Below are 144,179 nucleotides of genomic sequence, written 5' to 3' on the forward strand. Positions count from 1 at the left end.
AGCCATGAGACCTAACATTTACAGAAAAAGTAAACAACTGAAATGGGGAAGGCTTCAGCTGAGGTACTTTGGACCACAGGGTACATATTTTGGAAGATGAGACACATGCGTGTGAAGGGAGCTTTGGAGAGGAAGCAGCTGAGGCCAACCGTATAAAGACATGGGTTGTTATTGTTCATGGAAAGTGAAAGAGAAAACCCAGAAAGGTCATTCGCCATGGACAAACTAAAATCCAAACTAGTCTGTTGCTACCTTTAAGAGATGCAGCCTGAAAGGAAAAATCCCAACCCTTCTGCTCGATAGAATTTGTGATAGCAATAATAGCAATGTTAACATCAAGGTTTTATGGGTTTTCATAATTTACAAAGTCACATTATCTCATCTGATCCTAATCTTCATCCCGAGCAATAACCAGTAGAGTTTTTATAATCCCCTTTGGAAAGTAATAATGAGCAAAGATGAAGAAACTCAAGACACCTTTCCAAGATCACACTGAAGAGTCAGCGGCAGAGTAGCTTCTGGCACTAGAACTTCAGATTCTCTCCAGAGCTCTTCATCCATCAGCTACTGGATTCAGTGTCACTCATTTCTCGGTTCATGTGTCCTAGGGGGGTGCATTTTGTCAGCTACTTACCTACCAGGTCAGTGAGACTTAGAAAGTAAAATAATGATATTAATGTACCTAACCAAGTGTCTATTACTATACTAATTGGAACAGTGGTGTGTGTGTGTGTGTGTGTTGGCATAGTCAGTACAATCTTCCTAGCCATTTTTTAACTGGATCTGAATTGCAAATGGACTCATAAAGACCTTTACGTCAACACATTTTTACTAAGTTTTTGATGAATAAACGAATGAGTGAATGAATGTCAGTTAGAAGGAATACTTGCTATGTTCTAGCCTGGATGTCCACACCCCGGGGAGCTGACCAGAATCACCTGTAGTGGGTTGAGTTCCCCTTCTCCCTCACCCCCACCACCCAAATACACGTGCCAGGGACTCAGCCCCAGAGACTATCATTCTGTGGGAGAGGACAAGGGCCTGGGGATCTACATGCTTCAGGTCAGGTTCAGAGGTATGCTTCTGATTAAGAGCCACTACCTAGGCCAACGCCATCATTTTACAAATGAGGAAATAGAGGTTACATGACCTGTCAACATCACGCAGCTCATGGGGGTGCAACACCATAGCCCACCCCTCCAGTTTATGCTGGAACCACCATTAGAAGCACTTACGAGAAAGCATCACATGGTACCAAGGCCTCTACGAGTCCCAGATGAAGACCTCCACTCTCTTGCCAAAAACAACTGCATCTGGCCACTTGAACAATCAGAATGCAGCACACCCCTTTTTCTCCTCCAGTTTGGATGAACTACGGAAAGTTCTAGTTAAGAAGATATCTTGGGTAATAATTCCCAGACTTAGCAGAGGAAACAGACTTAGGTGATTCAGAACAAAATATCTAGCCAAACGCAATTTAGCCTTTGACTAAACAGAATGTCCCACAGGACAGTGCAGCACCTCCTGCTCGCGCCTGTGAACACACAGTGGACTTGGTCTCCTGGAGTCCTGTCACCTGTGAGGAGGTCTTAGCAGACACTGCATTAACTGAGACACCCACGGGTGGAGACCAGCTCCTCAGCCCTCAAGATGCAGGAAATGTACTAGTCAAGCTGATTCTTTCCAGAAGAGGTGATGTGCCCTTGAGGATCAACTCTAGGAGTTTTTGGGAAAGGAACCAGGAGTTTCCTGAAAGGAAACAATTGAGTGTAGTGTGTGGACGTGCTTCATGGGAAGATATGCAGATATTGGGATGATGTGGTGGGAAATGTTGAAAAGATTGAAACTGTCAGATGAGAGCAGCTCTGACATCAGGGCTGCCCTTTATAGAAGACAGTTAACAAACACATCACATTTTTCAGGAAAACAATTTTTGTGGGGTATTTTTTGCCCTCCTGAATTTGTGCAGCCCGTCCTCTGAACGGTGATTTGCTGCCCCCTAGTGTTCATTTTCTTTTATTAAAAGTTTCACAAATCATTCGTCTTTTTTCCTTTCCCTCCCAGTCTCTCCGAAGAAAATCATCCCTTGACTGTCAGTGCAATAGCCAAATTAAATGATGACAAAGTTAACTTAAAGACAAGAGCCTTCTTATCACACACATGACAGTTGCTCAGCACAGAAACACGTTCTGTCTGCCTCTCCTCCTGTCGCCACTCACCAACCTGAGCCATCACAGATGGGAAGGAATCCAAGGACCCACACGACACAGCCAGAGCTACAAAGTCACCAGCATGTCACTCTGACTGGGTCTCTTTAAGGAGAGTGTAATTCTCTCCCTGAGGGAAGGTATCAGCCACCCCAATGGTTCCCAAACCAAGCTGGGCATCTCAGGAACAGTGTTTAAAATACCGAGTCCTGCAAGGAATTAATCTCCAAAATATACAAACAGCTCATGCAGCTCTATGTCAAAAAAAATCAACCCAATCTAACAGTGGACAGATCTAAATAGACATTTCTCCAAAGAAGACATACAGATGGCCAAAAAGCACATGAAAAGATGCTCAACACCACTAATTATCAGAGAAATGCAAATCAAAACTGCAATGAGGTGTCACCTCACACGGGTCAGAATGGCCATCATCAAAAAGTCAATAAACAATGAATGTTAAAGAGAGTGTGGAGAAAAGGGAACTCTCCTACACTGTTGGTGAAAATGTAAATTGGTATAGCCACTACGGAGAACAGTATGGAGGTTCCTTAAAAAACTAAAAATAGAGTTACCATATGATCCAGCAATACCACTCCTGGGCATATGTCCAGAGAAAAACACAATTCGAAAAGATACATGCACCCCAATGTTCACTGAAGCACTACTGACAATAGCCAAGACATGGAAGAAGTCTAAATGTCCATCGACAGATGAATGGATAAAGAAGATGTGGTACACACATACAATGGAATATTGCTCAGCCATAAAAAAGGATGAAATAATGCCATTTGCAGCATCATGGATGGACCTAGAGATTATCATACTAAGCGAAGTAGGTCAGACAGAGAAAGACAAGTTATCATATGATATCACTCATATGTGGAATCTAATTTTTTAAAATGATAAAAATGAACTTATTTACAAAACAGAAACAGACTTTACAGATAACGAAAACAAACTTATGGTTACCAAAGGGGAAATGTTGGGGGAGAAGGATAAATCAGGAGCTTGGGATTAACATACACACACTACTGTATATAAGATAGAAAACCAACAAGAACCTACTGTATAGCACAGGGAACTCTACTCAATATTCTGTAATAACCTATATGAGAAAAGACTCCGAAAAAGAATGAATATATGTATACGTATAACTGAATCACTTTGCCGTATACTTTAAACTAACACAACATTGTATATGAATATACTGCAATAAAATTTTTAAAAAGGAAAATAAAATAAAATACTGAGTCCTGGGGCTTGGCCACAGATCTTCTGAGTAAGTAGGGCTGGGACAGCTGTATTTTTTTAAACTTCCCAACTATCAATAACTCCACTACACTTTCTGGTTTGAGAAACACTGAACCACTACATGAGCAAGAACTGATGTGTACAGAACAGGCCTAAGAGAGAGGATATAAAAATCTAAGTCAAGTTTTGATGGCAGAGAAGGGTAAGGAAGGCTACTGCAGTTTGGGACTTTGTCTGGGGCCAAGAAGGGGCCACACAGGGTAACACTTGGATTTGGGAGATGGCACCCAGGTGAAAGGAATGCCCTTATGGGAGGGGTGGAGGGCTCTGAAGAAAGATGACTCATGCTGCTTGTCTGCCCCAAGTTGGTCCAGGCCCCAAGGCGCACACCCCTCACAGTTTGCTGTTCTGTCTTCTCCACAGCTTGGCATCACCCAGTCCTGTTAGTTCTTCCTCATCGATCTCTCTGAAATGTGACTCTTCTGTGTCTACAGTTGCCACTTTAATTCTGGTATCAAGGCAGGAGCTAAGGTCAAAAGAGGAGCTTATTGGGCTTCCCTGGTGGCGCAGTGGTTGAGAGTCCGCCTGCCGATGCAGGGGACACAGGTTCGTGCCCCGGTCCGGGAAGATCCCACATGCCGCGGAGCGGCTGGGCCCGTGAGCCATGGCCGCTGAGCCTGCGCGTCCAGAGCCTGCGCTCCGCAACGGGAGAGGCCACAGCAGTGAGAGGCCCGCGTACCGCAAAAAAAAAAAAAAAAAAAAAAAGAGGAGCTTATTCTAAAGCTTTTTCCTTACAAAGCCATTTACTTAAAGATATTCTGCTGGTTCTGAGTATTTCAAAAGATACTTTCCATAGACTTACACTGGACTCCTCTTTCAATAAACCTTCACAAAGTGATGACATAAAGACACCTGGTTTACTATGGCCAACCGAGCACCCATATTACCTCCTCAACACTTCTGCAACTTTGCTAAAGTAATAGGAAAGGCATATGAGGGTATAAACCATCAGGGACAGAGTTACAGGGGAGAACATGACAGCAGATGTCCTCCTGGAGGGAAGAAACTAAAGAAACACAAGAAAATTTCCAAGAACTGAAAAGATCACCTCACTGACCAGCAGAATTAAGTGAAAGAGATCCACACAAAGTAATATCTCAGAAAATTCCACGGGCCTAAAGATAAATAAAGCTTCTGGAAAGAATTAAAGCAGGTCGCATACTGAGGATCATAAATCAGAATGCCATCAAACTGCTCAGTTACAACGAGAGAGACTGGAAGGCAACGGAGAAATTCTGCAGGAAAAAGATTACCAACCTGGAAATACATATCCCACCAAAGTATATATCAAGAATTAAAACATGTTCAGACTTGTAAGGAACTCAAAATAGTAACCACGCACGCTCTCTTGAGAAGTTCCTGGAAGATGTGCTAAAGCAAATGAGGGAATAAACCAAGAAAAGGAAAACGTGTGGTAGAAGAGAAACTGAGGCCTATTAATAATTTTAAGTGTTGATTTGAGCAAAAACCTATTCACATTGGGCAGCGCCAAACCAGAAGTGGTTAGGAGCACACTGCCAACAGGAGCCAGGAGAAGACTTACACAGAGAAGGTGCAGAAGCAAAGCAAGATTATTGATTGGCTATAGCTGAAAGCCTGGTCAGCTGTTTGTGATGAGCTGTCCTTAGGTTTCAATTTCTTAACCTTGAGGCATTTACAGGCTTAGGTTTTGGTTTGTTCACGTAGGCTCCAAGGCATTAGAGCCCCTCCGTCTGGTGGACTCCTTGATACTTAAGTTAACACATGGGACCCAGACACGAGGAGATTCCCCCGAGTAGAGGGAGAAGGCAAGTTGGAGGGTCAGAGCTCTGTACAGGCTCAGAGCACAGGCAGTTCCGCTTAGAGCCAAGAAGACAGAGAGTGGAAAAAGACATGCAGTACATTTGGTACATTGGCATTTGACAAATCTGATGATATGCATGGAAAACTCAGTGACAAGGGCATTAAAAAAAAGCTAAGCCAATGAAAAAGTGAAGCAATGAACTCCAGGAAAACCAAGTATTTTATAAAAAAGGAAAAAAATTACTCCAGTATTTAGCTCAGCAGTAAGAATACTGTCTATCAAAACAATGTGATTATTATGTTTATATCAGGAGGTGGGGGAAGGCAGTAGGATGGGGAGTACAAGAGCAAACTTCATCTGCCATGTTATCAAGCCAGTAGCTAAATTATCAGGCTGATAAGTGGAGACATAGGACTTAGTATGTGGACTCTGAGAGACACAGATAGGAAGGACACTTTTTTTGAATTCCTATTGGAAGCTTTTGAATTTTGAACTATGTGAATGTATTGCCTTTCTGGAATTGTTATATTTGTTAAAAGACTCATCACATGGAATCTCTCTGGCAGGATATTCAATGAACTAATTACAGTGGTTGCCACTAGTGAAGGGATTTGTAATTTTTTTTTTTTTTTTTGGAGGGGATCTGTACTTTTTAAATCTGTACTTTGTTACTGTATTATTAAAAAGATACATATTTTTCCCCAAGGCAAAAGAAGTAAGAGTTGAAAATGATGGCCTCTGGGGAGTAGGATTGGAGAGAATGAAGGGGTGGAAAGGGTAGGGATATTTTATATCATTTTGTGTTTTTATATACAAAAAGGTTTTTATGTTAATTTTTGGTATTATATTTTAAACAGTGTACATCTTGTTCTACATGTAAATTAATTTTTTAAAATGAAAACTATGGCATTGTTTCTTGAACACCAAGTTTAAACACTGTATATTCTGCACCTTTAGGCAGGCAAAGGTGATTCTGAGCCTCTCTTCCTGTAGCCAGGGTGTTTCTAAATCATGGAAAGCTCTTTGGGCCCCTCTGCTGGTAAGAGATACACTTGTAAAAGAGTATTAAAGTCTTAGCTAAGAACCTCAGGTAAGCTAACAAATTCATTAACTGAGTAGTTTAATTTCCATTAAAAATCCCATTAAGCTTTCTGAGTATGTTCCACATTCACTGGTGATGTCATAAAAGGAAAAGTTTCATACTTTTCTGTGAATTCCAAAAATCTTATTTCCCCTCAGCCAATATTTTCACATACTCGAATAAAATCTTGTTTTCTGATACTCAGAGATGCTTTCCTCTTGTGCTAGAACAGTAAAGAGAACAGCAAATTGTAAACTTATGAATTTTTTAATCTTGTCAGGTAAGTTCCAGATGCCAAGTGGACAGAAACAAGCTGTCTGAAGACATGTTACTCTTTGCTTTTTGAGGCAACTTTCTCCATCTCCTGCCTCAGGTGGTATGGCTCCCTGGAGAGAGCTCAGACAGGTGAAAATCTACCTAGTCTCACCCACATATCTGTAGGACATAGAGAGTTAAAGAATACCTTTACAGAATACCTTTACCTCTTCATTTCTGAGTACCTAAGTAATACATGCTTGCTTTAAAAGTTAGACAATATTTTTTTCAATTGGCAAGATTCTTTTAAAGGAAATTCCAGATCTATTTCAAAACTTTTTTAGTTTTATACCCTATGGATCCATCAATTTCACTATTTGGTGACTCTCCTATAGAAACAGGAACACATGTACAAGGCCACAAGAGTGGCCACTGTGACACTGTAATAGCTAAAAAATGGGAACAATCTAACTGCCCATCAACAGGGAAATAGCTAAACAGATAGTTGATTACTTACGTTATGGTGTCTTATTCAGCAATTTAGAAGAATAAGATAGTTTACATGAACTAACATGGATATATATTTTTTAAACACTGTGGAATTAAAAAGTGTATTGTAGAAAGATCCACACAGCATGGTATCATGTATATTTTTTTTTTTTTTTTTTTTTTTTTTGCGGTACGCAGGCCTCTCACCACTGTGGCCTCTCCCGCCGCGGAGCACAGGCTCCGGACGCGCAGGCCCAGCGGCCATGGCTCACGGGCCCAGCCACTCCGCGGCATGTGGGATCTTCCCGGACCGGGGCACAAACACGCGTCCCCTGCATTGGCAGGCGGACCCTCAACCACTGCGCCACCAGGGAAGCCCGGTATCATGTATTTTTGATACTATAAATTCTCTCTATGTACATATGTAAATACACAGAAAATATCAGGAAGGCCACATACGAAACACATAACAAGGGAATGGGAAGGGAGGAGGGCCAGGATTCAAAAGGGGCAACTTACAAAATATTGATTCATTAATTACTTGAGTAATTAAAAAGTAATGTAAAGAGAATCATCTCTCCATCCTCATCCAATCCCACCTCCGCAGAAGTAATCAACCTTAAGAGTCCTTCCATAACTTTCTCTATTTTCATGCAAAGATATACAAATATACATGCACATACAATGTTTTCTTTTTTTAATTATCTAAAATAGGATCGGACTATACATAGTATTCTACAATTGTCCTTTTTCACTTAGTAATATTTCAAAGACAACTTTTCAGGTAATATATAGATATATTTCATTCTTTCGTAATAGTTTCACTATAATCCATAGTATGAATGCATCATAATTTATTCAAAATTCCCTTATTTATGAACATTTCAATTTTTTCTAGTGATTTCTTGCTACCGTATCGCCTGAGTATATGACATACACACATGTATCATTTAAATATAATATGGCAGGGCTTCCGGGAAGATGGCGGAAGAGTGCGACGCAGAGATCACCTTCCTCCCCACAGATACACCAGAAATACATCTACACGTGGAACAACTCCTACAGAACACCTACTGAAGGCTGGCAGAAGCCCTCAGACCTCCCAAAAGGCAAGAAACTCCCCACATACCTGGGTAGGGCAAAAGGAAAAAGAATAAACAGAGACAAAAGGATAGGGACGGGACCTGCACCAGTGGGAGGGAGCCGTGAAGGAGGAAAGGTTTTCACACACTAGGAAGCCCCTTCGCGGGCGGAGACTGCGGGTGGCGGAGGGGGGAAGCTTCGGAGCCGCGGAGGAGAGCACAGCAACAGGGGTGCGGAGGGCAAAGCGGAGAAATTCCCGCACAGAGGATCGGCGCCAACCGGCACTCACCAGTCCGAGAGGCTTGTCTGCTCACCCGCCGGGGCGGGCGGGGCTGCGAGCTGAGGCTTGGGCTTCCGTCGGAGCGCGGGGAGAGGACTGGGGTAGGCGGCGTGAACACAGCCTGCAGCGGGTTAGTGCGCCACGGCTGGCCGGGAGGGAGTCCGGGGAAAAGTCTGGACCTGCCGAAGAGGCAAGAGACATTTTCTTCCCTCTTTGTTTCCTGGTGCGCGAGGGGAGCGGATTAAGAGCGCTGCTTAAAGGAGCTCCAGAGACGGGCGCGAGCCGCGGCTAACAGCGCGGACCCCGGAGACGGGCATGAGACGCTAAGGCTGCTGCTGCCGCCACCAAGAAGCCTGTGTGCGAGCACAGGTCACTCTCCACACCCCCCTTCCGGGGAGCCTATCCAGCCCGCCACTGCCAGGATCCCAGGATCCAGGAACAACTTCCCAGGGAGAACTCACAGCGCGCCTCAGGCTGCTGCATCACGCTGACCTCTGCCGCCGCAGGCCCGCCCCGCACTCCGTGCCCCGCCCTCCCCCACCCCACCCCGGCCTGAGTGAGCCGGAGCCCCCAAATCAGCGGCTCCTTTAACCCCGTCCTGTCTGAGGGAAGAACAGACGCCCTCCGGCGACCTACACACAGAGGCGGGGCCAAATCCAAAGCTGAGCCCCTGGGAGCTGTGAGAACAAAGAAGAGAAAGGCAAATCTCTCCCAGCAGCCTCAGGAGCAGTGGATTAAAGCTCCACAATCAACTTGATGTACCCTGCATCTGTGGAATACATGAATAGACAACGAATCATCCCAAATTGAGGAGGTGGACTTTGAGAGCAAGATTTATGATTTTTTCCCCTTTTCCTCTTCTTGTGAGTGTGTATGTGTATGCTTCTGTGTGAGATTTTGTCTGTATAGCTTTGCTTCCACCATTTGTCCGAGGGTTCTATCTGTCCGTTTTTTGTTTTTTTTTTTAATTTTTTTCTTAATAATTACTTTTTATTTGAATGATTTTATTTTACTTTATCTTCGTTCTTTCTTTCCTTCCTTCCCTCCTTTAGACAACAAATCATCCCAAATTGAGCTGGACTTTGAGAGCAAGATTTATGATTTTTTCCCCTTTTCCTCTTTTTGTGAGTGTGTATGATTCTGTGTGAGATTCTGTCTGTATAGCTTTGCTTCCACCATTTGTCCTAGGGTTCTATCCATCTGTTTTCTTTTTTTTGTCCTCTTAATAATTATTTTTTTATTTAAATAACTTTATTATATTTTACCTTACTTTATTATATTTTACTTTATCTTCTTTCTTTCTTTTTCTCCTCCCTTCCCTCCTTCCTTCCTTCCTTCCTCCCTCCCTCCCTCTCTCCCTCCTTTCTTCGTTTCTTTCTTTCTTTCTTTCTTTCTACCTCTACTAATTCTTTCTTTCTACTTTGTCTCCCTTTTATTCTGAGCCGTGTGGATGAAAGGCTCTTGGTGCTGCAGCCAGTAGTCAGTGCTGTACCTCTGAGGTAGGAGAGCCAACTTCAGGACACTGGTCCACAAGAGACCTCCCAGCTCCACATAATATCAAACGGCAAAAATCTCCCAGAGATCTCCATCTCAACACCAGCACCCAGCTTCACTCAACGACCAGCAAGCTACAGTGCTGGACATCCTATGCCAAACAACTAGCAAGAGAGGAACACAACCCCACCCACTAGCAGAGAGGCTACCTAAAATCATAATAGGTCTACAGACACCCCAAAACACACCACCAGACGTGGACCTGCCCACCAGAAAGACAAGATCCAGCCTCATCCACCAGAACACAGGCACTAGTCCCCTCCACCAGGAAGCCTACACAACCCACTGAACCAACCTAAGCCACTGGGGACAGACACCAAAAACAACAGGAACTACGAACCTGCAGCCTGCAAAAAGGAGACCCCAAACACAGTAAGATAAGCAAAATGAGAAGACAGAAAAAACAGCAGATGAAGCAGCAAGATAAAAACCCACCAGACCTAAAAAATGAAGAGTAAATAGACAGTCTACCTGAAGAAGTATTCAGAATAATGATAAAAAAGATGATCCAAAATCTTGGAAATAGAATAGACACAATGCAAGAAACACTTAACAAGGACCTAGAAGAACTAAAGATGAAACAAACAACGATGAACAACACAATAAATGAAATTAAAAATACTCTAGATGGGATCAATAGCAGAATAACTGAGGCAGAAGAACAGGTAAGTGACCTGGAAGATAAAATAGTGGAAATAACTACTGAAGAGCAGAATAAACAAAAAAGAATGAAAAGAACTGAGGACAATCTCAGAGACGTCTGGGACAACATTAAACACACCAACATTCGAATTATAGGGGTTCCAGAAGAAGAAGAGAAAAAGAAAGGACTGAGAAAATATTTGAAGAGATTATAGTTGGAAACTTCCCTAATATGGGAAAGGAAATAGTTAATAAAGTCCAGGAAGCACAGAGAGACCCATACAAGATAAATCCAAGGAGAAATACGCCAAGAAACATATTAATCAAACTGTCAAAAATATATTAAAACCAGCAAGGGAAAAACAACAAATAACACACAAGGGAATCCCCATAAGGTTAACACCTGATCTTTCAGCAGAAACTCTGCAAGCCAGAAGAGACTGGCAAGACATATTTAAAGTGATGAAAGAGAAAAACCTGCAACCAACATTACTCTACCCAGCAAGGATCTCATTCAGATTTGATGGAGAAATTAAAACCTTTACAGACAAGCAAAAGCTGAGAGAGTTCAGCACCACCAAACCAGCTTTACAACAAATGCTAAAGGAACTTCTCTACGCAAGAAACACAGGAGAAGGAAAAGACCTACAATAACGAACCCAAAACAATTAAGATAATGGGAATAGGAACACACATATCGATAATTACCTTAAATGTAAATGGACTAAATGCTCCCACCAAAAGACACAGATTGGCTGAATGGATACAAAAACAAAACATATATATATTCGCTGTCTACAAGAGACCCACTTCAGACCTAGAGACACATACAGACTGAAAGTAAGGGGATGGAAAAAGATATTTCATGCAAATGGAAACCAAAACAAAGCTGGAGTAGCAATTCTCATATCAGACAAAATAGACTTTAAAATAAAGACTAATAGCAGAGACAAAGAAGGACACTACATAATGATCAAGGGATCGATCCAAGAAGAAGATATAACAATTGTAAATATTTATGCACCCAACATAGGATCACCTCAATACATAAGGCAAATACTAACAGCCATAAAAGGGGAAATCGACAGTAACACATTCATAGTAGGGGACTTTAACACCCCACTTTCACAAATGGACAGATCATCCAAAATGAAAATAAATAAGGAAACACAAGCTTTAAACGATACATTAAACAAGATGGACTTAATTGATATTTATAGGACATTCCATCCAAAAACAACAGAATACACATTTTTCTTAAGTGCTCATGGAACATTCTCCAGGATAGATCATATCTTGGGTCACAAATCAAGCCTTGGGAAATTTAAGAAAATTGAAATTGTATCACGTATCTTTTCTGACCACCACACTATGAGACTAGATATCAATTACAGGAAAAGATCTTTAAGAAATACAAACACATGGAGGCTAAACAATACACTACTTAATAACGAAGTGATCACTGAAGAAATCAAAGAGGAAATAAAAAAATACCTAGAAACAAATGACAATGGAGACATGACGAACCCAAAATCTATGGGATACAGCAAAAGCAGTTCGAAGAGGGAAGTTTATAGCAATAAAACCCTACCTTAAGAAACAGGAAACATCTCAAATAAACAACCTAACCTTGCACCTAAAGCAATTACAGAAAGAAGAACAAAAAAAACCCAAAGTTAGCAGAAGGAAAGAATTCATAAAAATCAGATCAGAAATAAATGAAAAAGAAATGAAGGAAACAATAGCAAAGATCAATAAAACTAAAAGCTGGTTCTTTGAGAAGATAAACAAAATTGATAAACCATTAGCCAGACTCATCAAGATAAAGAGGAAGAAGACTCAAATCAATAGAATTAGAAATGAAAAAGGAGAAGTAACAACTGACACTGCAGAAATACAAAAGATCATGAGAGATAACTACAAGCAACTCTATTCCAATAAAATGGACAAACTGGAAGAAATGGACAAATTCTTAGAAATGCACAACCTGCCAAGACTGAATCAGGAAGAAATAAAAAATATGAACAGACCAATCACAAGCACTGAAATTGAAACTGTGATTAAAAATCTTCCAACAAACAAAAGCCCAGGACCAGATGGCTTCACAGGCGAATTCTATCAAACATTTAGAGAAGAGCCAACACCTGTCCTTCTCAAACTCTTCCAAAATATAGCAAAGGGAGGAACACTCCCAAACTCATTCTACGAGGCCACCATCACCCTGATACCAAAACCAGACAAGGATGTCACAAAGAAAGAAAACTACAGGCCAATATCACTGATGAACATAGATGCAAAAATCCTCAACAAAATACTAGCAAACAGAATCCAACAGCACATTAAACGGATCATACACCATGATCAAGTGGGGTTTATTCCAGGAATGCAAGGATTCTTCAATATACACAAATCAATCACCGTGATACACCATATTAACAAATTGAAGGAGAAAACCCATATGATCATCTCAATAGATGCAGAAAAAGCTTTTGACAAAATTCAACACCATTTATGATAAAAACCCTGCAGAAAGTAGGCATAGAGGGAACTTTCCTCAACATAATAAAGGCCATATATGACAAACCCACAGCCAACATTGTCCTCAATGGTGAAAAACTGAAAGCATTTCCACTAAGATCAGGAACAAGACAAGGTTGCCCACTCTCACCACACTTATTCAACATAGTTTTCAAAGTCTTAGCCACAGCAATCAGAGAAGAAAAGGAAATAAAAGGAATCCAAATCGGAAAAGAAGAAGTAAAGCTGTCACTGTTTGCAGATGACATGATACTATACATAGAGAATCCTAATGATGCTACCAGAAAACTACTAGAGCTAATCAATGAATCTGGTAAAGTAGCAGGATACAAAATTAATGCACAGAAATCTCTGGCATTCCTATACACTAATGATGAAAAATCTGAAAGTGAAATCAAGAAAACACTCCCATTTACCATTGCAACAAAAAGACTAAAATATCTAGGAATCAACCTACCTAAGGAGACAAAAGACCTGTATGCAGAAAATTATAAGACACTGATGAAAGAAATTAAAGATGATACAAATAGATGGAGAGATATACCATGTTCTTGGATTGGAAGAATCAACATTGTGAAAATGACTCTACTACCCAAAGCAATCTACAGATTCAATGCAATCCCTATCAAACGACCACTGGCATTTTTCACAGAACTAGAACAAAAAATTTCACAATTTGTATGGAAACACAAAAGACCCCGAATACCCAAAGCTATCTTGAGAACGAAAAACGGAGCTGGAGGAATCAGGCTTCCTGACTTCAGACTATACTACAAAGCTACAGTAATCAAGACAGTATGGTACTGGCACAAAAACAGAAAGATAGATCAGTGGAACAGGATAGAAACCCCAGAGATAAACCCACGCACATATGGTCACCTTATCTTTGATAAAGGAAGCAGAATGTACAGTGGAGAAAGGACAGCCTCTTCAATAAGTGGTGCTGCAAAAACTGGACAGGTACATATAAAAGTATGAGATTAGATCACTTCCTAACACCATACACAAAAATAAGCTCAAAATGGATTAAAGACCTAAATGTAAGGCCAGAAACTATCTAACTCTTAGAGGAAAAGAACAGAGGCAGAACACTCTATGACGTAAATCACAGCAAGATCCTTTTTGACCCATCTCCTAGAGAAATGGAAATAAAAACAAAAATAAACAAATGGGACCTAATGAAACTTCAAAGCTTTTGCACAGCAAAGGAAACCATAAGCAAGACGAAAAGACAACCCTCAGAATGGGAGAAAATATTTGCAAATGAAGCAACTGACAAAGGATTAATCTCCATAATTTATAAGCAGCTCATGCAGCTTAATAACAGAAAAACAACCTAATCCAAAAATGGGCAGAAGACCTAAATAGACATTTGTCCAAAGAAGAGATACAGACTGCCAACAAACACATGAAAGAATGCTCAACATCACTAATCATTAGAGAAATGCAAATCAAAACTACAATGAGATACCATCTCACACCAGTCAGAATGGCCATCATCAAAAAATCTAGAAACAATAAATGCTGGAGAGGATGTGCAGAAAAGGGAACAGTCTTGCACTGCTGGTGGGAATGTAAATTGATACAGCCACTGTGGAGAACAGTATGGAGGTTTCTGAAAAAACTACAAATAGAACTACCATATGACCCAGCAATCCCACTACTGGGCATATACCCTGAGAAAACCATAATTCAAAAAGAGTCATGTTCCAAAATGTTCATTGCAGCTCTATTTACAATAGCTCCGAGATGGAAACAACCTAAGTGTCCATCATCGGATGAATGGATAAAGAAGATGTGTCACATATATACAATGGAATATTACTCAGCCATAAAAAGAAACGAAATTGAGCTATTTGTAATGAGGTGGATAGACCTAGAGTCTGTCATACAGAGTGAAGTAAGTCAGAAAGATAGAGACAAATACTGTATGCTAACACATATATATGGAATTTAAGAAAAAAAAATGTCATGAAGAACCTAGGGGTAAGACAGGAATAAAGACACAGACCTACTAGAGAATGGACTTGAGGATATGGGGAGGGGGAAGGGTAAGCTGTGACAAAGCGAGAGAGAGGCATGGACATATATACACTACCAAATGTAAGGTAGATAGCTAGTGGGAAGCAGCCGCATAGCACAGGGAGATCAGCTGGGTGCTTTGTGACCGCCTAGAGGGGTGGGATAGGGAGGGTGGGAGGGAGGGAGACGCAAGAGGGAAGAGATATGGGAACATATGTATATATATATAACTGATTCATTTTGTTTTAAAGCAGAAACTAACACACCATTGTAAAGCAATTATACTCCAATAAAGATGTTAAAAAATAAGAAGAAGAAATAAATATAATATGGCAGCAAAAATACAGATGTATATATAGAAATATAAACTCATATGAAATAGAAAAAGAAAGAACGAGAACTATTTATCTCTGCACCCTGGCACTCACACACCCACCAGCAATACACGAGGGTTCCCATTTCCCCCACATTTGCTCACCAGTTTAGATGTTATCAATCTACTACCAAATACAAGATTTGGAAGAGCATCTAAGCAAGATCATCTACTACAACCTCGTTGCTTTACAAGTGCAGAAGCTACAATCTAAAGCCATTAAATTATTTACCCAAATCACACAGCACCTAAGTAAATGAACTGGAAACTAGATCCCAAGTCACTTGCCTGGCATCCACTCCCCCTTCACCTAGTAACAGCTCCCTGATCTGGCAGAGGGTGGTGGGCAGAATATTACCCACCCCGCCGCCACCAAAGGTATTCATGTTCTAATACGCAAAACCATGAATGTGTTACCTCACATGGCAAAGGGACTTTTCTGGTGTGATTAAGTTAAGGATTTTGAGATGGGGAGATGACCCTGGATTTATCTGGGCTGGAGTGATATGAATGCTGCCTTTAAAGATAGAAAAGGGCCATGAGCCAAGGAATGCATGTGGCCTCGAGAAGCTGGAAAAGGCAAGAAATGGATTCTCCCCTAGAACCTCTGGAAGGAATGCAGCCCTGCTGATACCCTGATTTTAGCTCAGTGAAACCCATTTCATAATTCTGACCTCCAGAACTGTAAGATAATAAATTGGTGTTGTTTTAAGCCACTTCATTTACGCTCATTTGTTACAGCAGCAAAAGAAACTAGTATGGGGAAAGCACCGGTTTCCTACTCTGTAGTTTGGATGGAGAATACAAAAAAATCAGCCAAGGGCATACGACCCAGGCTTGGGTAGTCAGCATATGCCATGCCCCAGGCCTATGTGACCCATGGATCGGCAGGTCAACAATATTGGCCTATGAAAGTCAGACCCAAAATTTGTATTGGAACTGTTTGCTAAACAGAATTTCTATTTTTCACTGGACTTTACCTGAAAGCATAGAAGTTTGGCATTTCCCAGGGCTACCATGAGGGGAAAGCTAGCCTGAGAACAGAGTAACACAGAGATGGACAGAGCTAAGAGATGGATATAAACAGCTCCCTCCTCAATGCTGTTTACACACTTGATCAATCTGAGTCTGAAGGCAATTTCAGTCTGTTTTTCATCATTCGTAGCCTAAAACAAATTCTGCCTAATTCACCAAATTCCCAGTCATATGCTTTTGTCATTATGGTTCTTTCTGAAGATAATTTTAAGTTATTTTTTAACGCAACTGATATACTAGAAAACTATACAAAACCATAGAGCTAACTAAAAGCACCAGATTAATAATTACCTGATAAAGCATTAGCCAAGATCCCAGGTTAGTGGGTTCCTTTCCTTAAGTACAATAAGGAGCAACACGTTTCAGTTAAAAGCAGAATGAATTTAAGTTTCACATGGAAATAAAAGACCTTATGGCCTTCATAGGTTGTAAGATATAAACATATTCTAAGGGACTTCCCTGGTGGTGCAGTGGTTGAGAGTCCCACCTGCCAATGCAGGGGACACAGGTTTGACCCCTGGTCCGGGAAGATCCCACATGCCACAGAGCAACTAAGCCCATGCGCCACAACTACTGAGCCTGTGCTCTACAGCCCGCGAGCCACAACTACTGAGCCTGTGCTCTACAGCCCGCAAGCCACAACTACTGAAGCCCACACGCCTAGAGCCCATGCTCCACAACAAGAGAAGCCACTGCAATGAGAAGCCCGTGCACCACAATGAAGAGCAGCCCCCACTCGCCGCAACTAGAGAAAGCCCGTGCACAGCAACGAAGACCTAATGCAGCCAAAAATAAAAAATAAATAAAATAAATAAATTTTTTTAAAAAGAGTATATTACTAATATTAAAATATATATATTCTAAAATTACAGTGTTTTCCAGAAATCTTTGGGAATATGCAAGCCACTTGGGGACAAATACCAGGAGGAATAGTAAGTACCTCTAGCCCTTTGCTCTGACCCTTGGAAAGAAAGTGCATGTTCTGTTGGTTGCAGATATAAGTCTAGTTGTCTAGAGCAGGGGAAGCCACTTGGTTTTGTAAATAAAGTTTTACTGGAAAATATCCACACTCACTTGTTTACATATTGTCTATGGCTGCTTTCCCACTACAAAAGTAGAGTTGAGTAGCTGCCCACAAAGCCAAAAACATTTACATTTCTCTGGACCTGCAGAGAAAACATTTGCCAACCTATGAACCAGAGAGTTGCCTTATTCTGGGTCAGGCTGGGGAATAATGGCTCCACGAGAAGCATGGTTAAAGGTATGAAAGCAACCTAAGTGTCCATCAAAAGATGAATGAATAAAGAAGCTGTGGTATGTATATACAATGGAATACTACTCAGACAGAAAAAAGAATGGAATTTTGCTCTTTGCAACAGCACGGATGGACATGGAGGGTATTATGCTAAGTAAAATAAGTCAGAGAAAGACAAATACTGTATGTTATCACTTATATATGGAACCTAAATTATAAAACAAATTAATGAATATAACAAAATAAAAAAAGAAGAAGGATTAAACCAGTCTACCAGGAGGGTTAGATTTCACATCAAACCAAACACTCCCTAATGCAGTAGTGCCTGTTACGTGCAGGCACTGGGCTAGGTGCTGGGAGTATAAAGATGAAGAGTATCCAGGCCCTGACCTCTAGGAGCTTTCTGTCTCCGGGGAAACAGATACATAAACAGAGCACAGCACATATGGGATTTGTGCATTTAAACAAAGGTGCATTTAAACAAAACAATAAGCAGAGAATGCTTGGCACAGTGCCTAATACATAGTAAGCAATCAATAGATGTAGCTCTTAACTCTTAACAATTTTTATTACAATTCCCCAAGTGCTTTGAGAGCCACCTAACCCTAGCGGAGGTCAGAGGTATTTCACCAGATTAGGCACTGAAGCAATGGAGCAAGAAGGAACAGCATGACTCCAGGCATGCGGGATTAGGCTGTGAGTGTGAAAAATATTTATTTTGTCAGAATGCAGTGAGTAATTTCGAAGTCTTGGGCTTAGCAATTGCAGAAGGGAAGAATCTCTTAAAGCATCTGAGACTCAATCATGAAAGATTCCTCATGTTACTAACATATAAAGAGCAAAAAGAAGAAGAGAAAGACAGGTTCAAGGAAGAGTTTGTTTTAGGATAAAGAAGCACTAAAAGGCTTGTAGGCACAGCAGAGGGAAAAGAAGGGAGGGACAAGGAGACCAAAATCCCAGGCCTTGGGAAGTAGGTGTGTTCCTTGGAGAAAGCAAAGAAGAAGGGTGTTGCTTGGAAAACTAGCCCCGTACACTGAGGGTAAGGAGAGAGGGAAGGAAGAGGCGGGCCCCTCATTCCAGATGGGCAGGTGGCAGGTTTAATAAGCAGGGAACTTACATACTAGGCTTGTCTTGGGTGCCACAAGATGGAGCAGACCTCCACACAGGCCACCAGAACCTTAAAATGTATATAAAGACTTTAATGGGGTTCAGTCACATATACGGACCATCCAGATGGTCTCAGCCACCCGTCGTACTCTCAAGGCTGTGCCCTTGGGGCAGCTCCTAGTGTGGGGAAGGCAAGCGGATGCATATTCCAAGGACAGGGAGAACGGAGGGGCCTCCAGCTGCCCTGGTCCAGCGCAAGGGTCAACCTGCAGTCACATCCTCTCCATGACCTCCTCCAAAACTCCAACCCTCAGACAGGCTCTTACAACCTTACACCCGCCCTCTTCCATAACAATCGATCCTTCAGCAGGGGGTCCATCAGCATGGAGGCAGCTCTCAGGCTACACTGGAGGCAGATCCCACAGCAGCAATAGAGGCACATGCAAGAGAAAACACAGATCAAGATAACGATTTTCAAATAAGTAATTTTTTCCACCAAGAGCTCCATGATCTGAACTACTGATCACTTAGTCCACAGGGCTGGGGGTCAGATCAACCAGGGCACTCACTTGTGTCCTCATGTGATTGAATAAAGATGATACATTAGCAGACTCATCAGGTATGAACACAAAACACTTCATGTGGATAATGGCACAGGTGTCTCCTTGTGAGGCTGTCATAGTGTCCGAGGCCATTCTATTTTGAAGGACAGCTTTTCTCATTAGAGATATTTCAACGTTCAGTAAAAACAGGCTTTGATAGCTATAATTTAAGACTTGCTGCGAGAGTTTAGTAAGAGCTTCTGTGTGTGCTTTCACGTCCTCCAGGCCAATGGAGCAGCCAAATGATGGAACCAGTGGAAAACAGACCACCTGGCCTTAAGGAGAGGGAGGCTGGCGGCGTTAGGGATCTGATCTGGTTGTGTGGATCATACGTGCTGGCCGAAGGAAGAGGCAGTGTCTGACGTGAGATATGCTGGGGGCGGGCTGGGTTAGGGTTCAAAGCAAAGCTTTCCCAACTCTAGTGTTAATTACCTTACCATTTCCCATAATGTTCTTCAAGTGGTTAGCAATCATCTCCGGCCTTTGACACTTTAACCCAAAACGTGGTCTTCTCTCTTCGGCCACTTGCCAGCATTTGACGTCGTCATCCACCTCCCTCCCCAGCTCCAGTATAGCCTTCTAGTCTTCTTGCCTTCCTGCCCTGCCTGTTCACTCACTTCATGTCCCCTGCACCTGGCCTTCCTCTGCTGGGCTGCACCTCTGCACATGCTCCTCTCCCAGGTCAGTCCTGTCGACACAGATCCTTGTTAATTTCTTGCTGATTTTAAACGAAATACTGACTTAAAGAAAATATATAATTTACATGTCATTAGGACAAGAAAAATGACAACAACCTGGTTTATAAGTGTCACCATTTTAAAGATTAAGATTAGCCACTGGGACTTCCCTGGCGGTCCAGTGGTTAAGACTCCACACTTCCACTGCAGAGGGCACAGGTTCGATCCCTGGTCAGAGAACTAAGATTCTGCATGCCAAGCAGTGCACCAAAAAAAAAAAAAAAAGATTAGCCACTGAACAAGAAAAATCGAAATGCCTAAAACCTAACAGTTCTCTGTGTGAAATGTGTGAAACACATTTGATAGAGGTTTTCTCCAATTAACAATTCTAAAAATGTGTAAGTTATGAAACTAAAAGAAACTTTTCTAAACTATCAATAATAAAAGATAAATTTCAGTTAATGACATTAGGGGGAAGAGTGGATTCTCTTTCTATTCCACTTTAAAAATTAAGAAAATTGGGGCTTCCCTGGTGGCGCAGCGGTTGGGGGTCCGCCTACCGATGCAGGGGACACAGGTTCGTGCCCCAGTCCAGGAGGATTCCACATGCCGCGGAGCAGCTGGGCCCGTGAGCCATGGCTGCTGGGCCTGTGCGTCCGGAGCCTGTGCTCCGCAGCCGGAGAGACCACAGCAGTGAGAGGCCTGCGTACCACAAAAAAAATAAAATAAAATAAGAAAATTGTGTCATATGAAAAAGAGATCAGAGAAAATGCATCCAAAAACTGTACTGGAAAAAAATATTATAGAAGTACGTCTGTGAACTAATTTTATTTTATTTTATTTTTTAACGTTTTTATTGGAGTATAATTGCTTTACAATGGTGTGTTGGTTTCTGCTTTATAAAGAAATGAATCAGTTATACATATACATATATCTCCATATCTCTTCCCTCTTGCGTCTCCCTCCCTCCCACCCACCCTATCCCACCCTTCTAGCTGGTCACAAAGCACCGAGCTGATGTCCCTGTGCTATGCAACTGCTTCCCACTAGCTATCTATTTTACATTTGGTAGTGTACATATGTCCATATATATTCACTACCACTCTCTCACTTTGTTCCAGCTTAGCCTTCGCCCTCCCCGTGTCCTCAAGTCCATTTTCTACTAGGTCTGCGTCTTTATTCCCGTCTTGCCCCTAGGTTCTTCATGACCATTTTTTTCTTTTTCTTTTTTTTTTTTTAGATTCCATATATATGTGTTAGCATACAGTATTTGTTTTTCTCTTTCTAACTTACTTCACTCTGTATGACAGACCCTAGGTCTATCCACCTCACTACAAATAACTCAATTTCGTTCCTTTTTATGGCTGAGTAATATTCCATCGTATATATGTGCCACATCTTTTTTATCCATTCATCTGTCAATGGACACTAAGATTGCTTCCATGTCCTGGCTATTGTAAATAGAGCTGCAATGAACATTGTGGTTCATGACTCTTTTTGAATTACGGTTTTCTCAGGGTATATGCCCAGTAGTGGGATTGCTAGGCTGTATGGTAGTTCTCTTTTTACTTTTTTAAGGAACCTCCATACTGTTCTCCATAGTGGCTGTATCGATTTACATTCCCACCAACAGTGCAAGAGGGTTCCCTTTTTCCCACACCCTCTCTAGCATTTATTGTTTGTAGATTTTTTGATGATGGCCATTCTGACTGGTATCAGGTGATACCTCATTGTAATTTTGGTTTGCATTTCTCTAATGATTAGTGATGTTGAGCATCCTTTTGTTTGTTGGTAATCTTTATATCTTCTTCGGAGAAATGTCTTTTTAGGTCTTCTGCCCATTTTTGGATTGGGTTATTTGTTTTTTTGATATTGAGCTGCATGAACTGCTTGTAAATTTTGGAGATTAATCCTTTGTCAGTTGCTTCATCTGCAAATATTTTCTCCCATTCTGAGGGTTGTCTTTTCGTCTTGTTTGTGGTTTCCTTTGTTGTGCAAAAGCTTTTAAGTTTCATTAGGTCCCATTTATTTTTGTTTTCATTTCCATTTCTCTAGTAGGTGAGTCAAAAAGGATCTTGCTGTGATCTATGTCATAGAGTGTTCTGCATATGTTTTCCTCTAAGAGTTTTATAGTGTCTGGCCTTACATTTAGGTCTTTAATCCATTTTGAGTTTATTTTTGTGTATGGTGTTAGGGAGTGTTCTAATTTCATTCTTTTACATGTAGCTGTCCAGTTTTCCCAGCACTGCTTATTGACGAGGTTGTCTCTTCTCCATTGTATATTCTTTCCTCCTTTGTCAAAGACGAGGTGACCATATGTGCGTGGGTTTATCTCTGGGGTTTCTATCTTGTTCCATTGATCTATATTTCTGTTTCTGTGCCAGTACCATACTGCCTTGATTACTGTAGCTTTGTAGTATAGTCTGAAGTCCGGGAGCCTGATTCCTCCAGCTCCGTTTTTCTTTCTCAAGATTGTTTTGGCTACTCGGGGTCTTTTGTGTTTCCATACAAATTGTGAAATTTTTTGTTCTAGTTCTATGAAAAATGCCAGTGGTAGTTTGATAGGGATTGCATTGAATCTGTAGATTGCTTTGGGTAGTATAGTCATTTTGTGAACTAATTTTAAAATGCTATTTTTCTGGATTCTGTGAGTTTGTAGCACATGTCATCTTTTTAAAATTTATAATTTGTTGTGATTTGTTCTCATTCTAAATAGTCTCTTCTGTAATTTTTAATTTTTCTTAAAGGAAGTCCCCCAAACTGCATAAGTTTTAGATTCCACAAAACCTGAATCACCCCAACTAAGCTGCGATGGTATATTAGTTTTATACAGGCAAATTACCACACACTTAGAGGCTTAAACAACACAAATTTATTACCTTACAATTGTGTAGATCAGAAGTCCGACATGGGTCTCACAGGGCTAAAATCAGTAGCAGGGCTGTATTCAGAGCAGAGGCTCTAGGGGAGAATCTGTTTCCTTGCCTTTTCCAGCTTCTGAAGGCTGTCTGCGGTGCTTGGCTTGTGAGCCCTTCCTCCATCTTCAAAGCCAGCAATGACGGTCAAGTCCTTCTCACATCCCATCACTCTGACCTTCAGTATTCACAGCGCCCTGACTTACTCTCCTGCCTCCCTCTTCCACTTTTAAGGACCTCTGTGACTCTACTGGGCCAACCTGGATAATCCAAGACAGTCTCACTATTTTAAGGTCAGTTGATTAACAATTGTAACTTCATCCACAGTCTTAATTCCCTGTTGGTATGTAAGGTAACAAATTCACAGGTTACTGGTCTCAGGACATGGGCATCTTTGGGAGTTATTCTTCTGCCTTCCACAGAGGGTGTAAGCCTGGACCACTGTGAACCGGGATTCTCCACACCCATACCCACACCCAAAGGCTGAAGCTATCAACAGAAGGGAGAATAAGGGTAAACCTCAGGAGATAGGCAAGGTGTGTACTGAAGAGAGGAAGGAGAGGAGATAGGGAAAGAGAGAGAGGGAACACTCACAAGCCCTGGTAACACCGAGTTCCTGACTCCACCCCCTGTTCTTCCTTGCCCTTCTGCTTGACCAAGCTAGAGTTCAGTTTCTGTCACTTGCCACCAGCAGAATCCTGATTCTGTCGGTCATTTATTGAGAGTATACTATATGGCAAGCACTGCAAAACACTTCACATGTACTTGAGCTTTTTTAATCCTCACAACCACCCTGCAAAATATTAGTTTTTTTGCATTTTAAATATGAATAAGCTAAGGCTCTATGAGCTGAAGTTCCTTGCCCCAGGTCACACACCAAGGCTCAAACCTCAGTCTGTCCAAAGATTTAAACAGACTTTATAGATAGAATTTGGAGCTCCTCTTCTGTGGGTCTTTTCCTTCTGGAATTCCCCCCTAACTGTCCTGTGGTTATTCAGCCAGAAAAACTATAGGTTTTCTATTGGGGTTTTAGCTGTTCCTAACTAGGGCCTGACTCAAGACAGAAGCCATGAAAACAGGAAACTCAGACAGTGCCATTCATTTCTCCAGAGTCAAACTCCCTCCAGATTTTGCTGGCTGGTCTTTCTCCAGTGCCCCTCTTCTGCCTTCCAAATCTGTATAACTAGACATTGCCATTTGAACATCTCAAATCCAGCATCCAAGGCTGAACTCTTATTCCCAAGGTACAATGTTCCTTCTGTATTTTTTATCTTAATGGCTGACACAACCTTCTAAGCCAAACACAAGGCAGGTATCTTTGACTTCTTCACTCCCTTACCTACCAAATCCTATTGACTCTCACTCCTTAACACTTCAATTTCATTCCCATTGAATTGAATTGCCTGGGCTCACTTCTTTTCCATTCTTTGCCAGTATTACTGTAACATCCCAAACTCACTCCCTATTCTTCAGTTTACCCCCTTCCTGTCCTTTCTTTACACTGTGGCCAAAGTGATCTTTCTGAAATATATGTATCTGCTCATATGACTCCTCTGCTTAAAACACTTTAGCAGTTCATTGCCTCCAGGAAAACATGCCAGACATTTAGTTGGATTGTCAAGATCTCTGCCTGCCACTTTAGCCTTTAGATACTCCTCCACACACAGTCCTCCGATACTGTCCACACACTAACCCCTCTGTTGAAACACCCTTTCCTCCACCATCCAACACCTAATTATTCCTCAAAAAAGGATCAGAATTTTACCTCTGCAGAGAATTTTCTGACACGCCTTTATGAAGAGCTTCATGAAGTATGAGACTCCCTTTTCAATATCTGTGTTCCCAGAGCCTAGGACAATGGCTGATATGTATTCGATTCTCCATAAATATTTGTTGAACAAAAAATGAAACAAAATGTTTAAATAATAGAAGGTAGTCATATTGTAAATATACTTTATGGATGCTTCTACCCTAGACTTTTCCCTATCTAGATAAAGAATTTTAGTTCTTCCAACCTTTCAACACTTTGGTGAACCTCCACCAAAAAAAAAAAAAAAAAAAAAAAATCTCCAGCTTCATCATACTGCATTCAACCTGAAGTGAACATCCCTAAAGCAAGTGTATTACTCTTGGTTCTTTCCACTACACTGACCATCAGTGTGATTGAGTGACCTAAAAGTTTTTTTAATAATTTGGGTAGCAAAAGGAACTCAATGCACCTAAGGCATGTCATCAGAATTGCCAAATTTCTTAATAATAACTGGGAAGAGCACCCACATTTTCCATTTACGTAAGAGTTCCCTGTGAATGTAGTCACCCTAGCTCTTTTGGTTAGAAGTATGCTAGTGAGAAACTATGCAGTAATGAATATTATCATTTCAACCTGTATCGACATGAAATGGCACGTAGGAATGGAATACATGCAAAGAATTTGACATTAGCAAGATAATTTGGAGTGGAAGTAAAGTCTTATTAATACAGAGAAGTAGCAACCCAAACACAAATTGGGCTCAAGATTAAAGAATAATGCACGCAGTATTTTTCCTAAGCTGCTTTGTAGTATTATGCCACTTGAGGGCACCAAAGATTTTTAAATATTTTCGTTTTCTGATGAAATAAAAAGTTCTCAAATGTTTTCAATGAACATTTATTGAATTTACTGTTAATATATTTTATGGACAAGGAGCCGTAATAACGATACAAAGATAAACAAAACATGATCACTGGCTTTGGTGAGCGAGCTCAAGGTCTGGTGGGAGTGGCCTTAGCACTACAATGGAGAATGTAATTTTTTGAATTAATTATTGGCATTAGGTATAAGCATATCTAATCTATCCTTGACAGTGGTTCTCTAAGTAGGGTCCAGACTCCTGAGACTCATCTGAGTCCCTTTCGGGGTTTAGGGAGGTCAGAAATACTTTCATTATAATACTAAGATGTTTTTTCTTTTGTAATTTTCATTTTCTGGTGCATGTACGGTGGAGTTTTCCAAAAGCTAAGTGACATGTGATAATGTTATTGCTCTGCTAACTAATGGAATGTGTGTTCGTATATTGTAATTTTTTTTTTTTTTAGAAATCTCTAAGGTGTAGTTGGTTTAGGGTATGAATTCATGCATTTTCTGAGATTAAGTTTGTTCTCTATTCTCCTACTGGGCTCTTGCTAACTATCTTCAGTTATACTTGCTATGATCTCTGCAAACTCATTATCCAATAAATCATGGTTTTGAAGCCCACAAGTTTTTCTTGTACCTCTATGGAAACAACACTACTAAGTATACCTTGATATTTTTATATTCTTTAATATTGAATATAAAATTCAATATTTTTAAGTTCTTGAAACTTTTAGATTTTTTTTACCTAAAATATTTCATAACAATATTTTATATGAAAATTAACTAACTATATGTTATGTTTCTTATGTTTAAGAATAGATGGCTTAAAATAGGGAGATTGAAAGACTGGTTTTTTTCAGTGCACAGTTGTGCCAGGGAGGCTCAAGAGGGAGGGGATATGCGGATACATGCATGCATAAGGCTGATTCACTTTGTTGTACAACAGAAACTAACACAGTATTGTGAAGCAATTATACTCCAATAAAGATCTATTCAAAAAAAAAAGAAAAGATGTTGAAAGAGCTGAAACCGACACCCAAGTGTTTTCTATCTCATTGAAGGGAGGAATCTACTCCAAAGAAACTGGGCAAGGACTTCCCTGGTGGCACAGTGGTTAAGAATCCGCCTCCCAATGCAGGGGACACGGGTTCAAGCCCTAGGCAGGGAAGATCCCACATGCTGCAGAGCAACTAAGCCCATGTGCCAGAACTACTGAGCCTGCTCTCTAGAGCTCGCGAGCCACAACTACTGAAGCCCGTGCACCCTAGAGCCTGTGCTCTGCAACGAGAAGCCACCGCAATGAGAAGCCCACGCACCACAACGAAAAGTAGCCCCCGTTCGCTGCAACTAGAGAAAGCCCATGTGCAGCAACGAAGACCCAACACAGCCAAAAATAAATAAATAAGAAAGTATGAGGCAAATAAATTATACAGAACATCTAAGGGAGAAGCAGTTTAAGTTATTTATGACCTTGTAATAAGTCACAATAAAAGATAACACTAAAAAGCATGAGTTAACAAATTTCATCTATGTAAGAGCATACAATCTAAGTCAAAAGAGCCATTTCAGTTATCTAGGTCAAGATTTTCCCAAATACAAAAAGTCCTTCATAATATCTATCAAAATTGGTCACCCAGCTCCTGCTTGACTACTGCCACTGCTCACACCCTCTCAAGCAAACCACTTTGTAAGAACTCTAATCGCACGATTTTTCATTCAGTGAGCTGAAATCTCCATCGTTCCTCCAACATTCTTTGCTTGGCCCTTAAGGTAGCCTGACATAGTGGAAAGCACACTAAATTAGGAAATTAGAAGACCCCATTCATAATTTCCACTGTACCCACATGCTAGCAGGGTGACTTTGGGCAAATTACTAACCTCCTAGGATTTCAGCTTGTAAAAATAAAAAGTACTAATCCTTTCAACTACACTCCAGTCACACTGGTGCAAGGAGTGAAGAATATATTTAAAACTACTTGGTAAACATAAAAATGTTTATTCATGTGACACATTTATTTAGAAAAAAAAAAAAAGTTAGATTTCTCTCCACTATGCTGCACAGAAGAAAAATAATAACAAAAGCTAATATTTCTGATTGTTGACTACATGCCAAGCTCTCAAAATGGGCTTTACATGTTTTGGGGTTTTTATTGGTCTTCCCCAAAATTTTATGAGACAGCTCCAAATAGTATCCCATTTTATACCTAAGGAAATTGAGGCACACACAAGTTAGGTAACTTAGCCAACATCACACAAAAACCACCTAATTAATCCCTTTTTGTAATAGTCCTGCAAATACTTAAAGCCAGCTTCAGCTTTCCTACCTGCTCTCTAGTTGCCTTATCTTTGGGGGACCCTCACACATACATTTATCTTTTGCTCAGAATAGCCTGGAGTCAAAGCAATTGATAGATGGACCTTCTGAGACCCAAGAATGCCTGTGCTAATTAGATTCAACAAGACGAATACCCATGAAGAGCCACCCAGCCTGCATTGAGAGATATGCTAGGAAAATCTAACCTCTCTTCATAATTATCTCCAAGTCAAAAAGAACAGCTTGAAACTTTGCCAAAGTGAGCAACTGCAATTTCAGCAAAATTCCTGTCTACCAAATCAATAGCTAAAACTCAAGGCAAACAACCAGTATTACTCTAGAAATTTTTCATTACATCTTATAAAACAAAGAAATGTGATTTTTATTTTTTAACACACTGGAACTGGAGCATCCAAATGACTCTTGTCCTAGAGTAGTCACATTCGTAGACTCTGTACTTCATAAGACTCATCAGAGCGCTGGGCACATAGAAGCTGTTAAGTGTGTGAATAATTTTGGTGATGCTGACATTACTTAGGGGGCATTTTTGGAATTCTTTTGGTTATGTCCTCCAAAGTCAAGACATGTATTTATTTTGGGGCTTCCCTGGTGGTGCAGTGGTTAAGAATCTGCCTGCCAATGCAGGGGACACAGGTTCAAGCCCTGGTCCGGGGAGATTCCACATGCCGCAGAGCAACTAAACCCGTGCACCACAACTACTGAGCCTGTGCTCTAGAGCCCATGTGCCACACCTACTGAAGCCCACTAGCCTAGAGCCCGTGCTCCGCAACAAGAGAAGCCACCACAATGAGAAGCCCGCGCGCTGTAATGAGAAGCCCGCGCACTGCAATGAAGAGTAGCCCCCGCTTGCTGCAACTAGAGAAAACCCACAGGCAGCAACAAAGACCCAACGCAGCCAAAAATAAATTAAAAATTTATAAGACATGTTTATTTTAAATAATCTTTGATAGTAGCACTTCTTGGCCTTAGAGGACACTGCATAGCAAGTTGTGAAATGCTTCCTTCCTCTCAAATGTGAAACAAATCACGGAAAAGTACATACAACATATGAACAATTTGAACATGCTTTAAATGTAAATTCAATGTATTTTTGGAAATACCTAAAGCACCTATTCAAAGAGATTTTTTTTAAACAAATTTTCAGGTACTAAGAATGGACCTAGGTATCTATACAAAGAATCTAAGACTTACGTACCCTGGACTTAGTTATATATACAGATATTTAGGTAAAAAGGTCATGTCTCTTGAGGAAGGGTCACGTCTTTATATGCTGAGCCTCCTCATTCATTAACACTACATTTTGTTTATGGCAATTGCCAAATAATTATTCAATTACTTGCTTTTTAGTACGAGTTACTTTGGAGACGAGAAAAAAGGTTTATTTATTAAGAGAAAAATTACTTATTAGGACCTCATTTTTGCGGGGTCATTACCTAACAAGGTATTATTGATGGACTGCCTTGGGGAACTTCTCTTGTGCAGGCCAGATCCTTGTTCAACCTAACCCCCAACATGCCAGTTATAGTTTCCTCTTCTATTGCTAACATGTACCCCTCAACCTAGATGACTCTTTACCTACTCACACCTGCATGAGGCATTTGCAAGTCTTCCCTCCTACCTGTAAGAAATCATACTTACGAACCTTGATGTTAAAGGATTTTTAAAGCTCCAGCTTATACTGAACCCCATAAGGTTTCCTGAACTCTTAGCCTACACAGGCCTAAAATTTGCCTGTAATTCCCTTCTGCCTTCTGTGTGCCTTAAGTTATTATTCGTTAAAACTGAGCTACGACATCCTCTGGAAAACCTCCCCTGAACCCTCTTACCCTGCCCTTAAGTAACCCTACACACTGCACATACTTGAAAACTCATTTGCAATATGTTTATCCTACAGAGCTGTGATCAATTTCAGCACAGGGGTTATCTTTATTCTTTTTACTTTCAGCACAGGGCCTGGCCTAGCAGGCCCTCATTTTACTGACTTTACTATTTGTTTTAACTTGGGAGGTTGCAGATGTAATAAATATTTACTACTAAAGAAGTCACTGATCAAATATAAATGCAAACTAACAGAGTTTGTACCTCCACACTTTTTCACTTTCCATTCTGGATCAGATCCCTTCTCATCTAGGCTGGATGACAGATCAGATTAACTGAACCTGGAGCCAGTTAGACTGTTTAGCCCTGCCTCTAGTGAAGTATGGTAGGGTTCTCAGTCCTTGCTGCAGCAACTTATTCCTTATTCTTTTCTATGGATTTAGAGCCCATGTGGTACCTGTGGAATGGCTTAACTACATCGTTTTGCAGCTTCACTAGTTGAGAAAGTTTCCTATCTCTAGTTTCTGGGTTCAGATTCAATACACTGATTTTACTTTTTTCCCCCATCATGAGACCTTTCCCTCACTCCAACCTCAGGAATAATTTTGGTTCTGTCCTCTGTGCCAAATTGTTGGCCTGAATATGCACTACTGAGAGATTATCTGAGCTATTATCTGGGCAGTCTTACAAGCATCCATCCACCAGACTTCAAAGGCAGGCACCAAAAATCTGATGGGAACCTGATGTCTTGTAATAGTAACTTCCAATACCAAACCTTGGACCCTGACTTGTTTCAAAGCTCTTGTCCCAATTTATTTCCTGTTGCTGGTACAGAGTCGCTTCTGATTCTTGACTCGTGTTTAACAAAAAGGATAACATACTCTTCACCACAAACTCCCCCATCGCTTCAGAGAAAAGTTCTAATTTCTACCAAAGGCTTTGCCTAAAGGCTCTTCCTTTAAAATAACTGAATCATATTACTGTTGACAAAATCAAGAATGGAAAAGACATTTTTTTATGTTTATAAACACATGAAGTACAGAATGCTGGCAGAGTAACGAAGTCAAGAAAGAAATTACTGCACTTTTAGGGGATAAAAAAATTTGTCCTTCTAAAACTCTCCATGTTTTACTAAAGTTTTCCCATTTTCTCAATAGAAGTCTCTATTTGTATTGCATTGATAAATCTGCATTTCTTTCAGTGTGATTCAGGATTCAATGTATTTTATCCTGGATAAATACTACAATCATCTTTACAAAAACAGGAAAAATATTTTCTTAAAAGTATTTTGCAAGACTGAAAAATCATCCAGGTAATGGTGCAAAGATCAAATACCACAACCCAACTTTTACTTGTTTCCAAAGGTCTGGTCCTTAAGACTTAGAAGAGGGATCAGCAAACTACTGTCCCTAGATAGCTAGTTTTATTGAAACAGAACACATCCAATCATTTACATATTGTCTATGGTTGCTTTCATGCTATAATGGCAGATTTGACTAGCTGCAACAGATTATATAGCCTAAATATTTACCATATGCCCTTTATAGAAAGTCTGCCAACACCCAATTTTAAAAAAATCTCCCAGAAGGAAATTACAGACATCTTAATAGGTGGCATGAAGCCTCTATGCCTCTCTTTGGGCATAAAGATTGGTCCCTATATGCCTTACTTCTCAGTACCCAAGTTTTATCCATTCTGCCAAATGACTCACTCTACAACTCACTTCACCAAAATAATAAATGCTAAACATTGTCAGGACATTAAGTTCAAATTTGAGGGGAAATACTAACTCCAAATAAAATACTTTTTCACCTCACCAAATTAACTTCTTATAAAGCAACTACTACTATTACAGTATCCAGACTAACCGAAGAAAAGTATCAGTTAATTGCTAGTTTGCCCATTTCTCCAGTCTTTAAAGAAAACCACATTAAAGATGCATTAAGGCTGAATTTGACAACAAATTCCTTACTGAAAAGGCACTCTCATATCTAAAATGTCATTACAAGGGAACTGTCCTACACTGCTGGTGGGAATGTCAATCGGTACAACCACTATGGAGGACAGTATGGAGGTTCCTTAAAAAACTAGTTACCACATGATCCAGGAATCCCACTCCTGGGCATATATCCAAAGAAAACCGTAATTCAAAAAGATACATGTACCCCAATGTTCATTGCAGCACTATTTACAATAGCCAGGACACAGAAGCAACCTAAATATCGGCAAAGGAATGGATAAAGATGTGGTAGGGACTTCCCTGGTGGTGCAGTGGGTAAGAATCCGCCTGCCAATGCAGGGAACATGGGTTCGATACCTGGTGCGGGAAGATCCCACATGCCGCAGAGCAACTAAGCCCGAGCGCCACAACTACTGAAGCCCGCAAGCCTACAGCCTGTACTCCACAACGAGAAGCCACTGCATGGAGAAGTCCGCGCACCGCAATTAAAAGTAGCCCCCGCTTGCCGCAACTAGAGAAAGCCCGCGTGCAGCAACTAAGACCCAACACAGCCAAAAATAAATAAAAAATTAAATCTGAAAGAAAAAAAGATGTTGTGTATATATATACAATGGAATTATTACTCAGCCATAGAAAAGGATGAAATAATGCCGTCTGCAGCGACATGGATGGACCTAGAGATTGTCATACTGAGTTAAGTAAAAAATATGATACTGCTTATATGTGGAATCTAAAAAAATGATGCAAATGAACCTATCTGCAAAACAGAAATAGAGTCACAGATGTAGAAAACAAACTTATGGTTACCGGGGGGGGGGGCTGTTGGGAGGAATAAACTGGGAGATTGGGATTGACATATACATACTATATATAAAATAGATAATAAAAACCTACTGTATATGTATAGCACAGGGAACTCTACTCAATACTCTGTAATAACCTATATTGGAATAGAATCTAAAGAACAGTAGATATACGTATAACTGATTCACTTTGCTATACAGCAGAAACACAACATTGTTAATCAACAATACTCCAATAAAAATTAATTTAAAAAACAAAATGTCATTACAGAATCACAAACCTCTTAACACAAAAGTTGATACCTAAATCTAATTTTCTCAAGTCATCAATGTCACCCAGACCTAATGAGCTTATTCCATGATCTAGTGTCCATTTAAGAAGGGTAAACAGCTTTTAAAAAGTCATATTCCTCTCATCACGATCTCCAGCCCATTATCTGTTCATCTTTAGCATCCCAGAAAAAGGAAGGAACCTTAAGAGAAATGGAGTTAGCAAGTCAAACCCCAGCTTTGAATTATTTCCACAAATCACATGAAATGATGTCATTGTTGGAGGCAAATCTATTTTCAAAAGTTTGAAAGCACTGAAGTCCATCTTTGTCATTAGTTCACAAGAATATGATTTACCACTAAAGTTTGATGATTACATTTCAGAAAACGGATTTTACTTTATCTTTAAGGTGAGGTTTACCAAATTATCAAGCTTAGTTCATAACTGAGCATAATGTCAAATAAATGCAGCGGAGATGAAACAGTTCAGTTATAGTTCACTGTGAGAACTCAACCAGATGTTTCACACCATACACAACCATTTAGAACAGTTTCTGCCTGTTTAATCTAACATAATTTTTTAAAATATGTACTACATGCTACTGGGAGTTCCTGTTGAATAACATGGTGTTAAACAGTAGTGATTAAACAGCTAAAATTTATGGAACACCTACTATGTACTCAGGATATACACCAAGTGTTAGTGATTCTCTTCATCCTTACAGTAACTGTACAGAATAAACATCCCAAGAAGCTGACTCCCTGGATTAAGATCACAGCTCACATAAAAGGCAAAACCAGAATTCAAATCCAGGTGTAACTACTTCCACCACACTGCATGTCAATACATTAGAATCGGGCTTCCCTGCTGGCACAGTGGCTGAGAATCTGCCTGCCAATGCAGGGGACACAGGTTCGAGCCCTGGTCCGGGAAGATCCCACATGCCACAGAGCAACTAAGCCCGTGCGCCACAACTACTGAGCCTGTAATCTAGAGCCCATGAGCCACAACTACTGAGCCTGCTCGCTGCAACTACTGAAGCCCACGTGCCAAGAGCCCGTGCTCCGCAACAATAAATCACAGCAATGAGAAGTCCATGCACCACAACGAAGAGTAGGCGTCTCTCTCCACAACTAGCGAAAGCCCACGCGCAGCAACGAAGACCCAACACAGCCAAAAATAAATTTATAAAAAAAATACATTAGAATCACCATTTTTTTAAGCTAATGACATCAATGTGCAAATTTGGAAACTACTACAACATGGAGTCTTATGTATACCAAGAGTTACGACATTGCTGCATTAAACATGCTACAGTAACGTCCTAACACACCTAATGATGTGACACAAATTTCAATCACTGTTTCAGATTAGGTTTCTACAAAACAAATATTACAAATGGATAAGGTAGAGTGAAACGTACAGGATAAGTTAAATGTCAGCAAATGATTAACTGCACAAGTTATGCCTCACAAGTATACAAGAGAACTTCAATTATAAAACCTTTTAAAGTAGGTGATGACTCAATTACACATATTCTCAAGCCCTTAACTACTAACTTTTCAGGTCCATGTGTTAGATAGCACCCAGAATTATATATTAAAATAATCAAAGCTCTCTTGGGAGCGCCATCATTTTTCTAAATTCTAGCATTCAGCCCTAAGGCAGGAAATTAACATTAAATAACAAAGTAGGATCAAAACTTCTCTGCAGCACTTGGGAGGTTTTAGGGATTTTACTATTGCTTGAAATGCTCTGCTCACTCATTCCTCAACAGCGAAGTAAGGATTATAACCTCCAGAAACACGACTGTGCAAAAGAAAAGTCACAATATCCACCTCTCACAATTGGTGATACTCTATTATTTAAAAGCCTAGCAATATATTCCTAAGTTTATAAGCCAAAATAAAAATCTCACTTCGAAGAAAAATTTCACAAGTGCCTTTTCTAATCCAAGTATCTGAATTCTAATAAAAGCACATTTTAATAAAACATCTTTCACCAACTTTTGGAGTAAAAGATTATGGATCATCCCAGTAGAATCTGATGTCAGGTTAAGGTCAATTATATTTTGGGGAGGGTCAATAAGTTATTTAAGACATTATTATTTAAACTTCTTCCTAAATAAGTTTAAAATGTTTATATAATCATGTTCTAACATCATTACATATAAACACTAGCAAAAGGAACTAAAAATGTTTAGATACCAAGCCCTTCAACATACTGAACTGTAATTAAGGTAAACCTAATATTATCAAGTCGATCTGATTATTTTTAGATTAACACTTCTACATTTTAACTTTAATAAAAATTATTTATGCAAATAAGTTATTCTAACCCTTAATATAAAACAAGATACAATTTTGGAAATGCTATTTTAAACCCATTACCATAAGAATTTTGCTCATTAAAAAAAAGAAAAAAAAAAAGGCTGGGAAGACAGGAGAGTAGTAAAAAGGAAGGATCACAAAGGAGGAAACACTAAAAAGCTTTTCAGCCTGACATATATTCACTACCCTTAGCTGCAGCAATAGTTTCACAAGTCAAAGGTTATCAAATTATATGCTTTAAGTATGTAGTTTATGCCAATTTATACCACAATAAAGTGGTTGTAAAAAAGAATTTGCTGCAGAGAAACTGAGTTTGAAGCAATTAAAAGTAGTAAATTTTTTTTTCAGGCCTCTATGTCCTGGGTTTGGCAATTTCACACTAGATGTACAATGTAACTAGTTTCTATACTACTTGTGGGCTCCCTTTCAAACAATACAGTTCAAACTCTACCAGCTGCCCGTATTTCAACAGCAACTTAAAATTATGCTAAGCTTTAACCATTCTATCAAAATACATTTGTATGCCTCCACCCACTCAGTAGCCAAACTAGTTAAGGCTATAATGTAACACATAATCACACTGTTGTGTCTTGCCACACTAAACACATTCAATGACAATGTGTGAATGCACAGTAAACAAGTAATAACTGCTGATAAAGAGTTAAGGCAAAAAAGAAAAACAATTATCTGAATAGAAAGCAGAAAATGCCAAAAAATTAAAAATTCCAGAATATTTTCTGAAAGCTATTTAGAACACACATTAAATTAGATCAAATGTAAACCACTTTTCTCAGATCCCTTCTAGCTTGTGTTAGCAAATACAATTTGCATCTGATAGATTTTATTAACCCATAAACGAAATAGTGAAATCTAAGAGTCCCCAAAACATTCAATATATGATACTGACAGCGCTTTGTGAAAGCATACTTTCAGGTTCTCTTGTGGCTAATGCTACATTTTACTTTAAGTGACTGGACTGACTGCGGCATATTGTATAATAAAAGCTGATTTTAAATGATAACTTTAAGATATATTTAATACTTTGTTACCACTCTAAGCCACCCTCCATAAGTTTTGTGGGGTTGAAATTGTGTTTTATTTAAATTTCCCCAACACCACCAGTCTCAGTGTAAACCAAAAAAATCTGGCTTCTGGTGGAAGCTGGGAAACTTGGGTAGGATTACTGAAAGGGAAACAGCAAAAACACTGAAGCCTTCTGAGAAAACACAATTTAAAAATCTTGAGGATTACCTCAATCAGACATAAAACCGAAAACATTTTTGCTCTAAGATTATGCTCTTTACAATCAGAATATATTTAAACATGGGAGTGGGATGGAGGAAGCTAAAGTAAATGTGGATAAACAAAATCAGAAAAATCAAAAATACAAAAAAAAAAGAGCAAAATTACTCTTCCAGTGAGCAGTAAACAGAAATGATTCTAAAATTAATGTGCAAATGAAAAATAAAGTGGTTAACATTCATTTAATAAACTTGTTAAGCAATTGATAATAAAAAAGCTATTTTCCATAGCTTGCTTTCTCTAAACTCAAAAGGTAATCACCATCTTTAATAAAGTTTAACTTTGTTTTAATAAGTGAATAAACCACATTATGTTTACAGACCAATACCTTTAACACTACAGAGAACGACAATATTCTGAAAATCCAGTTTATTTTTCATGTTGTGGACAGATCCAGTCAGTGTGATCAGTTTTTCTGCATGTGTAATAATTTATCAAAATAAGTTTTCCCACAAGACTCTTTTCCATCAACTCTGAAAATCCTGGTCTGACAACATACCCAAATAAAGCTCTTGAAAATCACCTCTTAAAATTTGGAAGAAAATGTGGCAAGTCTTTGCTGTAACATTTACTGAACTACAAATGGCTAAAGAGCAATTTATGTTTTAAAAGGTGACTAGTACAATAGTTGAGTTCAGGAAATTAATGTTTTAGTGCACTTTGCTCCAGTTTTAGCCAACATGCTACATTGTCCTTTTTTTGCAGGGGGGAGGGGTGAGAGTGGGGGGAGCCGCACAAAGTGGACTTGAGGATTTCCACTGTACGAAAAAGATATGACTCTGCAAGCAAAACAGTGTAAGCTGCCTTTTTTCTTAAGACCTGGACATTTTAAGACAGAAGCTTTGCAAAACATTACACAATTTTTTTATTATTAAATGAGAAAATCTCATTTGTTACATCGTCACATTGCTAGTCAGAGAAATGCTGCAGTGATGAAGAAAGTCAATGTTGGATCAACCAAAGTCCTCATTTCTACAACATTCATTTAACAAAGAAATAATGTTCAACACAGCCCAACACAACATTCTTGGTTTTCTTCATATTGAAGTTCCCCAAAAAAATCATCTTCTAATGGGGTATTTTACTACATAAATTATAGTTCTTCATTTTTACAATTCACCCCAAACTGTATGAGAGATGTATCACACTAAAATTTCTAAAGCTGTTAGGAAATCCTTCACACATCGTCGTCATCTGATGTGTCACTGCTACTTGTCTCTGTGTCATCATTCTCAATAGTGGGTTTGAAAGTGCTGTTTTTCCAGGGTCCAAACTTGAAGTCACAGATCAGGCCATTTTTCAAAATACCATTTTTCCTCAGACCGTTCTTCTGTAACTAAAATGTCAACAAAAATAAATGGAATAAATAAACTATCCTCCAAGAGTTACTACAAATTAAGAATGCTCTAATAATCAAATGTACCCATGAATGCAATAAAGGTAATAAAACTCCATAGATTATGATATCATTTTTGAAAAACTAGTTAGATATAGGTAATTGATCCAACTAATATAACAAAGTATTTCCTATGAATAAATCACTACCTTTGGGAGAACTGCATTTATAACTTACCAAACCACTATTAAAAAAAAAATATATATATATATGTATATGTATATGTATATGTATATATGTATATGGTGTATAGTACTAGTCTAGTGAAAAGATTCTGGATCCAGACAGGGTATGTGTGAATTCTAAGTCTGTCACTTATTAAGGAATTAACCTTCCCAAATTTTCATTTCCTTAATGAGAACTGTAATAAGTATCTTCAGGCACTGCCTACAATATAATCAGCAACCATTAAGCTACAGCTGTTATTTTTATTATTCTGACCTAAGTAGGCTATTAACATACCCCACAATCCGCTTTACTCATACTCTGCAGAATAACCAGAATACAAAGTACTCCAGTAAGTAATGAGTATTCAAATAAGGTAAGTACAAGGTAACAAAATCAAACAGAGGCCTTTGCTTAACCACAGAGATTAAGATATTGAAAAAAATAATAAGTTATTTCTGAAAATCAGAACTGAAGGGTTAGTATGGTAAGTATGGTATAAGTAAGAAAAATGTCTGAGACTCTGGTAAGTTTTATCAAAATGAGAAATACAAATTTCTGTAAGACCAAATCCAGTTATATAATAAGTTAATATTTGGAACTATCTATAGGTATCATAGTCTAGAGGGCTTTTTTAAGTCATAAGGATAGGGTAAGATCCAAACCCAAAGGGCAACTTACATCACAGCTAATTTTGCTACAGACCTTGATAACTAGAAATAACAAGTCTAGAGTCTTATTAGCTCTCAATTTTCCTTTTTCCCTCCCTATTTAGCTACCTCCCTTTACTTTGAACAAATGACCTCACCACCAACTTTACTAAGAAAAACAAAAGCTATGTTCTCAGTGTTCTCAGTCTCTGCCGTTCTCAGACACTGTGATGGTTACAAATACGCCTCATCTCTCTCTTAAAGGTACACCTTTCTAATCCCTCAAAGTTCTATCCTTGCTTCACATGATTTATCACCCAGTGCCACCTAATCTTTCCACAGCTTAAAATCAACTGTGGACAATTATGATAAAAAACAAATCTGATCTTTATCTCTGATTTCTCTAAATGCCTGAACCCTCCCCCCACCCAGGGGGTGGGGGTGCGTGGGGGGGAAATACACACACACACACACACACGTCTATTTTACATATACATGTATTTATGTAAAATGCATAGAATTACACATATACATACATATGTGTGTGTATATATATATATACAGTCTGCTAAAACCAGCTCCTCCTCCTCCATTCCTGTCTATAATAATGATATAATTATCAGTTCATAAGTTGAAATTTCAAAATCCTGCTGATTCTATTTCAGATCTCAGTCTCATCAAGACCACATTTTACTGTCATTTCTCTACTTCAGGCCCTCATTTACCCCTTCCCTAATTATTACAATATATTCCCAACTAACCATCCTGATCCTAGTCTTCACAATTACACTTCCAATATACCTTACACTATACCTGTACTTCCACATGTACAAATGGTTTCACATACCTAAAAATACCTCAAAAGGTTTCCTATAATAAAACACAATCTATATCCTGACATGGCATACAAAAACCTTAATATGACCACAATGTGTTTTTTCAACCTTATATCACAGTTATAGGCACAGGCTATGAAGTCAGCCAGACTTGGGCTCAACTTCCAACTCCACTAATGATACACACTGTACAGACCTAGAGAAAGTTACCCAACCACTATGAGCCAATTAAGTTGTGTCGTCTACACAGCAGGACTAATGATATTACCGACTTCATACAAATACTACAAAAATGCACTTAGCACAATTACCTAGAGGGCATTAAGAGCTCACATGACGTTACTCACAATTAGGGAGGCCACGTTAATTTATCATTCAAACTAGGGCACTTTTGAGAATGAGTAAACATGTGCCATTAATAAATACAGTGGGATTAACATGCATAAACTGGGACTCTCCAAGGCAAACTAGGACTTAGACTCACCCTACTTATTACTGTTATCAAGATCTTTCATTAAAATCTTTCTACCCCATGCTCCAGCCACTCTGAACCCCAGCATACCCTGAACTCTTACTTTTGCCTTTGTTCACTCCCTACACCAGGAATGTCATTCCCTCATCTTACCTGACAAAGGCCAATTCAAACCCAACTCAGTTATGCTTTTCCAGATCACTGCAACTGGCGCTTACCTCTAGATTAATTAATTAATGTAAATTCTACGTGGGCAAAAATTTTTGTTTTCCCAGCACTCTAGAATAGGACCTCAAGAAACATTTGATGAATTTGCATGACACTCTCTCTCTCTCCTGATCTCACCTTAAATATTTTGAAAACTGCTATACCACATTCTGCTTTATGTGGGAATCTACCTATCTTCATTAAACTGCAGCACTATAAAGGAGCTCATCTCTATAAACTCTAAAATCTTGGGCATAGTGAACACTTAAATGTTTGCAGAATTTGAGGAGAATAAAACTCAGATTAAACTCAGATTCTCAACTGTTACCAGATACAATATGAATACTTTTATAAACAGCATCAGGCCCCAATGGTTTTTTAGGCATCTAAATGTCAAATGACATGTCATCATTAACATAAATATACCCATGTCTTTATCTTTAGTTTTTTAAAAAATGGACATTATACTTACAGGCCATTGCTCTCCAACCCACAGTATGCACAAATTTTTTATATCAGTTAATTATTTTATTATCAATAGGGTTTTATCTACCTGCCCCAGTCATAACAGGGTTTTAAAGCCAATTATCTTGGTCAGGCAATATTATGTTTTCCTTGACTACTACCTTATGGTAATGATATTAAGTGGTTTTTCTTGATGCCTTTCTTCAGATTCAAAACAAATCCTTCAAAGAGATACACAAAATGGCAAACCCACACAATGGGCTACTACTCACGAAACATGGGTGAGTTTCAAAAGCATGAAAGCAACCAGATCCAGGACTATAACAATATATGGTTCAATTAGTAAAACACTGTGTAACTTGGGAGATTGGGATTGACATATACACACTACTATATATAAAATAGATAACTAATAATGACCTACTGTATAGCACAGGGAACTCTTCTCAATATTCTGTAATGACCTATATGGGAAAAGAATCTAAAAAAGAGTGGATATATGTGTATGTATAGCTGATTCACTTTGCTGTACAGGAGAAACTAACACAACACTGTAAATCAACTATACTCAAATAAAAATTAATGTAAAAAAAAAGGTATCCAGGAAAAAAAATTGTGGAAAGGCAAAACTATAGGGACAGAAAGCAAATAATCAGTGTCTGCCAGGGGCTGGAGCTGGGAGTGAAAGAACTAAATGCAAAGAGGGACAATGTGGAACTTTTGGGGATCATAGTCATACAGCTATACACATTTGTCAAAACTCACCCAACTGCACACCTAATGTGAATTTCTTGTTTGTAAATTGGACAATATAATAAACATAACAAAAAAAATCCTTCAGAAGTATTACCCATCATCAGCTTGTGAAAAATAACATGGTTCACTAACTTCTGAATAAAAAATTTACATTAACTGGGAAGGAAGAAATATGAAAGTGGAAAAGAAGTAAAATTATCTGTTTACAGACAACATGATCTTATATGTAAAAAACCTAAAAATTCTATTTAAAAACCTGTGAGAACTAACACACGTAGCAAAGTTGCAGGACATAAAACCAATACATAAAAATCAGCTGCATTTCTGTAACAATGAACAATCCAAAAAGTAAATTAAGAAAACAATTCTTAAAAAAAGAAAACAATTTTATTTATAATAGCATTAAAAAGAAAAAATACTTATTCTTAATTATAAGGAATAAACTTAACCAAGGAGGTAAAAGACTTCTACACTGACAACTACAAAACACTGCTGAAAGACATTTAAAATACATTAACAAACATCCCATACTCACGGATTAGAAGACTTAGCATTGTTAAGATGCAAATATTACCACAAACAATCTACAGATTCAATGTAATCCCTATCAAAGCTCACAGGTATTTTTTTGCGGAAACAGAGAAACCCATCCTAAAACTCTTCTAAAAGCTCAAGGGATTACAGAATAGCCAAAACACTCTTTTGAAAAGAAGAGCAAAGTTGGAAGTTTCATACTTGCTGATTTCAAAACATATTACAGAACTTCCCTGGTGGCACAGTGGTTAAGAATCCGCCTGCCAATGCAGGGGACACGGGTTTGAGCCCTAGTCTGGGAAGATCCCACATGCCGCAGAGCAACTAAGCCCGTGCGCCACAACTGAGCCTGCGCTTTAGAGCCTGCAAGCCACAACTGCTGAACCCACGCACCACAACTACTGAAGCCAGCACACCTAGAGCCCATGCTCCACAACAAAAGAAGCCACCGCAGTGAGAAGCCAGCGCACCGCAGTGAGAAGCCAGCGCACCCCACCAAAGAGTAGCCCCCTCTAGCCACAACTAGAGAAAGCCCACGCGCAGCAACAAGACCCAATGCAGGCAAAAATAAATAAATTTATTTAAAAAAAAAAAAAAGAAAAAGGTCCTGGCTTTCCCAGGGTCCTGAATTTAGCTGAACTCAACACTAAACATAGCCTCCTCCATCCTTTAAAACAAAAAACAAACCCAAAAAAACCATATTACAGAGCTACAGCAATCCAAACAATGTGGCACTGGCATAAAAACAGAACTGAAGGGACTTCCCTGGTAGCACAGTGGTTGAGAATCTGCCTGCCAATGCAGGGGACACGGGTTCAAGCCCTGGTCAGGAAAGATCCCACATGCCATGGAGCAACTAAACTTGTGCACCGCAACTACTGAGCCTGCACTCTAGAGCCAGTGAGCCACAACTACTGAGCCCATGTGCTGCAACTACTGAAGTCCGCACGCCTAGAACCCGTGCTCCACAAGAGAAGCCACCGCAATGAGAAGCCCGTGCACCACAACGAAGAGTAACCCCGTTCACTGAAACTAGAGAAAGCCTATGTGAAGCAACGAAGACCCAACACAGCCAAAATTAAAAATAAATAAATAAATTTATAGGGGAAAAAAACCCACCACAAAAACAGAACTGAAGACCAATGAATAGCAAGCCCAGAAACAAACCCCTGCATATACAAATGATTTTTAACAAGGGTGCCAAGACCATTCAATACAGAAAGCACAGTCTTTTTCAACAAATGGTGTTGGGAAAAAAATATGAGAAATGAGAGGGAAGAGAGCACCACTGGTGGGAATGTAAAATGGTGTGGCTACTACAGAAAAACAGTAGGACAGCTTTTCAAAAAGTTAATAATAGATAACCATATGATGCAGCAATTCTACTTCTGGGTAAATACCTGAAAGAATTAAAAACAGGGACTCTACAGATATCGATAGAGTCTACAGCTATCTATAGACTACCTATCTATCTATAGATATAAAAGCTGCTGTGAACATGGGTGTATAGGTATCTATCTATAGATAGATAGATATAGATAGATACAGATACCTATACACCCATGTTCACAGCAGCATTATTTATAATAGCCAAAGGTGGAAGCAATCCAAGTGTCCATCAATGAATGAATAAACAAAATGTGGTACATACACATATAATGGATTGTGTCTTAAAAAAAGGATACCTTAATGCCAAAAAACTGTACACTTAAAAATAGTTGAAATCGTAAATTTTACGTTATGCGTATTTTGCCACAAATTTTTAATTAGGATGATGAAGTCTATTTTATTATGAAGTAAATGTAACTAATTTCCTCAAAGATTTCATTCAAAACATTTAAGAAGTGTTTTGAAGATTATAATATAAATTATAATATCTCCGTATAGAAAATCACTTCTGTATGACCAGAACTATTTTAAAAAACTATAATGGATTTGAAAAAGAAAAATCTCAACTCCCTGACACTCTACTGTACATTTTCTAAGGAATACTCTTTCAAAACGGCAACTATTAAGACATTAAAAAAAAGATGTTCTAGAATATAAAATATTCCTGTGCAAAGGATAAAAAAATGAAGCTACATTTGGCAAAGCTACTGCTGCTACTTCTTATCCCCAAGTCATTTTTTAAATACCTGAAAAGTGACAAATCAGACATATTCTTTACACTAATTCCTAAGCACTGCAGATCCATGGATTTAAAGAAGTCAGCATTGCAGACCTATTTAAAAGAAAGGCAAATCTGACCTACAGTGTGATGTTTTAACAAATTCCTAAATAAAACTGTAAAACTTTCTTTCTCCCCACCCCCCAAAATGCTTAGTTATATGTTGTTCTGATTAAGGAAGGGCAATTTTTAAATTAAACTTATATGATTCAGCTCTTCTTACCTGTTCACTAATAACCTGGAACTCTCTCATTTCATCCTCAGTTAAGGGAGCACATGTTTCATCATTTTCACTGTCTTCTTGCCAGCCCATCTCCTTTAACAATCTGGAAAGGGGGGAAAGAATAAATTTAATTTAGAACTTAACCCAAGTAAGATAATTCCTTTTACACTGTGAGCAAGAAAACATGATCCATTTTATTGGGTTAGCCAAAAGGTTCGTTCGGTTTTTTTTCTATAAGATGGCTCTAGTAGCGCTTAGTTGTCTTTAACTTCTTTTGAAACAATTTTGTATTGTTTAGATACAGTATTAATACAGTATTTGTATTAGACTGTATTGTAACAGCTGTCATATTCAACATGCATTTTAAAAAAAGCTTATCAAAATTGGTGAATTTTTGTGTAGCCATTTTCACAGTGAAGATGGAACAAAGAACATGTTTGGCATATTATGCTGTATTATTTCACGAAAGATAAAAACGCAACTGAAAAGCACAAAAAGATTTGTGCAGTGTATGGAGAAGGTGCTGTGACTGATCAAACGTGTCAAAAGAGGTTTGAGAAGTGTCGTACTGGAGATTTCTCGCTCGACGATGCTCCATGGTGAAGTAGACCAGTTGAAGTCAATAGCGATCAAATCGAGACACTGAGAACAATCAACGTTATACCATGCGGGAGATAGCCAACATACTCAAAATATCTAAATCAAGCGCTGGAAATCATTTGCACCAGCGTGGTTATGTTACTCGCTTTGATGTTTGGGTTCCACGTAAGTTAAGCGGAAGAAAAAAAACCCTCTTCACCATATTTCCACATGCGATTCTCTACTTAATAATTAACAACGAAAACATTCCGTCTTTAAAACAAATTGTGACGGGCGATGAAAAGTAGATACCGTACAGCAATGTGTAATGGAAGAGATCGGACAAGCAAAATGAACCACCATCAACCACACCAAACGCCAGTCTTCATCCGAAGAAGGTGATGTTGTGTAGTTGGTGGGATCGGAAGGGCGTCCTCTATTATGAGCTCCTTCCGAAAAACCAAACGATTAATTCCAACAAGTACTGCTCCCAATTAGACCAACTGAAAACGGCACTCGACAAAAAGCATCCAGAATTAGTCAACAGAAAATGCATAATCTTCCATCAGGATAACGTAAGACCACGTGTTTCTTTGCTGACCAGGCAAAAACTGTTACAGCTTGGCTGGGAAGTTCTGATTCATCAGCCATATTCACCAGACATTGCAGCTTCAGATTTCCATTTATTTTGGTCTTTACAAAATTCTCTTAACGGAAAAAACTTCAACTCCCTGGAAGACTATAAAAAGTACCTGTAACAGTTCTTCGCTCAAAAGATTAAAAGTTTTGCGAAGACGGACTCCCCTGGTGGTGCAGTGGTTAAGAATCCGCCTGCCAATGCAGGGGACACGGGTTCGAGCCCTGGTCCGGGGAGATCCCACATGCCGCGGAGCAACTAAGCCGGTGCACCACAACTACTGAGCCCACGTGCCGCAACTACTGAAGCCCGTGCACCTAGAGCCCGTGCTCCGCAACAAGAGAAGCCACCGCAATGAGAAGCCCACGCACCGCAATGAAGAGTAGCCCCCACTCGCCGCAACTAGAGAAAAGCCCGCATGCAGCAACAAAGACCCAATGCAGGCAAAAATTAATTAATTTTAAAAAAGAATAGATAAACAACAAGGTCCTACTGTATAGCACAGGGAACTATATTCAGTATCCTGTAATAAACTGTAATGAAAAAGAATCTGCATCAGTTTGCTGTACACCAAAAACTAACACATTGTAAATCAACTATACTTCAGTTAAAAAAAAAAAGATTAACAGGGAATCAACCACTTTCTCTAGTTGGGCAAACAAGAATACTGTAGCCATGCTGCATTTGACTTAGAGCCTTTAAAGCTTCTGTTTCTTATATGGCCACATATCTTGTACTAGTCTGATTATACTGTTGTTTTTTTTAAAACATCTTTATTGGAGTATAATTGCTTTACATTGTTGTGTTAGCTTCTGTTGTATAACAAAGTGAATCAGCTGTACGTATACATATATCTCCAAATCCCCTCCCTCTTGCGTCTCCCTCCCACCCTTCCTATCCCACCCCTCTAGGTGGTCACAAAGCACGGAGCTGGTCTCCCTGTGCTATGCGGTTGCTTCCCACTAGCTATCTATTTCACATTTGGTAGTGTATATATGTCAGTGCCACTCTCTCACTTCGTCCCAGCTTATCCTTCTCCCCCCCTGTGTCCTCAAATCAATCCTCTACGTCTTTGTCTTTATTCCTGTCCTGCCCCTATGTTCTTCAGAACCATATTTTTTTAAGATTCCATAATTACATCTCTTAACATCTCTTAAACATACTCCTTTTTACACCTAACTCATCTTTCAAATTGAACCTGTCACATATTGGCTACTTTGTAGCCTTTACACATTTTCAAACAATCTCATAAAAGTGCTCAGAGACTGGAAAGAAAATGTAACACTATACCCATATTTTACAGATGAAGAACCAGGATCTCTTAAGTAAAAACAATTTGCCTACTTGACAGCAAACAAAGAAGCAGAATTCTGGTTTTTTGCCTCCTAAGTTAGTATACATTGCACCAAACTCTGCTGCCTCTGAACTAAAATGTCGTAGTCACCATCACTGTTAATTACTATTTCTCACATTTCTTTTAATCATTTAATGCTTTGTCTTCACTGTAACCTATGGCCTCCCTGTGGAATGGCACTTCCATTCTCAATGCCACCCAGTCCAGAGTCTACAGATCTAGACTGGTAAAAACAATCTCACACCTTTCACTAGATCCTTACTTTTACTTGTTTCACTTTTAAAAACTGAATCATAACTAAATAATAATGCAGATGGAACAAATTATTTCAAATTTTATGAAAAACAAGTATTCCTAACTGTCCATTCTCTCCTCTTTCCACTTCCCTCCAAGGGCTGTAACTGTTAACTGCTTCTAGAATAGCTTTCAAAACAAAAACTCTGTATTTCCCTATTCCCCACAATTAGGAATACACCACAACAGTGATCTGCACTTTGCCTTTTCATTAGCATTTCTTCCCATTCTCTTTCAAATTATTACCAAATCACCCTGATACCATTTTCACAATTACCACCCTCCACTAAATATTTTCAATGGCTTCCCACTTCCTAAAGAACAAACTCCTTAACCTTAACACCATGACCACAAATTCAAATTCCTTACATTAGAAAAAGGACAGGACTAGAAGTGGAAGACTGGGTCACAAATCCTACTCTCCACAAACCAGGTATAAGACACAGGCTAATTTGTTCACTTCCCTGAGCTATTTCTTCATCTGAAGCATTGAAAGAGCTTGAATAGATCTCTAAGGCCCTGCCTTTTCAATTTATCTCTAATTCCATTAAGGACTCCACACTCCTGTCAAGATATTCTATTCACTAACCCTAAAACAAACTAGGTATGTGTTCAACTCTAAATATCCTTTCATGCCCCTTTTTATTCCAAAATGACTACCCAGTACCCTTGCCCGTACTGTCTCACCCTTTAAGATTTAATTTAGGTCCCAATTAAAACTCTGACTGGTACTCAAACCATAATGCTATCTACCCCAAAACTCCCTTGAATTTCTCTGGCACTCATTTCTATTAATTCATTTGGTGCTTAGACAAGGTAACAACTACCCCTCTGATGTTGAAGCTATCCTCAATACCTTGACGACATACTGAAACTTGATAATAACAGTAATATATGTGCCTATTTCATATATTTTTTAACAAAAAAACTGTCATCCTTGAGAACTGTATCACTGATGCCTAAGTTGTTAAATCAAGCAATATGAGTACTTAAATGTGTATGTAACTTAAGAATCAAAGTTTACAGGGAGTTCACTGGTAGCCTAATGTTTAGGATTCAGGCTTTCACTACTGTGGCCCAGGTTCGATCCCTGGTTTGGGAACTGAGATTCCGCAATCAAAAAAAAAAAAAAATTACAGAAAATTTGAAGCCATGTAAAAGAAATATCACTCAATTTTCAGAGAAACACATGCTATACACCATGGATGAACCTTGATAAAGTATTACTGAAAGCAGACTGGTGGTTACCTAAGGACAGAGAGTAACAATGAGGAGTAACTGTAAATGAGCACAGGGTTTCTTTTTGGAGTGAAAGAAATGTTCTAAAATTAGACTGTGGTGACAGTTACACAAATACACCAAAAATTAGTGAATTGAGTAAAAAATTTATAGTATATAAATTATATCTCAATGAAGCTGTTAAAAAATAAATCAACTTTCTATAATAAAATCAAAATTCTGGGTAGAGACAAACGCAAAAACACTAACCTGTGTTCTGCTTCAAGTGAACTAGAAAGAACATCAGTTTGTGGGAAGGTTGAAGACCGAATGATCTGTTGGGAAATTACCGAGGCATTGCCATTCTCTTGTGGAATTTCATTTTCATCAAAGTTTCGGTTTATATCCCTTTCTTGGTGAGTACTATTGCTGTTATGCAAATTAAATGAGTCGTCATCCTGATTTTTGAAGGGTTAAAAAAAATGAGTTAGAGAATAGAATTGTTTAAAAAAAAACTTTAATAGATCCTGGTTAGATTTTCATTGATAAAACAACTGTAATGATTATATAATCATTTAGGAGACAGTTTCATAAGATGTAAAACTAAGTTGTGAAGGGTACCAACAGCTTTCTGACTGTATGTATTCACATCTATTCAATAAAGAGAAAACTAACAGGATAAATAAAGGTAGGCAAGATGGGGAAAACACGAACATGAACAGGAATTTTTTTAATTTCATTTTTGCTCAGGAACTACAGAGTAAGAAAAATCTATTTTAGAAATGAATTCATTATTTACGCAAATAGCTAGCTAGCCTTGCTTTCAGAAATATGAAAATATTCAAAGGTCCTAAATAAGTAATATTGGCCCACCTATTCCAATGACATGCTAATGTCAAACCAAGAATTACACTGCAAGTTCAATTACCTTTTCTGAGCCCGCATGGCTTTCATCTTCATGTTCCTCTTCTACTCTGTCCCTTTTCAATGCTTTCAAAAATTCACTCTTCTTATCAGTGCGCATACGTGTCAGTTTGGTTAGACGAGGCTGCTGATTAAGTTTGTCAACAGGTGAAGAGGAATTTGAGCGATTACACTAAGAAAAAAAATCAAAAATGTTGATAAATGTAGACAGAGAACTAATATCAATATAAAGTTTACAACTACCATAACTTTCTATTTCACCTTCTTCCCAATACAAAATTGATTTTAAATTCTATTTTAAACTCTGTTTTCCACTATGACTGCCATTTTTATCTATCCTACTGAATGAGTAAACATAAAAATTTTACAAAACAATTAAGGTCTGATAATACCAAGAACTATGATTCTAAATTAGGACTTTAAATACTATTTTATAAAATGAATCCTGAAACTGCTTAAACATTTCTATAATTCAAAAAAAAAAGCAGTTTTTAAAATTGTGTTCCACAGAGTTCTAAGGTTCGTAACAGCTTCCCATACATATTATAATTCTTTACACACAGGTACACATTGAGTTTATCAGATAGTGTTTTACGAGGGAAAACTTTTGTGGAAGAGCAGGAGGGGACAGTAACAGAACAGGTACTGGAGTCCATTTTGACAGTGGAGTACAAAAGAAAAGAGAATGTTAGAATTCTGTGTCACAGGTATTTTAAGCCATGGGAATAAACCAAAATGCTTAACTGTTGGCAATAACGTCTACAGAATTTAAGCCACAACCGACCAGCTGAGAATGCTTGTCCTTCCATCAGAGTTCTAAAATTCTATGATTGAGACCTAGTATATGAGGGGTTATAATGTTCCACTATAGTACCCAGACCAATCTCAGTTATAACAATACAGTCACAAGTGTCTTTTGACCCTGAACTGGGCAGGGAAGTCCCTGATCTAGAAGTTTCAGAAAGCTGGCCAAATGAGAAAGAAACACGTAAGCTACTTCAAGGTCAGTAAAATAATAATATGCACCTTTCCCTCTTCTTCCTCCTCTCTGCCCTCTCTTAGTATCCATCATCCCCAAAAGAAGATTATATAATAAAAATCCTTATTTTTAGTCAAGGTTCAATCAGACAGCATAGCATAACTCTGTGTCAAAAGTCAAAATACCCGTTTTCATAATTCTTCTCTTATAAATTACTCTTTCTGGTTGATAAGTATATGGGTGTTTCATTGTATGATTTTCTCTACATTTTAGGACATTTGGAAATTTTGTTAGAAATTTTAAAAATTATCCCTACTTAAACTGCAAAAAAAGTTAGCAAACGGAGGGAAGTATCTGAATCAAGTTTTCTGAAAGAACTAAAATATCTCATTTTAATGCATTCATTTAATGCATCTATGCCTTTTGTTCACTGTTAATTAAATTACCATGATTAAGACACATTTCGCTCCTCGGGAGTAATTTTTTTTTTTTTTTTTTTGCGGTACTCGGGCCTCTCACTGTTGTGGCCTCTCCCGTTGCGGAGCACAGGCTCTGGATGCACAGGCCCAGCGGCCATGGCTCACGGGCCCAGGCGCTCCGCAGCATGTGGGATCTTCCCGGACCGGGGCACGAACCCGTGTCCCCTGCATCGGCAGGCGGACTCTCAACCACTGCGCCACCCGGGAAGCCCGACTCAGGAGTAATTTTAAATGCCATACCTCTTTCACTGAAGTTGTTGATGGACTAAAATTCTTGGCAGTTGATTTAAAAGTATTAAAGTTTCCAACACCATATGTAGACTCATGAGGGAAAGAAGTCCCAACTTTGTTTTCTTTAGTTTGGCTTTTCCACTGTGTAGGCTAAAGAAAGACACACAAACGTTAATGTGTATCTAAAACAGAGTATATAGAAGAGAGAGAAAACAAACTGAACACATAAAGATGACTAAATGTGGCTCATAAAAACAATTATTTTTGTATTATACCTTAATCATTTCTACATGGTTCTCTTCCATCTTTTTTTACAAATAAAATCAAAACCTGGTATTCAGATAAAACATCTAACTACATTGCTATTTTTTCAAAGTTTTATAAACCTTAAGTTAGGTTTCTTTTGCCTAATACCAAGAAAACACAAGTGAGTTTTCTTGGTTTCAAAAAACCTAAAACTGAACACGAAGGACAGAGCATTTTATACATTATTATTAAGTAAATATATCACAGATACATCTTGCAAAACAAGTATTTATAGATTTCATTTACTACTGACTACTAAAATAATAAAACATACATGGACAAACACACAAGCCACTTACAAGACAATTAAAATCAATGACACACAGTGGGCCAACGACGCTTTCCACTTAGAAATCAGCAGCCCACCAATACCCCCACACTTCAACGTGAAATTTTTTTTGTCAAAGTAATTCAATTGATAATCAACTTAAAACTTGCACGTTTAACAACTTAGAACTTACTTTTGTAGGTGGAGCAGCAGGTTTAGGGACTAAGCCTTTATAAACACTTGGACCAGTCCCATTCTTAACTGGCTGTGACTGAAGATTTCCTACTACTGGGAATCCAGATAGCTGTAAGTCTTTTGTATTACCTTTCTTAATGACCAGCATCCTTTGAGTTCTAGATTTAGGATTCGGGGGATATTCTGCATAAATAAAGCACGAGCAATAGTTACACAGTTTAAATTTTAGCATAAAATTAAACTACCAAAAGAATCGTATATTCCAAACTTGATTATATTTAAAAGTTACAGCTGCTTCCTGACTAAAATAATTATGAACTATATTCCTGCTTGAGAAATAAAGCTAAAACAATCAAACAAATCATAGCAAGAATTGAGCAATGTCAAGTAACAAAGATGAATTCAGCTAGTTTCCTATAATGGTTAACTATGACCCAGCCAAAATTAACTACATTCTAGCATACTTTTCATTGTTTTTTTTAAATTACAAATTTCATCCTAATGGCTCTTAAGACTTGAAATATAAAATATATTTTCCTCTTCTCCATTTTGAAAAGAGAATTTTCCTAATTCCTTCATTCTTTTTATCTCACTCATAAAGTTATTACTAATTAGAAAGAAACTACAGTCCCTCTATTTCTAAATTCCTACTTAAGTTATGACTAATGAAAAGGGGAATTGTTTTCATAATACCAATTCATTCAAATATTTACTGGCCATCCAAACTACACAGAAGGCATTGTGTAAGTCACAGGGGATCCAGCTCAGTCCTGGCTTCTGAAGATAGTACTAGAAATAATATTTGCTAACTGAAAGCTTTTCTCAGTACACCCACAGTTGCTAAAATATGAAAAATTACTCCTAGAGTTTAATCAGTCAATGTGTAATCAAACAGATGTTACAGTGAGCATATTCACAATTATGGCAGAGACGTATGTCTTTCTTCCCTTAGAAAAACTCTGAAAGCATCAGTTTCACAGTTGGAGAGTTTAGAAGAAAAGAATTAAAGAAAGAAATCGCAGAAAAACTAAATTAAAATTAGCTTAAGATACGACTCTGTGAGATGGTGAGTAGCACAGATATATATGATGATGCCCTGTGTCAAACAAACCAAACTTCCTACTGCATTATCTCAAAAACTAAACTAAACAAGGACTCCTAGGGACATGGAGGGACTCTCGAAGTCCATCTGGAACTTCTAACTCTTCAAACTATCGACCTTATATGGTATGTCATTTACTGTAATGCTAAAGGATTAAAGAACAAGGACCTGGCAATTCCTTGGCAGTCCAGTGGTTAGGACTCAGCGCTTTCACTGCCAGGGCCCAAGTTCAATCCCTGGTTAGGGAACTAAGATACCGCAAGCCGTGTGGTACGGCCAAAAAAGCCAAACAAACCAACACAACAAGAACCTAAAGCAAAGTGAGAAAAGATTCATCTTTCTGAAAGTTAAACACTGAATGTTCATCTACTAGGGCAAACATTCCAACTGCTCAGCTGCCTACAAAGGCCCAAGATATTAAGGCTAAGAAAGATATTTTCAGGCACATAAGGACACAAATGACATCACCAATATATAGTTTTTCTGAAAAACAAAATGAAGTCAAAATGAAAATGAAGAATAATGATCTCAAACAGAGGCCAATGAAGAACGCTAGAAATAGTGCTAAACAGTTTAAGTTACAGTTACTTCTGGTAAACAGATGGTTACAGCATAACTAAAATTCTTGAAATTAGCAATTATTTAAATTAAAATATAAGATAAAATCTTAACAGTCTGGTACTCAAAATCTAAATTAAATGAAGCTCAGGAATCTGAAGAATGACTGACTGATGCTGGGAAATGCAAAAGGTAGTAAGAGCCTGCAAGGTCTGATCTCAGAGGAATTCAAGTATTAAAGCAGGGGATGTTTCTTTCAGTACAGCACAATTAAGTAAGTTCAAACATGACTGATGAAGACTTCTATTCCAGTATTACAAACTAAGCACACAAGTTTATCTTCTTTCTCTTCTAGATCCTTATGTTAGAATTACTATAAGGGAGCAAAACAAATACAACAGTAAAGAAGAGGAGAAGGGGACTTCCCTGGTGGCACAGTGGTTAAGAAGCCACCTGCCAATGCAGGGGACACAGGTTCGATCCCTGTTCCGGGAAGATCCCACATGTCTCGGAGCAACTAAGCCCATGTGCTGCAACTACTGAAGCCCACACGCCTAGAGCCCATGCTCTGCAACAAGAGAAGCCACCACAATGAGAAGCCCATGCACCGCAACGAAGAGTAGCCCCCGCTCGCCGCAACTAGAGAAAGCCCATGCACAGCAACGAAGACCCAACGCAACCAAAAATAAATAAATAAATTTATTTAAAAAAGAAGAAAGAACAGGGGAAGGTTCATCAGCAATGGATGACCTCAACACATATTTCCAGAGAGTGAAGTAAAGGAAAAAACTTCAGCTTAGAGTGTGTGCACAAAAGAACCCAACAGCTGAGGAGGGGACTAATCTGCCCTGTAGAATCCTAGATTGTAGAACTGGGACTTGGAAGTGCCATATAAGGCAGAAGACAGAAATGAAATCTTTTCAGACAAAAATCAATCTCAATCACCAAGAAAAGATCTTTACTAAAGTAAATCCTAAACAACGTATTGATACTTTAGGCAGAAGTAAAATGATCCCACACTGAAGGCAGAAGGTACAAGAAGAAAAAAAATATTTTTATACGTAAATCATCATTGATCAAAACCAGAAGAGGAGAACAGATAAGCAAGCAGGCATTGTTTAAGCCTCAATATAATTCCTGACTACAAAGTTCACCTTTCCTAAAACAGGTTTTCTAGACACCTAAGAGCAAGAAATATTCTTACAGTTTCCTCAAAGAGGTCTTCAGGGCAAAGAATGAGAGAAAATCCTATAAAGAAGAAGGGTGAAGCTGAAGAAATCAGTCATAGAAGAGAGGTAGTAAAGTAAAAGATGATAAATGTACCTAAAAGATGATGATAGGGATTGGGAGGAAAGAGAAGCAGACATAGTGCTGATGTACTTACAAAGTATTCACAGTCAAATAGTACAGAGGTTAAGACCATGTGTTTTTGTGCCAGATTTACAGAATTTTAATACTTGCTCTAACCTCACTAGTTAATCTCTCATCTGTAAAATGAAAAAGAGTTCCTGTCTCAGAGTTGCAGTAAAATGTTTTCTTTAAACCAAATACTAGAAAAAATGTCCAGAAGTCATATACAATCTCTACTGTAATAGGTTTCCAATTGTATTTCAAATTAAAGGTGTCCTTTTTCAAGAATTTTAAACCTAAAATTGAAACCTAAAATCCACGAGAGTATGGAAGATGAGAAAAATTATAAAAGAAATAAACACCTTTAATAAAGACTAACCTATATCCTATATAACTATGCTGAACATACTACATAAACCTGCATGTTTAAGAACAAGCAAAGTGTTCTTAGTCTAATGGGCCAGATGGCGGCCACCAGCAGTGGTGTTCACGCGGTAGAGTGTTCCCAAGTGTGTGTGCCACCAGTGTGTCTGTCCCCAGGGTAAGCTGCAGCCTCTCCAGAGAGACTCTCCAAGACCAGCAGCTGCTGGTTATTGAAGTGCTGGTATCATGAGACTGACTGACCAAAATCGAGGACTTGGACTCCAGAGACCCTGCTTTTGATCGGGAGATACCCTGAGAGCCTGAATTAATAAGAATGTGTTAAGTATCAATACAAGAACAAACAAGCCAAGAAGAACGAATGGGGGCAGAGGGAGGAGGGGAGGAAGGAGGAGAGGGAGGGAAAGCTAGTTCTTGATAGTAATTATCACATATAAGTAATGGAAAAGGTGATGGCAGCACTAGTAACTTAAATTTGCCTCATTTATATTACTTATAAACTGGCTCATCTATTCATAGATTATCTCTACAAATTCTCCTCTCATAAACCTTCTGAGTTAAAGTGTTGAATCTGTTGGATTCAAACAGTATCCAACGACGACTCCTACACTTTCTCCATTTACTTTATCAACTGGTAAACTACATGAAAAAGACCCAAATTGTTCATTTTTTTAAAGAGAAAATTTATGTATTGATGAAAGACTTTAACACTTATAAACAAGAATTAGAAAGTAAGTGACTTTGGTGACTTCCTTCTATAAGTCATATGTGCTTATTATCAAGCTCATATAAACAGTTACTCTTATTCAAATTGCCTTCAAAATATCTAAAGGCAAATGTTTTGGATTTTCATATCATTATTTCCCTCTATCCTCACAGACAACTGTGATCTGATAATAACTGACTTTAAATATCCTTTTATTATCTTGTTATTTCATGCTCTCCCAGTATCTTTGAATGTTATAATTAGTTTTGTTCCCTTAAATCCAAAGCCAATGGTGGAGGGGAAAGGCTCAAGCCTTTGAAGAAAGATTAGAATTAAAATACTGCCATGTATAATATTGATACAAAGTAAGCTGGGCAGACATAAGTCAGAGCTGACATCTCAATTCCTCATCTTCTTTTCTGTCTTTAACTATACTCTCCATATAGTTGCCTGATACATACATATATACATTCTGATTCAATCAGTTTTTACTTTTATTTTTCAATCTATCACTTAGGACACTTTTTGCCTTTTATTAAATGTACCAGAATCTCCCTCACTTACTGGATTTCAACATAATTAACTAACATGTATTAAACACCTGTGACATGACCAAGGATATGACACAGTAGACAATTTAATATTAACAGTGCTTTTTCCATTAGTGTCAGTTCAGTGATCCTTCTCATTTCACAGACAAGAAAATCACTCAGAGATTAAGTAGTCTTCCCAAAGTCTAAATAACTAATAAGTAAAAGACCTAACATTAGGGTCCAGACCTATCTGATGCCAAAACCAATGCACTTAACCACTATATTATACTACTGGAGAAAATGGAAATTAAAGTATTGCTAGGTCAGATACTTCAAAATGTATACTATCTCCAACTAAAACACTAATAACAAGTCTGTACTGAATGGTCAAAATTAAGAGGCTTGTAAGTGTTCACTACTAAGTCAGGGGTCCGCCCTTTCCCTCACCATCACAGTGATGCCAGTTAATAATTTAATTTGCTCATCTTGACGTAAGAGGCAACTTTAATGTGTGAATAAAAGCATACAGCCAAGGGAAGGATAAACAGTATTTTAATTAAGTTTTCACACTAATTTGAAGAAGAAACTTAACCACAGAAGATACAATAACATACAAATATCAAAAGCAAACAATCAGTACCACAGCAATTAAATCCAGTTGAACACTAATTTTAAAACAAAAATATTTTAAGATTTTTATACAGATTGATGTTGTTTGAATTTTGCTGGTTTTGAATTTTTAATTTAATGTACAAATCTTTTGTTTTATAGTAATATGAGAGTTTTAATCAAGTGAGTTTCACTAACATAATTTATGTCAAAGCAGGAGTATGCTATTCTTTCCTTTAACAAGGTCCCCATGTTACTCGTATGAAAAAAGAGTGGGCTTAAGTAAATATATTTCTAAAACAAAAACTTAAATGATGAACGCTATGTGTAACTCTGACCAAATAAAATTTACTTGTGTCAAGTTGTCTAATCAAACTATTAATTTTTCCTTCTCAACCTTGAACATGTGTTGCATTACCTTTTTCTTCTTGTTATAATGTTAACAATTGTTTTCATATAAGACACTGAAGGAAAGTGCAGTCATATCAATATATAAACAATCTACCAACAGAATGCTTTCATACAAAGAAATTTGATAAAGATTACTCCCTTCTCTTAATCCTTTTACAAGGTCACTTTAAAAACGTCACTTGTTTTCATGACCTAAACGCATTTAGTGCAATCATGTCACTCTCAACCTGTATGCTAGTGGTTAATACCATTAGAATTCTCTAAAAAACAGCCCACCTTTAAGAACTGGTCACCAGGGACTTCCCTGGTAGCACAGTGGTTAAGAATCCGCCTGCCAATGCAGGGGACATGAGTTCGATCCCTGGTCAGGGAAGATCCCACATGCCACGGAACAACTAAGCCCGTGCACCACAACTACTGAGCCTGCGCTTTAGACCCCACGAGCCACAACTACTGAGCCTGTGCACCACAACTACTGGAGCCAGTGCGCCTAGAGCCCGTACAAGAGAAGCCACCGCAATGAGAAGCCCGCTCACCACAATGAAGAATAGCTCCCGCTTGACGCAACTAGAGAAAACTAGTATGCAGCAACAAAGACCCAACACAGCCCAAAAAAAAGAAGAGCTGGTCACTAATTTGCTTTGATTTAGAACTTTGATTTAGAAGGCTAAAAAAATGAATACAGTTCTTAAAGATGAGCCTTGATGCTCTTAAGTACTGTATCAAATATGAGAAAAACTCAGGAATAAATTCATCAAATTCTCAAGGAATAAACACAAATATATACGCTGAGCTGAAACAAGACTATGCTTAAGTTAATTACTAGTGACTGAAGTTTTTCATTATTTAGTATCTTAAGCACAAAATGCTAGGCTCTGCTAGTGATATGTTCCTGACATATTACACCAACACAAATAGCCAGCAGGACTTCTAAAAACACACAAATCAATTTGATAGTCACTAATGTCTCAAATTGCATACAGACACACAAACACATCATTTTCTCTCTCTCTTTCTCACTACCCAAATCAGTCACCCAGGTAAATTATTTTAAAATTCTCACAGGCACACTGAAGTGCCTTAATTTTTTGTTTAGTTTTAAATTATTAGGTATATGAGATAAATTAATTAGTAAATATTAATCTTACGCATCAAGCAATAGTGATCCTGGTTAAGATCAAAACACTACAGAAGTTACAGATATAAACTGTAGGGTGTTTCCAATAAAGCTAATTAAGATCTAAATAGAATTAAACTTATATTTAACTATAGTTTAAATAGCCTGACTACTTTCACTCAAAGTATTTTTTATTTGGGATATTATGTTTAGACTCTTGCAATTTTTGATCTACAAAAGGACAGTTTCAGGGACAAACTGGTGGTGGTTGCTTTTTAATACATATTACATTTCCGTTATTAAATTTTGACTTACCTGGAAGGAAGTAGCACTAGAAAAGTTCTACTGAAGTCCTTCCTAAAATTCTCTCATGTCTTCCTCAGGAACATAGCTATTTTAAATGTTGCAATGGGGAAAACAATATTTGGGAACCCAGGGGGTAAAGTAAGAAAGGAATAGTGAAGTGTGATACAATGAAAGTTTCATTGTATTCCTATGGGAAGTACTGGGAATTTAACAATTAATCAAGCCACAATTAACCATTTTCTTTTTTCTAATGCAGACACACTTTTTAGTTTACCTAAGACACAGTAAAGAGTACATCATCCTTTTAAACATCTTTTCAACTAGTGCCCAAAATCCTTTGACCAACCCTGAAACAGGAGAACCAAAATCTTTATATTAATACATTTTATTCTCAATATTTTCAAAGATGTATTTGCCTTTAAATCATTTCTAAAATTATTATATTAACCAAGGATCAGTACCAATAGTATCGATAGGTAGTTTTATATGACAAATGCTCACTAACATTCTTGATTTTTTATTTACTTTCATTTTAATCAAATCCAAATTATTCCTAATTTCTTAGAGATTTTATTTAACACCTTCCAGGTGGTTCTATATTCTTATGCAATCAGCTGTTCCCAGAAAAACTGAATAATAAGGAAACATACCTAAGAGAGGAGCTTGGGAGATTTTTTTGGTTGGGTATGTGTGTGTCTGGGCGTGTAGGCCTGGGGAGAGTGGCAGAAATACTAATTTGCAATACAGAAAAAACAATGCCATTCACATGGTTCTAACAAAAGTGTCTGACCACCCCCACCCCCACCCGCAAGAAGCCCTTAAATTGGGAGATCAAAAGAAACAAAATAATTCCCCCAGCGTATCACCCCATAAATACAATAAAGAACAGCACAGGAAGTGGCAAAGTTTAAAATAATGCCTTTACTGTTAGGACTAGTATGCTGTCATAAGCCACAATCCTTTTGTTTTGTTAAGTTGTTGATTTTCAATAGAAAACACAAATGAACATGTGTACAAGTTCCAAAGTGGACACATCACCTCTGAATTTGGTATCAAATAATTAAATTTATTTTTCAGATATCAAATCTTCATATTTTAAGTTTTTTCCATTATTTTAAACTTCACTTGAATCTCTAAAAACTAACTAAGTTGTACTATATGTGCAGTTTAATCTTCTGTAAGATGCTATCAAATTAAACTCTCAGCAGTTTTAAAGAAAAGGGAGTTATTACCAGAAAAACTCATTAAGATCTGACAATCAAAAAGGCAAATAATTTCAAACAGACTAGTTCGGTAGGCAAAATTTATACAATTATTTTTTAATACTGTCTATGTATAACCATTTTCATAAATAAAAAAATTAATTTTTTATATCATACTATGATTGATTAAAAGTACTTATTTTTCCAGTTAAGTTTTCAACTTTGAAAAACTACAAATTAAGTTAAACTAAATTTTTTTGTTTCGTTAGATTATCAGGCTGCTCTCAAAATGACTTTAATTCATTACATTAACTTACGACCATTTTTTTCAAAATGCATATTTGAGTGTACTTAATGGTACTAACGTGTAAATCAACTATCCAAATCAAGATCTTCTCCTATCTGCAATATCTTGGTTTTTAAAAGGTAAGTGCTACCTTTTTTGTAGCTTAGCACATCAAAAACAGGTATTTAAAAGAGAAAGTTTAATTCTAGCCTATTTATTTTAAACAACACAAAAGTGAAACCTAAAAATAACATTTTATATCCCTCAAAGATAGATCAAGAATTACTTACCCCATACACCTGCAGCTAAAGATTTATTCTGGTTTGGTTCTCTCTCATACTCAGGATTTAAAGATGGCTGAAAAGAAGTTGGAATAAAAAGAATACAATAAATGTTTAAACGCTCACGTATAAGAAAAAAATCCTTTTAAAAGTAATCTCAGGGACTTCCCTGGTAGTCCAGTGGCTAAGACTCCATGCTCCCAATGCAGGGGCCCAGGGTTCGATCCCTGGTCAGGGAACTAGATCCCACATGCTGCAACTAAAGATCCCGTGTGCCGCCACTAAGACACGGCACAGAGAAATAAATAAGGATTTTTAAACTAAAAAAATAAAAGTAATCTCAAAACTATACGGAAAAATCTGACATAATATAATGAACTCTTAACTACTAAACACTAATTATTCATAAATCTTACTTTCTGCTTATTCTGCTAACAATTAAAATGGTTACTATCTACACTCACTCCAAGTCGAAGAAAACAAAGGAAGGGTCTTTAAATATTCTCCTCATCCTCAACTACGTGAGGAAAAAGTATGAATTTTTTTTAAAAAAAAGCAAATGCTAAGAGAATGTAGTCTTTGCATCAATATGAGAAATCATCCTTTCTTAGCATAAGGTCAAGAGCAGGGAAGAGGAAAATCAGACAATTAATTCCTCAACTCTTCTGTTAGGTTTGCATCACTGAATGTTTAGTTAAACATGCAATTTTCAAAGCAAAGTACAAATTTATATTTCAAAAAGTGATGCTCAGGGTATTAAAAAGAAAACTGAGGTGAAACACAATTGAGCTATTTGTAATGTGGTGGATAGACCTAGAGTCTGTCATACAGAGTGAAATTAAGTCAGAAAGAGAAGGACAAATACCATACGCTAACCATATATATGGAATTTAAGAGAAAAAAAATGTCATGAAGAACCTAGGGGTAAGACAGGAATAAAGACACAGACCTACTGGAGAATGGACTTGAGGATATGGGGAGTGGGAAGGGTAAGCTGTGACAAAGCGAGAGAGAGGCATGGACATATATACACTACCAAACGTAAGGTAGATAGCTAGTGGGAAGCAGCCGCATAGCACAGGGAGATCAGCTGGGTGCTTTGTGACCGCCTAGAGGGGTGGGATAGGGAGGGTGGGAGGGAGGGAGGGAGACGCAAGAGGGAAGAGATATGGGAACATATGTATAACTGATTCACTTTGTTATAAAGCAGAAATTAACACACCATTGTAAAGCAATTATACCCCAATAAAGATGTTAAAAAAAAGAAAGAAAACTGAGGTGAGCACTGAATGTGTACTCTAAAGCTAATCTTATTAGATGTTTACTCTCTAGAAAAGGGAAATTGTTTAAACTGCTATGAAGAATAAAATGACATAAATTTATCCAAAGTTTTAAAAAACCACACGGTGAGACACAGGAATATAAGTAGGAGGGAAGAAGGAAGAAGACTGGGGAAGGGGAGAGTTATGTACAAAAAGCCTCACAAAATGTAAGGATTAAAAATAATTGAGGGACTTCCCTAGCAGTCCAGTGATTAGGACTCCGAGCTCCCAATGCAGGGGGTCTGGGTTTGATCCCTGGTCAGGGAACTAGAGCCTGCATGCCGCAACTAAAGATCTCACGTGCTGCAACTTAGACCCGGTGCAGCCAAATAAATAAATAAATATTTTATAAATAAATAAGTAAATAATTGAACCTGTCAAGTGTGATCTCTGTAGAAAATGAGCTGTGCTGATAAAATCTGAGAGAGACTTGATGCTTACATAGCACTTACAGAAACCTCATTTGTATTAAAATTATAAGAAACTTACAAAATCCTCAGCCTCAAACTGTTTGCGTTCTCTCTTGTCTTCTTTCCTCCCCGTTTCACTGTCAGGTATGCTGTTTTCATGTAGGCCCTGGCTTTTTCCAGAATGAAAAATACTGCTACGAGAACGGGAACTTCCACCATGGTATCCCCCTCGATGATTTATGTTTTCAGTACCATTTCTTCCATGTGTACGCCATCCATTTTTTTCTTTCCTTCCAAAGTTACCTTTATTTAATAATGGTAAAGTATTATAAATTCAAAGAAGATGGTTATGCTTAAAGATTTAATCACAATCAAAACATTCTTATAAGAATGTGAAGAAAATTATTCTTAAAGTCTACTGTTCCTTAGCAAATTTTACCTCCATTAGGACGTCCAATTCCAGAATCAAAGCCATCTGAAGAGTTGTGTCGTCGACGATTCACATCGTAACGATTTTCTGTCCATGAAAAGTTTTCAGAATGCTTTTCAAAATTCAGTGACGACTGAAACAGATTATAAGCATACAGGTAAACATACATATACAACTTAACTATAACTTGAAAAACTAGTAATACTCTGGTTTAATTTATTTCCAAGAATTTTAAATGGTTAAGAAGAACATTTTATAGTTATTTTCAATGTGTTTGGTAACTGGTAACTTATAAGATGAGTTCCATTGTTGATCTATTTTTTTCTACCTAACAGAAACAAGAGCACCATTCTGAGCTCAACAACTATATTTATCCAAAAACTTTAAAGGTAAAAGACCACTGTAAGGAAATCAAAGCAAATAAAGTACCCTTCTTTTGTAACAAAATGTAATATTGTGTATCACACACTATTTGATTTAAATAGCTCAAGGTTTTCTTCAACATCAGAAAATTATGGCAAATGAAGCTAGTTCTATTTTAAGTTCTGTAGATTTATTTCCAAACTCCTCTTCTCCAAAGCAAATGTTTTAAGAAAAAGTTATCAAAGGAAGAATGCGTAAAAATGATTTTAAAGAATTAGAAATGTATAAAAACTCACAACAATTCATAAAGGTTGCTGTTTTTCCCCAATATTAATCCACTAATCTGATAAAATCACAATCAGAACTCCAGAACTTTTTTGTTTTAATGCCCTGACCATTCCTCTGGATTGTACTAATATTACAATTCTCTCCAGAACAAAGAGTAGGGTTCCTCAGTTACAATACAAACCCACTGCACATACCCTTTTCATCCAACATGGCCGCTGTGGGACTTAACTGGTGCAAGTTCCCCTACTGCCCCTGGCTTCACCCTCATGCTGCTTCTGTGCATGGAAGGTAAAGCCTCTGATTATCTGTCTTCTGCCAGCATCCATGAAACAACAGTAACAGGCTAGCTTGCTAAGCTTTTAAGTAGGGTAAAAACCCAAGCCCTTCACAGACCCTAACAGTTTTGGTGATGAGGATGTCACGCTCTCAGAGTTAAAACCTTCTGGAAAAAGAAAAACAAGGGTATGGTCTATTGGGCCAGACTGGGGCATAGGAGAAGACTCTCCAGGATCTGGCAGCAATTGCTCTCACCAAAGTGATGGGTGGAAGTAAGGGTCCCTCACTGTTTAGCAACCAAGTGGCAAGGGGCAGGACCGAAACAAGGTGTCCGTACAGTGCTCTGATTGTTGCAAATCTCCTCTGAGTAGAAGGAAGGGATGTATTGTCATGAGATGGAGTCCCACCTGAAAGGCAATATGGCTGTGGCAGCCGAAGTCAAGAGGTCTCCAAAGCGGAACAGCAATGAATATAGAGAGTTTTGGAAAGACTGAAAACATTAGAAGTAAGTTTTTTAAGGCTGAACTGCTGCTACTACTGGAAACAAAGAAAAGGCAGAGTGGAAGTATTCTGTGCTCTTCGTACTCCCTGATGCCTTCCTTCCCCACACCAAACTCGGCTGCTTTAACAAGAAAGTCAACTGTGCAAGAACTTAAGGAAAGAAAGAGACAAACTCTTTTAGTTCTGTTGCACACAGGTACCCAAGACACCATCCTAACCACTCCCATGGAGGGGAGACAGTACTAAGCATAAGAGTGTCTGAAAGTTTTCAGTATGGGGCAAGCCATGGCAGTATGGCACATGGGGGCATGAAAGGTCCCAGCATGAGTGTTGCTGGGGCCAGGAGGTACACAAGAGAGAAGGCAACACCAATCCTGGCTTCAGAAGCCAGAATAGCAAAAGCCTCCAAGCCACCCATGCAATTCCCAAAGGGGTAGTCTTTCTCTCCACCCTGTACTTTCCCACATTCCAAGCTAAAGAAATCATGTAATCTCCTGAAAGCTTAGACTGTAACTCTGATATGCATGTACTAAACTCCTTAGTCTGTGTCCCCATAGTGGGAAAAGGCACCCCAGTGCCCCAATGTGGCCAATAGTTTGGAAAAAAACTCAGCAGGAGAGAGAAATTAAAAGCAATCTTGCAGGGCTTCCCTGGTGGCGCAGTTGTTGAGGGTCCACCTGCCGATGCAGGGGACACGGGTTCATGCCCTGGTCCGGGAAGATCCCACATGCCACGGAGCGGCTGGGCCCGTGAGCCATGGTTGCTGAGCCTGTGCGTCCAGAGCCTGGGCTCTGCAACGGGAGAGGCCACAACAGTGAGAGGCCTGCGTACCGGGGAAAAAAAAAAAAAAAAAGGCAATCTTGCAGGTGGGGCTATTAGGCCAACTCAATGTACTGTTGTGTTTTACAGTTAGTGCTAATGTTACATGCTTGTACTGAAAATGCTCAAGATTCTCCCATTCAGGAAACGTCGCAGGTTGACAGGTGATTCCCATCCCCTTCCAAGTGGTCTAATAAAAAGCACAGCTCCCAGAAGGAAAGAAAAGAAAATCAGATTATGTGGCTGAAGACCTGACGGCTCTGGAGTATTCAGAGAGGCTATTTCCCAGTACCACAGTGCCATCTGCCTGACACACGCACGAAGTACTCTCCTTTTTAAAATGGAATGCAGGGACTTTCCTGATGGCCTAGTGGTTAGGATTCCAGGCTTTCACTGCCGTGGCCCAGGTTCAATGTTCAACCCCTGGTCGGAGAACTAAGATCCCAGAAGCTGCACAGCCAAAAGAAAAAAAAGAAAAAGTGGCTCTTGCCCGAATGCTGAGCTCTTATTGAAAGCAAACAACTCAAACTAAAGACTCACCAATAAAGTGGTACACCAATAAAGAGCCCAAGAGGGCTCCTGACAAAATGGAAATCGTGAGTTCAACAGCACAGCTGGCCTAGCCCTAGAAGTGGCAACTACACTTTGGAGTAAACTTTATTCCTCCGCCTGTCACCTGTAACAAGCCACTATTTCAATAAGGCTCTCAAATCAGAAAAGTTCCCTTAAACGCCTGAGCCTGGCTCACTGATGCTTCAACCAAGTTAAAAGATGATGGTGCACACAGCAGCCATCCAGCCCCAACAACTCTGGAAAACCAAATGGGTTAAGTGCTAATCAGCTACACAGAATAAAATAAAAGCTACGACCCTCGCCTTAGATAATATTCTTAAGGACAAGACATTTTATATTTTTCTAACTCTTGGTCTGTTGCCAATGGCCTAGTCATCTTGTCTGTCACCTGAAAAACTATAGACTAGCAGATTAAAAACATCTCTTCGGGGTCACCCACTGTGGGAAATTGCAGCTGTTGCTGAAGCAATCTGAGTCACTCATGTTGATACAGTAAAGCTTGCTGTCTGATGAGAGTGAATGGCACTGAGAACGACTGAAATTACAATGCTGATCAAGTCTTTGGCATACCACCTAGATCCATCATCACATCAGACATGAAACACACCCACTATCATAGACTGGCTACAAAATAAAGGACTTTATCTTTCTGATGCAGAAGCCACCACTGCATGCCAACTTGTGACTCCTGCCAAAAGTTGGTCCGTTTGTCTCACTGTGAAGAAGACCGTATCACATGAGAACTACATCAAACCTTTGAATACTTCATGGAGCTCTCAATGGAGTCTCACTACCACTGAAACTTTTTCAGGCTACACTGTTACTGCTGCAGTCTGATGGGCTAACTCTGGTCACACTACTGTGGCTCTTGAAATTAATTCATGTAATGTTTTTGGCATATTCCAGACCACTAACAGTCCACTAACAGTACATCTTCTGTCAAAAAGGTCATCCCTGCAATGAGCCAATATTCAAAGTACTCAATGAACATTCTATATTCCCTAGCCACAAGTACTAACAAGCATTTTAACACATCCCTCATCTCTTCTCACATCTTAGTAAGACAGTCTGGTCAATGAATGCAGCATAGCCAAAAAAGGATCATCTCCTCTTAGCCACTTCCTGGGTAATAATCAGGATGAAATAAGTGGTGAGTTATGAGATTATACAGACCTATATTAAAAATTCAAGATTCTGCCCGGATTATCTTGACATGATGTTTCTTTCTTTCCCCTAAGAACAACTGCAGGCCAGGCCACCCCTCAGGCTGATGGCCAACCAAAAAGGAATTCAAACAATCTGGTTCGGCCACCTGGATTCTCTTGTTGAACTGGCATGGTCCTACACATACAATGACCATTTGCTTGTGTACACTTCTCACCAAGTCCCCACTACAGTGTCCAATGTAGACCAAGGTGAGGGCGAGACACCTTTATAATGGGTCTCTGAAAATCATTTTAAAATGCCCCTTTCCCAGTCACGTCCAGTTCCTCTAGATAAAAAAATCTGGGTGCAGGCTTTCCTGGTGGCACAGTGGTTGAGAGTCCGCCTGCCGATGCAGGCGACGTGGGTTCGTGCCCCGGTCCGGGAAGATCCCACATGCCGTGGAGCGGCTGGGCCCGTGAGCCATGGCCACTGAGCCTGGGCGTCCGGAGCCTGTGCTCCGCAGCAGGAGAGGTCACAACAGTGAGAGGCCCGCGTACCGCAAAAAAAAAAAAAAAAAAAAAAAAAAAAAAAAATGATAACCTTGCCATGGGCCAAATATTCAAAGTACTCAATGGACATTCCATATTCCCTACCTGTACAACCTGTTTCATTCTGACTAATAAAAATTCATATGATTCTCTTAACACTTAAAGTGGTCTTAGGTTATGTCATGTATGGCAACTGAGGTTGCAACTAATGATGACACTGTCCATGTTTCTTAACCAAACCAGTGAAATAGTAATCCAAATCAAGTTTAACAACAAATTGGAATGATCTGTGTCCCTTTGGACAAAATGGAGTGATCTGTGTCCCTCTGGGTGGTATGTTTGTAAAAGGGCAGGGGGGGTGGGGAGGATAAGCCACAGAATGTCTTCTATTGAGGATAAGTGTTGCTTTTTGGCCCATCTTATTGCCCCTATAACTGTAGGTAATAACACCAAACCTAAGGTCAGTTTCCCTTGAGTGGATTTGGGGGGTGGGGGGCGCATGCTACGCAGCATGCAGGATCTTAGTTCCCTGACTGGGGATGGAACCTGCACCCCCCACAGTGGAAGCGTGGAGTCTTACCTTAACCACTGGACTCCCTCCCTTGAATGGATTTTAATGGATATAACAGAGTGGTCTTAGACTATATACTGGTTGGCTGAAATAAATCATTTACTGGTCCCCCCCCCCCACCAAAGTTATTCACAATTGGCTAAATCCTGGTCTCACTCACTGTGCTGTTTGGGACACTGGTAGTAGCCTTCATTAAATGCTGTGTAAAACAAATTAAATGGATTTGGTTCTAGCCTCTGTTTGTCAGATTAATCAGAGTAACTGATTGAGTACAACCATGTGAAAATTCAAGTTTGGCCAAAAACATGTATGGCTGATGAGTGGACTATTGGGACAGGCAACCCATCATAGGCCCTTAGCATCCCTGCATGTTCTTATTGTATGCCAAGAATGCAACGCCTTGACAGCTCTTTGTATGGCTCATTTCTCAGGGTTATGTTCTCAGAGAACATTGAGGAACAGGTAACGTCCTACTCTGAGACAAAGAGCAGGCTTATTATAAATGCGGTAGATTTCCCTCTCAGTGCAAGAACAACATCCACCTGGGCCCCCTCCATGTCAACTCCCAGAGTTTTTAAGGGACATGAAGAACCAGTGCCACAATCATGCTGTACTGCTTGTTGTGCTAAGAGTAATAAAGCTCTCTGGGACTTCCCTGGTAGCGCAGCGGTTAAGAATACGCCTACCGAGCTTCCCTGGTGGCGCAGTGGTTGAGAGTCCGCCTGCCAATGCAGGGGACGCGGGTTCGTGCCCCGGTCCGGGAAGATCCCACATGCCGCGGAGCGGCTGGGCCCGTGAGCCATGGCTGCTGAGCCTGCGCATCCGGAGCCTGTGCTCTGCAATAGGAGAGGCCACAACAGTGAGAGGTCCACGTACCGCCAAAAAAAAAAAAAAAAAAAAGAATACGCCTACCAATGCAGGGGACGTGGGTTCGAGCCCTGGTCCAGGAAGACTCCACATGCCACGGAGTAACTAAGCCTGTGTGCCACAACTACTGAGCCTGCACTCTAGAGTCTGCGAGCCATAACTACTGAGCCTGCACTCTAGAGCCCACGAGCCACAACTACTGAAGTTGTGGCACTATACGCACCTAGAGCCCATACTCCGCAACAAGAAAAGCCACCGCAACAAGAAGCCCGCACACCACAACGAAGAGTAGGCCCCACTCGCCACAACTACAGAAAGCCCAAGCGTGGCAACGAAGACCCAATGCAACCAAAAATAAATAAATTAATATAAATAAATTAAAAATAAAGCTCTTTGTCTCTGACCCGGAAGTCTCATGTCTTTTGCCAGCATCCATGAAACAGTAACAGGCTACCTTGTTATAGTTACCTTGAAAGTAGGATAAAATTTCAGACCCTTCACAGACTCTGACATATAGCCAGCACAATAAAATATGAATAAGAAACACAAATAAGAGGACTGAAAATGCAGAGAGAAAACTGATATTATTTGTGAATGAACCTTTTTCCACATTAAAAAATCCAAAAGACATTAGAGTAAAAACTACTGAAGTTTGCTAGAAACAATACTAACACAAGAGACAATATATCTGCAACAAAGACAATATGAAAGCTTTTTAAAACAGCATTTAAAATAGCAACAAGTACTATAAAGTACTTGAACATATATCTAGTGAAATACATGGGAGACAAAAAAAGAACTGTGACTTTACTTAAAACATTAAAGATCTCACACACACACACACACACACACACACACACACACACACTTCCAAAACCAATCCCCCCCCAAAAGGCAACCCAAAAGAAAACAAAGGATGTGAACAAGCAATTCAAAGAAATATAAGCCAATATCCAAGAAACAGTGAAAATACATTTCACAACAAAGATTGGCAAAAATGTTAACTGATAATCTAACAAAGTTTTGGCAAGAATACAAAGTAAAGACAATAGTTATGCACAGCATACAGGGGTATATATCTGCATACCACATGGAAGAGGAATTTAGCAATATAGAACTAAATTCCGGCAATTTTTCTTTTAACTATAGGTTAGAGCCTTGCTATTCAAAGTGTGGTCCACAGACAAGCAGAATCAACAGCATTTTAAGACTGTTAGGACTAGGACCCCATTAGAGACCTACTGAAATTAGAATCTGCATTTTAACAAAATTCCCAGGTTATTTTCATAGGCATTAATGTTTGAGAAGCAGAGGCCAAAAGAATTCTTATCCAGGACTTCCCTGGTGGCACAGTGGTTAAGAATCCACCTGCCAATGCAGGGGACACGGGTTCAAGCCCTGGTCCAGGAAGATCCCACATGCTGTGGAGCAACTAAGCCCGTGCACCGCAACTACTGAGCCTGCGAGTCACAACTACTGAAGCCCGCGCGCCTAGAGCCCATGCTCCGCAACAAGAGAAGTCACCGGAGAAGCCCATGCACTGAAACAGAGTAGCCCTCGCTCGACAACTAGGGAAAGCCCGTGCACAGCAATGAAGAGCCAATGCAACAAACAAACAAAAGAATTCTCATCCATGTATACAAGGAGACAGTACATGAATAGTCAATACAGTTCTCTCTAAAGTAGCCTAAAAATATAAATAATCTCAAATTAATGAGACAAATGAAATGTGATACAGAGGCACAAAACAGAATACTGTACAGAGTTTTAAGATAATTACGGCATATCTGCAGATATCAACAGGGGAAAAAAATCTCAAAGATATAATGAATATAAAAACAAGGTGTAGACATAAATGATAATCATTTATATAAATGTTTTAAACATACGAATAATACTATTTATTGATATTCACATACTTAGTAATAATATAAGAACATGCATCGAGAATACCTCTGGGGAAAAAATGAAGACAGAAAAAGGACTGTGATGAAGCATACAGCAGACTTCAATTGTTTATTTCTAGAAGAGATACAGAACTAACATGACAAAATGTTAAGATGTGACTCTTGGATGGTTAAGTGTTCGTTTAATTATACTTTATGCTTCTTTGCATGTTTAAATATTTTATTAGAACCATCCACATGGTTCTTTTAGAATTATCAAGACAAACACACTGGAGGGAAATATCTGCAGAATATATAGCAAACAAACCCCTCAATATGAAAAGAGCTATCACAAATAAATCACTAAGAAATAAATTACATGAATAAGCAAGTTCTTAGAAACAGTTCCTAACACAAAAATATGCTCAACCATAATAATGCAAATCGAAACAATGAAGTGCCATTTTTCATCCAATTTCACAAAGATGAGAAAAATGGAAAAACATCCAGTGTTGCCAAAACTGAAAAAACTGGTCCCTCCTTATAAAATTTTTATAGGATTATAAGTTGGTACAACCTTTTTGGAGAGCAATTAGGCACTATCTACCAAAATGTATAAATCTTCCAATTTGCTGATTCTGCTGCTAGGAATTTCCCCTACAAATATATAATCAAGAGATGCCCAGGCATTCCTGCGGCTTAATCCATTAATAAGTAACCAATTCATCTCTGTAAATTCACCCAATAGAAGATTACAGTTGACAGTTGAACAATACAGGGGGTTGGGGTACCGACCCTCTGTGCAGTCAAAAATCCATGTATAACTTTACAGTCGGCCCTCTGTATCCACAGATCACACAGTACTACAGTACATATTTATTGGAAAAAAATCCACATACATGAACACAAATAAGTCAAACCATATTGTTCAAGGGTCAACTGTACATAGCCACTAAAGAGTTAGATACCCATGTACTAAGTATAGAAATATACTGGAGATGCTATCCTTGAAGGAAAAAAAAAAAAAGCAATTTCATTTGTTTATCCAAACCAGGATAAAAATATATTCTGGTGTATGCATAAAAACGTCCTGGTATTTCACTTCTAAAAATTGGTCTACTTAATAATCAAGAAAAGAAAGTTATTAAGCTGATTAATCTTTAAAGTGAGGCACACATGGGCTCCTATCCTAATTCTAGCATTTTGGGTCAGGTTACTTATCTCGCTCAACCTCAGTTTCCTCATATGTAAGTCGGGGGAAGAAAACAGTACTTTACCTCTTATGATTTTTTTAGCCTTCTTATGAAGTGTTTTACACAGTGATTGGTATGCAGTAATGACTCAAGAAACACTAGTTATTACATTTTAAATCTTTTTCTGAATTCTTTTTCAAAATATAGCACAATTTTCTGATTCTCAGAATACCTAAATCAAAAGTTAACAGAAACTACATAGTAAACAAGAAGTTTCAATGAACTCAACTACAAGTCTGACTACATTTTCTCATCCTCTCACCCTCATCCTAAAGCACACATTTTCAAGGCAAACCAACACTGCTTACATTATTGAAGGAAGGTAATTACAATGTTACTTTTCAAACTGCAGGTCAGGGCCCATTATAAAGGACATGAAATTAGTAGCAATTTGCATTTTTTATTGGAATAAAAAAGACCAAAAGAGAAAGAAGAACACAGGTAAATGACTTTTGTTTTAGTTATATCAATGTGCATTTAAAAACATTATGTAAAATTTCTTACTGGGTCCCAATCAACTGTTCAAAAGCCAATGCCCCACTTCATAGACATAAACAACCACATGCAGTTTAAAATTTCACCACATGATGGGGCTAAACTTCTGCATACCTCAGAAAACTGCTCAGGTGCAGTGCTGAAAACACTGCTACCCTTAACTCAAGTGCTCCTATCATTCCTTCAAATAACAAAGAAAAGACTTAACACTGAATTGAGGCGGGGTGGTGGTGGGATGAATTGGGAGATTGGGATTGACATATATACACTAATATGTATAAAATAGATAAGTAATAAGAACCTGCTGTATAAAAAAAATAAAATAAAATTCAGAAAAAAAACCCGCTAAGTTGAAATAGAGAACCCAACAGTAATTTAAGTCTATTCTATTTATTCAAGATAAGATTAAAAGGGCTCTGGCAGAAAACAAGAGGTTAATTATAACTGAGAATCCATGAATAGTGATTTTGAGCGATACATACAGTATAAGAAGTCATTACTGAAAGTGTATACTTGTTTGTGTTCGTCAAAACCACTTTGGGTAAGGTCTAAGGAGATAGTTTCAAATACTGCTAGTTAAGAGTTCAAACTGATACTACTTTCTGCAGGCAATTTAAAATAAATTAGAATAATTGATCATTTAGAACAGGCAATCCCAAGTCTCAAAATCATCATCTTCATTCATGATCTATATAGCCAGATCAAGAGTCTGGGTCTAGAAAGCAATAAGGATTCAAGAGTCTAGTTCTAGGGCTTCTCTGGTGGCACAGTCGTTAAGAATCCGCCTGCCAACGCAGGGGACACGGGTTCAAGCCCTGGTCTGGGAAGATCCCACATGCCGCGGAGCAACTAAGCCCATGCACCACAACTACTGAGCATGCACTCTAGAGCCCCTGAGCCACAACTACTGAGCCCATGTGCCACAACCACTGAGCCCATGCGCCTGGAGCCCCTGCTCCGAAACAAGAGAAGCCACCACAATGAGAAGCCCACGCACCACAATGAAGAGTAGCTCCCGCTCGCCACAACTAGAGAAAGCCCGCGTGCAGCAACTAAGACCCAACACAGCCATAAATAAATAAATAAATAAATAAAACAGGCAAAGTACATAAATAGACATAAAAAAAATGAAAACAAGTTTTATACTCATTTCAGAGAAAACGAACTAAAGAGAAAAGGAAACAAAGTGAGGAGCAAGAAACTCGTATGTATCCAGGCTCTGAAGTAGGCCTGGAAAAAAATGAACCCAGGAAAAGCATAACTGAGAGCAGCCTGGGGGGTGGGGGGTGGACACAAACAACAGCAGCAACAGCGAAGCAAATTCCAGAGACCTAAACAGAAGAGGAAAGGGGGCAGAGTCTGTAACTAAGAAGTGATCTCAGTTACTTCTCAGTAATAGTCTACATTTCCTAACAACTATGATCCATTTTATGTCTATAAATGAAATGTTCAATCATTTTATGAAATTCCAAAATGAGTCCTATGGAAATATTACAGAATAGAAAATGCATCCTAGATTCTAGTCTAGGCTCACACTAATTACATGAAAACAGGCCAATTAACCTTCCAGAGAACCATCTGTATAAAATAAAGTCAGTTCACATGATCATTAAAAGCCATCTTCAAACTTTAAAATTCCCCTGTCTAGGAGAATTTTCTCTCTCCAATGCAGCTTTTTCAATATATTATGACCTGACAGGTCCTTACTGGGGAACAACTTTCCAAATTGTAAAACTGTTCCTATAAGAGCTGTTTCAGTAAACTCTTCTATAAGAACTGCCTGTACCCCCCAAAAGGTCCTAGATGAATGCCTTAGCATGGCAGAGCTTGATTAACAGGCAAGCAGATGATCAAGACCCCCTCTTGATTCCTTTGCACTATGGAAAAAACAAAGTGGAAGACAGCTTTTGAGCCAGACAGATTGATTCTAATCAATTTCAAGGTCCCTCTTAGCATGCCTTGTAAGTGGATGACAATTTCAATGTCAAGCAAGTCTTATACAAACTATGTTCTGTTTTGGTTATGTAAAATGAACATTTTTAAATTAGTGAGTCACCTTATACGTAACAACACTGCAAAGTTCTCAAAACTTCTAAAATTTGAGTAATATGCCATTCATAGTCTCATTTATTTGAAAAAGAAGTCTTCTGGTTATAAGAAATGACTTCAAAAACTTCTGATTTTTTAAAAAAACATTATCTATAGGAAAGTAAGTAAAGCAAGTTATCAGAAGAATAGTATAGGAAAAGGTAAGATGCAAAAGTAATGTGTAATGTACTTACCTGGTTTGAATTTTAAAATGCAGAGCTTTCAAAAGACAACTTTTCAAGTAAATGGTTTAGTATGTTGATGGTATATTGAAAATTGACTTCTTAAATAATAAAAACCAACAGATTAAATATAAAATAACTTAGAAAGTAATATAAAAAGTATTTTACGACAAAAACATTAAGCTTTAGTTTAACTACATCTGTGTAGAACATGAACTAAACAGAGGCAGACAGAAAGACAAAAAGAAAAGAGAGATGCAAGAAAAAATACCTTTGTTGATGATGGTGGGGTAGGAAAATTAAGCCAGGCTGGAGCAAAGTCATGCTGCGCCATTTAGGTCCAGTCTCTCCAACTCAGCGAAACAAGGCTTCAACACCTCATGGCAAGTCCCTGTCGTATAAAAATAGAAGGTATTAGATCTATACAGCTCCTGGCCAAAATTATCTTCTTATACGTCCTTTAAATTACAATGATCTGACTACTACAAGATTTCAATTATAATTCAATTCTAGAAAAGGCAAAAATATAGTGACAGAAACTAGATCAGCAGAGTGCAGGTGAAGGGCCTGGGGAGAACGGAAATGACTACAAAGGGAAGGAAGAAGTTTTCAAGGGTAACTGAGTATTTATCCTAATTGTGGTGATGATTGTACAAACTATACACTTGTTAAAACTCATCAAATTGTGTACTTAAAACTGGATAATTTTATTATAAACTATCTCAATGACGCTTATTTTTTTAAATTACAATAGTCTTATCACAAATAGATGAGTTATCAAGTGTCTCCTGATGTGACACAACAGGATGTATGCAGCACTATCTATGTACACAGCACAAGTTATTCTTGCCGCCAACCCTTACATTATCTGAAATCCGATTTAACTAACAATTTGCAGGAAATTCAACATAGAGAAACAAATTAAAGGACAAATGAAGGAAGTAATCCACCAAATGCAGATCACACGATGAGTCAAATGATCTGGTTTCTTCAACAAATAAACAGCTTTCACAGGCAGAGCAATCAAATACAACATGTGGCCCTTATATAAATCCTTACTCAACCAAGTTTAAAAAGTGAAAATTATGAGTCAAAAATCTGAACATGAGCTGAATATTAAATGACTTTAAGAAATTACTAATCACTTTAGATGTGATGACTGTTAGTGCAATGCTGGTACAGTAGACCCTTAAAGAACAAGGTTTAGAACTGTGAGGGTCCACTTATACATGGATTTTTCTTTTTTTTTTTTTCCACTAAATACATACTGTAGCACTTCACGACCTGAGGTTGGCTGGATCCAAGGATGTGGAGCATCGGGTGTGGAGGGCCAACTGTAAAGATTTTCTGACTTTTCAAGTCAGACTTTTCAACTGCATGGATGGACAGCACCCCAACCCCCACCCTGCTCAAGGGTCATCTGTAATAAAAGGACATATACAGAAGTCTTTGCAATTAAATCAACACATCTGGAATTTGCTTCTTTAAAAAAAAGGGACTGTGAAAACGGGTGTCACTGAAACAAGGTTGTCCATATGTTTATAAATGTTAGTAGAAGTAGGTGTATAGTCTCTCTACTTACACATATGCTTGAAAATTTCCATAATTAAAAGGTTTTTTAAAATTACAATCATCACAATGGGTATCCACTGCTCTTGCATTCTAAACTTAACTTTTTGGAAGCCTCTCTCAATTGCATCAATAAAAATTTCAAGTTGCCAGCACAATCTAAACACAGTAAACTCAGTTTTTTAAAATGAGGGAGAAGCCAACTGGGCAACTGTACTCATTTCAATATAGAGTTTACATATTAGTCAATGAAGAAATCAAATTTTCTGAACATTAATGTCTAAGTTTACTAATAGATGTTTCATATTTACAACTACATAATAATCTCAAAAGTGGAACTTTAAAAAGCAAAATGATCAATACCATTGTTAGTCTTCCTTTTTCAAAATTCTTTCAAATATAAGTAAGTGCCATGGCAGAATTTGTCACACCAATTTCCTAAAATACTTTAAAAATTGTCAAGATACTACAGGAACATTCTACTTCTACCCCAAACTGTACTGGTTCATTACAAGAAAGGTTAAGGAAAAAAAAACAAAAAAAACAGAAAAAAAAAAACCCTGATACAATTTACCAATATCAATAAAACACTTATGAAACAAATGCAATATTTTAAGACTGTACCTAAATCAAAATGAACTACACAAAAATTTGGACATTTTGAGCTCTAATTCTACCACCACCATACATTATATTTTAAAGTCTTCTGAAATAAAAATGAAAACTCAAGTGTTTTAGGGTATAAAAAATTTTTATTATCTATTTTGACATGAAGCTAAATACTGTTTTGAGGTGTCTGTGATAGGATGTTACTTGTCCAACAACTTTTTAGAAAATTTTTGTTGGAAACTCTTAAAATTATAGGTCCAATAACTCAATGAGAATGAAAAATTATTTTTATAGCTTGTTCCAAATAAAAATTCACAAAAACTCCAAAGGACCTAAATAAAATAAACAATAATTTAAAGCTTTTTCATTTTATACAGGGTCTCATCCCAAATGATGGTTAAATAAGAAGTTATATTCTAAAACTTATCCCTAGGAGGCAAACTACTACTACTGTCTCTATTTCTGCAATGTCTTTATGAATTCTAATTTAAATCGAGTTCTTACAGAATAAAGCATGGATAGCTAATGGCATAGGTTTTCCTGTTCTGAAAAAAGGTAAAGAGCAATACTAGCTAATACTAGGACATTTATACAAGTGTGTGAAAGGATCAGGATATGCTATCCCCAAAATATGCCACTTTGACATAAGAAAAATTTTGAGCTGAAGGCATGTGAGTTCCTGAAATCCCTTACCTACCTCAAAGCAGAGCCTCCCAAAAGAATTTATTAATCCCGTCCCCTGGAGTAACTCTAATCTTCTCCTTTTGGGAAACAAACAAACAAAATCCAGCACCACCATACCCAGACATTGCCACAAACCCCTAAGGACCCAGTTATCTATCTCTTCTCAAAAGTCATTTGCTTTTTCTATTAAGTATCCTTTTTCCCTGTGAAGTTAGGTATAGAGATCCCAAATTCTACTCATCTCTTTGAGTTACTCATCTCTAAGTACTGCCAGGTGTGAGGACACGCTAATAAACCTCTGTTTGTTTTCTCTTGTTAATCTGTCTTTCCTCAGTCTAATTTACAGGGCCCCAGCCAGAGAACCTAGGAAGGTAGAAAAGAAATTTTACCCCCTACACATATAAAAGCAAATTAACGTTGAAAAGCTCCACCCTATCCATTTTCTTTTTTTTTCCTTTGAATTTTATTTTTTATACAGCAGGTTCTTATCAGTTATCTATTTTATACACATTAGTGTATATATGTCAATCCCAATCTCCCAATTCATCCCACCACCACCATCCCCGCCTCTTTCCCCCTCCATTTTCTTTTAACTGTGCTTTATGCCATCTGATTTCATTCCATCTTCCTCTCCCTGTATGTTATAGGCTGAACTGTGTCCATTCCCCAGCCCCCCTGCCCAAAATTTCATCATGTTGAAACCTAACATACCTCAGAATGTAGAAAGAAAGAAGGAAAGAGGGAGGGAGGGAAAAATGCTGCCAGTATGAAAATCCTAATTTCTCATCTCACCCAATTTACAACTTGTTCACCACTGACAATAAAAATCCACCAGGGGAACACTGGTTCTGAAATAACCCAAATCGAAACTCTATACGTTCTAAGTGTACATGCCTGACTTTTAAAAAAAAAAAAAAAAAAAAAAAAAGACCACTAACTACTTAGAAGTCCCAAATACAGTTCTTTGAATTGAAAACTAATATACTTTGGCAAGAAATACACAAATAGATGGGACTTTCCTATTTCTGGTAATGTTTTACTTCTGAATCCACAAAAATTTGTGCCAAAGAATGAGCATCAAACTTACATCTTTATAACGGTTTATATTTCAGATAAATAAGCTTTAAAAGTCACGAAGCCTATCAAAAACACCCCAAATCAACCAATGGCTAAAGCATTCTAACTAGAGGCAGAATACAGATTACTGTTAAAAAAAGAACATGGGGGGACTTCCCTGGTGGTCCAGTGGTTAAGAATCTGCCTTCCAATGCAGGGGACTCGGGTTTGATCCCTGGTTGTAGAACTAAGATCCCACATGCTGCGGGGCAACTAAGCCCACACACCGCAACTACTGAGCCTGTACCAGAACTAGAGAGCCCACATGCCACAACAAAAGATCCCACATGCCACAACTAAGACCTGATGCAGCCAAAAATAAATAAATATTTTTTAAAAAAAGAAAAATAGAACATGGGCTTCAGAGTCCAACAGGCCTGGATTCAAATCAGCTCAACCAGTTACTAGGCTGAGTCTCAGTTTCCTCTCTTCATTAAAATTAAGATAACTACTGCTTACTTACCTTATAAAATTCATCCTGAAACCTGTTAAAGTTATTTAAAAAAGAAAAAAGAAAAAAAACTAGTACCCTTCACCACCATAATGGTTTTATAACAATCCTTGAGTAAGGTTAAGTTTTTCCATCATTAAACAGCTAACATTCCTTCATTAGGAAGGCAAGAACCAGAAGACCACTATGCATAGTCATCTTTAGTTCTCTTATTGGTAAACCTGTGGAATACTCCTTTAGTAAGCTTAGTTTAATACATTAACAGATTTCCTTTAAAAAGTAGTCTTCTTCCCAATTCAGGCCTAAAGCCATTATACAGGGCAGAGCAAAGGAGCCAAGGGTCTAAAACTAAGTGTTAGAGCCATAGTAGGGATGAGAGGGTATCAACACATGGAACTGGCCCAGCACAGGACGTCAGCATCAAAGCAGAGCAACAAAGGACATCCATGAAGGGACAACCAGGGATGGGGCAGTGAGCCCAAAAAGAGTGAGGAAGGCATCCATGCAGTAGAAAGGAAGCAGCTAGAATAAGGAGTTATAAGACTAAGCAGGGAGAGAAGGGTATCCACATGGAAGTGGCAGCTGGGGCTACAATAAAAAATTGGTTATATACAAGGAAAACGATCAAATAAATATATTTAGAATGATGAAAGCTAATAAGTTTCATACTGTTAAAGACAGTAACTAATAATGGAAAGGATGAAAACTAGAGTGAATGATGTGTTGTTGTATGATTAACACAAGTCACATATTAATAAAATACTAATATTCATATATATCATAAAGATAAATATTTCTGGTTTTGTGTGTGTGTGTGTGTGTGTGTGTGTGTGTGTGTGTATGTGTGTGTGTGTATGTGTGTGTATCCCTCCTCTCCCCCAGCTCTGCCCACTGAACGGGCCAGGCCTGAGCATAGTGACACTCCAATAGCAGTAAGCATACTTAACATCCAGGTCTTGTCTTCTAAAAACCATTTTCCAATAAAAGAAACCAGGGCTTTTTTGAGAAATGAACAGCTGATTCCAGGGCTAGGAAAAGATGACAAAGTAAGTTTGGAATATTTTGTTGTAGCAAAAACCAAGGAAGTGTCCAAATAATGACTGGGAAATATCAAAAGGACACAGAAACCAGCTTGAGTGAGCTCCCCACTGGTCAAATCAGGGACAATTTGAGCATTAAAAATGAGAAAATATATGGGAAGGACATCAACACAAATGGTGAAATACAGAACTCCAAGAGCCTACCCCTCCACACAAACACCAAAAAATCAAGCAAAATCTGTCAGAACCAACTTTATCAGAACTCTGAAAAAGTCAAAGGTTTACAACAATTAGGGCAGCGCTGAATCAAGAAAATGGAAACTTTAAAATGATAGTAAAGCTTTATGGCATTTTCACTTGCCCTTGACCCACATCTTCTCTGTGGCACAATGGAGGTTTTGAAGACCCAGTGTAGGGCTCTGGTCTCTGGTTCCAGAGTGAGCAGAGTAGACCTTATTCTCACAGAATTACGTTTGTCTGTGTAAACCTGTCTGGGGTCTACGTGAGGACCGAGAGGCACTTGCCTTTGTTTTGCCTAACAGGGAAGGAAAATGTGTCAAGCAGAGAGCAATCCTCCAAAACACTGTAAGGCAAATGAAGAGCCCCCTGCCAAGGACAGAGGTTTACAATTCAGTGAACAATAGCACACCCAAAGCCTGGGAGAAAAGGCTGAGAGGGAATTGGGTGGAGGGTGGGGGAGAGTTATGGCATTGCAACAAACTCGCTCATGCCCTATAAGGGAAATGAGAAAACCACACCAACGCTCAGAGCAAAATGCATGCTCAGAAAAAAAAACACCTGAGAAGGTCCTAAGCTTTCACCCCTGGCTGATCATTAGGTTCAGCAAAACCAGTACATGAAGGCTAAGACAGTTATAAACAGTGTGTAAAGAAATGCCCTAACACAGATCCAATAACAAAAAAGTGGGAGAGTTCTTATTTTTTTCCTTTCCCTTTATTTTTATTCCCTTTTGGCTCCAGGCATGCATCTGCAACAAAACACTAGCTGACAAGGTAAAGATGGCTCTTGTTTGAAGAGTTCGGAGAACAGCAGTATCCGTGGACAGCTGAAATAAAACTGCTATTGTATTGCACTGAAACTACTTTTTGTAACCACTGAACCTTTAGTAAAGCCTTACTAAAGGCTGCAACCTGTCTCAGATGTGTTGTGAGCGCCAAGATGGTTTCTGGCTTGGCCCATGTGTGAAGGATTTGCAACCTTGAGACAAGATACTATATTGACCCTGATAACTTTTATATTTTGTTCATCAAGGATTTTTTGCATTAATTTAAATTTCATTAAAATGTTATTAATCTCAAACAACAACAAAACACTAGGTGATCGCAATCTAAGGGACAGAGACTTCAGAAACTAACCAACACAAAGAATACAGACTTTCAGAAATAGTTTAGAAAAGTCACTAAATGAACACAAAACCAAACCCACAGCAAGCAACCCCCAAGGATAGGGAGAAAAAACATTTGATTCCTAAAGTCTCCAAATTACAATATTCAAAATGTTCGATTTTCTAACAAAAATTACAAAGCGTGCAAAGAATAAAGTATGGCCCACTGTGGGGGGGGGGGGGACGTGGAGGGGAGGTTGTGATATTAGCAGACACTGTCCCTGATGATGAACAGACATCAATTGTCTTAAATACAAAGAGCTAAAGGAAACCAGAACAATGTCTCAACAAATAGAATATCAATAAAGCGACAGGAATTACAGCAAAGAACCAAACAAATTCTGGAGCCAAAAAGTACAATAACTGAAATGAAAATTTCACTAGAGAGTTTCAACAGCAGATCTGAGCCAGCAGAAAGAAGAATCAGAAAACTTGAAGAGGTCAATTAAAATTATCAGTCTAAGGAGCTGGAAGAAAAAAAAGAAAACTGAACAAAGCCGAAAAGACCTGTGGGACACCATCAAGCATACCAACATACACATAATGAAAGTTTCAGAAGCAGAGAAAAGGAGGGGGTAGAAAGAGTCTCTGAAGAAATAATGCCTAAACACTTATCAAATTAACTAAAGACACAGAATATACATATCCAAGAAGCTAACCAAACTCCAAGAAAGATAAACACAAAAAGATTCACACCAAGACACATAACCAAACTGTCAAAAGCAGAGAATCTGCAAAGCAGGGAGCCAAAGGCCAAAGTCAACTGGTGGCATAAAAGGGATCCTCGAGCTTCCCTGGTGGCGCAGTGGTTGAGAGTCCGCCTGCCGATACAGGGGACACAGGTTCGTGCCCCGGTCCGGGAAGATCCCACATGCCACGGAGCGGCTGGGCCCCTGAGCCACGGCCGCTGAGCCTGTGCATCCGGAGCCTGTGCTCCGCAATGGGAGAGGCCACAACAGTGAGAGGCCCGTGTACCGCAAAAAAAAAAAAAAAAAGGGATCCTCAATCAATAATAGGCCACATTGTGATGAACAAAGACCTACTATATATAGCACAGGGAACTATACTCAATATTTTGTAATAACCTATAAGGGAAAGAATCTGAAAAGGGATATTTATATGTATGTATACTGAATAACTATGCTGTACACCTGAAACTAACATGACACTGTATATCAACTGTACTTCAATTTTTTTTAATTTTTAAATAATAATAATATGCCACATTAACAAAATGAATGAAAAATACCATATGATCATCTCAGCTGCTGCAGACAGGCACTGGACACAATCTAACAACCTTTCATGATAAAAACACTCAACCTGATAAAGAACATCTATGAAAAAACCAGAGCTAACATCATACTCAACACAACTTGTGTATGTATTCAATGGAAAAAGACACATTCTGTTAGGATTAACCATGAAAACATGCTAAGAAAAAGAAGCCAGACACATCCAGAAGCCAGATCACATGTTGCAAAACCCCTGTTTTTATGAAATATCCAGGATAGACAAATCCATAGAGACAAGAAGCAGAGACAACCAGGGACTGTTGGGAGGGAGGAACGAATGGGCACTGGTTGCTAGATGGATACAGATTTTTCTTTTGGGGTGATGAAAATGTTCTGGAACTTGGTGAAGCTGGTGGTTTCACATCATTGTGAATGTACTAAATGTCAGTGAATTATACGTTTTAAAATGGTCAATTTCATGTAATGTGACTTTTGCCTCAATAAAAATAAATAAAAGTGCTGTATTACAACCCCTTGAATAAACCATGAATCCAGAGAGATGAATACATACACTGAAAAGTTTTAGGAGGAAGAGGTTATTTATACAATTTCTAAGAACCTCAAAAAAGAAAAGTTACTACAGTTTTGCAGTGAAATGGCCTGGCAAATAGCCTGGGAAATCCTTAATCAACAGATCAAAGTGAATCATCAGTAACAGAGCAAACTGAAATTGCGTGCCAATGAGCAAAACAGAGCACCACTTCACTTTTATAATATTCTAACCAAAGATAAAGAAGCACAGCCTGTCTCAACAGGAGAAAAGCTAACCTTAGAGACATTACATGTACTAAAACAACTGGCCCATAATCTTCAAGAATCACGTTATACAAGTCAAGAAAAATCATTTTTTAAAAATGATGACGCTGTAACATGTTTATTCTATAATTTTATGAGTCATGTTTTTAACTTTTGAAAAGTATACTTAGACATTTTATTCCATTCAGTTTTGTTTGCTTCACTACTGCAATACCATTAATAAAATTTTATTAATATTTAGTAAGCACTAGGTAATTTCCAGACTTCCCTAATAAAAAGCAAGAGGCCCCTCCCCTATGGAGTCTGATTCAACAGGTCTTAAGCAAGGCCTAGAATTCTGTTCTTAAGCACTTAAAGTAATGATAATCAGGAAAAGATGATAAATACTGTAATAAATATTTACCAAGAAGAAACAAAATCCTCGCCTGTGGAACATGACCTCTAAAGGAAGCAAAATAATCTATTACTTTACTATTTTTTTCCAGTTTTGGTCATGACACAGTGTCCAATATCTTCTGTTATCAAACTCAAAATTACAGATTACACACTCAAATATAAAACAGCATTAGCAAATTTCACAAGAAATCTAGACTACTAGAAATTTCCATCCTTTAAGAAGTTTCATATTATTAATGCTTGCTTTAACCTGGAATTTTGTTAGACCCCCTATCCCCCTCAGCTTATCTCATTAAGTTGTTCAGAAACTTTCTATGCTTTACTTACATGAAAAAAAAAATCATAAAAAAAAGAAGAGGAATGTTATGAGAATTGTTATTACTTGTTAAATTGCTACATATGAAAACTGCTACTTTCACCCCTACAAAAAAGAATTTTATTTAAGGAGAAAAACACATTACTGGAAACAGCATGCTTTCAATTCTCAAGTTTTTAGGTATAATACACAAAATGTAACTGAAATACTCCAAAACTTATAATGAGCTGACCTAATTTTCATATAAAATGCACCACTACAAAAAAATAAGCCTTACTCTGTAAACAAATTTTTACTCACTGAGCTTCTCTTTCCCTAACAAAACTAAACAGTTTAAGTCACCCCTGAATAAGATTTTTTTTAAAGGTTGGTAAAGGTAAATTTTAATTCAGAATTATACTGCAAACAATATGGACTAAATGGCATAAAATTTAATTCAAATCAACTCATTTACTAAACAGCCAATGTAAGCAAAAACAAGTACTAAACACTGAATATCAAGGGCAGTTTTGCTTCTAACAGCTAACAAGTTAACAACTGGAAAACAAGGTTGCTGCCTCAACTCCTTTATCAGAAAAGGTATAAGCAAATTATTTATCTGAAGTATTTAACCATCAGAAAAGTGCCAACATTATCAGGGTTCAAACAGAGTAAACATATACACTTAAAAATATATATATGCTGGGATCAGCTTAGATATGTTCTCTGAAAAGTGGGCAGAATCAGAAGAGATAAATAATTTACCGCTAAGCTACACAGCCAGTAATATGAATTCAGATTCTTCTGCCTCAAAAGCCATGTTCTTTGTTCACTACCAGTATATTTCTCAAACTTTCCCACAGAAATTACTTAAAGCTAATAATTAATCCATTCTCCTGCCCCACCAAAATGTATTTTCAGAAAATAATCAAAATAACTCATCCTCAAGTCCTATTTTTTTTACAAACTCATGAAATTTCTGCATTATACTATAATATATCCATGTATGTTCTAATATAAAAAATTTTAAGTTACTTACTATCAAGTAAAATAACCTTGCAGCAAGAGATGACTGGTTTACCCTATGTGTTTCTTAAACTATGTGTTTGAGAAAACACTGCTATAACAATGTAAAATCCCAGCGATGACTTAGTTCAGCTGGAATATCAACATGAACAAAAAAGAATGTAAGTACATATGACTATGGTTAAAAAAAAAATATCCTGGATACAACTGACAATGTCTCATATAATGCAGAATTGGATTTTTTTAAAAACCAGGGTATTATATACTACAATCAAGAAACTTCTAAATTACCATCCCTTAAGAGTCAAAGATAGTCCTTCTTATTTAATATGTTCAAACTTATTTTATTTAGCCCAAGACACAAAACCATAATGCTTAATGTTTTATTTCAATTAAGCAGAAAACAAAACTACCCTCTCCGGCACTGATGCAGGAAGGAAATGGAATTTATCACTGTTTCTCCCCACCTGCCCCTGGCACCTTGGCCAGTAACATAATTCTAAAAAATAAAAAATCTGAAGCAATCAGTCACTCTGGTGAAGAATTTAGAGTAAGCATGGAATATCTCTAAACAGGTCTCTTAAAACTACTGGGGGCTTCCTTTCTAAATGGTACTAAACCATTCTGCTACAAATATATCTGAACTAACGAATCTAGTCACTATACTCTCAACACATCAAGCCAGTAATGAACAGGTCAACCAAACACCACTTAATACGCCAGGTATATCTAAAACCAAGTAGAGAAAATACTCTGGGGACAGTAAGCAGCGTGCTTTGAACAGCACACAGGAATAAGAAATCTGAACTACATTTAGCAGGCAAGGGGAGTACTCAGAAGTTTTAAAGTTGCAATTACATGTCTGGAAATGTGCTTTCAGAAAATAAATCTGGTAGCTTGTTGTAAAATAAAGGGGGTGGGGAGGATTCAGTAAATCACTTGGAGAGGAAAATATTAAAATCTAGAACTTTAGTTCCCATTACCACCCATTCATAACAAATGTTCTCAAAAGTTTCATTAATTTTTTTAAAGGACTATTCATGAGTTCAATTCCAATGGAAAAGAGCTTCCCTCAACTTCCTAAAAACTACAATATAAAAGCCAAACTCAAAGCTCTCTTATAAAAAATGGAAGTAAAGAGAGCAAGAGTAAGGGAGTAGTACAGGCAATTCAATAAAGTTGTAACACTCCCTCACACCATACACAAAAATAAACTCAAAATGGCTTACAGACTTAAATGTAAGACATAACACCATACAACTCCTAGAAGAGAACATCGGCAAAACATTGACATAAATTGTACCAATATTTTCTTAGATCAGTCTCCCAAGACAATAGAAATAAAAGCAAAAATAAACAAATGAGACCTAATCAAACTTATAAGCTTCTGCACAGCAAAGGAAACCATAAAGACAACCTACGGACTGGGAGAAAATATTTGCAAACAATGTGACCAACAAGAGCTTAATTTCCAAAATATACAAACAGCTCACACAACTCAATAACAAAAAAAAAACACCCCAAACAAAAAACGGGCAGAAGACCTAAATAGGTTTTTCTCCAAAGAAGACATACGGACAGCCAACAGGCACATGAAAAGATGTTCAACATCATTAAGTGTCAGGAGAAATGCAAATGAAAACTACAATGACGTATCACCTCACCTGATCAGAATGGCCATCATCAGAGAGAGTGTCTACAAATAATAAATGTTGGAGAGGGTATGGAGAAAAGTGAACCCTCCAACACTGATGCTGGGAATGTAAATTGGTGCAGCCACTGTGGAAACAGTATGGAGGTTCCTTTAAAAACTAAAAAGAGTTACCATATGATCCAGCAATCCCTCTCCTGGGCATATATCCAGAAAACACGAACACTCTAATTCAAAAAGGTACATGCACCCCAATGCTCATAGGAGCACTATTCACAATAGTCAGGACATGGAAGCAACCTAAATGGCCATCAACAGATGAAAGGATAAAGGAGATGCGTGCGCACACACACACACACAATGGAATATTATTCAGCCGTAAGAAAGAATGAAATAATGCCATTTGCAGCAACATGGTTGGACCTGGAGATTATCACACTAAGTGATATAAGTCAGAGAATGACAAATATGATCTTTTATCACTTATATGTAGAATCTAAAAAAACAGTATAAATGAACTTATTACATAACAGACTCACATAGAAAACGGTTACCAAAGGCAGGTGGGGAGGGATAAATTGGGAGTATGGGATTAACAGATGCACAACACCATATATAAAATAGATAAACAACAAGGATGTAAACAACTACACTTCAATTAAAGAAAAAATTCAAAAAAATAAAAATATAAATAAGGGGGTAGTAACAATGGATATGGAGTGGGGAAAAAATGGCAGAGAGAGGAAGACTGCAGAAACAATCTACAGGTGGGTGATAGTAGATGACTGGATGTGGAGAGCTAAGGAGGCTGAGAAACCAAAGATGAAAAACATTTCGGGCTCTCCTGGTGGCGCAGTGGTTGAGAGTCCGCCTGCCGATGCAGGGGACGCGGGTTCGTGCCCTGGTCCGGGAAGATCCCACATGCCGCGGAGCGGCTGGGCCCGTGAGCCATGGCCGCTGAGCCTGCGCGTCCGGAGCCTCTGCTCCGCAGCGGGAGGGGCCACAACAGTAAGAGGCCCGCGTGCCGCAAAAAAAAAAAAAAAAAAGAAAAACATTTCAAAGTTAGGAAATGAGGGGGACACAAAGAAGATTTGGGGATGCTAGTAAATGGTGTTAACATTGTGTATTCATTTTGTGAGAATTTATCAAGTTGTATACTTAAAATTTGTGCACATTAGTGCATGTGCGTTACAATTAATGAAACATTCAAATACAAACTTTTTTTGAACAGAAAAACAGAAACAAAGTTCCCAAGAACTATTTGGTAACTCGGAGTGAATCACTGAAGGTCAGTGATTTAACCATTCATGCCTAGGTACTAGAACCTCTGTAAAAAACCCAAAAGGAAGGGGTACAGAGAGCTTCCAGGTTGTGGTACACCCCAAACTCCACAGGGACCCTTCCAGACCTCACCCTATGTACCTCTTCATTTGGCTGTTCAGTCGTGCCCTCTAGCATATCCTTTAGAATAAACCAGTAACAGTGGTGTTTCCTTGCATTCTGTAAACCATTACAGCAAAATATGGAACCTAAGGATGGAGGAGGGTTTTGCGGGCATGGGAATCTCCCATTTGCAGCCAGATCAGACAGAAGTGTGGGTAACCTGGGAATCTACTACTTGAGGTTGGTATCTGAATTGGGGGCAGAAGGGCAGTCCTATGGGACTGAGCCCTTAATCTGCAGGGTCTATACTAAAGGGTCTATAGTAACTCCAGGTAATTGGTGTCAGAAAATCCTAACTGAATGCAACTGTAGAACACCCAGTTAAGTGTGTCCACAAAAAATTGGAGAACTGCTTGCTGCCTGGTATATGAATGCACACAAGAGTATCTCACTATCGTTCAAAAAAAAAAAAAAAAAATAAGGAGTCGGGGTAGATTCTCCAAATAAAGAGCTAACATGAGTGCTGACGCCACGAAGATATTTGGATTTTCAGAGTCTTTCAACATAACGGTCATTCAATAAACAATGCTCACATACACAAAAGTCCCAAACAGCTTTTTATCACCTCATTCTTGAATATGAAATAATAATCAAACATTTTAAGGAAAGTGGCAATAGGAAAGGACCACTAAAAACCACGAACACAAAGGAAAAAAATAATTCAAGAAATAACTAGCAAAATGGAATTTTCAGAACCCCAAAGATAAAGAGCAACTTCGGGACAGATAAAAAGAGAACACTCCTGTAAAGGAAGGAAAAAAATCAGAATGCATCAAAATTCTTAAAGATCTCCTGCTATAACACAACAAAATAGCAATCAAAGTGCTGAGGGAAAAAGTATTTTGAATCGTGAAAGCTATACCCAAAATATGAAGTGTGAGGCAGATAAATACGTTCTCAAACAGTTCCTAAGAGCCAGGAGGAAAGAGAAAGACCAATGGGACTTCCCTGGCAGCCCAGCTGTTAAGACTCCACGCTTCCACTGCAGGGATTGTAGGTTCAACCCCTGGTCAGGGAACGAAGATCCCACATGCTGCATGGTGTGGCCAAAAGAAAAAAGAAAGAAAGAAAAAGACCAGTGACCAACATTTTCTGTGAGTCCATAAAAAAATTAACTATTAAACAGGAAAAGATGCCCTGCTATTCTCATAACAAGAGAAGTACAAATTAAAATACTGGAACTACTCACCTACCAAACTTGCAAAAATCTTTGTTAGGGTGGGTCCAGAAAAGCTTGTAGTCTAGAGTTAATTTTTGTCCCACTAATTGGAGCTCATCCTTTTGAAGACTTTGCCTATACTCCATTTACTGCCTGTGCTCCATCTATTAGGTGGTCTTTCCACTGAGGCTGATGGAAACAAAGACTTTTCCTGGTCCTATGTAAATCTTTGGAATTGTTTCACCTACTCCTTTCTGGTGGTTCTATTCCCTGGCTTCAGTCACTTCCAAACGCGCGTGTGCAGGTCAGTCCTAAGTCAAAGCCTTGAGTGGACCCTTTTGAGTTATCTCTCCTGCCAAGTTTCCTATTACAATACTTTGCCCCACAAATTCTACCTACTTTGACCTTTTCAAATTTTCAGTTGTCTCCTTAACTTTTAGTTAAGACCACCAGACTATGTTTGAATTCACCCTCCCTGTGCTGTAGCCTATTAATTTTCTTCAAGCAATGAGCTGGGGCATTTATAACACTGACCACCTCCTGTCAACCAATATCTAAAAGCCTGTTTCATACATTTTAGATTTCTCAGATGAGTGGGTAAATCTGGTTATCTGGTTGCCTGTTAGTCCATCACAGCCAGAAGTAAAAGTCTGCATGCCAATTCAATGTTTTTTTAATTTTTTTTTTACCAGAAACGTGTCTATTTTATTTTATTTTTAATATTTATTTATTTATTTGGCTGCGCCGGGTCTTCGTTGTGGCATGCGGGATCTAGTTCCCTGATCAGGGATCAAAACCCAGGCCCCCTGCATTAGGAGCACGGAGTCTTAACCACTGGACCACCAGGGAAGTCCCTGCCAACTCAATTTTAACACTACAGGATTTTCACTAAATTGAATGTTTTACTTGTATAAATTTTCTCATGGAGTTTTTCTTGAAAGGATTCAACTAATTCCAATTTAACTGTTTCCCAAAGCAAAGTCCAACAACAAAATCTAGCACTCAACAAAATGAAATTCATAATTTTCAGCATTCAATCAAAAATTATCAGTCATGCAAAAAAGGGGGGGGCCTGCAGGAAAATGCTACCAATAACAAGAAAAAAAATCTATCTTTATAGAAAGATATCCAGAAATGATGGATATGATGGAATTAGCAGACAAGGACATTAAACCAACTATATGTTTAAGGAAAGGGAAAATAGGAACACAAAGGAAAAACAGAAGATATAGAAGATACTCCTAAAGATTAAAAAAAAGTAATATCTGAAATGAAAAACATTGAATAGGATTAACAGCAGATTAGACAATGCAGAAGAAAATGATCAGTAAGTGTACCGCTACAGTAGCGTTCAAACTAAAAAGCATTAAAGGAGACAAAGACAGACACTTTATAACTGAAATGTTTAGCAAGATAATTCTAATATTTATGCACCCAATAACAATGAAACACTTTTATAAACCAGAAAATACAGGTGATACAAGAAAAACATAGAAGACTTGAACACACCTTGCTCAGTCCGATAAAAATCTAATGGATAAAAAATTAGTAAGAGTATAGAATATTTAAGCCATACTCATTTAGGTGTTCACAGATTTTATATATCAAATACTAAACCCCCAAATACAGAAAGTATCTTCTTCAAGCACCCATCTTAGGCCACCAAAAAATCTTTAATAAATTTCAAACATACCTGCAAACAGCATTATTTGACCACAATTCAATGAAACTAAAAATAACAAAACAACAAAAAGACTCTTCTACACGTAATTTTAAAATAAAGTAAGTGAAAAGAAGCAAATTCACAAAACCAATAGTTAACAAACTGGAAAAGCTGAAGAACTACAAATAAATCCCAAAACTGTTTTGGGGGGGGGGAGATCAATAGAGAAGCTACTAGAATATAAAATCAAAAATGACAAAAAACCATAAGAAATCATCTGAACGACTCTATGTAAGGTTGAAAATATAGAAATGGACAATTTTTAGAAAAATACAATTTACTAAAAATATCCCCAGTAAAGAGAAAACCTAAACAAATTACCATGAAAGCGTTCCATTACAAAAAAAAACAGTCCAAAAGTGTCCTTGAGAAGCAAGATTCTAAGCACGGAAGGAAGGAAATACACATGGTAAGACAGAAAGCAATAAATAAAAACCCTGTGGTCCTAAAATTGAATTGGAAGTATCAGTATGAACTTGTGCAGTACTGTAGGGTAAATATACATTAAGACTGGCTTAGAATTTAAATTCTACTTTAAATATCAAGTATTCAAAATTTAATTCAATGCGATAAAACAACTATCACTTTTAAAACTCTTCCATCCATGGATGAATGGATAAAGAAGTTGTGGTACACGCTAAAAACAAAAAAAAACAAGGAAACCCTGCCATTTGCGAAAACATGGGTAGACTTTGAAGGCATTATGCTAAGTAAAATAAGTCAAAGAAAGACAAATACTGTATGATCTTACTTATATGTGGAATCCAAAAAAAAAACCACCAAACTCACAGAAAGAGATCAGATTTGTGGTTACAGAAGTGGACTGAGGAGGCCAATGGATAAGCGTGGCCAAAAGGTACAAACTTCCAGTTACAAGATTCCCAGGGTGGAATCCCACTAAGGGTGGAATGTACAGCATGAGATAATGGATGGTAACTAAACTTACTGTGGTAATCATTTCAGGATATACGTGAAGTCAAAATATTATGTTGTACACAAACTTACACAATCATATATGTCAATTATATCTCAATAAAACTGAAAAAAGATCCAAGGCATAAAAAAATTTTTAAAGAAAACCCTTAACCATTTCACTACACGTTACTTATCAAAACATTCAGCATATATACATATATGCTATTCCATTAAACACAATTAAGCTCCCCATAAAAAAATATTTGACATATTTGTTTTCTGAATAACACAATTCATCAACAAAAATGACATTTATGGAGCAGATACTCCAAAACACCACATTAAACAACTTTCTCCAAAAGAACACATACTAGTATGGAATGAATGAAGAACTGAATGAAGAACAGGAGGGAGGCAGGGAGGGAGGGAGGCAGGGAGGGAGGGAAGGAGGGAGATCAGCTCATTCTTCCCAGGTATCAGGAATGGCAATTACACGTAAAAAAACAGAGGCGCGATACTAGTAATGATTATCCACAAACTACCGAAATGTGAAATCCACCACACTAAATTACAATGAATGTGGTATCAATTTAATTCCATAATTGGTTACTTTGTGCTGAAACTCCACATAAGTAGATTTATTAACAAAGAACAGTAAAAATCTTTAAGAAGAGAAGCAGGTAGAGATAGAAAATTACTGACAAAAGTAAACATTACAGAAAAGGGAAAGAGAATACTTACTGAGCATCTACATGCAGATACCATGTTAACACTTTACATCTCAATCTTCTTAATAAGAAAAAGTATTTTAATCCCCATTTTACAAATTTAAAAAAAAAAAAAACAACTTGTACCCATGGTGTCACAGCTAGTTCCAAACTAGCTGTTTGGAGTTAAAAACACAAAAATCTTACTCAGTCTTTTCATCTAAATTATGGCACAGAATTCATTTTTTAAAACACAACTGTCCTATTTACAAAATAATGGGCTTGATAATTTGCATTTCAAATCAATTTTCTAGAATTAGGAAACCATGAATTTAAGAATACAGTTTTCTTAATTCCAGATTAAACAGTTCTTTAACTCCTTTTTATCTAACGAGTCCACTTTAAAAGCCACAATTTCACCATAACATTAATATGCAAATTGAAAGAAACATCATTGGTAGACAAAATACACCTGACACATACAGAATTTAGTATGTGAGTAAAGCTGGGACAACCCTTCCTCAAAGCTTACTCAAAATAATCATCAAATGGATCAAAGACTTAAAGGAGAAAAAAGCAGTCATTATATAAAAAGTAGAGGAAACTTTTATTATCTCAGAAAGGGGAAGGAAGGCCTTTCTAAGTATGACACACAAAAACAGAAGTAATAAAAATATATTTACATATAAACTCAAAAAGCATTCTATATGATAAAATTCACAACCAAGATCAAAGAAAACATCACACTGCGGGGGGGGGGGGGCATACTTGTCACATAAAGCACATATAAAGGGGCTTTTCCCTTCGTACATAAAATGTTGCTATAAATCAACAGAAAAAGAACTCAATAGAAAAATGAGGAAAGAATATAAAGAGTTCACAGAAAAAGATCTTATATATAAAATTTTCATTCTCGGGAGTTCCCTGGTGGTCTAGTGGTGTTAATATGGAATAAACTTCTAAGATAGTTCCTTAGTAAAAAAGGTTACAGAGCAAAGCGGACATCATGCTACTACTTGTATAAGAAAAAAAAATATAATGTGCTTATATATACATAAGGTCTCCCTAGAAAAATTCATAAAAAACAGTTTCTTCAGACAAGAACTATTGCTGGACAAAAGGACAGAGAGGGTGACTTTTCCATTAAAAACCCTTGTACTATTTGTAATTTGCACGAGGTGCATGTATCCAAAATAATTTTAAATCCTCTTTAGTCTGATTCAGCTTTACCACTTCTTGAATCCTCAAACTCTTTAACATAATCCACCTTTTTCTGAAGCCAAGTTAGGCTGAAGAGCAGGATCCCAAGAGCAGCAAACAAGTTTCAACAAATGAATTTATAAAGCCTAACCCTATGAATAAGTTCACCAAGGGCTAAGAGATACAGGACCCTTGATATGAAATGAAAAGATTTGGGGAATTCCCTGGCCGTCCAGTGGTTAGGACTCTGCACGTCCACTGCAGGGGGCATGGGTTCAATCCCTGGTCTCAGGGAACTAAGATCCCACATGCCTCGTGGTGTGGCTAAAAACAAATTTTTAGAAAATGAAAAAGACTTGGAAATTCAGGTACCTTAACTTAAGGACATAAATGGTTATGAAGACAAAAATATACACTGAATATATATATTCTCTCTCACACACGCAAACACAGACGCACACACAATCTGCTAAGCGATCTGCTTTAGGGCTTTACAAGTACTATCTCATTTAGTCCTCACTACATCCCCAGGAAGTTGATATTGTCTTTTCTACAAAGCAAGAAAAACTGGTTTTTATATAGATGTGAAGCACATTTTAAAGTTCCCAGGGTCACAGTACAGTCAGTGGCAGCTCAAATTCTTACACCCTACACATGCTGTAAATAACCCAGGATACATTAGGTAGAGACCATGCGTTATATAAAATATTAGCTTTAAGTTTAACAAGCACCTAGGTCAGTCTCTAAGCTCTGAGTTTAAGTTTTAATCTTACCTGTCAGGCACTGTCTTCAGCCATAGCTTTATATCAAACCATACAAAATACAGATCTCAATCTGCTAGACAAAAAGTCTCTTACGTGGCAAAAAAAAAGACGAGGAGTAATTTGAACTACCGCAGCAGTCACAACTTGCTTTCCACTAACCTAGCCAACTTTGTCTCCAAATAAGACTCTTGTCCTCTCATCGAATTCAGTCCTTGGAAGGCCCTAATTTTAAGGACTAAGGTGACAACATTTTTACTCACTTTTCCCCATTTCCACAATGTGCATATAAAAGGTACTCATTTTAAATGAAGAAAGACCAGAGACTACAAATCTAAAACTATCAGTTGAGTTAAAAAAACATGAGGCAACTAAGCTTGCACAGGAAAAGTCCTTAAGACATCTTGATTATCAGGTAGTTTTCAACCTAGCTAGCGTGCATGAAGCAATGATTTCATTATTCACCTAACGATACTTGCTGCAGTAGCCTCAAGTTTAGCATCCTGCTAGAGCTTTAGTAAATAAGGCCCCCTGCAAGGGATCTATAAGATCCAAAGCTAGACCAAACTGAGAAAATTTGTAATAATACCAAAAATAATTAAAGCACTACGGACATAAATCTGCATTTCCATCTTTGAGGAGACAATGTAAAAGGATTATGTTTTCTCAAATAAAGACATTAGTTAATATAAATGAACAATTATGGCCTTCCTGATTTCCAAAAATGAGGAGCCTGAATTAGCCACCCACATATTTTAAAGTCACTCCTTGAACTCTAAAATGTGTTTTATCTTTTTAAACCTGAGAGGGCAATTTCACTAGATTTCAATCCCTCTGACTCAACACTTCAAAACTGGGGACATTTTTTGAAAGGCCAGGGTCATAATAAAGAACTCTTTATCAGGCAGTCCCCTCAGAAAGGCAACAGCAAATCCAAAGCCAGCCTTGAATCTAGCAAACAGACTAGAAGCTCATGTAACAATTTAAGTCTAGGCAGATAAAACCGCTTCTAAATGATCAGACAGCAAAGAAACTCGGCTGTAAATAATCTCCTAACAAATTTTACCTAGTCCCCACGCAGTTAAACAGCAGTTCTATAATAAAAATAACAATTATATATACTCAATTTGGGGGGAAAAAGTGAAGTTACATTATCTAAGATGTTAACAATTATTTTCCTGTTAACAATTCTTTTGCTCTGCAAGTAACTGCTCTGCAAATAACTGCACTGAGCATATAACAATAAACAAATAAGACAAGGTACCTGCCCTCAGAAGTTTATGCAATAAACATGGGTGAGAGTAAATAAGATAACTAAGAGACTGATCTGAATGAAATAAACAGGATAATATAGAGTAACAAGACAAATCAAAGGATACAGGAAGGGGGATGACCACTTTACATAGATAGAATGGTTAGAGAAAGTCACTCAGAATGTAACATGAGTCAAAACTGAGCTAACAAGGAAAAAAAAAGAGGCAGAACATAAAGGCCCAAAGACAGGAAGGAAAATGCTTAGTGTAGTCAAGGAAGAGAAAGAAGGCCAAAGGTCAATGGTCTAGGAAGACAGTAAACAAGGCTGCAGAGAAAGGAAGGGGACAAACAATAAAGACGCTGGTAGGCTATAGAGTCTGCATGTTATTCTTAGGGTCCAATGGAAAGACACTCTGCTCTACGAATCATAAACTACAGGGGTGTAAGAATAGCACAATAACAAAGTTACAAGGCTATACAGCAAGTAGTTCAAATAAGAGACAGATGGCAGCTTGTATAAGCCCAGTGACAGTGGAACAGAAATGGACATATTTGGGAGAGCAAATAGATTTGCTAATTGATTAGATGGGAGGAAAAGAAGGAATCAAAAGTGAGCCCTGGTTATTTAGCTTGAGTAGGTGGATACTGTATCCATTTATTGAGCTAGGGAAGAATGGAGAAAATATGGGGCTGTGAAACACTCAAAAAAGTTCAGTTTTGGATATGTTAAATTTGTAAACTAAATGGAGAAGTCAAGGTTAGTTAAATTACAATAGTAGAATACGGGGAAGATCTTTTGCATAAAGATCCCATTTAAAACTATGGTACCATACTGCAGGTTAAACAATTACCTCATAATGCATTATGCTTCAACACTTTTAAACTGGTCATAAATGCAACCTAAAGATACCTGGTTTCTGCTCAGTTTTGTCCCTTCAACTTACATTTATCTATTTTCCCTTATCCACAATCTTCCTCCTGGTCATATGATCCTCACACACTACTATCTATCTGACCCAGCCATAACAATACTACTACTACTGTTGGTTATCATCTTACAATTTCAAAGCATTTAGCATTCATTATTTCACTTGATTCTAACGATAACTTTGTGAAACAGGAAAAGAATCAGTTTTACTACGGCAGGAAATAAAAGTCTTACAAAGGCTGGCCGGGTCAACAACAAATAGCTATTATTTACTAGATGGGATGAAATCAGTGTTCATATTTAAAGACTCTGTTTACTCTGTATTCACAGAACTTCAGAGCAGACAAACTACATGAGTTCAAGAACTACATTTTTGCCTTGTTTGTTACTAAACAAGAACCAGTGAAAGTACAGGCACATAGTAGACACTCAAATATCTACAGGCAATGAACATCTCTAGCATAGACTAGTACTCAAGAAATAAAAATCCCAGATCCACTGTTGAGCCAATGTTTTACAGTAAATAAGGTGGTATGTTTGTATCCTACTTTCTCATTTCCAATACAGAAATGTTGTCATTTATTTTCCAAGTATGCTCAAGTATAAATTAGATAATATCTAACATTTCAAGCTACTCAAAAGAAGATTGCTCTATGAATTCAGGATGGCATTATTTTGCAACCAGTCTTATTTCACATATCCATAAAAAAAATTTCCCCTTTTATTCCGAATTTCCTATAAAAGATTTTAGGAAAGAAAAGATGTCAAACAGGCTTTACAATAGAGCAGAAAAAAAGATCAAAAACTACCATTTGTATTTATCGACTACTATTTTGTGGAACTGACATAATACATACATATCAAGGAAGAGGCCAAATAGTTCCACATACTTAAGGTCAATTGATATTCAACAGAGGTATTCCAACATGATTCAATGGGAAACAAAGTCTTTTCAACAAATTGAACTGGGAGAGTAGAACATCTAAATTAAAAATAATAATAATAGAGAAATGAACCGAAACCCTTTCACAGGCCAAAAAATCATTCAAAATGGATCACAGACATAAAAATATAAGCTAAACTACAAACCTTTTAGAAGAAAGCTAAAAAGCAGAAGAAAATCCTGTGACTTGGGGTTAGGCAGAGATTTCTTATGACACAGAAAAGCACAAATCAGGGACTACCCTGGTGGTCCAGTGGGTAAAACTCTGCGCTCACAATGCAGGGGGCCCAGATTCGATCCCTGGTCGGGGAACTAGATCCCACATGCATGCCGCAACTAAGAAGCCACGTGCCGCAAATAAAGATCCCACATGCCGCAACTAAGACCTGGCACAGCATGCATACATGCATGAATATTTTTTTTTAAAAAGCACATATCACGAAGAAAAAAGTAACCAATTTTACTATAAATTTTGAACTGCCTGATCTTCGAAACACAGTTAAGAAAATGAAGACAAACCATAGATGGGAGAAATTTGCAAAACGTGTATCTAATACACTTGTAGCCAAAATATATAAAGAATTCTTACTATTTAATAAAACAAGCCAATTTTTTTTAATGGACCAAAGACTTTAATAGACACTTCACCAAAGCACATAAAAAGATGCTCATCACGTCACTACACCATATGATAGCTTTAATGCTTGCTAACTACCCACTCAACTACCCTGGCAGTAAATACTATAAAAATAAAGGAATGTACTCCAATTAACCACTGTATTATTAATCAACTTGAGGTACTTTTTTCAGATCCACATCTGCACTAGACACATTTCAAAACTCCATAATGACATACAGCTAGTGACTATTATACTGAAAAGTACAGACAAAGAAATGCTTCCATCTTTTCACAAAGTTCTATTGGACAGCACTGCTCTTACAATACAACCTATTACTTAGAACACTAAGGAAGTTAACTGTAACAAAAATGAAGATAAACAGAATTCAAATTATGGTTCTGTCACCTACTGTGAAGCCTGGGTAAACTAATTTCAAACTGAGTTTCTTAAACCACTGAATGGAAATAGCATTTCTTCTATATGATAACTGGGAAAAGCACGTTCTAAATTAAAATATTATATAACATTATTTATGAAGTGATCCTAAAGGAGAATATTCCTGAAAAAGAACTCATTTGAACATTTTATTATAAACAACTCACAACTGTATCACATTAAGGAAAATAAAATTTAGTTGCTGGCTAAGAATAAAATATCTTCTAAGTTCCTGAAACAAAATAGTATTTGACTTTCTTTATATTGTCACCCTACAACTCTAACTATGAGCCATAATGGGTGGGAGTCTAAGTTCTGGATACAGAATGTACGGATTCAGAAATACCACTCGCTTACTGGCTGTGTAACCTTAGCAAGCAATTTAAAATCTGTGACTTCATTTTCTCATCTATAAAATTAGGACAACAGAACCTTCCCACACACTGTGTCTATGAAAATTAAATTAGTTAATACAGTTAAAAAGCTTAGAACACTGCCTGCAACATGGTAAGCATTAATATTAGTTATTAAAATCCACTCATTATGGTAAATGTTGGTATCAAGAATAAAGAACTATAACTCAACAACAAAAGCAATCTGGTTTGGGGCTTCCCTGGTGGCGCAGTGGCTGGGAATCCGCCTGCCGGTGCAGGGGACACGGGTTCGTGCCCCGGTCCGGGAGGATCCCGCATGCCACGGAGCGGCTGGGCCCGTGAGCCACGGCCGCTGGGCCTGCGCGTCCGGAGCCTGTGCTCCGCAGCGGGAGAGGCCACGGCAGTGAGAGGCCCGCGTACTGCAAGGAAAAAAAAAAAAAAATCTGGTTTAAAAATGGGCAGAAGACTTGAATAAATATTTCTCCAAAGACATACAAATGGCCAATAAGCACATCAGACATCACTAATCATTAGTGAAATTCAAATCAAAACCATAATGATACCACTTCACACCCATTAGAACACAAAACATGGAAAACAACAAATGTTGGGAAAAAATAGGGAGAAACTGGGACCCCTGTGAACTGCTGATAGGAATAAGAAGTGGTGCAGCCACTATGGAATACAATATGGTGGTTCCTCAAACAATTAAAAATAGAATTACCATATGATCCAACAATTCCACTTCTAGGTATCTATCCAAAAGAATTAAAAGCAAATATTCAAACATATATTTGTACACCCATGTTCACAGCAACATTATTTAAATAACCAAAAGGTAAAGGCAACCCATGTGTCCATCAATGGATGAATGGATAAGCAAAATGTGGTACACACACATATAATGGATTATTGTGTCTTAAAAAAAGGATATTCTGATTGACCCATGCTACAACATGGATGAACCTCGAAGACATTCTGCTGAGTGAAATAAGCCAGTCACAAAAAGACAAATACTTCATGATTCCACTTATATATGAGGTACCTAGTCAAATTCATAAAGACAAAAAGTAGAGTGGTGGTTTCCAAGGGTTGAGGGGAGCAGGGAATGAAGAGTTATGGTTTAATGGGTACAGAGTTTCACTTTTACGAAACGAAAAGAGCTCTGGAGCTGAGTGGTGGTAATGGCTGCATAACAATGTCAATGTACCTAATGCCACAGAACTGCACATTTAAAAATGGTTGAATTGGTAAATTTTATTGTTGTATTTATGCATAATATGTCATGCATATTCTGCCACAAATTTTTAATTAGGACAATGAAGTCTATTTTATTATGAAGTAAACATAACTAATTTCCTCAAAGATTTCACTCAAAACATTTAAGAAGTGTTTTGAAGAGTACAATATCAATAGGTATGAGGTACCTAGAATAGTCAAACTCATAGAAAGTCAAATGGTGATTGCCAGGGGCTGGAGAGAAAGGGAAATGGGGAGTTAATGTTTAATAGGTACACAAAGTTTCAATTTGAGAAGATAAAAATGGTTCTGGAGATGGATGGTGATGATAATTGCACAATAATGGAAATGTACTCAAGGTCACTGAACTGCACACTCAAAAATGGCTAAAATGGTAAACTTTATGTTTATTTTACCATAATAAAAAAGTTCCCTCATTACAAATATTGGGAGATTAGTGAGTGCAAGGAGTGGAAAACCTTACTTACATATCTCACACTGGTTCAAAAGGTAGAAAGACTTAAATCTTCTAAAGTGATACAAATTTAGAATACACTTTCTCCTCTAAACTTATAACAACTCAAACCTCCTATTTGTGGGGCAAAGACTTTTAGCTAGTTATACTGACACAACTACTGGTTGTAAAGAATTACCCCTATTGTGCTTTTTAACTATGTCCACAAATTCTTTTGACAAAAGGTGGAGCCTAACTCCTCACCCCTTGATTGTGGGTTAGACTTAATGACTTGCTTCTCATGAAGTGAGTGTGGCTGAATTGACTTCTGAGAATATGTCATAAAAGGCATCACGCTTCTATCTACCTCTCTTCTCAGATCACTTCCTCTGGGAGATGCAGCTGCCATGTAAAGAAACTCAAACAGCTACAGGTCTGTATATGGTAAGGCATATGGTAAGGAAATTGAGTTCTCCAGACAACAACCAGCATCAACCTGCCAGCCCAATGAGTACACCTTCTTGGAAGGAGATCCTCCAGCCCCAATCAAGCCTTCAAATGAGTGCAACCCTTGAGATTTTCATGAAAAGACATGGAGGGAGCCAGAACCACTCAGCTAAACTGCTACCAAACTTCTGACCCACAGAAAATCCATGTGCGATACTATTTTTCTTTAAACTCATTCGTTAAAAGAATATACAGCTGACGCTTAAACAACACAGGTTAGAACTGTGCAGGCCAACTTATATGTGGATTTTTATCAACAGTAAATACTACACTATCCACAACTGGTTGAATTCGTGGATGCAGAACTGCAGATACCGAGAAACCTCAGAAATGGAAGGTCGACTATAAGTTATGTGTGAATTTTCCACTTCAAGGGTAGGTGCCCATAATCCCCGCGTCATTCGAAAGTCAACTGCGTAATTTATGTTCACTGAAAAGCTAACTTGTTTTTACTAGTATACGTATGTAAAGACAAAAATGACACTTTTTCAGTTGAAGAATGTTTTTTAACATATCTGCAAGTTGAGTTTCAAAAGAAAAAAACCTATGTAACTAGAATTTTTTTCTTATTCTTGCTTAAAAAAATTGTTTTAAGTATGGAAAAAACTTTTAAATGTAGTTTTAAAAATATATAACCTGAAAACTGGATTAAAGGGTAGAAAATGAAGATCAGAAACACTGCACTCCTCAAGCTGTGAACAGAAAGATGACTAAAGAACAAGAAACTGAGTAGGATATCATATATAAAATGATGCAGAAACCAGCAACTACTTGAAAAGATACAGAGCAAAAGCCTGTAACTACTCTGCTAGGTGAGGCAGCTAACAAAAAGGGAAAAAGCAAGCAGGTAAAACTGAAAAAGACAGACCCAACCACAAAGGGTCTTCAACAATTTTAACATTTTGTTTTTCACAATGCTACTGTTGAAAGAAATGAACCTGCTATCCAAGAAAATACATGGAAGCACCACCAAAATTATCAATTTCGGAGACTTCTCGAACCACACAGCCAACAAGAATTCATGTTAGGAGCCCCTCACACATACATCATTAAAAGCAGGGAGGGCAGGGAATACATTTCTTTCCAACCTACTCTTCCCTAAATATTCCAAATACATGACCCTAAAGGCTGCTAAAGCAACAACAACAAGAACTATAATTTAGCTAGATTTCTCTGGCCACAGGAGACTTTGTGGAGACTGAATGTAACAAAGGCTAACACATGAGTTAGGAGGTTATTTCCTTAGTCAAGGACCAAACTAGCACAATAAATGGAACTGGAAATGAGTAGGCAGGGCTGACTGGCATGCAGGTAATGCCATTAACAGAAACAGGAGAATAACTTCAGAAACTAAAATACTGGTTTGACATGTAAAATACATTAAGCAAAATTTTAAAATGTTACAATTAGAATAAAACTTTACCTCTATATCACACCTCACAATTAACAAAGCCATCAGTTTTATGAAGAAACTAAGGCCAAGAGAGGTGAAGTAAATACACAAGGTCATACAGGCCCTTTTCTAGATATTCCAAATCCAAGACCAAAAATCTCCTAACTCCCAGAAATTACCCTTTTTCTACATCACTATCCTTACCTGGAACTAAACTGTTATCAAAACATTTTCATCAAAAATTAAGCAGAAAAAGTGGTTGACTCAAAGATAATCTGGCCTGGGTTTAGGTTCTATCCTCACTTGTAATTTTACTTTCAGATTAGAGGTTCCCATCCTTATTCCCTTCTCTTGCTAACTTTAAATTTTATTTTCTTCTCTCTTATGTTCACTCCATAACCTGAAACAACATTTTTATTTTTAGCTAACCAGAGTTATCCCTCAAATAGCTACTAACAAATAGCAAAACTAACATTAGTTTATCTTCTTTCAGCTGGTCTCCAAGCTCCACTAGTAATCAATATTAACCAAAGAGAAGCAGTAAGTAAGAAGAAAAACAAAAACATCAGTGATTATGCTCAAAAAGAATGAGTTAATAAAGTAAAATCCACATGAAGGCAGTATTAAATATGACTAGTGATTAAGCATTTGGGACTCTGGAGTCCGACTTGGAAATTTGGTCAAGACTCCAACCTAACCTTGGTCATAACCAAGTAACTCTCTCCCAGTCTCAGTCTCCCTAAAATCTTAAATTTCTCACCTATACCACTGTAACAATAGTACTTTCCTCTAAGATATACTATGTACACAGCAAAATACATGACACTATCATCATCTAGAAACGTTAGTCATTATAATTGTCATTTTAGACCTATATATTTTTCAGGCACAGGAGGGGAAAAAAAGGGGGAAAAAATGGGAGTAGGGGAGACAGGTACTTAAGGGGGGAAAAAGAAGCAACCCAGCAATTGTTCCAGTTACTACTGGTACTGTATATTTCAATGCAAAGAAAATAATTAAATATTTATCAAAAACTCAAGTTGAGTGAATCTGTCCTAGAACAACTACTGTAAGCAAATTTCACGGATGTCAGACTATCCAAGGATTAGAGCTAACTGAACCTGGTCGGGCTTCCCTGGTCGCACAGTGGTTAAGAACCTGCCTGCCAATGCAGGGGACACAGATTCCATTCCTGGTCCGCGAAGATCCCACATGCCGCGGAGTAGCTAAGCCCCTGCGCCGCAACTACTGAGCCTGAGCTCTGGAGCCTGCAAGCCACAACTACTGAGCCCACGTGCCACAACTACTGAAGCCTACGTGCCACAACTACTGAAGCCTGCACGCCTAGAGCCCATGCTCTGCAACAAGAGAAGCCACAATGAGAAGCCCACACACCGCAACGAGGAGTAGCCCCTGCTCACCGCAACTAGAGAACGCCCGCACACAGCAACAAAGACCCAACATAGCCATAAATAAATAAACAGATAGATAGATAGATAAATTTATATTAAAAAAAAAAACCCTGGTCACTGAATAATCATTATCCTGATACTACTGCTTGGAGTAACATCATCAATAGGAGAAATTTAAAGAAAAATAATCACAAATAGTAAATGTTATGTGGTTCTTTTCTATAAATAAAGGCTATTCACTTCCAGTTCAACTTCTCAATCACGTTTAAAATGAATGTTCTTAGACAAGTAACTTGAAAATCCACTAAGTTAAGGAACATAAAATACAAGCCCTCTGAAGCATAAAAAAATAAGGGGGGGGAAGAGGGGTTGTTCTCATCATAATTTTACATAAATCAAGGTGGAAACTCAATTAGCAGTACTACACACAGCTCTGACCCAGAAAACACAAATATCTTATTCTATTCTAACAGAGAGATTTATTGAACTCTAATCTCAATTTTACATCAGAAAGTAAATACCATATATGTATATCTAAATACCTACAATCTTTCGGACTCGCCTACCTCTTCTGCTCTAAGTGAGCTAACAAGATACAACAGTATAACAACAAAAAAAAGTTCTGTGTTCAAAATAAATGAGCAACTGACCAGTTATTAGGCCATCTTGGCAAAGTGTTCAAAAATTACAATTTTTTAATCTCAGAAAAATAATTAAATGAAATAAACTCTAATTTTAGCTACATTGATCTGTTAATATAAATTGTTTAAAAATAAACTTAACTTTTTAAAAACAAACACTTCTACTCAATGCCTATGATTCAGTGAAAAACTAAATGCAGTAACAAATCGTAACACCACTCAATCCTCAAATATACAAATATTATTAAAAGATGATACTCTTATTTGTCAAAAGATTTCTATTACAGCAATTAACATTCACAACTTTTTTAACAAGCTTTGTTTATAAACTTAAGGCAGCATAACCTTCCAAGGGAGAAAACATACTCGTTTTTTGTGGGTTTTTTTGGTTTTTTTTTTTTTAAGTTATTTGAAAGGTTCTTAGTGCACCTTGCTCACTTCCTCTCAGTTTCTGTTCCTAGTAATGAACTGACTTTTTGGAAGTCAGATCTTAAGGAATAATTTGAAATACAAAACCACTTCAAAAATTGTTTCAAGAAATTTCTATAATGGATTAAAAAGTTAGGAACTGTTACCCCTTAAAACAATTTACTTCATGAAATACCAGATTAAAAGTCAAGCCCTATAATTTGTTTTAAACAACTACCTAACTCTAAATTGGAACACTAAACTGTATTTAGAACACAATTTACACTCATATTTAGAAAAGTAAACTGGCTATTTGTTGTGTTTTTTTCCTACCTTTCTACCAATCCATAAAGCCATACTGACCATATGGATTTTGTCTTTTACTTTAGAAGCACAAAAACTTCAAATTTGGACTGTTCCATCTGAAATATTCTTAACTTTTAATTCTTTCTGCATTTCAATTTACTTAATAGTTGTTTTCAGACTGCTCAGGAAACTGAAGCCAAGCAATCTTATTGCAAGAAACTGAAAGGCTTCCAAGAATAACACAGGGATAAAGTTGACTCTCATTACAGTTTACAAACAGACATTTGATTTGCTCACCATACGGTACTTACAAATTCCAACAGGACTGCACAGGAAGGTGTTGGGTTTTTCTCTGTAATCTTTATGTTTTCCAGTTTGTTTTTTTATTTTGTATCCTCTGAAATAAAATCCAAGTTCTTTGAAGATACTTAACCTATGGCTACTTGACATAGAGTTACTTCAGTCAGCTACCCATACTTCTGTTTTAAAGTTTTCATATGGTTATCTCCAGAATTAGCCAAGTTCCTTGGATTTAAGATTTTAAAGTCTTCTTTATTATTCCATGTACTTGTCACTGTTGTACTTATCCACTCCAGATGAAATATCCAATTTACGAGCCAAAAAGCAAAAACAAAAAGAAAATTTCACATCTGAAGAGCATTCCTAAACATCAGCATAAACAGAGACACACAGCTATCTCAATACTACCGTGCTGCTGGGAAACTGCAACATCTTAAATTTCCATGTAAATAAAAGATAAAAGCAAAAAAACTGTATTCGTTCAATGTCTTCATTTAGAGAAGCTGTCCCATTGTGACATGAAAAGGGCTGAGGTCAAAAATTCCTAAAACTTTAAATAAAGGTAAAAATAAACTGCCATGAAACTTCAGCAATATTTAAACAGTAATTTGAAACTGCAGAGAAATTACTCAGTACACAAATCAAACATATCTTACAGTTCTGGCTGAAGAACACCAACAAGAGGGGAGGGATTGGGGGGCGGGGGAGGGCAAAAATACTACCAGCTGAAATACTTTAACCAGTTATATAATCCGTTTGAACCAAAATACTGAAGAAATGCCTGGGTCTCTTTAAAGCTTGTAGAATTGTTCACTACTACCAATTCACTTCAGAGATGATTCTTGCCAATTTTAATAAACTTCTGGGGCAAAATTATCCAGAAACATTGTAATTCCAAAATGGCCACTTGAAATATCCGGGGCCTTTTACACAAAACCTAGAAGATGATCTTCATATCTGAGTAATTCAATCACCTGTAAAAGTTATAAAAAACAATTTAAATTACACAGTGATCTTTAATTTTGAGCTAAAAATTAATCCCCAACCTAAACAGTCAACCTCTGGACAGAAATGCACTTCTATACCAAGCAAGCACCCCAAAAAAGTCAAGAGTATGAAAAGGACTTCAGGATATGTAGAGACAAGGGAAAAACGATGGGAGATGGTATTATGGAGGGCAAGCGCTGATTTCAAGTGGGAAGGGGGTGCGGATATAAGCTAACAGGATTATATAAGCAAACCTCCTTATACGTTGAGTAAATATTACAAACTATGAAACAAGCAAACAATCTTACAAAAAACCTTCTGTATTTTCTATTCAATCTACCAAAGGAAAACGAATAGACAGGTGTGCTGCCACCGAGCATTATTACTAAATGCAACTTAGAGAATGAGAGATATAAAGAGAAAGACGCTCCCTCCAAATCAGAATGTCCAAAAGAAGAGGCATGTTTTCCCCGCTCAGAGTAGGAAGGTTAGTGCCTGAGAAGTGGGGCGAGAACATTCCTTAAATTCGCCCGAACGTGAGACTTACCCGGCTTCTAAGGGCAGCAAGGAAATGTGAGGCTTCCCAATTTCCTTGAATTAAGGAAACAGGTTTCTTTCTCACAGCACTGAGGGGGTGGAAAAACCTAGCCCTTCTCGTAAACCGCGCTCAGAGTGGTTCTCTCTCCCAAACAGACCAGTCCCCTCAGACCCCACGGGACTCAGAGGGACTAGACAGCGCTCGCCTCAGTCCATAGCTCGGGCCACGGACCTCGAGAGGCGGGCTGACCGGGCGCGCTGAGAAACCACCGAAGGCCACAACTCGGCCTCGACTCCCTCAGCCCTCCGAGAGCGGCAGCGGTGCGGAAGGAGGCGGGCGCGTGCGAGAGGCCGGAGCGGGGAAGACCAAGCACGGACGGCGCCGGACTCGTTCCCAGCCTCCGCCAAACAACCCCCCCCACCAGCCGCCCAGGCTAAGCCACCCACCCCCTCCCCACAACTGCCACCTCCGCTCCACCAGGACCAACACCTAGAGGGGCCTCCCCGCGCTGTCCTTCCCTCTCTCTCCTTGCTCTCCCGCCACCTCCCCCCCGCCGCCGCCCGCGGACAGCCTCACACCTCGCGCAGCCAACGCCGCTCCCGACCCCTCAAACCTTAACGCCGACACGGGCACCCCCCCTCCCCTCCCCAGACCCCGGCGCCGAGCCCAGAGGACGCTGTTACCTTCTGCGACACCAGAGGTGCCCCTGGCCTGGGGGTGCCGCTGCGCTCGATCCCGGGAGGAGGTTTTCGGTACTTTGAATAATCCCCTTTTGCCGCTTTTCCCTCCCCCACAACCAGTCTCAGTCCCAAAATGGCGCCGACCCGATCCGCAATGTTCTGGGCCAAGTCTCGCGAGATCGTGGAAGGTGGCGAGGCGGGGAAGAAACTAGAGGAGCTGAGGAGACGGGAGAGGAAAGGCGGGGCGAGGAGAAGGAGGAGGGAGATAGGGTGTGGAAGAATCGGTGCGAACGAACCTACTGGGCGGGGCAGCAGGAGGAGCGCCTCCACCAAAGAACCTTCTGGCCCAAGCAACCGCTCACGCCCCGGCCAAGGAGGCTCCGCCCTCTACGTCGGGCGGCTGGGGGGAGGGGTGGAGGGCGTGGTTATGCCTAGGGGCGGGGCTTCGAGGAGGTCCCGGAGGCAGGGGCGCGCAGGGGGCGGTGGCTCCGTGCGGTGACGTCAGGAGCAGCTGGAGTTGGGGATTACCCCCTGCTGCTGACGTGAGGACGGTGAACAATCGGGAAGGTTCGGTGGAAGGGGGAATTCCCCGCTGCTCCCTGAGGAGCCCCCCCCCCCCTCTTCCCCCAATCCGGGGCCAACCCGGAGCCCAGGATGGTGGGGCTGCCGGGGGTGGGGGCCAGAGGGGAACGCTGCTTCGGGAGGCGGCCGAGCGCGCTCGAGTGGCGCGCGCCGCGGCGTCTTCCACTGCTAGATGTTCGGAGGTGCCGCGGCGCGCGCGATACGCGGAGTACCGCGCTGGGGCCTGGGCGGCTGCGAGATCACATGCTCGCCTGTACACTGCCCCTCCGCGGGCGGAGCGCCGGCAGGGTTGGCGCAGGGCTAATTGGGCGCCCTGAAGCAGTGGATCCACTACCGTGTGCAAATATTAGAGGGTGTCGGACATAAATAATATACGTATGGGAGGCTGGTGACTGAAGAGGCGAGACTCGCTCTTTGGAAACGAAGCCCAGATTCTCAAGGGATAAAAATGGCTACTGGATATAATCGTGCTAATTATCGTTTCTGTCTTTATTAAATCTACAGCAGGGGAGAATTATTTCAAGTGTCTCGGTCCCACACAGTTCAGACGATTTTGTGTAGAATTCTGTGGGCGTCACCATTTTCTAGTTGCGATACCTTTTCGCGTTGTAACTGAAGGCTCACTTTGAAACCTGTGAAATTAGCCTTCCAAGAGGAAGAAAAGTAACAATGTTTGTTTACGGATTATGTGGGGGGAAGGTGTCTTAACGAGGGAAAATCCAGAGAATATAAAGTACTTGGCTCTACGCCCTCCTCCGAGCCACAAAGACTTCATACACGGAAACTTTATGGTTCTTTTATATGCATTATGGGGTTTGTAGTTTAATGGACTGCTTCTAAAAGCTCCCTGAAAGAATATTTGAATGTAAACTCACCAAAAATTACACCTCCCAATCTTTTAGTCTTCGTAGGGGAGGTGGACACTTGGCAATTAATAATGCCTCGCTGAGTGCAAAGAAATTAACACTTGCTAGATTCCTTGTCTGTGCCAAGCACTTAATCCTTATTCCAGTCTCTGAAGTGGGTGTTACTTTCCCCATTTTGTAGATGAGGAAACTGGTTCAGGTTACACGACATGGAAGTTGGGTGCCACAACTTGCCTGTACCAGACTTTATCGCAAGTCCGTTTGGGTCTTAATTCACCTTCTTTCCACCACACCACATTGCTTCTGTAGAAGTAACTTATGTATTGGGACAAGACCTGCTTCTCCTTCTGTTTCTAAGCATGATGTCAATTCAATAAACAAAGGAAAAGTATTGATAATTTAAAAACACTAATTGTGCCTTTCCTGTGGCGAAAGACATTGTAAAGTTGAAAACCAAATAATGAAGTAGAGAAACAGTTGTAACATGGATGACAAAAAGGTTAATATTTAATTATAGACACTTGGCTGCTATCCTTAATATCTAACAATGTTTAATTTACATAGTAAATATATCAAGAGCTCTTAGAAATTAAGGACAGATAACCATACTGACTCTTAAAAAGTCAAAGGACATGAACAAGCTAATCATGTATGTGTCAGTAATTATATGGAAAGATGCTCTACCTCACTAAAATCAGAAAAAACGAAAATGAAACTAATAGTGACGTACTACTTTCTCCTAGCAGATCGGCAAAGATTTAAGAGTAAAACCTAGATGAAGGTATAAGGAATAGGCATTTGCATTAACCCGTATCAGCTGCTCTTCTACATCTTAGAATTTTTATTTGTAAAAAATAGGAAAGGTGTCCAATAATTTATAAAGATACTCATTGATAAGTTGCTTAAAAGTACAAAAAAAAATTGAAACAACCCAAATGCATATAAATACAGTGAGTAAATAATGGTACATCCATAGATGGAATATGAAGCCGTTAAAAATGAGGATATAAGGCTTCCCTGGTGGCGCAGTGGTTGAGAGTCCACCTGCCGATGCAGGGGACACGGGTTCGTGCCCCGGTCCGGGAAGACCCCACATGCCACGGAGTGGCTGGGCGCGTGAGCCATGGCCGCTGAGCCTGCACGTCCAGAGCCTGTGCTCCGCAACGGGAGAGGCCACAAGAGTGAGAGGCCCACGTACCACAAAAAAAAAAAAAAGAAAAAGAAGAGGTAGATTACAGGACTGTCCACTTTTTGTCATCTAAAAAAAGTATATATCAAAGGATAAAGTCTGACTGAATAGATACCAAAATGTTACCAATGCTTATTTCCAGGTAGCAGAATAATAGAGGATCTTTATTCTTCATACCTGTTAAGGGCCTATGTTACTTTTCTAATCATTAGGAAAAAGCTAACTAAAAAATTAAATACAAGAACTTGTCTCCAACCAGTAACATGTTCTCCATTATTTTATTCATTTAGTGAAATCTAAACAAAGGATTTATCACATAGTAGAGGATTTTAATTTATTAAAGAACATACATTATAGTAGTTTGAAAGAACACTTTTTTAACCAAGCCCTATATAAGAAATATTGAATAAATTTGGTAATTTTTTCAATGATTTTATAAATATTAGTCACAAAGAGATTAAGTAGCTTGCTCCAAAATAATGTTAGCCCAAGTATATATGAGGTGTAAATGAAGGTATTCATTTCCAACTTATTTGTAATAGTGAAAACCAGAGAACCTAAATGTCTACCAACCGAGTACTGGTTAAAAAACTAAGGTACATCCATATAGTAGAATGCTGTACAGCTGTTAAGAATAAGGTAGGCCAACATATGCAAAGATGTTCAATATGTTAAGAGATAAAAGTATGTGGAAAAACAGTATATATAGCATCAGAATCTATTATTTTTTCAAAGTAGGTATATTTATATAGAAGTAACTAAAGAATAACTTTAATATCATTAAATCAGGATTCTTTTTTGTTTTCTTCACTGCTGTACTATTTGAATATACTATTTTATAATAATTTAATATTTAAAACTTTATTGCCCCAAAATCTTCAGCAACTGGGGAGCAAAATAAAATATTTCTGTAGGAAACCATGTAACTATATCCAGTGTTCCTTTTCTGTGTTCCCATTGTACAACCCTGTCCTTACCTCTATGATTATCTACCCATTTTTACCTCTACCTTTATCCTGGAAAGTGTCCAGGAGCTTCCTTATCATCCCCCACATTTATTATACTAGATTATAGTTGCTGATTTTCTTACTTATCTGTACCATGGAACTCAAAGATCCCTGGAAGCAACAACTATGTCTTATTCACAGCAACTAGTATAGTTTCAGCCACAGCATAAATATTTGTTAAATGCATGCCTTCCCTACCTTTAGTCTTTGTTTTAACCACACACTACTCGCAGTTCTCAGAATTTCCCTTGTTCTTGAACATTCTGTGCAGATATTATTCCCTTTTACTAGATTACCATTCTCCTCTCCTCTCTCTACTTTGCAAATTCTTATTTCTTATCCCTAGAGACCCTGTTCAAATGGCACTGAGGTAAATAACAATCAGATAAAGGTTGGAACGTCCTTCTCTGGACTCTGGACTCTCACATGGATTTACACTCACTTTTATCACTTTGTGTCCCCCCCTTTCTAGACGGTGAGACTGTGGTCAGGGACAGTGTTCTATTCATCCTCTGCCCCTAAATCAATGCTCAGCCCATAGAACATCCTCAGTGAATATGACTGGCTGGATGGTTGAATGAAGGGTCCAGAACCCACTCAGCTCCGTTCCTATGCACCAGCACAACACTGACCAGTCTCTGAGGTCACTGCCAAGGTACAGAGGTCCTCTCATATTCTCTGTTTACTGCCGATTGTGGTCCTGCTGTTGACAATCTGAGTTAAGGCTCAAATATCTCGCTTGAAGAAAATCAGAGACTCACACAGGTTTTCTCCTTGCTATCATCAAAAATATTTGCATGCTTCTCTTTTTTCTTGGCAAGTTTCAAAACTTTGTGCTGATCTGATTAATGGGTCCCTCTCCTCAATGGGTTTGATAAGTGGAGAGCCCATTCCCGTTTTGTTCATTGCTGTGTCCCCAGCACCTGGCACGATGCTGGGCACAGAGTAGGCACGCCATAAATATTTCCTGGATGAATGAAGGATTGGTTAATGAAAATAAAAACATTTTGAAGAGAAATGTTTCAGGAACAACCCTGCTCTACAAGAAATAAAAAGGTTTTTTTTCAAGTTATGTAACAAATGAAAAAATGATAGAGTATAATTCTAACTTTGAAAAGATCTGTTTTGTCCTTAATCTTGATGACATTTAAAGATAAATTTGATTGATAAATTTGGGGTTCATTAATAAAAATTTTTAAGTACAGAGGTTGTACACGTAGAAAGTTTGACAGACACAGAAGAGTATAAACAAATGAAAATTACCTATAATCCACCACCCAGAAATAACGGCTCTTAAATATTAATGTATTCCTTTTAAGTATTTGTTCTTTGTATATCTTTGTATCATAGTGTATACAAAGCTTTATATCCAGGACTTCCCTGGTGATCCAGTGGTAAAGAATCCGCCTCCCAATGCAGGGGACGCAGGTTAGATCCCTGGTCAGGGAACTGATCCCTGTGCACCACAGCTACTGAGCTCGCGCACCTCAACTAGAGAGCCTGTGTGCCGCAAATGATAGAGCCCCGTGCCCTGGAGCCTGCAGGCCACAACTAGAGAAGAGAAAACCCGCACGCCACAACTAGAGAGAAGTCCGCGCACCACAACAAAGATGCCCCGTGCCGCAACTAAGACCCAGTGCAACTAAAAATAAAATAAAATAAATAAATAAATCTTAAAAAAAAGAAAACACATTTATTTTAAAAAATTTTTAATAAACCTTTATATCCATTTTTTGATCCATGTGTTCAAAATTTCCCATATTTAAAAAATTATTCCTTTTGTCTATGTTCCATTTTAAGGATTAACATAACATTTGATTTCTAAATTTAAAAATTTTTTACTAGTCTTTATGATCTCTTTATAACACAGTAAGGATGGTTACTATTTTTGAGCCACTTTTCTAACCTGCCTTCCACTAGAAAAGGTTCCTGATCCTATTGTTTCACTCAATTTAATTCATGATTATAAATTTAAATTTACCAAGCATTTTCTCCTTTTGATGAGTTTTTCAATTGTACATAGAATTAATTACTGGAGAATTGACCACTTACTCCTTAATCAAAGCCGATAAGTGGGTTGACAATTATTCCTCCCGGGTCCAGTTATGGGTGGCCCAGTTTTCCTAATTGGCACTTCCACATCTGTATTCCTCCCTCTGTCCTAGAAGGTATGGAGGAAAACTATTAGCATGAACACAATTATCAACAAAATTTTTAAATGTTTTCTCCAATATGTGACTTCCAAAACACAGACTCTTCTTGCGTGGCATCTATAATTTTAAAGCTACAGCAGGAATAAATGCATGTAAATCGTTGTACATAAAGTGAAGAAAACGTTTTGTAGAGTTTTTAAAAGATTTGTGATCTATTTCAATATGTTGTTTCCTCTGTCATCTCTAGAAATGGAATACGAGGAACCCTGGAGGTGTAATTGCCACCACCCCCTGCACCTTGTTACTGACCGAGTGACATGAGAGAAATTCAGTCAAGAGCTGGGCTACTCTGCTACCTCTTGATTCTAGGTACAATAAATATGGGGGACACTGCTTAGGAATATTCTCTGTGATGGCATTTCCCTGGTATTTATCCTCTTAGCTTTCCAAATTCATTTTGGGGTAGCACCCTCCAAAACTTTTGGTTCGGAATACCCATTTTGTGAAAGGAAATCCATCATGTACTTTAGAAACTTTATTGAATCAATAGCTTCCCAGTGCAATTCAGTGGAAACCCCTGCCCCTCCAAATAATACTACTTAAATGCATTAATGCCTCTTGTAACACTGAGTCTAATCGCCTAAAGAGCCTATAGGGATACAGACTGGAGGCTAAATGGCATGATCAAAAGCCAGTCAAAGGATATCAGATATGGAAGTAAAACTAAAGATTTCTCATTTTGATACCTAGTATTAAGCCTTTAAGTTTCAGGATTAAACAATCATAGATCACTTCAACTTTACTAAGACCAGAAGCTGTGTTCACACTAACTGGTTTTTAAAAAATTCATAGGAATTAATATGGTAATAGTTTATGTTACCAGAGCATCTTTTAAATTTTCACCTTTTTCTTCCTTTTTAATTACGAAAGTGATACAAGTTTATTATAAAATCAAATAATACAAAAGTGTATAAATTAAACAACAGGGTCCTACTGTATAGCTCAGGGAACTATATTCGATACCTTGTAATAAACTATAATGAAAAAGAATCTGAAAAAGACTATATATCTTTTTCAGTTGTATACAAATATACAACTGAATAACTTTGCTGTATACCAGAAACTAACACAACATTGTAAATCAACTATACTTCCATAAAACATTTAAACATTAAAAAAAAAAACCTATTGGAGATAAATAACATTCATTGAGAACGTCCTAAGCATCAGTACTCTGCATAGATGGCTCAATTTATTTTAGGTCAAGGATCATTGTGAGAATCTAATGGTAATAATGTACACCATCCCCGGGGGAAAAAAAAATACATTTCTACATACATACAAAAGGTACATGCTCTGTCAGAGGGTGCACAGCCCCCTGTAGCCCATCTGACAATGATCTAGGAGAGTCAGGGTTGTCTCTAAATTAAGAACCACTGTCCGACTCACAGACATAGAAAACAAACTTGTTACCAAAAGGGAAAGGAGGGGGGAGGGATGAATTAGGAGTTTGGAATTAACATATACACACTACTATATATAAAATAGAAGATAAGCAAAAAAAATAAATAAATAAGCAATAAGGGCCTACTGTATGGCACAGGGAACTATATTCAATATCTTGTAATAACCTATAATGAAAAGAATCTGAAAGAGAACAGATATATAAATATGCAAAACGGAATCACTTTGCTGTACCCCTGAAACTAACACAACATTGTAAATCAGCTATACTTTAGTAAAAAGTTGTTTGTTTTGGAAAAAAAGACTATATAAATTAGAAGTGGGCTTCCCTGGTGGCACAGTGGTTAAGAATCTGCCTGCCAATGCAAGGGACATGGGTTCGAGCCCTGCTCCGGGAAGATCCCACATTCCGCGGAGCAACTAAGCCCATGCACCACAACTACTGAAGCCCGTGCGCTCTAGAGCCCGTGCTCCGCAACAAGAGAAGCCTGCACACCGCAATGAAGAGTAGACCCCGCTCACCGCAACTAGAGAAAGGCTGCGCACAGCAACGAAGACCCAACACAGCCAAAAAATAAAATCCTACTATACCTCCAGAGTTAAGCTTTTGTGAATGGTTTGTTGTGATCCTTGTAGATTTTTTCCTTTGCATACATGTACATATATATATTTTAACAAATTGGCCTATACATACTATTCTGCAATTTGTTTTTTCAACTTAGTAATGTATGGACATCTTTCTATGTCAGTACACTTAGTGCTAACTTATTTTTAAGAACTGTGTAATAATCCATTGGAAGAATTCACCTTATTTAACCAGTGTCTTATAGAAGAACATTTAGATTGTATCTAATTTTTTCTTCTATAAACTGTAGAGTAATAAATGTTTCTGAATTTAGAGAGTGTGTTAGGAGAGGAAGGAGAGGGAAGTGGTGGAAAAATTATGGTAATATGCCAGAGGGTGACCCATTGAGCCAAGGATGGTAGGTAGTTTAAAAGGAAGATTTGGCAAAATAACATTATTTATTGAGCATTTATGATGAACCAGGTCCTAGATAGATGCGATCCATGCTGCCATTTTTCATTAATAGTGTTACTACTTTTACTTTAATAGACTCAGATTCACCTGGATTCCACATAGTAATGGAAAGATCATGGGGCTTTGGAGTTAGGCAGACCTTGGCTTGAATATTAGCTCAATTCAATTCAGATTTAATTATGTGAGGCACTGTTGTTGTGCTGTTGAGGATACAGAAATAATTAAAACACAATCTGTCCTCCAGATTCTTACAATCTGAGGGATGAAGCTGACATAATATCTGTTTTGTTCACTGCTGTATCCTCCAGTGCCTAGAACAGTGCTAGCAATAGTAACCACTCAACATTTGTCAAGTGTATGGATCTCAAGACTTTATCCCAAGTGCTATGTTAGAGGTATGCAGAGTGCTGTGAGGTGGCTTCCAAAGAAGCCTTTAAAAACTTGAGTCTGATGAGTTGAACAGAATTCCGGGAGGCAAGGGCCTTCCAGTTAAAATCTGTTGCAGAGCCAGAGGTGCAAAGATGAAAATAAACCAGAGCAAGGCATTTCCAAAGATGTGAAAGAAGTGACTGCCACCACAGACCGCTAGGAGCCATGAGGGAGGACCAGAGAACAACACAGAGAACACATCCCAAGAGCCTTGACCCTGTGCTAGGGAGATTAGGTATTTATCTTGAAGGCTTTGGAGAATCTTTATTTTAAGTAAGAAAGAGACATGTTGGATTCATGTTTTACAAAGAGCCTCCTTGTAATCCTCTGAAGAAGAGATTAGGAAAATGAAACTCCACAAAGGGAAAAGCTAAAATGCTATGGCAGTAATCCAGGTGAAAGATGATGACGCCTTAAGACTGCTGTGGCCATCTTTCAGTTTCTCCTACATACCATAATTCTCCTCCATGATTCTTCTAACACACCACGATGGTGTAAAAGGTCATCACACAAACTGTTCCTTTTGGCTGGAACACACGTGATCTCCCACTTTCTGCCACCAGTTCTTACGAGCTTTCAAGTTTCAGCCTAAATGTCACTTCTTTAGGTAGTCGTCCCTGACCCCCTAGTTCCCCTTGTACTCTCCCTTATAGCACTGATCGTAACTATAAGTTCAACAGTTACTTTTATGGTTATTTGTTTGATATATGCCTCACCCACTGGACTCTGGATTTCATGAGGAATTGAGTGAGTGAATAGGTGAATGGACAGAGAAAGATATGAACAGATTCAAGAGTGGATACAGAAAATGTTATGTTTAAATGTTTGTGAAGGTAAGGCAAGAAAAAACTAGTTTCTAATTTGGTCACCTGTGTTGATGCTGGTGGCATTTTCTGAGCTATGAAATCAAAGCAGAGAAACAAATTAGGTGGAAGATGGAAATCACAATTCAGATTGGGACATGTAGTGAGTATGAATCTCAGATCACAAACTCAAGTGGGCAAGAAATAGGTTTCCATAATAAGCCCTATATCTCAGTGTTAATTTCAATAACCTCCAGCGCTGACTCCAATGATAACTAAGGCTACTGATTGTCTCAGTCATAACTATCCTGCTTCACTCTTGGAGTTATTTTGCATCTATTTTATTTGCGTCTTTTCCTTGTTTTTTTTTTCTTTTTCTTCCTAGTTTTCTCTCTTTCCAAGCCATTAAATCATTAAAGCAAAGTTGTCACAGTTGTTTGACATCTCTGTCAAGATTCCAACAAAAGTACGTGTGCTTATAAATTAGAGCATGAGTGATCTTGATTGGAAATAAAGAGATGATTTCTGGTAGAAATTTACTATTAGAATGGATAACAGAGTAGTTTGAAGAATTGCCATCTTTTAAGTTTCAGACTTGAAAGAAGTTTAAAGTGGAGACTTTAAAAAAAAATGGTGGGGGAGGACTTCCCTGGTGGTGCAGTGGTTAAGAATCTGCCTGCCAATGCAGGGGACACAGGTTCAAGTCCTGGTCCAGGAAGATCCCACATGCTGCAGAGCAACTAAGCCCACGAGCCACAACTACTGAGCCCACGTGCCACAACCACTGAAGCCCACGGGCCTAGAGCCCATGCTCTGCACCAAGAGAAGCCACCGAAACGAGAAGCCCGCGCCCCACAACGAAGAGTAGCCCCCGTTCGCTGCAACTAGAGAAAGCCTGCGTGCAGCAACTAAGACCCAGCCAAAAATAAGTAAATAAATAAATTTTTTAAAAATGGTGGTGGGGCACCTAGTCAGCACTCCTTCCATTTGAAAACACCAGTTTCTTAAGAGAAAATGCCAGTTTCTTAAGAGAACCCATTCTGTGTGGTATGAGTGGGACTGATCCCACCCCATTAGCCATTTCCCTCCCTATTCCTCAGTTCCAAGTGTGGATCTGTGTCCTATTCCTGCCTAATTGGAATACTATCTCCATGGCTACAGTGTTGATTTGGAGCACCTGACTCAAGCTAGATCCATCAGAACCTTCTCTGAGACTTTTCTACAGATTCTATCAGGAAAGCATTCTCTTTCTACTGGGGTTACTAAAAACTGACGGGGTGTAAATCTAGGATTTCCAGTGGAGAAACTCTGGAATTTCCATACTGCCTACCATGTAGCTCTCAGAGGCAAACATAATCAGAGCCCTAACATCATTTTAGTCCTTGGATCTAGTCCTTCCTGAAGTAATGACCATCTCTGGACTTCATAGTAATGCAAGCAAATAAATTTCCTTTACTGCTTTACTAGTTTGTGTTACGTTTCTGTCACTTTCAGTCTAGGAGTGTCTATGAATTCAGGATGTTTGTCCTTTAGGCTGGCTGATACTATGCAATGTTTTCTTTCATCCATGATATCCAGAGTCAATTGTGAAAGACCTTTGGTTTCTGGTAAAGGAACTGGCCATCTGAAACAACCAATGGGATAAATGTAACAATTCTAGTGTTTTTCTCCCTTCTTGTGTCAACACTGCGGCTAGCCCAAAGAAAAATCAACTTTACTTATTCTATCTATAAATAAGTTTCCCTTTAAAGGAGGATTTCTTTTGTGGAAAATAAATTGACAAAGAGGCAATTTATCCTATCCAATTGTCCTCCATCATCCAGGGCAGAAGCTCTTTTCACTTCAACAGAATGAAAAGGGAATGTGAGGAAGACTCTGGGAAGTCGCCCTACAGTTAGCATTCTTTTCTACTGCAAAGGATGAATTCAACCAGACTTCCAGAAGTGTAAAATGAATAGGTGAAGGAAGGCAATCACTTTGAGGGGAAAAAGTTGGTGACTCAAAGAGTGAGAGAAAAGCAGAATTGGAATGAGAAAATAAATTGGATAAGAGAGAAAGAAAACTGAAACAGAAAAATAACCTGATTTAGAATTTTCTTTGTTGTTCTTTGCTTTGACTTACATGCAAAAAATTTATTTATCGATGCCATAATCATTCATCCGTTAAAAAAAACAAAGTCACGTAAAGCCTACTCTGACCTAGGCACAGGCTAAATGCTGAGGATGCAACAAGGAATAAGATACCCATGACCCCATCTATATTAATAAAAATCAAAGTTTGATTGTAGGCAGGATTGAGGAGAAGAGAGAAATAGTTGAGGGAGATTAAGAGGTACAAATTTCCAGTTACAAAATAAATCATGGGTATGAAATACAGTTGATAAATATGTAATATCTGTGTATTGTAACAACAGATAGTTAACTAAATTTAACATGGTGATCATTTTTTAGCATATTATATGTAATATATATGTAACATATATTACATAAAACATGCGTTGTATAATAATGTAATCTAGTATAATGATACATAATTATGTGATCTATTATATATAATAGATTATATGTGTATGAATCTTTATATATAATTTTGTACCAAAAAAAAGCAGTATTACACATTCCTGCATATAATGAACATCACTAAAAATCATCAAGTATCATCAAGTAAAAATTATCAAGGAAATTTTCAACAAATTACAAAAAAACTGAAATCCCGGTCTTAAGTTTGTTTGGGTCATTATAACAAAATGCCATAAACTGGGTGGTCTATGAACAACAGCAATTTATTTCTCAAATTCTAGAGGCTGAAAAGTCCAAGATCAAGGCACCAGCAGATTCAGTGTCTGGTTAGAGCCTGCTTCCTTGTTCACTGTGTCCTCACATTGTAGAAGGGTCATTGTGATCATTTTGAAATGTATAGAAATATAGAATCACTATGCTGTGTACCAGGGACTAACATAGTGTTGTAGGTCAATTATATTTCAAAAACAAACCAAACAAACAGATCAGATTTGTGGTTGCCAGAGGCCGGAGGTGGGGGAGGTAGGGGGAGGGGTACTTGGATGAAGGTGGTTAAAGGGAACAAACTTCTAGTTATAAGGTATGTAAATCCTAGGGATGTAACGTACAACATGATAAACATAATTAACACTGCTGTACTGTCATCCATACCAGCCCCTGAGAGCTAAAGGATCCTTGCCTTAATTTATCCCTGTGTTTGTTTCTAAAGCACCTGGTATTTGACAGAGATGTTTTGCAGCTGTGCTTTAAGAGAAATGCCGTGGTCAACTGCTCTGAACCGGCCAGCTCTGACCTGACCACAGGAACATGCCTGAGCAGATGAGACCTGGAGGTGTCCAAAAGTTACCTTTTTTTTTTTTTCGGTATGCAGGCCTCTCACTGTTGTGGCCTCTCCCATTGCAGAGCACAGGCTCCAGACACACAGGCTCAGAGGCCATGGCTCACAGGCCCAGCCGCTCCATGGCATGTGGGATCTTCCTGGACTTGGGCACGAACCCGTGTCCCCTGCATCGGCAGGCGGACTCTCAACCACTGCGCCACCAGGGAAGCTCCAAAAGTTATCTTGCTTCATTACCATGCTAAGGTCTCCGCCCAAGGGGGGATGTGTACCCTGCTAGGCACAATTTGTGCCACGTGCAAAGAATCGTGGAAGACTGCGCAAGCCCCAGCTGCCTCTGGCTGCTCCAGGAAATCTCTGCCCCTTTCCTAGAGCCCTGATGACAAGTCTGCCTCCTACCCCTTAAGATTCCCTTAGTCCCCTCCCCTGGGGGAGAAAGGAGAGCTCATGCTCTAAAAACATGCTCTAAAAACCCATTCCTTGGTCAATGAGGGTCAAAGTTTCTGCTCTGCTACGTCAAATCTTCGATTGGCATTTGCAACTCCGGGCAAAGGACCCATCGACGGGTCATTGATCCATTGGGGGTCAGTAACAGTATGTGATATATGAAAGCTGTTAAGAGAGTAAATCCTGAGAGTTCTCATCCCAAGGAAAAAAATATATCTATGTATGTATACATATCTGTATTTTTTTCTATTTCTTTAATTTTGTATCTATATGAGATGATGAACATCCACTAAACTTATTGTGGTAATCATTTCGTGATGTATGTAAGTCAAATCATTATGCTGTACACCTTAAACTTACACAGCACAATGTATCAATTACATATCAATAAAACTGGAAGAAAAAAGTTTAAATAAAGACAGGATGAGTAAAAAAAATTTGATTGTAGGAAGAAAAGAGAAATGAATAGCAAGAATCTACTATATTATTGAGGTGATATTCTCCCTGCCCCCAAATGCTCTGGGTACTGGGCAAAGGGAGGAGGGTGCTTAGACCATCCTCAAACCAGTGAAGAGGGAAGCTTGGAAGACGGGACACCTGACTGAGGCCTGAAAGTCTCAAAGTTGTGGTGACCTGCTTTTCCGACAACAGAGCTAAGCAGAGAACTGTGTTGGGAATGGCCTGCACCTGAAGCTTGGTGGGGTAGGGCATGCATGAGTGACCCACAAATCAGATGTGGACTCAGGGAAGGGAGCTGGACTTGACCCAAGATGACCACCTGAAAGGGTGTGGTGACTTCAGCAGAGAGGTAGGTCACTGGAAATCCCTGAAAACGATCAAAGTAAAGCAAAGCCGGACTCTAAAGTGGTAAGGACAAATTTTAATCAGTACTATACTACTGCAATAGGAAAAAGAGTCCAGTGTGAACTGAACTCAACTTTGAGTTGAGTTTGTTCAGAGGTGGCTGGGCAGTTTAAAAGGAGAATAGTGGAAGAGGGGAGAGCAGGGGTTCAGTACAGTCAGGGAGGTGAAAAATTATAAAAAGCTGGGAGAGCAAGTTGGTGCCTGTGAAACCCATCTGTGTTTGTTAACTGGCCCTTATCAAAGCTAGACGTCTATGTTTCCTGTTTCCGCAGAGACTAGGAGGCAAGGCTCTATCTGCAGGTGTTGGCTGGAACAGTCAATTCTTTTGGCAGCCTTGAGGTTTCTAGGGAGGCACTTTAAGGGAGTGAGGCTCATCCTGGGGATGCGGCCTTGAGCTGTTAGAAACTATGTTTGCATTTGTTCTAATCTTTATAGGCCAAGGTTGAGGCCTTCTGGAGAGAGGGCTCAGAGGTGCCTCGCTAGAATGCAGCCAAGGAAAGAACCTTTGTCAAAACCAGGGGCCAAGGGAGGATCACACATGGCCAGTAGAGGAGCCAGTAGGAGCCTACGAATATAGTTTTTAAGGTTAGATATTCTCAAAGTAGGAAGGGTTTACTAAGTTTTTAGAAAAGCACTCTGTGGGAGAGAATCAGCATTTGGAATCTGTCCAATCCACAAGGCACCAACACCAGATTACAACTGTGTAACACCTTTCAGCCCCTTGTCCCAGTTTCCTCTTCCCATTCCTCTCTCAATAAAACAAGAGGCAATGCAACCTTGACATTGGGGGTAGGGGAGTAGAAAACAGGGAAGAAACTGACCACACCGCTCTCCCCACTAAAGGTTTAAAATCTGAAAAGATTAGAGCCTAAGGAGGGAGCTTGACTTGGTGGGAGCTTGAAATACAGATTATTGGACGGAATTGGCCTATTTATTATCTGAAAGTGACAGTGAAAATACTATGCAACATGCCCAAGATTTTGTGCTGAGACAGACGAGAACCATTCTAGACAGTTTAAACACAAGGCTGCAAAAGATAAAGGTTGTTTTCTGTTTACACCCTAGCAAGTCTACCTTATTTATGAAACTATTCACACACCCTCCTCCAGTACCTCATCTTCCAAATATCCCTTAAAAATGACTCTATTTGCATATGCAAAGCATAGGGTGCTTATGCAAATGTCTATGCTTCTATATAGAACTTATAAGAAGTCTCCTGGTTTTCATGATGTTCTGAAAGGGTCTATTGATCCCAAAGTAAAAAGGTCTTACACTAGGCCCAGTGGGTCTTAGCTCTACGAATCTACTCCCTCCTCACTCCCTTTTTTAATAATAAATGTTTTGTGTTGCCCCCCGTTACTCTAATAAACTGGAAGTCATTTATCCTAAAACAGTTCAGTGTGTAAATGCTTAGTCACAGTTTTACTAAAAGGAATGAATAATGGGATACTCCTATGTCTGTAGTGTTAAAAAATAAGATAACAGGCCCCAAATGAATCACTTATGCTAAGGCCCATGTTGCCAAACCAAGAGAGTTACAGTTTCTGTTCTCGCAGAAATAGAATCTTAAACCAGTTAATCAGGAATTATCTGATCAGCACTAGTTAGGTACTCTTCCTGATAGATTCCTGCCACCCCTTGAAGGAAAGTAACTTTGCAATAACAAAAGGTTTTTTTGCCTCCTGTAACTTCCTTGTTCCTACACCCTTCTACAGATAAGTGTTTCATGTTGTACAGCTCCTCAGAGCTCCTTTCTACCTACTAGATTGGATGCTGCCCAATTCTAATCAATTTTTGCCTAAACTCTTAAAATTTTTAATATACCTCTGTTTATCTCCTAACAGTTCCCATATGTGGAATTATTCACTGCGAAAGCTACAAGTGCAGACTAAAACAAGTGTATTATATTGATTTAAATAACATTAGCTGACATGTTACTAGTGGTATTATTTGGAAAGATCTGAATGCTTCTTGGTAAAGTTCTCCATAAAAGGAGGTACAGTTTTCCTTCAGTTTATTCAGTAGTTGCCTTCCTAGAAAATTCAGCGTACCTTAAAGCCAAGCAAGAGAAGTGAAGTTGATTAGATTTAGCTTTACTAAATGCTATCTTTGTTAACAATCAAGAAAACACCCTCACAAATTCCCAGCTCACCCTCAGGGGCTATCCTGCCCTTAGCTGTTGTGGTACTGGGAGGGTCTGTGAAGGGCATCTACTCCCACTTCTCCCTCAGCTAAAGGAGAATTTCTGGATTAAAGAGAAACCTCTTTGTAGTATTTTTCTTTTAGAAAAATTGAGATCTGCTAGATCTCATTATCTAATAAAGCTAAATCTTGATTGTATTTTGGATGCTCTAAAACTCCCCAAATCACTCATGTTCTCAACCCTTCCTTTGCAGTGATTTTGTTTTCAGAGGGTTCTCTGTCTGTATTTGGGGACTCTCCTGCCGAAAATCCCAGAACCATGCTGACTGACCCCATTACAAATTTACAAGTCTCCATGTCAGGTCTTCTGGAGCTGCGTGATCAGCTTCTCCCATTTCCCTCAGCACTGATCCCCAGCCCTTACCCCTTTCTTCAAGCCTTCTAACCAATCCATCACTCCAGCTGAACCTTAGTTCCTGCCTCACTGAGATAAAGTTATATAACCCTTCCATTTCCTTGCTTCTCTCACAACAACTTTCTACAGCAGCATGCATCCTGGCACCCTGTTATGGAGGAGTGCTGAAGAAAGTTTTTACTGCCAACAGGAGGGTTCCAATCCAGTTGAGTCTGGTCTCTAGGGGATGAGGTTTAGGGAGAGAGAAATGGTGTAGTATTTTAAAGCCAAAACCCACAAACTGCCTCTATCCTGTATTAGGACAGTGTTGCTGTGAGCAAGCACTGGGTGGGGCTGGAGGACATCCTCTGCATTTGTGGGGTTCCTGTCTCAGGAGCAGAACTTTCAGCTGCCTCTGCTTCAAGCTAGGTGGCCAAATCACGATTCGAAACCACCTTCCTTTTGGTGCAATCCCCATGCCATCGCCTCCATCTAGAAGGAACCAGGAGTATAATTTTAATCACCCAAGAGGTCCACTTGGGTCAGAGGAAACCAACTGGCAGAAATTCCTATAGAGATGACTTTATCATTCATAAATTGGGTGAAGAAATAAATTTGCAAAAAGCATTTTGCTACTTACAGAACCAAAGGAAATTGTTTTATGAGAGTGTTTTTTTAATATATATAATTTTTAGAGAGAGGATTTTTTTTTTTTTTTTTGCGGTACACGGACCTCTCACTGTTGGGGCCTCTCCCGTTGCGGAGCACAGGCTCTGGACGCGTACGCTCAGCAGCCATGGCTCACGGGCCCAGCCACTCCGCGGCACGTGGGATCTTCCCAGACTGGTGCACGAACCCGTGTCCCCTGCATCGGCAGGCGGACTCTCAACCACTGCGCCACCAGGGAAGCCTGAGAGAGGATTTTTTTAAATTGAAGTATAGTTGGTTTACAACGTTGTGTTAGTTTCAGGTATATAGCAAGGTGATTCAGCCATATATATATATATATATATATATATATATATATATATATATATATATATATATATATATATATTCTTTTTCAGGTTCTTTTCCCTTATAGCTTATTACAAAATATTGAGTATAGTTCCCTGTGCTACACAGTAGGTCCTTGATGGTTATTAGAGAGTGGATATTTTTTGGAGTAAATGGTTGTGTGAATTAGAATGGCAAAGTTCTGAAATGTGTTCATATGGAATTAAAAGTGATGCATAAATTATTACCATTGTGTTGTAATGTTCTGATTGTCTTAAAATTTTACTCTTCTTCATCTGCGTCAAGTACACCTTTATGGCCCCTGACTTATTTTTAAGGATCTGCTGTCACTTGTTTTCAAGTGCAGTACTTTCCTCTGCTTTCAGATGCCACCTCCCTAACCTTCATAAAACTCTTAGATGGTTGGTCCATTTTCCCTTCACTAAGAAATGGGTACTGACATTTAAGAGTACCCTCCAGGTGGTTAAATTATGAGTAATTATTTTACTATTTTGTATTTTCCAGATTTTAAATAATAAATATGTATTGTGTTTTTTCTTTTTTAACTTTGAGAAATGTTAAAATACAGAAAAGTGCAGAGAAAAACATAACTAATACCTGTGTTCCCATAATCCAGAGCTCATCTATAATGTTTATAATCAAGAAAGTAATACAAAATTAGTAGAGGTTACAGAATGGAGGCCTGAGATGATGTGCTTACCTGAAAGTCTGAAATCCACCAGGTAGGCTTTCAGCATGAACTCACTCCATCCCTATCACCTTTGTGCTGCTGATTTTTTTTTCTAAATATAAATAAAACATTATCTTGTAAAACGTAAAAAGGCAGACTGAAAGGGACTTCCCTGGGGGTCCAGTGGTAAAGAATCCACCTTCCAATGCAGGGGACACAGGTTCGATCCCTGGTAGGGGAACTAAGATCCCACATGCCACAGGGCAACTAAGCCGCAACTACTGAGCCTGTGCACCTCAACTAGAGAGCCCACGTGCTGCAAACTACAGAACCCACGCTTTCTGGTACCCGCACGCCACAATTACAGAGCCTGTGCACCACAACTACAGAGCCTGCGTGCCACAACTAGAGAGAAGGCCGCACACCGCCACGAAGATCCAGCGTGCAGCAACTAAGACCCAGTGCAGCCAAAAAGAAAAAGAAATAGAAGAAATTGTGTATACTTAAAAATAAATAAATAAATAAAAGCAGACTGACAGTGGAATCTGAATATAGAGGTCATTACTAAATGTGTAAAAAGTTAAATTGTATTTTCTCAAGCCCATCTACTCTAGAGAGTGAAATCACAGGTAAGGAATAATTTTAAAAGATTATGAAGCTGCCTTTGCTCTGAAAATAATGATATAAAGCTTACTATGTGCCAGATACTGTTTAAGTGCTCATTTAACCTTGACAACAATGGGGTAGGTTTATCATTGTTATCATTGTTGTCCTATTTTATGGGTGAGGAAACTGAGGTATAGAGAGTATGAGACTTGCCTACAGTCTCTCTTGCCATTACTCAACTGGTAAATGGGAGAACTGGGAATTTTAACCAAGAAGTTCTAACTCCAGGGTCTATATGATTAACCTCTATACGCTGCAGACTTCTCACAGGTGGAAATGTTAGAACTTCAGACTTAAACCAAGTCCACCTTTCTCCCAGTAGAACCCAAGTTTTATACCAGTTATGCATTGCCTCACAAAAAGCCATGCCAAAACTCAGTAGTTTTAAGCAACAACAATCTTATTTAGCTCACAAGTCTGCAATGTGAGTAGGATTTAACAAGGAAGGCTTGTCTCTGCTCCATGCAGTGTCAACTGGAGCAGGTCATTTGGAAGCTGGAAGATTCACTTCCAAGATGGCTCACCCTCACGGCTGGTTAGTTGGTGCTGACGATGCTGAGAATCCGCCAGTGATGACAACCGGGGGATATGATTCCTTCCCGTGTAAACCTCTCCACAAGCTGTTTCAACTTCCTCATGGCATAACGAATGGGTTCCTAGAGCCAGTATCCCAAAGAGATGGGAAGTGGAGTCTGCCTGGAGCTGGAAACTATCAGAGCATCAATTCTGCCATATTCCATTGGTCAAACAAACACAGAGCTACCTCTCAATGGGAGGAGAGCCAAAGCATTTGGGACCATGTTTTAAAACCTCCACAGTCCCTGTTAGAGTACATCTCCAAGTTTGTATAGCTGGGATTCCTCAGCTTTTATTGACCCTTTGGCTCCAATGAACTGAACTGACTTCAGGCTCTGTTGTAGCCTCCATACCAAATTTACTCCTCTCATCCACACCCCGAAAGACCTAATAAGTAACACTCCACTCTAGGAAGGAGAAAGATCCACCAGCCCCCATGCTCCACCAGTGTTGACAGTGGTATTAGTCCTCAAACCTTAAACCAAGTCTCCTGTCACTTACAAGAGTTCTCTTGTTGTAGGACTTCTCTGAAGTGCTCTGTTAGTTTCTCACAATATCCCACCTGGAGCCATCATCTTGTAAGCCTGGGTCAGAAGACACTGGAAGACAAGGACCTACTGTAGAGCACAGGAAACTCTGCTCAATGTTATGTGGCAGCCTGGATGCGAAGGGAGTTTGGGGGAGAATGGATACACGTATATGTACCGCTGAGTCCCGTTGCTGTGCACCTGACAATATCACAGCATTGTTAATCAGCTGTACTCCAATATAAAGTAAAAAGTAAAAAAAAAAAAAAGACACTGGAAGAAACAGCACACAATACTACTCTCGAAATCAGACTGCTTTCTATTACCAGTCTTCCCTGCCTCTGCCTGTGTTCTCTGACTGTCCTACTTCAGGATGAATTCCTTCTGCAGCCCAGGTACTGAGTCTATGAGGTTAAGAGGGGCCCCTAGGTGTCTGCCCCACTCATCTCCCTATTATTCTCACTGTTCCCATCTTTACCCAATACACATCTTTTTTGAGAGCTTCAGCTCCAGGCAACACAGGCTGCATAATTTTCTTTTTTTGTTGTTGTTGGTTTTTTTTTTTAACGTTTTTATTGGAGTATAATTTCTTTACAATGGTGTGTTACTTTCTGCTTTATAACAAAGTGAATCAGTTATACATATACATATATCCCCATATCTCTTCCCTCTTGCGTCTCCCTCCCTCCCACCCTCCCTATCCCACCCTTCTGGCTGGTCATAAAGCACCAAGCTGATCTCCCTGTGCTAAGGTTGCATAATTTTTGAGGCCCAGTGCAAAATGAAAAGGTGGGACATCTTGATCAAAAAGCAAAAACAAAAATGCCCTTAAAGACACCAAAATATAAAGATTTTTCTTTTCTTCTTCCGTCTCTCCTGACTTGTAATGGTGTTTTATTGTTCTAAGTAAAGAAAAATTAAAACAAAAAATTATTGGCATGAATTTTACCATTCATGTATGCAATGCAATGTTAGTTTTAAATGCAAATATCAGAGCATTTACTTGCATGCAGAGTCACCGAAATTACACAATTCATATTTCGTAACTTGTATTTGCATTTTGTATTTTGCTCTCACCAGACAGCGAGAACAGCGAGACAGTGAAACCCTGAACAAAACTAACTCAACTGTTTTTATTTTACTTTTTTTTTAAATGCTATAATTAAAACCCAGATTCTTTTATTCATTTCCAAAGAGAAATTAGAAGGTAAATGTGACAAGAGTTTCAAATGACTACTACTCTGGGTACAGGGGTTCTTTTGGAGTGATAGAAATATCTTGGAACTAGATAGAGGTGATGGCTGAACAGTCATTTCACTTCTTGATATACATACATTCTACTAACACATTCTACCTTCAGCTTTCTGATGAATAAGGAATGACGAAAAAGGAAAGAAAAAAGAAAAAATGAGTTGCCTTATATTATATTTCCCTTTCCTTTTATGTCATCATTTTCACTTGGTTAATACAAGGGATTAACATAGGTAAGAAAGGATATGATAAAGTTCCTTGGTGATTGTTGTTTCTTAGGACACCACTGCCTTTCCCTCTCCCTGTTTTGGAAACAAGTTCTGGTTCGAGCAGATAACATAGCCTCTGGGGGCCGTCAGGGCCTTACTCTTCACTCAGTCATAGATGCAGTATGCTACCTTGCACTTGCTTTGAGTCTTATAGAGCTCCCACACATTGTTAAGCCACAGAAATTCTGTGCCCATGGGCCTCACGAATGGTATTTGGCAAATAGAACAGTAACAAGTAGTAAACACATATATTGTGCATATCTCCTCTCCTGATGCAGGGGCTTCATTGTCCTAACAAACTTCACTTGCAAAACATAAGTTCAAAGCTAAAATTTTTAAGAATTTTAAGACTCCGACAGCAGAGCATTAAACCCTTTCTGAGCTCAGAGTCCTGTGCTACTGCATAGGTTGTATGTCAGTGAAGCACACTATGGTTTCAGGGCACAAATTCAGCCTTCTCAGGATGTTTACCAAGTCCTTAGCAAAAGGCAGAGCCTGGGAAACTACTGCGATATTTGGTGACCTCATTTGGAATCAAAATAGATTTTAAAAAATTATTTTATTTGAAAATGGGATGGAGAATTTAATAACATTAAGGGTTGAGAACTTAGACATTCTCTAACTTGCAGCTCTCTTCTCTAGCCCTGTCATGGTTTGATTTTTCTAATTTCCTTTCCTTTATCTATTCTATCTCTCTAGTTTAAATTGAAATATAATCGACATTTAGTACAAGGCACAGATTTTAAACATATAGCTCACTGACATTTTACCTATGTATACACCTATGTAACTACTTCCTAGGCATGATGTGGAATATTTCCATCACCCCAGAAAGTCCTCTTGTGCCCATTGCGAGGGAGTAATCACCAATCACTCGCTAAAGTTTGCCACTATTCTGATTTCTAGTACCCTAGAATAGTTTTCCCTATTTGTCTCTTCTAAAACTTTATAAAAACGGAAGAAACAAAAAATAATTTAAAAAAACAAAAAACAGAAGAATTAAAAAAAAGACAACAACGGAGCCCAATATTCTTTTGTGTCTGTTCTGCATAATGTTTTTTGAGATTCATCTGTGCTGTTGCAGGAAGAATTTGTTTATCCATTCCAGTGTTAATGGACATTTGGGTTGTTTCTAGGTTGGGGCTACTGTAAATTAAGCTGCTCTGAACATTTGTGTAAAAATCTTTATGTGGACATTTGTTTTCATTTGTCTTGGGTTAATATTTAAGAGCGAAAACACTGGGTCATAGAGTGGCATATATTTTACTTGAGTAGAAACTGCCACAGAGTTTGCCTAAGTGGTTATATAATTTTACACTCTCACCAGCAATCTATGCGAATTCTCTTTTCTATTACTTCCTCCTTTTTCTTTTTGTTTTGCCTCCTTGCTTCCCCAACCTCATATTCGTGTCCATATAATTGAGAGGAGAGCTCTTAATTTAGGAGCAAACTATGTTCATGGCTAAAGAAGAGAAGGAATTGAAAGTCTGAGGGTCCTTAGCTATTTAATTCTTAGTAATATCTCAAAGTAAACTTGTGTGTGTGTACATCGTGTGTGTGCATGCACGCGCGTGTGTGTGCATGTAGGGAATGTATGTTCTTCATGTATTCTTAGATAATCCATGGGCCAGCCAAATTTAGGAACCAATGTTCCTGAAGTTCCCACCCAGCTGGGAACGTTAGGAGCATTGAACGTATTCCCCTACTCCTCATATTTCAATTTAATCTTAAAAAATTCGCCATCCAAGAATAATGTAAGAAATTACTTTATTAAAAATTTTCAGATATTTATTAATGGTGATGATGTGCAACCTACATGTGACATTTTTAGAAGAGATAACAGATAGTACCAGGATCATGTTATCTGTTTTTATTGAATTCACTTAATGGTTTATTATTTGAGAGGCCTCAGCATTTCTTCTTCTTTTTTTTCCTTCCACAAAATCTTCCTTGTTGGTAAAATAACTACAACATTTGAGAGATGAAAAAAGAGATATCTATAGGTAAAATAACATTGCTAAGATTCTATGGCAGCAGTAGGGTCCAAATATACATCTGTGATTACCCCACCGGTCCCAGTTCAAAAAGAAGCTGGGCTTGCTGGTCCACAGCAGTGGCTGAGGGACCTGATCCCAGAAGAGGGCAGCCAAGAGCTGAGGAGAGACTCGGCTGAGACCAAGGGTGACTATAAACGCGATTCTTGTCCATTGTAGGAATTCCCAAAGAGATATAAGACCAGTTTGGGGCCTGATGAGCTCCAGCTTGACTAGACTAGGAATAAAAGTAGAGGAAGCTAGGAACCAGCTCGGGTAACCCAGGGTGAGATTAAGAAAAAGCAGAAAATTGCTGGCATGTGTCAAAGTCAGAGACAAGACAGAGATGATACAAGATCAAGATCCACAAAAAGTACAGATTGACCTACAAGCTTTTTCTATTTTTTAAAAAATATTTTTCCTTTAAAAACATTCATGATCATTATGGTACACTGGAAATTACAACAAAGGTTCGTTCTAATGATGAGTTTGGGGACACTTCTAGGGCTAGAAGCTAGAAGAAAATTGTGATATACCATTGTACCAGGCCTTCAGCCTCCCTTGGAGTAGTTTTGGGATTAAGGGCTAATGCTTAACTAAAAGCCATCCAGATGTTAACTGAGGCCTCCTATGTTATGAGACCTAGATAGTATTGTCCCAAATGTTCATTGCTTACTGTGGGAAGTCCAAAGCCCTCTCTGAGATTGCTGGGAATCTCTGGGAAGGAGGAGGCAGGTGTTGGGTGTTACATTCTCATGGTCACCCTTATGTGTGAAAAGCAAAAGCAAACCCTGGATTACTTTACAAATAATTGTTATTTCCCCCTCTTCATTCTTCTTTCTCCTTCTTTTCTGCTTCCTCCTCCTTCCCCTTGTTACTGTGATGGCCTCTGGCTCTGAGTTCCTGTTTCCATTGGACACTGGTCAGTTAACAGATTGTCTATTTCTTACCCAGGAGGTCATATTCTGCACCATGTGAATCCATTTGTGAATCCCATTCCCTTTCTCAGCTGATACATACTCATTAACACCACCACTTCCCGTTCCCCCTCAATACGCACAGATGTGTTTATCTGTTAATGTGAGATATTTTTGCTTTGATCAGAATTTAGTGCAAATTTAGGGTGACCAATGGGGTATGAATATTTACAGCTCAACAATGAACTCCTACCACTTGAAAACTAGGCAATTCTTAAAAGTCTTTTTCCCAGGAATTGTTCTGTTGGCTTCCCACCCATATATGGGCTCAGCAACACACTAGCTAGCTTGTTTCTCTTCCTTTCTCTTGGGTCCTATTTCCTCAGCACTCTCTCCTTGCTGGATTGCAGCCCCCAATGCAAATTCTTATGCTTTATGCAGAGCACACAGTTCTGGCTGGTGTCTACTTCCAAGCTAAGGACCAGACCCCCTTTTGCATATCCAAACCCATCCAAATACTCAGCAGAACAAAAAGGCTTTTATTTATCATGCTCTATTCTCCTTCTAAGAACATTGTGGTTGTAAATTTCATTTTCTACTTCTCTGCCTTGAGCAAGTAGAGTGAAGGAGATTTAGCAGGAAGCTGCTGGGAAGAAGACACACTGGTAGAGAAGTGGACCATCCTAAGGAAGAGATTAACATTGGAGAACAAGTATCTGCACTAACATGGCAGTTTCAGTCTGAAACCCAAAACTTAGACGAATTCAGTTTGTAGGGAATAATGCATGCTACGAATTCTACCCAAAACAAATCAAAGGAGAGTAGAGACAAGACCCCCAAAATGGGGCTAACAGGTAAGGTGATCAACAAGTTCCAGTGCAATTACAGTCTTCCCTTGGTATCCATGGGGTATTGGCTCCAGGACCCCCTGTGGATACTGAAATCCGGATATGCTCAAGTCCCTTACATAAAACGGTATAATAGTTGGCCCTCGGTATCCGCAGATACAGAAGGCTGATTTTACTAGGAGACCCGATAAAGCTCGCCCATATTCCTAGCACCTGTGTTGTGGGACCTGAAGAAAGGGAATGGAAGAAACCCCAAACTTGAAAAATCCATGTGAAAAGGACTTAAGCAAACGTCCTAGCTGCTTTATATGGATCCGAAGACTCTCTGACATCCATGATGTAATTAATATTTTTTCCATTTTGGGGGGGAAACAAGTATCATTAAATAAAACTTGTTGCTGTCTACCACTCTTAAATAAGTCACAGTAATCACTATGCAAGTCCCCTTCCTATAAGATAAATTGTACCTATTACAACAAGGGTAAAGAAAATGTATTGATAGTATAATTTCACTGAAAATCTATGATAACGATAGTATAGAGCTCATGTAGGAAGACAAACAGACCACTGGAACAGAATAGAGGGCTCAGACGTATAAAGTTGATATTTGATAAAGATAGCACCAAAAAACAATGGGGAAAGGACAGTTGGCTTCTTAGGTAGCATGAAAAAATTGGATCATTATACAAAGAAGAATTGAGCTTGATCCTGCATTTTTACTACATGTTAAGGAAATTCAAAATGGATTTTACAACCTACTAAGGTAATAAAATATGTGAGGACTATCTATATGAACCAGGGGGAAAACTTTTTAAGCAACACCCAAAAATACAAACATGAGATAAAGAAACAATTCTTGCGACTGCATAAAATTTAAGGATTTCCGTTCAATGAAGTACAAACTTGGGAGACAGATGACTAAGAGAAGATATTAGCAATGACTAAATTCTACAGGGCATTAAAACTAGAATATACAACAAGGACCTACTGTATAGCACAGGGAAATATACTCAATATTTTGTAATAACCTATAAGGGAAAAGAATCTGAAAAAGAATATATATATATGTGGCTGAATCACATATATATATATATATGTTGCTGTACACCTGAAACTAATACAACGTTGTAAATCAACTATACTTCAATTTAAAAAAAACCTAGAATATACAAAGAGTTCCTGCAAATCAGTGGGAATAAAATTGGAAACTGAGTATAAACATAGATAAAAGATACGATTAAGCAATTTGAAGCAAAGGAAGCCCAAAGGGCTAACAGATAATGAAAAGATACTCAGCCTCACTAGTAAGCAGATAAATAAAAATTAAGCAAAAATTATACACCATTTTACACCCATCAAATTGGCAAAAATTTAAAAGGATGATACATATCAGTTTGGCAAGGATACGGGGAAGTACTGTGAACTGGTACAGGTATTCTGGAAAGTGTTCTGGCAGAATTCAGTGAAAATAAGTTAGTGCATGCCTCAGACTCAATTATCTCGGGGAATATACGTACCAGAGAAATTCTTGCATAAATCTGAAGGAGAGTTATACAAGGATATTCATTGCAGTGTTTATCATGGTGGTGAGCCAGAGGTATGCTAGGGGACAGGTACATAAAATGTAGTGAATGTGAAATGCTATGCAGGTAGAAGCAAGGTGTATATACAGCAATATGGGTAGATCGTAAATCTTAGGGCTGAGGAGGAAAGAAATAAGAAAAACAGAACAGAATACATAGCATATATCATTTATGTAAATTAAAACCACAGAGGTATGCAATATAAAACTATATATTTTACAAGAACATATGCATATTTTACAACCTGTATCAAGCACATTAGAGTGAGGAGAGGAGAATGGGATTTGGACTGAGGTTAAAAGAAACTAAAATAAACCAGTAATAAGCATTACATAGGTGGTCTTAATATTAAGCAATGAATTGAGAGGTAGGATTAACTAAATTTTCCATAACTGAGGTCTAATATAAAAGGTAAAAGATAAATAAATGATGAAAGCATATGCTTATTGAGCATTAACCACCTTGAAAATATTATAATAAAAGTAACAGATAATTACAATAAACATGGTAAAAATACATTTAGGAACAACTGCATTACTGGATATTTAAAGATGACATGAACTACAGGATTTTGGAAGGGGGAAAAGAAAACAAAACAAATACCAAAAATATGTTATTGTTTCCAAGTCACTTTATAACTTAACATCATTCCAATCAAAACACCAATAGGATGTTTCCTAGCACTAGATAAAGCTGATGGAAAGTTCACTAAATATAAAGAGTACTAAACAGGTGAAGGTATCAAAGAATAGCTTCAAAAAGAAGAGCAAAGAGGAGACAGTAGCTTTCAAGATGGTAAATCATATTATGATGAAACAGTAATTAATACAATGGCACAAAATAGACCCATGTAACTGAATAGAAACGTCAGAAATAGAGCATTATTACATACCATAATTAAATATAGAATTAAAAATACACTATGAGAGGCTTCCCTTGTGGCGCAGTGATTAGGAATCCGCCTGCCAATGCAGGGGACAGGGGTTCGAGCCCTGGTCCAGGAAGATCCCACATGCCGCGGAGCAACTAAGCCCGCGCACCACAACTACTGAGCCTGCGCTCTAGAGCCCACGAGCCACAACTACTGAGCCCGCATTCCACAACTACTGAAGCCTGAGCGCCTAGAGCCTGTGCTCCGCAACAAGAGAAGCCACTGCAACAAGAAGCCCATGCGCTGCAACAAAGAGTAGCCCCTGCTCGCCGCAACTAGAGAAAGCCTGCGTGCAGCAACCAAAAATAAATAAATAAATAAATTAATTAAAAACAAATACACTACGAAACAAAGGTAGAGGAAAGGATGATTTCTTAAAACAACTAGATGATAATCTAGAGAAAATTAACTTAGAACTATAACTTATATATGTACCAAAATAAGTCTGAAGAATATTTTCTTTTTTAAATCAACTCTTCTAAGCATTTTACATGTAGTATTCCATTTACTCTTTACGATAACTCTGTAAATGGGTATAATTATTATAATAATTTTATACATGAAAAACTAAGGCAAAGAAAACAAGATTTTGTTTTTTGCCCACACCATGTGGCTTGCAGGATCTTAGTTCCCCAGCCAGGAATCGAACCCTGGCCCCGGCAGTGAAAGCTCCGAGTCCTAACGGCTGGACCATCAGAGAATTCCCCAAAGAAAATTTTAAAAACTTATTCGCCATCAAACCATTAGTATGTGCAGAGTCAGGATTTGAACCCAAGCAATATAATACCAGAAATATGTTTTGTTTTTCAGAAATCTGCTTTTATCCAATGCATTATGAAGAGCCTACTGTTTGCCTGGCACTGTGCTCAGTGCTATATATACATTGTCTCAAGTAATCCTTGTGGTAGATTGTTTGCCAAGAGAGCAGCCAAAATTCCTCCCATCGCTGTAGGCACTTACCACTCCTCCTATCAAGAGGTGGAGCCTATTTCCCCTCCCCTTGAACTTGCACTGGCTTTATGACCTGCTTTGACTAACAGAATGTAGCAAAAGTAATATTGTATGAGTTCCAGACGTCAAGCCTCAAAAGGTCCCGCAGCTTCTGTTTTTATTCACTTGGAGCCCTGAGCTGCCATGTAAGAAGTCTAGCCACCCTGCAGGAGAAACTAGATGAATGATTTTGGATCATCCAGCCCCAGCTGAGCCTAGGCAAGATGAACAGAAAAACTACTCAGCTGAGCTCAACCCAGAATGCAGAATCGTGAGCAAATAAATTGTTGTTTTGAGCCACTAAGTTTTGGTGTAATTTGTCACACAGCCATAGATGACAAAAATTTTCCTTTTAATTCTATGAGGTAGGAATCATTATCATTCCAAGTCTGCAAAGAAGGAGCCAAGGTTCAGGCTGGCTAAGTAACATGTCCAACATGTGACCGGTCAATAACTTGAGCTGGGATTTGAAACCAGGTGTGTCTGATTGCAGAGTGCCAGCCCTCAAACTTGGGTCATTCTGTCTCTGAAAAGAGAACTCACACCCCTGAGTCATTCTGTTTCCCACACAGAATTTATTATTCTGTAGAGACGCATTCCATGCTGCTTCTTGGGGGTCAGATCCCTAAATGAATCTTCAGGAATATAGAGAAATCTGTGGATTAATAATGGTCAACAGAATCTGAAAGAGGAGGAATGCACACATTGAGGGAGGAGTATTTCAATCTTAGGTATAAGTTATCCCACTTCTGCATTTTCAACATAGGCAGGTCATCACCTGGAAAGGACAACTCAGGCATCTCCAGTGCAGAAATATGTCCCCCATGGAATGCCGGGTGAGGCTTTGGTTTCCTGTCTGCGAGTATCACTAGCCAGCCTAATACAAACGTCCCAAAAGTGTCTTTATCCCTTTTGTTGGTTGGAATTAAAGTCATTCTCTCCCAGACATTTTCTTCCTTCTGTGCCCAACCTGTGAAGAAATCAATTTCTGCTTTCAATCCCGGCACTAATAGTGACTGTATAAATTGGCCGTACCTTGGGGGAGAATTTACTGGAGACCTAAGTAAGATGTTTGGGAACTCCAAGACCTTCATTCTGATCCAATCTTGAATACAAGCATTGCGATGGTATCCAGAGTGTTTCTTAGAACCTTTTCCAAAGGAAAAAAAATGTCTACTCAAGGTCCTAGTAATGGAATTTAGTTCCAAAGACTGATTTTGGCAACTGAAGAAGTTTGTATGCCTTTGTTATGACAGTTAAAAGATCCAGGGCTTCCCTGGTGGTGCAGTGGTTGAGAGTCCGCCTGCAGATGCAGGGCACGCGGGTTCGTGCCCCGGTCCGGGAAGATCCCGCATGCCGCGGAGCGGCTGGGTCCGTGAGCCACGGCCGCTGAGCCTGCGCGTCCGGAGCCTGTCCCCCGCAACGGGAGAGGCCACAACAGTGAGAGGCCCGCATACTGCAACAACAACAACAGAAAGATCCAACTCTGTCATCTCTCATGAGATCCAAAATCAATGTTCCTTAAATCCTGTTGCTTTGTTTGATTATTCTAGTAAATTGGTTTTGGCCCTCTTGTGCTCTAAATCTTTATCTTTTTGGCTAGGCACTATGTGAGTTGTATTTGTCTGTGCTTTCCACAGGACAGACACCACAGAAACATTTTTTGTTTGTTTTTTAAAATTAATTAATTTATTTTTTTGGCAGTGTTGGGTCTTCGTTTCTGTGCAACGACTTTCTCTAGTTGCGGCGAGGGGGGCCACTCTTCATCACGGTGCGCGGGCCTCTCACTGTCGCGGCCTCTCTTGTTGCGGAGCACAGGCTCCAGACGTGCAAGCTCAGGAGTTGTGGCTCACGGGCCCAGTTGCTCCGCGGCACGTGGGATTTTCCCAGACCAGGGCTCGAACCCGTGTTCCCTGCATTGACAGGCAGATTCTCAACCACTGCGCCACCAGGGAAGCCCAGAAACATTTCTTCAAAGGAGAAATGACAGCATCAAAAGCACATCACAGGGCTTCCCTGGTGGCGCAGTGGTTGAGGGTCCGCCTGCCGATGCGGGGGACGCGGGTTCGTGCCCCGGTCTGGGAGGATCCCGCGTGCCGCGGAGCGGCTGGGCCAGTGAGCCGTGGCCGCTGGGCCTGTGTGTCCGGAGCCTGTGCTCCGCGGCGGGAGGGGCCCCAGCAGCAAGAGGAAAAAAAAAAAAAAAAGAAAAAGCACATCACAGTTCTGTTAGCTCATGGCCTCAGCTTCCCATTGTGCACGTACCTTTGCTTCCAGAAGAATTAGCTGCTTATAATTTAAGAATATAGAAAAATGATAAATTTAACCAAGCAGTTATCAGGTATCACTGAAATTGCAGGTGTGAAAATTCTCTCTCTCTCTCTTTCTTTTGGGGAGAAAGATTAAAATGAAAATATTGTGGTTAAAAACTAGAACAAAATTAAAAGAACTGGTAGAGTAAGATCAATGGAGCTAAAATATCACATGCATGGGGATTACAGCAAGGTACTTCCCAAATTAAAGTTAATGAGAAATGAAATTAGGTAGATTCAAAATGTAATGGATGAGTTCAGCCACCTGTACAAATGATATAACAAAGAAATTGTCTTTAACATTAACTGAAGAATTTGGAAAATATCCAAAATCTAATCAAGGAGGCTTGCATTTCAGGGAGGCATGTTAAATGTTGTGACCAAGAAAATATCAGCTTGGGGTCAGAAATTCAAATGCCCAAAGGGACCATGCAGGTAATATAAATATGTAAATCAAGATGAACTTTGAAAAAAATAGCAACCTATGGATTGGGATATCTGCAAATCATAGATCTTATAAGAGACTAATACCTAGAATATATATATATATTTTTTTATTTTATTTATTTATTTATTTTTGCGGTACACGGGCCTCTTACTGTTGTGGTCTCTCCCGCTGCGGAGCACGGGCTCCGGATGCGCAGGCTCAGCGGTCATGGCTCACGGGCCCAGCCGCTCTGCGGCATGTGGGATCTTCCCAGACCAGGGCACGAATCCGTGTCCCCTGCATCGGCAGGCAGACTCTCAACCACTGCGCCACCAGGGAAGCCCCCTAGAATATATTTTTAAAATTTTCTGGGAATTCCCTGGTGGTCCAGTGGTTAGGACTCCTTGCTCTCACTGCCAGGGACCCAGGTTCAATCCCACAAGCCACGCAACATGGCCAACTAAAAAGTTAAAGAAGAAAGCTCATGTTGGCCAAATAAAATATGTCAGCTGGCCACGGGCTATAAATTATAATCATAGTGCTCAACACTAAGAATACAACTCCTGTGAGGGCAGGGATTTCTCCTCAGTGACTAGAATGGTGCTGGGAACATAGTAGACAGTCAATTAGTGTTTGTGAAATTAATGAATGAAGGAAGGAAAACACATGTTTTAGTAGTACTTGTGCAGGCATTGTGCTGGGCACTTAACACTATTGCTGTATAATTGTGCTTTATCTTTTTCTAGAGAAAGATTTAACTTATACAGAATGGTTTTCATTGCCTGTATAAAAGATGAGTTTAGAGAGACTGTGTTTGTTTTCTATTGCTGCTGTAGCAAATTACCATAATCATAGTGGCTTAAAACAACACATATTTATTCTTAAAGTTTTGGAAGTCAGAAATCCCAAATGGGTCTCGCTGGGCTAAATTCAAGATGTTTAGCGGGGCTGCATTCTCTCTGGAGGCTCCATGGGAGAAACTATTTCCTTGTCTTTTCCAGTTTCTATAAGCTACCTGCAGTCCTTGGCTTGTGGCTCCTTCCTTCTTTTAAAAAAAAAATTATTTATCTATTAATTTTATTTGGCTGCATCCATCTTAGTTGCGGCATGTGAGATCTTTGTTGCAGTATGCAGGATCTTTCGTTGCGGCACACAGGCTTCTCTCTAGTGTGGGCTCTTCTCTCTAGAGTGCTTGGGCTCAGTAGTTGCAGCGTGTGGACTTAGTTGCCCTGCAGCATGTGGGATCTTAGCTCCCCAACCAGGGATCAAACCCGGGTTCCTTGCATTAGAAGGCGGATTCTTAACCACTGGACCACCAGGGAAGTCCCTCCTTCCTTTATTTTCAAAACCAGCAATGACAGATCCCAGTCTTTCTCACCTTGCATCACTCTGACTGCTTCTTCTACCTGCCTCTTCCACAGTTAAGGGCACTGTGACTACATTGGCCCACCCAGATAATCCAGAATAATTTCTCTCTCTCTCTCTTTTTTTTTAAGGTCAGCTTATTTGCAAACTTAATTCCATCTGTTATCTTTAATTTCCTTTTTACATAGAACCCAACATATTTATAGGTTCCAGGGGTTAGGATATAGACATCTTTGGGGAGGGCATTTATTCTGCCTTCCCAGGGACTAAAGTTGGTACCATGTCTCCATATCTGAGCAGCAAAGAGGGCACACTAGCCACTGATAGTATCCCCATAGTGCAGACAGGTGGACCTATCTTTCATACACAGGTGTGTCTGTCCTTCATACGTATGTGTATCTTTCTTTCATAGATAGGCATATCTGTCTTTTTACAGCTTGACCACAGTAGATATTAAAATCATATAATTTCCCTTGTTCTAATACCACATTCAACCAGTTAACTTATGATTTTACCCATGTACATATTTTTTCAAGATAGAGAATATTCTGACCAGGCAATATTAATACCTTCTCCATTTGGCAGGTACACCTCTGAGATGCTGGTTTTAGCCTTTTCTACATTTCCTGGACAATTAGAAGCTGATTCTCTGGGTATATAAAAAAAGATGGACTTTTTGAACTTGAGGACTCACCTCTAGATTGTGGTGAACCCAGCAAAGTTCTGCCATTACATGTGGCTGTTCTCCAGTCACTACCTGTCTGTCTCACTGGGCATTTCTTATAAACAAAGCAAGGACCATCCGTCATCATTAATGGAAGTTTAAATGAGTTCTGATTTTTATACAAAGATGACATTACAGACAAAGACGGAGAACTCTGACTCTCATGATATGAAAGCAAGAGCAAAGACTTTTAAGGCCAAGAAGGCAAGTGGAAAGGCAGCCACAGCCTCCGGAAGGCCCAATAGTTACTTGTCTTCCTGGAGTATAGCACGCTGCGACTCCAAAGGAAGCTTGAGGGCCAAGGAACACACTAGGTCACAAAGAAGATGGAGAACAACACTGGTTTTTCCTGTGGCTTCCAAGGCCAGCAAACCCTAGGTCAAGCACTCTTTGAACAATCCTCATGACATTGATGTGGATGAAATTGATACCTTGATTAGGCCTGATGGAGCATACATTCAAACGGGCCTTGACTCTGGTGATTTAATGCTGCCAACAAAATCGGGATCATCTAAACATTTCTATTATTCAGAATAACGTTGGGGGGTGCACATTATGAGTAGAAAGTTATTTCTGACAAAAAACTGTTTAATATGTGCAAACTCTTTAATATGTGCAACTCAGAATATTTTGAGATATTAGTTTCATATTTCTCCCCACATTTTCCACTTGCTCTTCCCTCATTCAAGCAAATAGCTGGTTCTTTGCTTCTTTAACAGTGCAGAAAACACAAGCCTGTCAGACACCTGGTCTGTATCTGCAAAATCTCAATCCCACAAGGGAACCGAGAGTTTTCCAGAAGTAGAAAGGAAAGGGTGTGTGGGACAAAGGGCTTGGATGAAGCCGTTGAGAGGTGAGAAGGTCCTTCATCCAGACTGCAGAGAGATTCCCAGGCTGCAGGGCAGAGAGGGAAGTCTCTGGGGTTTTTTGAGCAGCTGAGAGCCCCATGGTGCTCCTAGACAGCATCCTCCAGAGGATGCAGTAAGATTTCCAAGAGAAAAGACCACATGGGACGCATAAGGCAGGGACTTCAAACTCAAATAACTGCAGGGCCAGGTAGGTTCCACTAATCAGTGAAGGAGCTTTCAAGGATGAAGCCACTACTTAGACCCAGCCTAGTGTTGTCAGGTGAGAATGTGGAACTCAAGCAACTATATCTCCCAATTTAAAAAAATTAATAAATCTGGATGTTGTAAAACAAATCTTGTGATTGTTACATGTTGCAGTTAATTCACGTCTAAATTTTTAGCCACTATGTGGGCCAGAATAAAATCATCTACAGAGTCCCGTGTGTCGAGTGTGACAGGACCACACAGAGCCACCGGACTGGTATGGGCTATTTGCACAGGAACTAGGGCCAGCTCCACTGTGGCCTGTGTACAGAGATAGCCAATGACCAGAGGACCCTACTCTACCCCTGCTGCTTTGACTCTATTGGAGCTTTCTTGGTTGGCATATATCTAGGTGAAACGCAAAGAGTGACTGAGGTTCATTTCTCATCAGCCCAGCAGGATAGATCTTGAAGAAATAATTAAATTCATTCATAAAAAGTAATGGATTGTGACATATCTTTCAGGCGTGAGTTTATGGGCTGAGATTCATGCCTGTTACACAATTAAAGACATCTAAACCCCTGTAATTAGGCCCATGTCCTACCTTATAACCTTTTCTCCACTTCAGTCCATCCTCATGCTAACTGAACTCGCTCACACCATATTCTTCGATGACAAAGCCAGAAGGGCCATTCCCTTTATGTGCTCTCTCATTCGCCCCAGGGCTTTGCTTACTCTGTTCCTTCTCCTGGAATGCCCTTCCCCACCCTCATTTCTGCCTACCAGACACTATCATCTTTTGAAGAAGCCCAGAATTCTATTCAGAAT

The 144,179-nt window shown here is 38.7% G+C and overlaps 1 protein-coding gene across 3 annotated transcripts; it reads right to left on the bottom strand.

Moving 5' to 3' along the window:
- Nucleotides 1-36,918: 36,918 nt before the first annotated feature.
- On the bottom strand, nt 36,919-108,715 carry GPBP1 (GC-rich promoter binding protein 1). 3 transcript variants are annotated; one of them, XM_060009469.1, is made up of 13 exons: nt 108,464-108,713; nt 106,267-107,229; nt 75,112-75,231; nt 62,994-63,117; nt 62,634-62,857; nt 60,832-60,898; nt 59,704-59,763; nt 51,979-52,163; nt 51,221-51,361; nt 49,527-49,694; nt 48,869-49,056; nt 44,517-44,619; nt 36,920-37,981 (listed from the first exon to the last, which is right to left on the bottom strand). In XM_060009469.1, exons 3-13 carry the CDS (start codon nt 75,172-75,174, stop codon nt 37,823-37,825), a joined length of 1,482 nt encoding a protein of 493 aa, XP_059865452.1. In that variant the 5' UTR covers nt 75,175-75,231; nt 106,267-107,229; nt 108,464-108,713; the 3' UTR covers nt 36,920-37,822. The 3 variants fall into 3 exon arrangements, with proteins under 3 accessions (XP_059865453.1, XP_059865452.1, XP_059865454.1); XM_060009470.1 differs by lacking the exon at nt 106,267-107,229 and having other exon boundaries at nt 36,919-37,981; nt 108,464-108,715; XM_060009471.1 differs by lacking the exon at nt 59,704-59,763 and having other exon boundaries at nt 36,921-37,981; nt 108,464-108,708.
- Between the last annotated feature and the right edge of the window lie 35,464 nt (nt 108,716-144,179).

Source organism: Delphinus delphis, chromosome 3 (genome assembly GCF_949987515.2).
Source record: "Delphinus delphis chromosome 3, mDelDel1.2, whole genome shotgun sequence".
Classification (NCBI taxonomy): Eukaryota; Metazoa; Chordata; class Mammalia; order Artiodactyla; family Delphinidae; genus Delphinus; species Delphinus delphis.

Excerpts from the sequence above, each read along its gene's own strand:
- GPBP1 (XM_060009470.1), bottom strand. The coding sequence starts at position 75,174 with ATGGCGCAGCATGACTTTGCTCCAGCCTGGCTTAATTTTCCTACCCCA. Across the intron at positions 59,764-60,831 it reads TTTAGCTGCAGGTGTATGGG|GCCTACACGCCCAGACACAC; the intron begins GTAAGTAATTCT and ends CACTCTCCCCAG. Across the intron at positions 49,057-49,526 it reads GCCATGCGGGCTCAGAAAAG|GATGACGACTCATTTAATTT; the intron begins GTAATTGAACTT and ends TTCAAAAATCAG.